The sequence below is a fragment of the Salmo salar genome, chromosome 06 (assembly GCF_965601325.2).
Source record: "Salmo salar chromosome 06, fSalSal1, whole genome shotgun sequence".
Classification (NCBI taxonomy): domain Eukaryota; kingdom Metazoa; phylum Chordata; class Actinopteri; order Salmoniformes; family Salmonidae; genus Salmo; species Salmo salar.
The window spans coordinates 54,909,244-55,053,422 of record NC_138296.1 but is presented as its reverse complement, the minus strand read 5'-3'; the positions used below and the strand labels follow the sequence as shown (position 1 = coordinate 55,053,422).

The following is a 144,179-nucleotide window of genomic DNA, read 5'->3' as shown; positions in this document are numbered from 1 at the left end:
TAGAGCATGGGTGGAGTAGGCATTGTGGTGCTCGAATTTCCTTTATTTTTAGGCTTCAGACCAATGCCTAACAACAGGAGGCTGCTGAGGGAAGCACAGCTCATAATATTGGCTGGAACAGAGCGAATGGAATGGCATCGAACGTATTTGATACCATTCCACTGATTCCGCTCCAGCCATTACTATGAGCCCATCCTCTCCAATTAAGGTGCAACCAGCCTCCTGTGATATACAGTACCAGTGGCTGCATCATCATCTTTCTAATTTATCTAGTTATATTCCATTCTCTTGTTTTTATTATGGACATATTCCCACTAATATTGGAATTAAGCTTTCACTTGTGTTTTACACTTTTTATCAAGCTGTTCTATTTATGCCAAATAATTTGACCGCTGTAGGTTGAGATTCTTGTTTTCTGTATTCCTTTACAATTTTATGTAGCAAAAATAGAAGACCATACAGTATACCCATCACATCTCACATTATGATAATGAAGTCCCCATTTAGGGTCTGAATTGGGAAGGTGTGAAACATATCTGTCACGCGGAGCAGAACAGGTGAACCCAAGAGCAGACTCCGATGAGGAGACTGGGATGAGGTAACCAAGGTATTTATTGAAACACTGGGAAGATGAGCGGGTTGCAGGAAGCCCGGAGTGGTGGCTGGAGCGAGGGGAGTTGGGACTGGGTAAGCAGGTTCGGAGAGGACGCAGTGGAGTGGGGGGTCCAGGACAGAGTAGCAGGACTGACGAGACATGATACTGGAGACGGGCCAAAGTCAGAGCGGGCAGAACTGTAACGGAGAAGAAAACAGGCATAATACGAAAACAGGAACAAATGGCTAAAAACTGCAGACTGACTGAGCAGAGGTTACAATCTGACAGCTTGGAAGTGGCAGGGCTGAGTATTTGTAGAGGTCTTGATTATGGAACAGGTTGCAGCTGGTGGGGATCTGCTCTGTCTCCAGCACAGCTGTCTCCGCCCATACAATCACACACACACACACACACACACACACACAGAGAGAGAGGGAGAGAGCACTGGGGGAGTGGTGGCTTGTTTAGGGAGACACAGGATGAGAAGTAGAGGGCGTGGCAGGAGCAGATGTAACAGCATCAATGAGAGAAAGAAGCCAATCAATCTTATCATAGACGTTCTCTCCAGTTTATGAGCTATTTCACTCCTCATGCCATGAAGGAGAAAATAATACCAACATTAAACTTTGATTCCTTCATTGATTGACTAAAACTATACCAATGCATTTGAGTCATGTCCGATTCTGATTCACGCTTGTCTACAAGTGGAAATCTACAAGAACACTTCTCACACATCAGGCTTAAACAAAACATAGCCTATAGAAAACAAAGCAGGAAACAAACAATAGGTACAGTCAGACAAATACCTTTCATACCCGACCATCCCACCCCACCCAACACCTGCCCATATGAGGAGTTGTTCATAATAGTGATAGCCCTTGGGATGAAACTCCTGCCGAAGTGCGTGCCATTTATACTGAACAAACATAAACGTAACATGCAACAATATCAACGATTTTACCGAGTTCCAGTTCATATAAGGAAATCAGTAAATTGAAATAAATTAATTAGGCCCTAATCTATGGATTTGACATGACTGGGCAGGCACAGGCATTGGTGGGCCTGGGAGGGCATAGGCCCACCCACTGGGGAGCCAGGCCCAGGCAATCAGAATGAGTTTTAACACACAAAAGGCTTTATTACAGACAGAAAAACTGTCTGGGTGGCTGTTCTCATGCAATCCTGCATGTGAAGAAGCCGGATGTGGAGGTACTGCCAAATTCTCTAAAACAACGTTGGAGGTGGCTTATGGAAGAGAAATTCATATTAAATTCTCTGGCTACAGCTCTGGTGGACATTCGTGCAGTCAGCATGCTAAATGCATGCTCCCTCAAAAGTTGAGATATCTGTGGCATTGTGTTGTGTGACAAAACAGCACATAGAGTGGCTTTTTATTGTCCTCACACCTGTGTAATTTAAAAAAATGTAACCTTTATTATTTAATGATCATGCTGTTTAATTAGCTTATTGATATGCCGCAGCTGTCAGGTGGATGGATTATCTTGGCAAAGGAGAAATGCTCACTAATAGTGATGTAAACTAATTTGTGCACAAGATTTGAGAGAAATAAGATTTTTGTGCCTATGAAACATTTCTGGGATCTTTTATTTCAGCTCATGAAACATGGGATCAACACTTTACATGTATCGTTTATATTTTTTGTTCAGTATAAATGTCTGATGTCTCCGACCTGATGGGAGATCAAAGTAGTGGTGGAGTGGGTGATCTTGGCTGGAGATCATGTTGCAGGCTTTGAGCTGTAGAACGTTCACTCTGTAGGTAAGGGGGATTCAATCAGTTTAGATTCCATGAAGAAATTGAATGTAGGCCTATAGACTAGCCTATTCCACTGACAGGTAAAAGCCTGTACGCTTTCTTTTTATACAAACCTTCAGAACATACAGTGCAAAACTTGAAAATAATTGTGGTTCTCACGGTCAAGCTAAATTATACAATTTATCACTTGTACACCAGTGTGACCTGAAAAGGAAACAACAATACAATGTAGCCTAACATAGCTCGCAAATGGCACAGATGTAAGATATTTTTCCGCTATATAGCACTGGTACTCTTACATTTTTATTCCAGGGTGCATATCACAATATTTATGCACGTATCTGATGGTCTGCTCTGCATATACAGTACATGAGAAAAGTATTCAGACCCCTTGACTTTTTACACATTTTGTTAAGTTACAGCCTTATTTTAAAATTGTTTTTTTTCCCGTCATCAATCTACACACAATACCCCTTTACTCAGTACTTTGTTGAAGCACCTCTGCAGCGATTATAGCCTCGAGTCTTCTTGGGTATGACACTACAAGCTTGGCACACCTGTATTTGGTGAGTTTCTCCCATTCTTCCCTGCAAATCCTCTCAAGCTCTGTCAGGTTGGATGGGGAGCGTCGCTGCACAACTATTTTCAAGTCTCCAGAGATGTTAGATCGGGTTCAAGTCCGTGCTCTGGCTGGGCCACTCAAGGACATTCAGAGACTTGTCCGGAAGCCACTCCTGCGTTGTCTTGGCTGTGTGCTTAGAGTCGTTGTGCTGTTGGAAGGTGAACCTTCGCCCCCAGTCTGCGGTCCTGAGCGTTCTGGAGCAGGCTTTCATCAAAGATCTCTGTGTACTTTGCTCTGTTTCCGTCGATCCTGACGAGTCTCGCAGTCCCTGCCGCTGAAAAACATCCCACAGCATGATGCTGCCACCACCATGCTTCACCGTAGGGATGGTGCCAGGTTTCCTCCAGACGTGACGCTTGGCATTCAGGCCAGAGTTCAATCTTGGTTTCATCAGATCAGATAATCTTATTTCTAATGGTCTGAGAGTCTTTTAGGTGCCTTTTGGCTAACTCCAAGTGGGCTGTCTGGCCACTCTACCATAAAGGCATGATTGGTGGAGTGCTGCAGAGATGGTTGTCCTTCTGGAACGTTATCCCATCTCCACAGAGGAACTCTTGAGCTCTGTCAGAGTGACCGTCAGGTTCTTGGTCACCTCCCTGACCAAGGCCCTTCTCCCCCAATTGTTTTGCCGGGAGGCCAGCTCTAGGAAGAGTCTTGGTGGTTCCAAACTTCTTCCATTCAAGAATGATGTAGGCCACTGTGTTCTTGGGGAGCTTCAATGCTGCAGACATTTTTGGTACCCTTCCCCAGATCTGTGCCTCACAATAATCCTGTCTCGGAGCTCTACGGACAATTTCTTAAACCTCATGGCTTGGTTTTTGCTCTGACATGCACTGTCAACTGTGGGCCCTTATATAGACAGGTGTGTGCTTTTCCAAATCATGTCCAATCAATTGAATTTACCACAGGTGGACTCCAATCAAGTTGTAGAAACATCTCAAGGATGATCAATGGAAACGGGGTACACCTGAGCTCAATTACCAGTCTCATAGCAAAGGTTCTGAATACTTATGTATAAAAGGTATCTGTTTTTGTATTAATTTTTACATTTGCTAACATTTCTTAAAACCTGTTTTATGTTTGTCATTATGGGGTATTGTGTGTAGATTGATGAGGAAAACATTTTATTTAATGTATTTTAGAATAAGTTTGTAACAAAATGGGGGAAAAGTCAAAGGGTCTAAATACTTTCCTAATGCACTGTAATAAGTCATACCAAAAAAATATGAAATATCTCCCCAATACCATCTGATGTACAGTATATATTTAATGTACATGAATGGTGACCATTCTGAAAAAAACATTTAAATCAAGTTTTAATTAGATTTTTTCCACCCTGCTCCATGTGTTCATTGTATTCCACTTCAAATTTGGCTCCCAGTGCGCCATTACTTCCAGGCTTTTATGACATATCTGACAGTTCCTTCTCTGTATGTTCCTAAACCAATGCCTACTTCTCACTTAAAACATACTTTTATGTTTTTAATTTCCATGTTTTTTACACCGGAAGGTAATTATACAAAATTATACAACATTTCACATGCAAAAGGTGTCTTACAAAAAACGTTATTTGCAATTCAAATGATGTAAAATAAATATGTGTTTTGTCTGACATTTGTTGTCCAGGGCCCAGTTTCCCAAAAGCATCTGAAGGCTAAGTTAGAACCTTCGTAGGCGCATCAATAAATCTCAGATTTGATTTCCAAAACCATTGTTCGTAAAATTGCACTTGAAAACGCTCCTTATTTACGAGTAGAACCACTAACTGGGTCGTTAGATGCCCACATGCAGGAACGTCCTGAATTTCAGGCTGCAGTTGCACAGTATTGGTCATGGGTGAGGTTCTACGTGGTCTAAATAACACAACTGGCTAGTTTGCCTGTCTGTAAAGAGAAGGGTGGGCTGTACGTTGATCCTGCTCCTCTGATTGGATAGAGTGAAGCTGTATTTCTCCCGCCACTTGCTTCATAATTTCACCGATCACTTTTCCTCACATTTTTCGGTCTGATCATTTAGATTGCTGCTGACTGCTACTACGATAAATCACATGGCAAGGACATTTGCTATAAGGTGCATAATATACTGCTCAAAAAAATAAAGGGAACACTTAAACAACACATCCTAGATCTGAATGAAAGAAATAATCTTATTAACTACTTTTTTCTTTACATAGTTGAATGTGCTGACAACAAAATCACACAAAAATAATCAATGGAAATCCAATTTATCAACCCATGGAGGTCTGGATTTGGAGTCACACTCAAAATTAAAGTGGAAAACCACACTACAGGCTGATCCAACTTTGATGTAATGTCCTTAAAACAAGTCAAAATGAGGCTCAGTAGTGTGTGTGGCCTCCACGTGCCTGTATGACCTCCCTACAACGCCAGGGCATGCTCCTGATGAGGTGGCGGATGGTCTCCTGAGGGATCTCCTCCCAGACCTGGACTAAAGCATCCGCCAACTCCTGGACAGTCTGTGGTGCAACGTGGCGTTGGTGGATGGAGCGAGACATGATGTCCCCGATGTGCTCAATTGGATTCAGGTCTGGGGAACGGGCGGGCCAGTCCATAGCATCAATGCCTTCCTCTTGCAGGAACTGCTGACACACTCCAGCCACATGAGGTCTAGCATTGTCTTGCATTAGGAGGAACCCAGGGCCAACCGCACCAGCATATGGTCTCACAAGGGGTCTGAGGATCTCATCTCGGTACCTAATGGCAATCAGGCTACCTCTGGTGAGCACATGGAGGGCTGTGCGGCCCCCCAAAGAAATGCCACCCCACACCATGACTGACCCACCGCCAAACAGGTCATGCTGGAGGATGTTGCAGACAGCAGAACGTTCTCCACGGCGTCTCCAGACTCTGTCACGTCTGTCACGTGCTCAGTGTGAACCTGCTTTCATCTGTGAAGAGCACAGGGCGCCAATGGCGAATTTGCCAATCTTGGTGTTCTCTGGCAAATGCCAAACGTCCTGCACGGTGTTGGGCTGTAAGCACAACCCCCACCTGTGGACGTCGGGCCCTCATACCACCCTCATGGAGTCTGTTTCTGACCGTTTGAGCAGACACATGCACATTTGTGGCCTGCTGGAGGTCATTTTGCAGGGCTCTGGCAGTGCTTCTCCTGCTCCTGCGGGTCCTGCTGCTGGGTTGTTGCCCTCCTACGGCCTCCTCCACGTCTCCTGATGTACTGGCCTGTCTCCTGGTAGCACCTCCATGCTCTGGACACTACGCTGACAGACACAGCAAACCTTCTTGCCACAGCTCGCATTGATGTGCCATCCTGGATGAGCTGCACTACCTGAGCCACTTGTGTGGGTTGTAGACTCCGTCTCATGCTACCACTAGAGTGAAAGCACCGCCAGCATTCAAAAGTGACCAAAACATCAGCCAGGAAGCATAGGACCTGAGAAGTGGTCTGTGGTCCCCACCTGCAGAACCACTCCTTTATTGGGGGTGTCTTGCTAATTGCCTATAATTTCCACCTGTTGTCTATTCCATTTGCACAACAGCATGTGAAACTTATTGTCAATCAGTGTTGCTTCCTAAGTGGACAGTTTGATTTCACAGAAGTGTGATTGACTTGGATTTACATTGTGTTGTTTAAGTGTTCCCTTTATTTTTTTGCGCAGTCTATATAAAAAGCGGGGCAAGGGTAGGGTAAAAAGATGATATGCCAATGCACATTCTGACTGAGTGACAACAAACTTAGCTACCTGCTGCAAGTTGAGGACACACAGACACACACACACCCACCCCTCTGCTCTCTGCTCCTAATCTGCAGCTTTTTTGCAGTGATAATGTGTAGGGAGGTATTTTGCCAACATGTATTTAAGCATATTAAGGCACTTCTGTTTTTTACGATCACGAGTATCATCTTTTTAAGTCCTCTTGTTCTGGTCCAGAATGTTTTGTATATTTCTGACCACCATTTGACCAGTCATAATTCTGACCACTATATTATGTGATGTATTATGTAGCCTACTGGTCATAGTTAAGACTTCATCATAACCTGGTAATGACCAACTAACTACAATGTATTACCTACACTCTTAGAAAAAGGGTTCCAACAGTGTTCTTCGTCTGTCCCCATAGGTGAACCCTTTTTGGTTCTAGGGAGAAGCCTTTTTGGTTTCACGTAGAACCCTTTTTGATTCCATGTAGAACCCTCTGTGGAAAGTGTCCTACATACTGTAGAACCTAAATATGTAGGTTCTACCTGGAACCAAAAAGGGTTCTTCAAATGGTTCTCCTATGGGGAAACCGAATAAATGTTTTAGGTTTTTTTTCTTCTAAGAGTGTACTGTAAAAAGTATTTCAGAGGATGAAGTTGGAGGGCCAGAGGGCCCACAACACATCAACCTCTTGAGTTTATGACAGTTACTGTAAGCAAAAATGTACGATTGGCAAACGTTAGTTACCACAGCCACAAATTCATGACTTGTCTCTGTGCTGCTGTGCTGTTCGTTGCGACTTGCCAAACATTTCGGTTTTTACTTTTAATAACATTTTAATCAAAATCTGAATTTTCGGCAGATTTTCAAAATCTGCACAACTTTTTCACCCCAGACACTTTATCTGGACATGGTTTTACAGGACCTCCACCAGCCAAAATAATCTAAGTAGTAACATTAACACTATGCCATCTAATTGCATCGCTGTACTCATAATATACGGGAGAACTATCACCTTATGGTGAGGATAACCGTGTTGCAAGCCCAGCTTCAGATGCAATCGTTAGGCAAGGGTAATTTAAGTGTCGGAAAGGATAAAATAGCGTCTGTGCCACCGGTAAGTACAAATAGTAGTATAAATCCCCTCGCACAGTCCCCGCACCGGACAATTTTCTCAAGGCTTCTGGAACAAATGCTGTCGGCATGCTCAACCGGTGTCGCTCATTCAGCAGACAGAAACTTTCAACCGGTTCTCCCCATTAAGCAACGAGTCGGAATCAGAGGCCAAGCCTTCTCAGGTCTCTCCTCCACCCGTTACAGGGTATGAGCCGACAAAGCCTCCCACCATTAGCTCTGACAAATCATCACTGTTTACCAGGGGGCAGGGCTACCGACGTAAAGGCTAATCTGAAGAGAGTGCTGGCTAAGGCTAACACTGGCGAGCGTAGAGAGTAGGGATATTGATATTCATGTCGGCACCAACTTGTTTGGATGAAAAAGTCAGAGGTCACCAAGAGCAACATAGCTTCAGCGTGTAAATCAGCTAGAAAGATGTGTCGACATCGAGCAATTGTCTATGGGCCCCTCCCAGTTAGGGGGAGTAATGAGCTCTACAACAGAGTCTCACAACTCAATTGCTGGTTGAAAACTGTTTTCTACCCCTCCCAAAATATAGAATTTATAGATAATTGGCCCTCTTTCTGGTACTCACCCACAAACAGGACCAAACCTGGCCTGCTGAGGAGTGACAGGCTCCATCCTATCTGGAGGGGTGCTCACATCTTATCTATCAATACAAACGGGGCTTTAACTCCTCTAGCTCCACAATGAGATAGGGTGCAGGCCAGGCAGCAGGCTGTTAGCCAGCCTGCCAGCTTAGTGGAGTCTGCCACTAGCACAGTCAGTGTAGTCAGTTCAGCTATCTGTGTCTGTGTCTGTTCCTTGATCTAGGTTGGGAAAACTAAACATGGCAGTGTTCGCCTTAGCAATCTCTCTGTCATTATTAAAGACCTCCTCCATTCCTGTCATTATTGAAAGAGATTGTGATATCTCACATCTCATAATAGGGCTACTTAATGTTAGATCCCTCACTTCCAAGACAGCCATATTCAGTTAACTAATCACTGATCATAATCTTGATGTGATTGGCCTGACTGAAACATGGCTCAAGCCTGTTGAATTTACTGTGTTAAATGAGGCCTCTCCTCCTGGTTACACTAGTGACCATATCCCGCAAAGGCGGAGGTGTTGCTAACAATTACGAAAGCAACTAAAAAAATTCTAAAAATACTTTTCGTCTTTTGAGCTTCTAGTCATGAAATCTGTGCAGCCTACTCAATACATTTTTATAGCTACTGTTACAGGCCTCCTGGGCCATAACAGCATTCCTAACTGAGTTCGCTGAATTCCTATCGGACCTTGTAGTCATGGTAGATCAAATTCAAATTTTTGGTGACTTCAATATTCACATGGAAAAGTCCACAGACCCAATCCAAAAAGCTTTTGGAGCCATCAGACTCAGTGGGTTTTGTCCGAAATGTCTCCGGACCTACTCATTGCCACAGTCATACCCTGGATCTAGTTTTGTCCCATGGAATAAATATTGTGGATCTAAATGTTTATCCTGAACTATCGGACCGCCATCTTATTACGTTTGCAATCGCAACAAATAATTTGCTCAAACCCCATCCAAAGATCATCAAAAGCCGTGCAGATTCCTAGATGTCCTTCCAGACTCCCCCCACCTACCCAAAAATTGGTTAACCACCTGAGGATCTAAATTTAACCTTGCATAATACCCTAGATGCAGTCGCACCCCTAAAAACAAAAACATTTGTTACAAGAAATTAGCTCCCTGGTATACAGAAAGTAACCGAGCCCTGAAGCAAGCTTCCAGAAAATTGGAACAGAAATGGCGCTCCACCAAACTGGAAGTCTTCCAACTAGCTTGGAAAGGGAGTACCGTGCGGTATTGAAGAGCCCACACTGCTGCTCAATCATCCTATTTTTCAACCTAATTGAGGAGAATAAGAACAATCCCCCCCGCAAAAAAATGTATACTGTCACAAAGCTAATTAAAAAGCAGCATTCCCCAAGAGAGGGTGGCTTTCACTTCAGCAGTGATGAATTCATGACCTTCTTCTTCGACAAAAAGATAATGATCATAAGTAAATTACGCACTCCTCTTTGTATCTGCTTATTTTTCCAAAGCTCAGTTGTCCTGAGTCTGCACAGAACTGCCAGGACCTAGGATCAATGGAGACACATTCATGAAAATAGTCATGGTCTCTAAAACTTCAAGCTGCATACTGGACCCTATTCCAACTAAACTACTGAAATAGCTCATTCCTGTGCTTGGCCCTCCTATGTTCAACATATTAAGTATCTTCCTATCCTCAGGATGTGTACCAAACTCACTAAAAGTGCCAGTAATAAAGCCTCTCTTGAAAAAGGTCAAACCTTGACCCGGAAAAAAAATAAAATAATAATATTGGCCTTTATCGCATCTCCCATTCCTCTCAAACATTTTAGAAAAAGCTGTTGCACAGCAACTCACTGCCTTCCTGAAGACAAATAATGTAAACAAAACACTATGGCACATCATAGCACTGAGACTGCACTCGTGAAGGTGGTAAGTTACCTTTTAATAGCGTCAGACCAAGGTCTGCATCTGTCCTCGTGCTCCAAGACCTTAGCACTGCTTTTGACACCATCAATCCCCATATTCTTTTGGAGAGATTCGAAACCCTAATTGGTCTACACGTACAAGTTCTTGCTTGGTTTAGATCTTATCTGTCTGAAATATATCAGTTTGTCTCTGTGGATAGTTTGTCCTCTGACAAATCAATTGTAAGTTTTGGTGTCCCTCAAGGTTCTGTTTTAGAACCACTATTGTTTTCACTATATATTCTACCTCTTGGTGATGTCTTTCGGAAACATAATGTCAACTTTCACTGCTATACAACACACAGCTGTACATTTCGATAAAACATGGTGAAGCCCCAAAATTGCCTACTCTGGAAGCCTGTGTTTCAGACATAAGGAGATGGATGGTGGCAAACGTTTTACATTTAAACTTGGACAAAACAGAGAAGCTAGTTCTAGGTCCCAAGAAACAAAGAGATCTGCTGTTGGATCTGACAATTTATCTTGATGGTTGAACAATCGTCTAAAACTGTGAAGTACCTTGGCATTACTCTGGCCCCTGATCTCTCTTTTGACGAACATATCAAGAATATTTCAAGGAGAGTTTTTTTCTGTCCCTAGGAGGGGTCCGTCACTTGAGTGGGTTGAGTCACTGACGTGATCTTCCTGTCCAGTTTTGCGCCCCCTCTGACTGGTGTGGTGGAGGAGATCTTCGTGGGCTATACTCAGCCTTCTCTCAGAGTAGTAAGTTGATGGTCTGTTGATACCCCTATAGTTGTGTGTGGGGCTGTGCTTTGGCAAAGTGGGTGGGGTTAACACAAACACAGTTCACTTTCATAGCAGCAACATACAAACAGCATGATCAATTGCTTGTTATGTAATTCCTTCTCATGTCAATGTACTCTCTCACCTTTTTCCTTCGCTTGTGTACTTCAATGCACAATACAACAGCTGTCTGTGCCCAGGCAAAAGAATTATAATCCTAGCCAAACCTTCATGCCATAACCGCTAACTGCTACACACAGCCTACATTATTGTCACCATTATTAGCTAATGTCATGGTCAACATACACTACATGACCAAAAGTATGTGGACACCTGCTTGTCAAACACCTCATTCCAAAATCATGGGCATTAATATGGAGTTGGTCCCCCCTTTGCTGCTATAACAGCCTCCACTCTTCTGGGTAGGCTTTCCACTAGATGTTGGAACATTACTGCGGGGACTTGCTTCTATTCAGCCACAAGAGCATTAGTGAGGTTGGGCAATTAGGCCTGGCTCAAAGACGCCGTTCCAATTCATCCCAAAGGTGTTCGATGGGGTTGAGGTCAGGGCTCTGTGCATGTCAGTCAAGTTCTTCCACACCGATCTAAAAAAAAATATGTTTCTGTATGGACCTCGCCTTGTGCACCGGGGGGCATTGTCATGCTGAAACATGAAAGGGCCTTCCCCAAACTGTTGCCACAAAGTTGGAAGCACAGAATCATCTACAATGTCATTGTATGCTGTAGTGTTAAGATTTTCCTTCATTGGAACTGAGGGGCCTACCCCGAACCATGAAAAACAGCCCCAGACAATGATTTCTCCTCCATCAAACCTTACAGTTGGCACTATGCATTGGGGCAGTTAGCGTTCTCCTGGCATCCGCCATACCCAGATTCATCCGTTGGACTGCCAGATAGTGAAGCATGATTCATCACTCCAGAGAACGTGTTTCCACTGCTCCAGAGTCCAATGTTGGCAAGCTTTATACCACTCCAGCCAACATTTGGCATTGCGCATGGTGATCTTAGGCTTGTGTGCAGCTGCTCGGCCATGGAAACCCATTTAATGAAGCTCCCGACGAACAGTTCTTGTGCTGACGTTGCTTCCAGAGGAAGTTTGGAACTCGGTAGTGAGTGTTGCAACTGAGGACAGGTAAGGGCTGGAATTTATTCTGGATGCTCTAACAGCGACTTGTCTGTCTTGTTTGTTGATCTAGCTAATTAGCTAGCCAGCATGTGTACACTCACTGTAATGCACAGCCGATGCGCTACTTGCATGTGCATTGGCGGGGTTTAGATTCACCACAGCTAACTGTTTTCTTAGCAAGACAATTTTTTTATCAACTAGTTTGTGTTGTGAGAGACTGGTCTTGATTGAGGAAATGTAAGCTAGCTAGCAGTGTTTGTGCTGAAACTGACATCTGGCTGCACACGTAGCTATCTAGTCAGATTGAGAGTATCATGCCGGAGCAGCTAGATGAGCAATGCCCATTTAATTTGTATTTATTAGGGAACCCCATTAGCTGCTGCCTTCCTGGGGTCCAAACACATTAAGGCACTTACATCACAAATAAAACAGTACATCATATAACATTATTACACCGCTCCATATCTACAATACAAAATGTATAATACTGTACCACCTTTCAACATTATTACAACGTGCGTGTGCTAGCGTGTGTGTGTGTGTATCACTTCACAGTCCTCACTGTTCCATAAGGTTTATTTTTACCAGTTTTTTTTATCTGATTCTACTGCTTGCATCAGTTACCTGATGTAGAATAGAGTTCCACGTAGTCATGGCTTTATGTAGCACTGTGCGCCTCCCATAGTCTGTACTTGACTTGGGGATTGTGAAGAGGCCTCTAGTGGCATGTCTTGTGGGGTATGCATGGGTGTCCAAGCTATATGCTAGTAGTTTAAACAGACACCTTGGTTCATTCAGCATGTCAACACCTCTTCCAAAAACAAGTAGTGATAAAGTCAATCTCTCTTCCACTTTGAGCCATGAGAGACTTACATGCATATTATTCATGTTAGCTCTCCTTGTACATTTAAGGGCCAGACATGCTGCCCTGTTCTGAGCCAGTTGTAATTTTCCACGGTCCCTCTTTGTGGCACCTGACCACACGACTGAACAGTAGTCCAGGTGCAACAAAACTAGGGCCTGCAGGACCTGCGCTGTTGATAGTGTTGTTAACCTCTTTTAAGAAGGCACAGCAGAGCTTTATTATGGACAGACTTCTACCCATCTTAGCTACTGTGGTATCAACATGTTTAGACCATGACAGTTACTCCAAGCAGTTTAGTCACCTCAACTTGCTCAATTTGGACATTATTCATTACAAAATTTAGTTGAGGTTTAGGGTTTAGTGAATGATTTGTCTGAAATACAATGCTTTTAGTTTAGGAAATATTTTGGACTAACTTATTCCTTGCCACCCATGCTGAAACGAACTGCAGCTCTTTGTTAAGTGTTTCAGTGATTTCCCTTGCTGTAGTAGCTGACGTGTATAGTGTTGAGTCATACGGACACAGACACACTGGCTTTACTCAAAGCCAGTGGCATGTCTTTAGTAAAAAATGCCCTGGGGAATTCCTGATTCTACCTGGATTATGTTGGAGATGCTTCCATTAAAGAACACCCTCTGTGTTCTGTTAGACAACTCTTTATCCACAATATAGCAGGGGGTATAGAGCCATAATACATATTTTGTCCAGCAGCAGACTATGATTGGTAATGTCAAAAGCCACACTGAAGTATAACAAAACAGCTCCCACAATCTATCAGCAATTTCTCTCAGCCAATCATCAGTAATTTGTGTAAGTGCCATGTTTGTTGAATATCCATCCTGTAAGAGTGCTGAAAGTCTGTTGTCAATTTGTTTACAATAAAATAGTATTGTGTCTGGTATAACACCATTTTTTCCAAAAGTTTACTAAGGGTTGGTAAAAGGCTGATTGGTCAACTATTTGAGCCAGTTATAAGGTTTTTACTATTCTTGGGTAGTGGAAAAACTTTTGCTTCCCTCCAGGCCTGGGGGTACACACGTACTAGTAGGCTTAGATTGCAGATATAGCAAATAGGAGTGGCAATATCGTCCTCTATTATCCTCAGTAATTTTCCATCCAAGTTGTCAGAACCTGTGTAGTGTCAGCGTTTGTTGCTGACATGTCATGCGTAAATTTGCTAATCTTGCCAAAGAAAAAGGAATTGGCAATATCGGCAAAGAGGACTTGGTCTCAAATATCGGAAGCACCCGGATGCCAGCCCTCCTAAATCCAGGGATCCGTCCTGGAAGCGGCATCGCGTGGACATCGGTGAAGTTATTGACATAGTGGACGATTCGCTATAAGTCCTCAGAGTTTGCTGGCAAAACAACCACCACACCTCTTCCTTGGAGCCACACCATGTTCCTTTTATAACTGCAGTCAACTTACAGTATCTGTAAAAATTCTGAAACAAGAACATTTATTTAAAACAAGCCTTTAATATGTGCTGAAAGGCACAATTTATCCTCAGTTTTATTGCAGCTTGATTCAAAATATATAGCTAGCTAGTTTGTAATTAATTCATGATTTCGGAATAGGGGAGGGTTTTGATAGCACAGATAAGATAGTGCCGCAAAAGTGATGTGTTACAAGCATCTTTTATTTTTTTCATCTATACCAAACCGATGTGAAAGTGCTCTATTGCTATGTTTCATCGTACGTTTAAGATTGCTAGCCAGCTGAGAATCAATTTAACAAATATAGACAATTTATACACATTCATCATTGCTACCAAATCACAGAGAATGAGTTAGCTATATTATATTGACAATTCTATTTTTAGTGTTTTCTAGTCAAAGTTTGAGTAGTTGGCTACCAGATTGAGTTACTCCTATTTGCTAACGTTAGCTAGCGTTAGTCACAGAAACTGTAGCACGAACAAACATGTTCACTCTGCTGAAGGTAGCTACCAGTCTTGCAGTGACTGCCATGGCATAGGTGAAATTGATTGTCAGTTTGTAGCCAAAAGATAGCTAGCTAGCTGTATGATTTAGCTGATGTATTTTAGAGTTCAATACAGGACTGTAACGTTAGTTAGCTAGCTTGCTAGCCTAGGTAAGTTAGCTAATGTTACGTTACTTCTAATCGAGAATCTTCCGTTTTGTTGTGAAGAAAAAAAAGATGGTATAAGATAACTTCTCAGCTGTCGTCGAAATGGATTCCCCATCCATTCAGCCTGAAAATCCCTCTGATCTTTGGTCACAGTAAGCATCATTCTTAATAGCCGCAAGTCACTAGCAGCTTTGGGGCAAATCTCTGGTTGGTAGAACGGTGAAAGAGAACACGTTTTTACGATTGGTTGTAATCAGCACAGCCAGACACAGAACATCACACATGCATGATGACAAACGTTAGTGAAAAATATGTTTCAAAAATATGTGTGACTAGAGAAGTTCTAAGATTACTGTGTTGATTGTTCGAAGTAAACAACGCCATCAACCAATTCTTCTTCTGTGGATTTTATATGGCAGTTGGCAAGCAACTTTAAGGTGCCGCCACCAACTGTACCAGAGACAGAGAAGGTCTCAGAATTTAAGGTGGGGGTGACGAAAAGAGCAACGGATCATTTATCTGTTTACACAATGAAGTTGTTGGCCATACTATTGGCTGCAGAGTGGGTGGTAGTCATCTGCTCTGACTCCTGTGAAGCACTGATGAGCTTAAATTCACGTGTGTCTAAGAGCAGACAGGATGTATTGTATGAGGTTTTGCAGTGCTTGTATAGGGTGAAACTGATGCGGTATTTGTTATGTTCCTCTGGGTAGCAGCTCATGTGGGAGTAGAGGAGAATGAGGAAGTGGATATTATCGCCAAGCAGGCTCTTGAATATCCTAATGTTGAGATGGAATTGTCAATCAGTAAAGCAGAAGCCAAGGGGTTAATAAGAACAGTGGTTATTAATAAGTTGCAATAGTTGTGGAACAGGGAGAGAAAGGAAAGAAAATGTAGTCACAAGGCTGAGACTGGGACACACAAGGCGAAATAGTACATTGAAATTGATGGGGAAACATCCGACTGGGAGGTGTGATCATTGTCAGGAGGAGATGGAGACAGTGGATGTTCTATTTCAGTGCCAGAAATATGTGAGAGAAAGGGAGTGATTGTTATTAGATTTGAGGAGTAATGAGGGTTGAAGAGCCAGGATTAAGTGAACTGCTGGGGAAATCTTCAGGGAATGTAGAATTTAATTATATATTTTGTTTCCTTAGGGAAACAAGATTATTGGGTAGGACTTAGACCTTAAAAGCTGCTCCTGTCCTCTCTGTTTTAGGGTCCTTAGATCCATCTGTGAATATTTTCAAGAAATTGTATTGTGTTCTTAAATGTTCACTTACAACTGAATCTACTACTTCCACAACATATCTTACCCTCTTAAGCAACCTTAGATCTATCACTGGCTGAGGGAGAAACCAAGGTGGGATAGCAGGAAAACCACAGAGGGGCTAAACTCCCTCCCAAACAACCCCATCTCTCTCGCCAGGCAATTGCCTATCCACCCAAAGCTTGTATTATATGGAACGCCGTTTGGGTCTTTGAGTGTTAAAAATATACGCGTCAAATAACACTATTTGACGCATCAAATAACAATATGTTGGCCAATCACTATATGAAAAACTTCTCATTCATCATCACCAACAAACGACTAAGTCATGTCGAACCTTGAAAACATGAGAGACCGCTTTTTCAGTTTTGCCAGCCAAGTGCAACCACCTTTGAACCACCTCCTGGGGTGGTTGTAAAGGTAGGATTAATTCTGGTAGGTTAGGAGTACCTTTTTTGTAGGATGTGTAACCTTATGTCCTTGTAGATTTACCCAATATGTCATGTCTAGCTGTTGTCTTCTTAACTTTAACGGCATCTCTCCAAACTCTACCTGCATCGCTGCCACCGGGGAGGTCCCGATTGCTCCACAACAAATTCTTAGGGCTGAGGCCTGGATTACATCTAGTTATTTAAAAAATGTCTGAGCTGCTGATCCATATGCTATACTTCCATAATCCATTGATTACCTTAACAGTGCTATATATATCCTTTTCAACACCATTCTATCTGCCCCCCCCCCCACTCCATTCCAGACAAGCAAAGCATCACATTCAATATTTTCTTTCCTTTCACAACTACTCTGTTAATATACCCCGCACATGTCATTCGAGTGTCAAACCCTCCCACCTTCTCCAGATTCCTTCCATACAACTTCAAGTATAATTCCTCCCCAACCTTCCTTCTAGAAAAAAACCGAAGGGACCACTGCTCTACTTCACTAATCGCTTCTTGAACTCTTCTGGATGTATGGGTAATATTTCTCCCTCTCTTCCACATCGGTCCATCATCCGCAAACAATGACCTCCCAGTATCAGGTCTAACCTGAGAGAATACATTGTCAATCATAATGGAGAACAACAAAGGACTAATGACCCTTCCCTGGGGGGGTACAATTATATACCTCAATGCTTTCTGACATAGAGCTCCCCACCCTCACTTGTATTGATCACCCAAAAAGAAAATCCTTTATCCAGTTAAAAACCCTTCCTCCAACCCCCATGTTATCCAGCTTGATAAGTAGGCCTTCCTTCCGCATCATAAGCCATCTCTACATCAAAGAAAACGGCTACCACCACCTCCTTATTTGCCTGTTCCTTCCGTATGACTGACTCAAGGCACAGTACAGGATCCATCATTCCCCTGACTTTCCTGAACCCACTTTGATCTGGTGACGTTAGTCCTCCACTCTCCAGGATGTACGTCAGTCTTTCCGCTATCATCCTTTCTATAAGTTTACATACGTGAGATGTCAACGCTATTGGCTTATAGCTTGAAGGACTAGTAGGGTCTTTCCCAGCTTTCCGTACTGGCACCACTACCGCCTGCTTCCAACTTCCAGGCAGTTTCCCTTCCTGCCACACCTTATTCTAAAGGCCCAATACTTTCCCCATTGCAGTGTCACTGAGATGAGCCATCGTGATGTAACACATCTCATCCTTCCCTGGAGATGTTACCCCAGCTATAGCTAAAGCTCTCTTCACCTCAGCCAACATAAAAGGGCATATTCAATGTATCCCCCACCATCTCTCTCTGATCCAGGACCCCCGGATGTTCTCATCTGACCCTCTCTTTCCCACGATGCCCCTCTTCTGTCAGATTATTTGAGCTGTGCACCTTCACAAATGCATGGGCTAACATCTCTGCCTTCTCCATATCTCTCACCGCAACGATCTCCCCACTTTTCAGCACAGGGAGATCCCAATCTCTTCTGTCCCCACTCATGCTCTTAATCATCCCCCATACCTCTCCCACAGGAGTGGTCCTGCATATGTTTCCATAGAACCGGCGCCAATACTTCCTCTTAGCTGTCCTAATGACTAAATCAGGTGTTGGTATTTATGGGACCTTTTCAACATTCTGAAAGCCCTGTTGCTACTCTTCACTGCTTCTCTACACTATTCACTCCACCAGGGGACTGCGTTACTCTTTCTCCCCCCTATACCCATAGGAATCACCTGCCTTGTGCTCCTCTTATTCCATCCTTGACTTTCTATATCTGAATTAAGATCTACCTGAGACAGCTCCTGTTCACTCAACTCCTGAAACTGACCCCACTCCGCTTTCCCAAATATAACATCTCAATCCATTTCCTTCTGATTCTTCCTCCCTCATTCCTACAGTACACATGATAGAATAGTGATCACTAGCCACTGTAGATTCCTCCAAAACCTCCCAACTACATCTGCTTGCCATTGAACTTGAGATCAAAAGTAAGATCCAGAGCAGATTCATTTCCAGTTACTGGGTCAATCCTGGTTCCCTGGGCCATCATTAAGACTCACAAGCCCTTTCTCATTCAATAGCTCCTCCAACACTCCGTAACCCTCCCCAGAGCGTACTATGTGCATTAAAATCCCCACACCACATAACCCGTCTCCTAGCTTGACCTTCTACATTCCCAAGGGCCAGCAACTCCAGTCTCTTACACAGGTTGTAAAAGTTAACTATTACCATATTCCCCCTCCCAACCACACCTCTACCAGTACATACTCCTGTTCCACTCCCTCTCCCATACACCTATATGGGATCCCCCACTTTAAAAAGGTAGCACACCCTCCTCCTCCTCTCCCTGCCACCCTACATCTACGGAATGCAACATAACCTTGTAATACAACATCTAGAGTAGGTTTTACCATGTCTCCTGGAGACATATCACATCAGGTTTGGCTGGTAACTCCTCAAGAAACTGTTAACTCTTTCTCACGGACACGGAGCTACAGCAGGACGCGGTAATTAACCTCTCCAAAAAAGACCTTTCTGATGCTCAAGTCTCAGTCTTATCTAAGGGCCTCTCTTTTGTACCTACATGTACAGATGAACCATTTGATACGAAAGTAGATCGGTTTAAATTCTTTCGCAAGATTAAACTTAAGCATGTGTTTTCACAAAACACTCTTTCGGGCCTAGAAACACATCAACGAACCGGTACCCATTTTAAGCCCAAAAGCAAATTCTGTCCCATGGTTAACAACTCCTCGATTAATACCTATTGTAGGTTAGTCGAACAAGAAGCCATGTCAGTGTATACGAGACAAACAAACCACATTCAGAAAAATCTCACTAGAACAGAAGAATAGGCACTTAATGAATTAATGAAAGATTCATCTTTGGTTATTAAACCTGCAGACAAGGGGGTGCTGTGGTTGTTTTAGACTATGAAAAATATAAAGAAGAAATTCAGAGACAACTCAGTAATGAACGTTTCTATAGAAAACTGAGTGTTGATCCCACACAGGTGTTCCAAAGGGATATATGCTCTAATCTGGAGCAAGCCCTATTAAACCACTTATCTCAAAACCTGAATATGAAAATCTTTGCTGTAAATGTGCCATACGTCCATGCCTGTACATTTTACCGAAATTACACAAACCTAAAACACAAGGCAATTATCCAGGCAGACCAGTGGTTGCAGGAATAGGCTCAATGCTAGAGCCATTGTCGAACTTTGTACACGCTTTTATTAAAACTCATGTGCAAGCATTGCCATCATATGTAAAAGACTCTATAGACTTCATAAACAAGATCTCACCAATAACGGGTTTAAAATAAGACTGTATTCTGGTCACATTAGATGTCGAGAGTCTAAAAACCAGCATTCCCCATGTGGGGGGGCTGGCAGCACTAGCACACTATTTGGGAGACAGAGCTACTAATGAATATCCACCAACAAACTTTATTCTAGAGCTGGCAGAATATGTTTTGAAGTATAACTATGTTAGGTTTGATGATGAATACTACCTCCAAACGAATGGAACATCGATGGGCTCCACATTCGCTCCGAGCTATGCTAACCTTTATGTGGGTCTATTTGAAGAACATTTTGTCAATAATGAAAACGAAAACCCATTTTTGAATAAAATCCTGAAGTGGTATCGATATATTGACGCCATTTTTTGCATATGGGAAGGAACTGAACAAGAACTGTCAGATTGTATGGCACTACTCAATGACATTGACCCCAATCTCAAATTCACTATTGAAAGTGACACTCAACGCGTTCATTACCTCAATGTGGATTGAGACATCAAATGGAACCCTGTTTACAATTCTGTATAGAAAAGAAACGGACAGAAATACTCTATTACAGGGGGACAGCTTCCATCCTGAGCCATTAAAAAGAGGACTTCCAAGAAGCCAATTTTTCAGACTGCGCCGTATATGCCACTCCACAGAGGATTATCTAGAAAAAGCAGCGGAGATGCGCATTAGGTTTCTAAGAAGAGGCTATTCGCCACAATGTGTGGATGAAGCTCTTAATTTGGCATTGGGAAAAACACGAGATGAATTGTTACAAAAAAGACCCGCTAAAGCAAAACACTCCGTAATGTTCACAACCACATATACTTTGAATTCGCGAAAAGTGGGAGGTGTGGTCAAGAAACACTGGCATATTTTATCATCGGACCCAGTTTTGCCTGCTGAATTTAAAAATTCACCACTTATTGTGAATAGGAGAGGTCGTAATTTTCGCGATAAATTGGTTCCTGCCAGCAACAAAACAAAATCAGCCAGGCTCTTTTACGCCCTCTACCAAATGGTAGCTATAAATGCAGAGGATGTGCACAGTGCAACAATATGATGAAGTGTGAATATTTCTGCCACCCCCACACAGGAAAACGGTTTCAAATAAATGATATCATTACGTGTACCACCACCCATGTTATTTACATTATTAAATGTCCATGTGGGCTGTGCTATGTCAGTAAAACCTCTCGTCCTCTCAAACAGAGAATTAGTGAACATAAAAGTTAAATCAGGAGAAACGACAGGGATTATCCAGTCGCAGTACATTGTAATGACCTAAAACATGACTATTCTACCTTTTACATTTTGTGGCATAGAGAAAGTCAAGATATCAGACAGGGGAGGTGATATTAATAATACTCTGAGCAAAAGAGAATGTTTTTGGATTTTCACCCTCCAGACATTATTTCCTAAAGGACTTAATGATGAAATGTATGTTATGTTGTGAATTTGAACATGAATTATGTGCCTATTTAAGATCACTCTGATGTTTTTCATATGATGTACCCAATGATTCATGAAAACTTGCTATGTCCTCATTGTGGTTTTATGGACGTGTTCAATGCGTCTTATTTGTACACTTTTGTAGTGTTTGTGAAATGCATATTATGTTTGGTAGCACTTATTTATTATTCCTTTGCCTCCAACCCCTTTCCATGCGTGGAATGGATGTGGGTGGGGCTAGGTCTACATAGAGGTGCTGTTTTCAGAAAATTCACAAAAACTCTGACGAAGGCCGTGAGGCCGATACGTAAGATTATTAAATATCAGTGATACTATCAAGAGCAGTGTGCGGTTTCCTTTTTCCTTCATCCTGTTTCAACTGTTGCCATGCACCTACAATAAGATTGCTCAGATGTGCGAGTGCCTTTTGAATTTTGTAACTCTTTCTCATTAGCCATCAAACTTCTGGCAATCCATTGAAGGATTAACACCATAATGCAAATTAACCAATACATGATTCCTGGCTGGACTGATTTATTATACTTTTGTAAAAAAAATGTTTACCTTTATTTAGCTAGGCAAGTCAGTTAATTAAGAACAAATTCTTATTTACAATGACGGTCTACCAAAAGGTCAGCTGAGGGGACGGGGGCTGGGATTAAAAATATAGGGCAAAACACACATCACGACAAGAGACACCACAACATGACATAAAGAGAGACCTAAGACAACAGCATAGCATGGCAGCCACACATGACAACACAGCATGGTAGCAACACAACATGACAACAACATGGTAGCAACACAATATGGCAGCAGCACATGATAGCAGCACAAAACATGGTACAAACATTATTTGGCAAGATTAACAGCATGAAGGGCAAGAAGGTAGACACAACAATACATCACACGAAGCAGCCACAACTGTCAGTAAGAGTGTCCATGATTGAGTCTTTGAATGAAGAGATGGAGATACAACTGTCCAGTTTGAGTTTTTGTTGCAGCTCGTTCCAGTCCATAGCTGCAGCGAACTGAAAAGGGGACTGATCCAGGGATGTGTGTGCTTTGGGGACCTTTAACAGAATGACTGGCAGAACGGTGTTGTATGTGGAGGATGAGGGCTGCAGTATGTATCTCAGATAGGGGGGAGTGAGGCCTAAGATGGCTTTATAAATAAGCATTAACCAGTGGGTCTTGTGACAGGTATACAGAGATGACCAGTTTACAGAGGAGTATAGAGTGCAGTGATGTGTCCTATAAGGAGCATTGGTGGCAAATCTGATGGCCAAATGGTAAAGAACATCTAGCCGCTCGAGAGCACCCTTACCTGCCGATCTATTGCTCTAAATCGAAATGTTCTTTTGCCTATTTCTCTTTTCTGTCTGGATAACGCATAGATGGTGGACAATCTATTCCTAGTATTTACGGAATGTCTGTCTCTTACCAAATGAATACCGTTGTGAATAGAACTTGGCCGTTTTAAATGATGTATATTATGAAATAAAAATAAGCATGTTTTTTCAATATTTTGTAACCAACCAAGAACATTGCGCATGACTGCAACAGAAGAACCATATCTCCACCTTAAAACAAGCCTTCCTCCTTTGTTCTGTGCATTCTGCAGCCTCCAGAAAAGAGAAATAGGCAAAAGAACATTTCGATTTAGAGCAATAAAGAAATTGAATAAATTAACTGAGCAAACCAGAAACCTTTCAATATATAAATAATTTAAATAATTTAAACATGATTTTAAAACGATTTAAATATAATACATAGAAAAGTTGTGGGACTATCGCAGATGAAGAATCAATATTTTTTAGATTGAGTATTTATTGGGTCATTATGTTAGTATATTATGTATGTTTGTAATTGTGTGTTATATGTGAAAATGTGTTCGTATTATAAATTGATGATGCATTTCCCCAGACCATAGAACAGTAGTTCACCTGACTCAAATAATGCTTGTGTTATTTGCTTAAGAATTTTTCCTGGTAAATATTTAGCTATCCTTCTGATTATGCATGCTGTTTTAATATATATATTTTTTTACATAGATTAGTTATTTGAGACGACCATGATAAGCAGTTGTCTAATAGTTTGGTTTCTGCCACTTCTTCAATTTGTACTCCTCCCATACTGAATTGTATCCCATGCTGTTTTGGCCTTTTCCTAGTGGAACAGACCAACATAACTTTGGTTTTCTTGGTGTTTAAAACAAGTTTGTTCTGGCAAACCCACTCCCTGATATTCTCCAAATCTCCTTGTAAAGCTTGCTGTACCTGTTGAAACGATTGTCTTGCTGCATACATTGTAGTATCATCTGCAAATATAGTAGCTTGAGTTTCAGCTAAGGCATAGGGAAGGTCGTTGGTATATATTAAATAAAGAAGTGGCCCAAGGCAGCTGCCCTGCAGTATTCCACAGTTTAACACGAGGGGAAGAAAATGAACCATTGATATAGATGGACTGTTTCCTGTCAGTTAGATATGACTGTACCCAATTCAATGCTACCTCCTTAAAACCATAATGCATTCATTTTGTCAAAATTATTTCATGATCCACTAAATCAAATGCTGCACTGAAATCTAAAAATAGTACACCCACAAACTTGCCATTATCCATAGCATTGAGCCACTGGTCAGTGGAATGCAGTGGAATGGTTTTTGCGATAAGCATGCTGATTGGCTGTAATCAGATCATTCTTTTCCATGTACTCCCATATTTGTCTACTCACAATACCCTCCAATATCTTACTGAGTGTAGGGAGTAGACTAATTGGTCGACTATTGGCAGGAGTAATGGGTTCTTTGCAGTCTTTCGGAAAGGACAGTTTCGCATGCTTCCATACATTTGCAAACATCCCCTTTTCCAGTGACCAATTAAATATGTATCTCAGTGGAACAGCACAGCAAAGCAAAAAAATTGTCCATAAGACCATAACCTGTAGATTTACCATCAGGTAATGACTTCAAAAGGTTTAACACCTCCTCCACTGACACTGTTTGCAGACCTTGTTGTTCTTAACATGATCATAAATACATTGGACAATAGCTTGTTTGGAAGAAAGTATGTTTACATTGTTGCTCAGTAAATACATTTTCTTTGTAAAAAATCTGCAAAATGATTGGCAATATCAACTGGTTTTGTTATTATTCTCCCATCAACCTCCACACTAGATGGGCATGATGAGATAGATGTACCAAGTAAGCCCTTAACTGTGTTCCATACCTTTTTAGAATCATTTTTACAATCAATAAAAGCATTGTTCTAAAATACCTTTTTTCTTTCGATTCAATTTAACGGCATAATTACGTAATGTTCTATAATTCTGTTAATCAATTTCTAATTTTGACTTGGCTGCTAAGACTGTTGCCATATTTCTTTGAGAAAAAGCCTCACCCAGTTCATCATAAATCCATGGAGATGGACGAGCACCAACTGTACTCTTTCTTATAGGGGCATGATGGTCCATTACCTCAGTGAGCGGTTCACACCAGACATCCCAAGAACTGAACTGAAACAGTTTTATAAAGAGGAATGGTCCAAAATTCCTCTTGGCCGTTGTGCAGGTCTGATCCGCAACTACAGAAAACATTTGGTTGAGGTTATTGCTGTGTAACAGTTGTCGTGAACACAGGACCAAAACGCAGCGGGAATATGAATGCTCATCTTGTTTAAGAAAAGTGAACACTTTTACAAAATAAACAAAACAATGACTACACAGTTCCATAAGGCAAAGTAGCTATACAGAAAACATCTACCCACAAAACCCAAAGGAAAAACAGGCTGCCTAAGTATGACTCCCAATCAGCAACAACGATATACAGCTGTTCCTGAATGAGAGCCATACCCGGCCGAAACAAAGAAATCCCAAACATAGAAACACGGACATAGAATTCCCACCCAAATCACACCCTGACCAAACCTAAATAGAGACTCAGGTCTCTCAGGTCTATGCACTGTATTGTGACGTTTTATTGATAAAGGCCTATGCAACAAACTAAGAAAAATATTTGTAATAAATCACTTGCACTGGTAGCATCTTGGCTCTGCAAGCATCTTCCTTCCTTTAAAAAAAAAAAATCTTCCTTCCTTTTTCCCCCCTGTTGGTAAAAACTACACGGCGAGCTCTGATTGGACGTGGAGCGGCACAGCCTGCAGAGAACCAATCAGCGTGGGCCACGGTAAGATTTTGTCGCCCTCTCGTCTAGCGCTGCGCGTGACAAGAAATTGGAGAGGTGCACAGAGAAGCATGACACTTTTACTTGGTAAGAAAGTCTAAACAGCTTGTGTTCAGATGTTTTTGTATTATAACTAGGTTAATATCATGGTGGCCATAATACGATGTGTGCAATATTGCTAACGTTAGCTAGCTATTGAATCAGGTTACATTTTGCTTCACTGTAGCTAACCATATGAATGTTCGTGGCCTTGTAAACTAACTAACAATGACAGCTACAGGATGGCTTAAAAGACGACCAGCAAAATGAATACCTGATGACGGCTCAAACAGCTCCTGTATTGTAAGCTAACTAGTTAAATAGGTATTTGCAGTTTGGCTTGATGTGCCAACTTTTGTAGCGCTAGCTACCTATGCTAACAAGCTAGCTAGATAGATACTTATTTTTTCTGCTGAACTGTAGACAATGGAATTGTTCTGTTGTGTTAATTTGCTTACGTATGCAACATGACATTGTGAACAGACGCATCTCACATTCAGCTCCTTTCCTATTTCCCACCAGCTCTGTTGGGGTGTTCCCTGGTCTTTATGGTCCAAGGCTTCTACTCTGCTAGCGATGATGTGGTTGAACTCAACCCCTCCAACTTCAACCAGGAGGTTCTTCAGAGCGACAGCCTATGGCTCATCGAATTTTACGCACCTTGGTGAGTGGTCGAATCTTCTCTAGGCCCAATGAGATACTGACAACTTGCTCGAGAGTGAAATTGCCACCAAGCAGTAGTTAGTGTTGTATGAAATCTCCTTATCCCAATAACCTGTCAAGGAGGGACACCCAACACTGTTTGTAGACCTGGGGCGCATTCAGGAGGGTGTAACATTACAAAATGTTTAGATAGAAATGTCTGGTGTAGAATGGATTACGTTGTCTGTCAGGCAGAATAGGGAGTTGTCAATTACATTTCTGCAGCTTTCTGATCACTTCACCTCACTGAATTACCCCCCAGTTTATAGGGGTCAATTATGACAATGATAAAGAAGTTGATATATTAGTAAACCCATATTCCCTTTGACATGATCTTGAAGCCACTGCATGCATCCTGTCTCAAAAAACATCTGTTGCAGGTCTTTGCAAAACCAGAATTACTCACTATCCTTCAGATTGTTATGAAAGTCTTTGATAGGATTTGTGTAGACCTCACTTTGCCGATTTGCGGCTGTGTGTAGTCTGGTGCCTCAGACTTAACTGTTTCTCTCCACAGGTGTGGCCACTGCCAGAGTCTGACTGCTGATTGGAAGAAAACAGCTACAGCCTTGAAGGTAAACTGCACATTTGTTATTGCAGTGTTATGACACTGTCTTTTGGTTTAATATCACCAAAATTAGTTAAACTTAAGATGTTTTATTACAGTGCTATGTCACTAGCGACATAGACTGCACATTACTACAGTGCATTCCACATACAGCGATCACAGCTGTGCAGGACAATTTGATCACTAACTGAATTCACAATAAGCGGAGTATACCTTTTCATGACAACTGACAACTTTGTGAGATTGCTATGGTGTGGGTTTATATCTTTCTAGTTTTGAGTACAAAACAAATAGAACTCACTAGCACTCTATGAGCTATACCAATGACAATAGCCTCTCACTGTTTTCTCTTCCCTCAGGGGATCGTTAAGGTCGGTGCGGTGGACGCCGACCAGCACAAATCGCTGGGTGGTCAGTACAGTGTCAGAGGCTTCCCCACCATCAAGATCTTCGGTGCCAATAAGAACAAGCCCGACGATTACCAAGGTACGTCTAGTAGCTTTTCAATTAATAAAAAATCTGCGTTTCTTATTGGTTCAGGTAGTCCCTCCCTGTTTCAGTCCCATTTTCTTCCGTTTCGTGCCTAATGAACACAACCCTGGGTTTGTATTCATTAGTGCACACCCATAGCAAAACATTTTGCAACGGAAAACAAAAACAAGCTCAGTTTATCCATCCCTATTTTGGTTCGTTTTATTTATTTTGGTGTCTAGTGCAGTGGTTTCCAAACTGTGGGGCGTTTAGGAAACAGTGGTGTTAATAATCTTTCTCCCTCCCTCAGGTGGGCGCAGTAGCCAGGCCATTGTGGACGGGGCCCTGAATGCTCTTCAAACTCTGGTGAAGGACAGGATGAGTGGCAGGTCGGGTGGCTCTGACTACAGTAGACAGGTAACTACTACTTACACCTAGGCTGGGTCATGTTCAGTAGGAAGAAAATGTTTAGAAATGGGGAGGTACTATCTGATCTCGTCCAATAATTACAGATTGTTGTTTTCCGTTACAAAACGTTTTGCTACGTTGTACCCTATTGCACATGACTCCAGTGTCCTACAACATGCATTTAGCCACCTGTTGAAAGAATTGTAAAATGACAGTGTGTGTTTTAAGAATCATGTCAAGTCTCTTTTTGTTGAAACATACAGTGCCCTATGTAATTATTTGGACAGTGACACATTTGTTGTTTTGGCTCTGCACTTCAGATTTTAAAAGATACAATGACTATGAGGGTAAAGTGCAGAATGTCAGCTTTAATTTGAGGGTATTTTCATCCGTATCGGATGAACCGTATAGAAATTACAGCACTGTTTCCCCCCCCCCCCATTTTTTTAGGGGACCAAAAGTATTGAGACAAATTCACTTATCTGTATTGTAGTAGTCCAATTTTGGTATTTGGTCCCATATTCCTAGCACGCAATGATTACAGCAAGCTTGTGACTCTACACACTTTTTTGTGCCCAATAGAAATTAATAGTAAATAATGTGTCCTTTTGGAGTCACTATTATTGTAAATAAGAATAGAAGATGTTTCTAAACACAACCAAAACAAACAGCAAATGCATTTAACAGGATTGTAGAGTCAGTCACAAGCTTGATGTAATTGTTGCGTGCTTGGAATATGGGACCAAATACTACACTTTTGATTACTTTACTTTAATACACATGTGAATTTGTCCCAGTTCTTTTGGTCCCCTAAAATTGGGGGATTATGTACAAAAAGTGCTGTAATTTCTAAATGGCTCACCTGTATATGGATGAAAATACCCTCACATTAAAGCTGACAGTCTGCACTTTAACCTCAGTCATTGTGTCAGTTGAAATCCAAAGTGCTGGAGTACAGAGCCAAAACAAGAACGTGTCCCTGTCCCAATAATTACAGAAGGCACTGTATATTTTGAGCAGAGTGTAAGCGGTACGTCTAAGTTAACGTATCTTCGTGGTTGTCTTTCTCTAGAGTGGAGGCGGTGGTGGTGGCGGCGGTAGTAAGAAAGATGTTGTGGAGCTGACCGACGACAACTTTGACCGGCTGGTTCTGAACAGTGATGAAGTGTGGCTAGTGGAGTTCTTTGCCCCCTGGTGTGGCCACTGCAAGAGCCTGGAGCCTGAGTGGGCGGCTGCAGCCTCGGCCGTCAAGGAGCAGACCAAGGACAAGGTCCACCTTGGAGCAGTGGATGCCACCGTGCACCAAGGTCTGGCCAGCCGCTACGGGGTGAGCAGGAAACACCCACCAAAACACCACACCAGTCAGATACTATCAGTGTAGCTTCACCACTGATGTCTGTCTGTTCATCTGTACACAACAGAAGAAAGTTTAGATGGAACGAAAGATCTAGAAATTAAGGAATCACGTCCGCCTATTCATGACATCTCTATCGGCAATGTTCCACCAAGTTTGCCAACTGAACGTGGCCATGGACTGAGGTTTGTCCTGTTTCTCTCTCTGTATCTGCAGATCCGTGGATTTCCCACCATTAAGATCTTCAAGAAGGGGGAGGAGCCTGAGGACTACCAGGGGGGGAGGACCCGAGGTGACATCATTGCCGGGGCTCTGGACCTGTTCTCCGACAATGCAGCTCCTCCGGAGTTGCTCGAGGTCCGTGTCTGCGAGTCCGTGTCTGCATGTACAATAAGATTATTTACTTTGATGGAGAGCATAAAAACAAATGTATATATATTTTTTTCTTTCCTCCACAATTTCGTGATTATGATCTTGTCTCATCGCTGCAACTCTCCAATGGGCTCAGGAGAGGCGAAGGTCGAGTCATGCGTCCTCCAAAAAAACATGACCCGCCAAACTGCTCTTTTTAATAACACCCGCTCGCTTAAAACCTCTCTGGGACATGTGGGACGCTGGCGTCCCGCGGTACAGCCAGTGAAATAGCAGGGCGGAAAATTCAAAACAACAAAAATCTCATAATTCAAATTTCTCAAACACACAAGTATTATACACCATTTTAAAGATAAGATGCTCCTTAATCCAACCACAGTGTCCGATTTCAAAAAGGCTTTATGGCGAAAGCATAACATTAGATTATGTTAGGACAGCGCCTAAACATGAAAAACCACACAGCCATTTTCCAAGCAAAGAGAGGCGTCACAAAAACCAGAAATACAGCTAAAATGAATCACTAACCTTTGATCTTCATCAGATGACACTCCCAGGACTCAATGTTACAAAATACATGTATGTTTTGTTCGATAAAGTTCATATTTATATCCATAAACCCCATTTTACATTGGCCCGTGATGTTCAGAAAATGTATTCCCACCAAAACTACCGGTGAATGAGCACATCAATTTACCAAAATACTCATCATAAACGTTGATAAAATTTACAACGGTTATTGAAAGAATTATAGATACACTTCTCCTTAATGCAACCGCTGTGTCAGATTTTAAAATCGCTTTACGGCGAAAGCACACTTTTCAATATTCTGAGTACAGAGCTCAGCCATCAAAGCAAGCTATACAGTTACCGGCCAAGTTCTGGAGTCAACTAAACTCAGAATTAATATTATGAATCTTCCCTTTGCTGATCTTTGTCGGAATGCACTCCCAGGACTCCCACTTCCACAAGAAATGTTATTTTTGTTCGAAATACTCCATATTTATGTCCAAATACCTCCTTTTGTTCGCACGTTCAGATCACTATCCAAAGGCATAACGCGCGAGCGTAAAACCAGAGACAAAAAGTCAAAATGTTCCATTACCGTTCGTAGAAACATGTCAAACGATGTTTACAATCAATCCTTAGGGTCTTTTTAACATAACTTCGATAATATTCCAACCGGACAATTGCGTATTTATTACAGAGGATAAAGAAGGAGCGGTGCGCCAACGTGCCGTGCAGTAAACAACTCACTGGTCCCAGGCAGTCCACTGATTGACTGAGCTCCTATTCTCTGCCCAGTAACAGTAGAAGGATGAAACAAGTTTCTAAAGGCTGTTGACAGCCAATGGAAGACTTAGGAAGTGCAAAATGACCCCACAGACACTGTAGTTTGAATAGGGATTAGATAGAAAAACTACAAGTCACTTCCTGGTTGGATTTTTTTTCTCTGTTTTTTTTCCTGCCATATGAGTTCTGTTATACTCACAAACATCATTCAAACAGTGTGTTTTCAATCCAAATCTGCTAATAATATGCATATCCTACCTTCTTGGCCCGAGAAGCAGGCAGTTTAATTTGGGCACGTATTCATCTGAATTTCTGAATACTGCCCCTATCCCAAAAAAGTTAACCCGGAAGCCAGCCACACCAATGTATCGGAGGAAACAACTGACAACTGAAGTCAACCTGCAGGCGCACTGCCCGCCACAAGGAGTCGCTAGAGTGCGATGAGCCAAGTAAAGCGCCTCCCCCCCAACTCGGACGACGCTGGGCCAATTGTGGGGCGCCCTATAAGAATTCCGGTGACGGCCGGTAATGACACAGCCTGGGATCGAACCCCAGGCTGTTGTGATGCCGCAACACTGCGATGCAGTGCCACTCGGGAGGCCCTAAGATATTGTTTTATTGGGCTCTAACGGTACACATTCATACCAAACCACGGTGCACACTGTGAATTCGAATGAATGCATATATACTGAACAAAAATATAAACACAACATACAATTTCAGCCATTTTACTGAATTACAGTTCATATAAGGAAATCAGTCAATTGAAATTAATAAATTAGGTCCTAATCTACGGATTTCACATGACTGGGCAGGGGCGCAGCCATGTGGGGCCCACCCACTGGAATTCGTTTTCCCCCACAAAGGGGCTTTATTACAGCCCAAAATACTGTTTCATCAGCTGTCTGGGTGGTTTATCTCAGACGATCCCGCAGGTGAAGAAGCTGGATATGGAGGGCCTGGGCTGGCGTGGTTACACGTGGTCTGCGGTTGAGAACCTGGTTGGACGTACTGGCAAATTCTCTAAAACGACATTGGAGGTGGCTTATGGTAAAGAAATGAACGTTCAGTTCTCAGGAACAACTCTTGTGGACATTCCTGCATTCAGCATACCAATTGCACGCTCCCTCAAACCTTGAGATATCTGTGGCATTGTGTTGTGTAACAAAACTGCACATTTAGTGGCCTTTTATTGTCCCCAGCACCTGTCTAAGGATCATGCTTTTTAATCAGTTTCTTGATATACCACACCTGTCAGGTGGATGGATTATCTTGGCAAAGGAGAAATTCTCACTATGCTTTTTGTGCGTTCAGAACATTTCTGGGATCTTTAATTTCAGCTCATGAAACATGGGACCAACACTTTACATGTTGCATTGATATTATTGTTCAGTATATAAATCTAAACACCAGGCCTATAGCCTATGCCTACGCTGCGTTGTATGCCATTGCCTCATGAGTAAATTCTGCGCTGAAAACATTGTAGGGTGTTCTTTTAAAACAACTACAGCCTATGCGCACGTAATCAAAATTATAATCTTAATTGGTGATTTCAAACTATTCTTTTGTGAGGTGCAACCGAGACCAGTAGATGGTGGGATTGATAAACCAGAATTGGAGAGGATCCTACATCATTGTTTAAATCTCCATATTTGGGAACATATTTTTTTTTAGGGGGTAGATCAGCTTTAATATTGCAGATTGTGCCTTCCATTAATGTCATTGTCTGCATCGTTCCCAATCCCCCATATTTTTTCAAATAGATTGTCCTTTATTATTTTCCCCTAACCCTACCACCCGTTCGGGAACATTTTGGCTGCACAGTCGATTACAATGGCGATGGACAGAGTTCTAGATAAGTTAATAGTATGTTCTCCACTGCTCAACGAGAATAGCCTATGCAGCTTGTTGTTGTCGCCAATCACAAGTCATCAAAGTGCCATTACAGTCATTTTTGTATTTTATTTAACCATTTATTTAACCAGGTAGGTCAGTTGAGAATAAGTTCTCATTTACAACTGCGACCTGGCCAAGATAAAGCAAAGCAGTTCGACACATACAACAACAGAGTTACACATGGAATAAGCAAACATACAGTCAATAATACAGTAGAAAAAGTCTATATGCCGTGTGTGCAAATGATGTAGGATAAGGGAGGTAAGGAAATAAATAGGCCATGGTGGCGAAGTAATTACAATATAGCAATTAAACACTGGAATGGTAGATGTGCAGAAGATGAATGTGCAAGTAGAGATACTGGGGTGCAAAGGAGCAAGATAAATAAATACAGTATGGGGATGAGGTAGTTGGATGGGCTATTTACAGATGGGCTATGTACAGGTGCAGTGATCTGTGAGCTGCTCTGACAGCTGGTGCTTAAAGCTAGTGCGGGAGATACGAGTCTCCAGCTTCAGTGATTTTTGCAGTTTGTTCCAGTCATTGGCAGCAGAGAACTGGAAGGAAAGGCGGCCAAAGGATGAATTGGCTTTGGGGGTGACCAGTGAGATACACCTGCTGGAGCGCGTGCTACGGGTGGGTGCTGCTATGGTGACCAGTGAGCTGAGATAAGGTGGGGCTTTACCTAGCATAGACTTGTAGATGACCTGGAGCCAGTGGGTTTGGCGACGAGTATGAAGCGAGGGCCAGCCAACAAGAGCGTACAGGTCGCAGTGGTGGGTAGTATATGGGGCTTTGGTGACAAAACGGATGGCACTGTGATAGACTGCATCCAATTTGTTGAGTAGAGTGTTGGAGGCTATTTTGTAAATGACATCACCGAAGTCAAGGATCGGTAGGATGGTCAGTTTTACAAGGGTATGTTTGGCAGCGTGAGTGAAGGATGCGTTGTTGTGAAATAGGAAGCCGATTCTAGATTTAATTTTGGATTGGAGATGTTTAATGTGAGTCTGGAAGGAGAGTTTACGGTTTAACCAGACACCTAGGTATTTGAAGTTGTCCACATATTCTAAGTCAGAACCTTCCAGAGTGGTGATGCGGGCTGGTGCGGGCAGCGATCGGTTGAAGAGCATGCATTTAGTTTTACTTGCATTTAAGAGCAGTTGGAGGCCACGAAAAAGAGTTGTATGGCATTGAAGCTCGTCTGGAGGTTAGTTAAGTGTCAAAAGAAGGGCCAGAGGTATACAGAATGGTGTCGTCTGCGTAGAGGTGGATCAGAGAATCACCAGCAGCAAGAGCGACATCATTGATGTGTAAAGAGAAGAGAGTCGGCCCAAGAATTGAACTTTGTGGCACCCCCATAGAGACTGCCAGAGGTGCGGACAACAGGCCCTCCGATTTTACACACTGATCTCTATCAGAGAAGTACTTGGTGAACCAGGCGAGGTAATCATTTGAGAAACCAAGGCTGTTGAGTCTGCCAATAAGAATGTGATGATTGACAGAGTCGACAGCTTTGGCCAGGTCGATGAATACGGCTGCACAGTAATGTCTCTTATCGGTGGCGGTTATGGCATCGTTTAGGACCTTGAGCGTGGCTGAGGTGTACCCATGACCAGCTTGGAAACCAGATTGCATAGCGGAGAAGGTACGGTGGGATTCAAAATGGTCGGTGATCTGTTTGTTAACTTGGCTTTCGAAGACCTTAAAAACGCAGGGTAGGATAGATATAGGTCTGTAGCAGTTTGGGTCTAGAGTTTCTCCCCCTTTGAAGAGGGGGATGACCGCGGCAGCTTTCCAATCTTTGGGAATCTCAGACGATACGAAAGAGAGGTTGAACAGGCTAGTATTAGGGGTTGCAACAATTTCGGCAGATAATTTTAGAGAGGGTCCAGATTGTGTAGCCCAGCTGATTTGTAAGGGCCCAGATTTTGCAGCTCTTTCAGAACATCGGCTATCTGGATTTGGGTGAAGGAGAAATGGGGGAGGCTTGGGCGAGTTGCTGTGGGGGGTGCAGGGCTGTTGACCGGGTTGGGGGTAGCCAGGTGGAACGCATGGCCAGCCGTAGAAAAATGCTTATTGAAATTCTCAATTTCAATCATAGAGCCTCCGTGTTTAGCAAAGCAAGTTAGGAGATGGAATTAAAAGTAAAATGAGAAGTATACGCTACAACAAACAATAGCCTACAGATAGGCTGCTATTTAGTAATTTGAATGTAGGTGTTATTTAACTGTAGGACAGGAAGAAAGTGCTTGAATATTAAATTAGCCCGGCTAGCTAACTTAACTAGCTGTTTTAGCCAACTAGCTTCTCTCGGTTTGTTGGAGTCAACCGGTACTACGTAAGCATATTGGATGATAGATAACCTAACTATGACAAGCTAGAAGTTAGTCTACTAGCGCAAGTCGGATCAGTTGGTTGCTGCCTCTACCTCCATCCTTGCTCTTGTTTCACTCGCTCACAGTACACACACACACACCGCAAGGCCCCACTTCCGCCTGCTCTCCCTCGCGCTGTATCAGCTCTGGTTAATAAAGTAGCTCACAAATGGACTCTTCTGCTGCTTCCCTTACTCTGATCCAACCACGTTTATACGGAACTGGTCGTCCTCGGGCCTGTTCGGAACGTGTCTCTATATTGAAAAATGTATTAATGCATATTTGTTCTGGTGGGAAAGCCCGCCGTCCATTTCGGAAAGGGTCCAACTTTATAAACTTCAACAGAGACCCAATTTAACGACCCCTGTTACAACAGACCATGCCGGTGACTTCGTGAATGATGTCACAGAAACTGTACTTGGGCCACAAATAGGGTGCTTTTTTAATTTTGCCAAATAAACAACAATTAACTACAGTAACTGTTGGAATTTCATTTTTCCGCTGTACCACACCCGAACCGTGACCCCCAAAACATCAAAGTACTGAATCGTGGGTTTGGTGAACCGTTACACCCCTATTGTTTTATGCTCTGCAGCTGAAAGTTAATTAGAACAAAAACATATATTTTAAATAGAAGACATCTAACTTTGACGTTTAGTGTGTTTTTCAGATTCTGAATGTGTGTGTGTGTGTGACTCTCTCAGATCCTTAATGCAGATGTCCTGAAGAAGACCTGTGATGATTACCAGCTCTGTGTCATTGCTGTGCTTCCCCACATCCTGGACACAGGTTAGCTGGAACTACTCTCTTCAGTTAGTCCCCTGATCAAGTTCATGCTTATATTCTCAGGCTGTTTAATATGGCACGTGGAGTTGTACCTCATGATGCATTGATTTTGCCGTTTTGGATCTGTACAAGACTGACCTGTCCCTTTCTTGCCTCGTTGCAGGTGCAGCAGGCAGGAATGGCTACCTGGAGGTGATGATGAAGATGGCAGAGAAGTACAAGAAGAAGATGTGGGGGTCAGTATATAGAGGCCGCATTTGAACACATCACCGACTGAGCAGACAGACTGATATACAAGTTATTTTATCCTATATTACTACTCAATAGGATTTGTGGATTAGCCAATGCAATTGATCTCAAACGCACACAACTGTCTGTGTGAATGATTTTGATCTCTGACTGTGGATGAATTAATTTATCCAATATAACTTTGTTTGATTAGCAATGCAAGTCTTCTCTCTCTCTAGCTGGCTGTGGACTGAGGCTGGTGCTCAGATGGAGCTAGAGGCGTCGCTGGGCATCGGAGGGTTTGGCTACCCCGCCATGGCGGCCATCAACGCCCGCAAGATGAAGTTCGCCCTGCTCAAGGGCTCGTTCAGCGAGACTGGCATTCACGAGTTCCTCAGGTAGGGGCGCCCTCTCATTTAGTGTTTTACACAGTATAGTGGATGCGTCCTAAATGGCACCCTATTCCCTATATAATGCACTACTTTAATAGTGCCTATAAAGGGAATAGGGTGCCATTTGGGACGCTACCCTTACCCAACCCTCTTCCTGGAGAGCTACTGGGTCTAAAGGCTTTTGCTCCAACTTGATTTAGCTAATTACGGTCCTGGTGAGCAGCTAATCAGGTGTGGTACAGTATCATTCTAAGGAATCTTTTCTCTCTTATTTTTAGGGATCTGTCTGTAGGCCGCGGCTCCACTGCTACCGTTGGGGGTGGGGCTTTGCCTATTATCAACTCTGTCGAGGCCTGGGACGGCAAAGACGGAGAGGTGAGTGGGAGTGGTCATAGGGTGGATGAGATGCGGCGCTCCTCATACCATAATACAGTTTTGGCTGAACGAGGTAATTTGAGCTTTTCTTTTTAAATAGTGAAGAAGGGCTTTACCCAAGTCTTGCCTCGGGCCAGTTCATGATGATGTAACGTTACAGAACATCTAGATAGAAATAGTGTAGAACCGATATGATGGTATGTCCAACAGAATAGTTTCACCCCACTGAATACACCACAGGGTCGTATTCATTTGTGCACATCATTGGGAACATTTTTGCAACAGAATAAGTTGTGCGAAAAAGTTAACCCCTCCCCGTTTTGGTTCGCTTTCTTACGTTTTGTTTCTAATGAATATGTTATATTGTTTGTCTGCCCAGTCCTCAATCCTCTCTCTCTCCTCTTTTATCCCCAGCTTCCCGTGGAGGATGACTACGACCTGAGTGACGTGGACCTAGACGACAACTTTGGCAAGGACGAGTTGTAGGCCCAGCGTTCCGGTTTGACGACATCTTGTCTGTCTGGTCTACCTCGGCGTGGCCAGTCTCTCCTCTCCCGTGGAGCAAGTTGGAGACTGGGTCGCCCTGTTACTGAAATCCCCCAGGAGATGAAATAAATTTAAGAGAGCGTGTCCCTGTTGAGAAATGCATTCTTCCCTCTGTTTCCTTCAGGTTAACACAGATCTATAAGCGATTAGAGAGGTGTTAGGAAGCTTACCACCCATTTACTTCCATCAGTCCAACAAATTCAGATCTGTGAGACCTTCAAAGAAGGTTGGAAAGACGCAAGGATGCATTGCTGAAGTAATTGAACCACAGGAGGCTGCTGAGGGGTGGTTGGCTCATAATAATAGCTGTAACGTTACAACCATGTGTTTGAGTTCGATACCATTCGAATTATAACGTTCCAACCATTACTATGAACCCGTCCTTCCCAATTTAGATGCCACCAACCTCCTGTGAATTGAACAGGGTCAGAAAGACACCTGCAGCTTCTCGCATCGGTCGAGTTCTACTGCTTAGATATTGCCAGATCTTACAACGCCTGGATAGGTAAAATACCTATGAGCTATCGATGTCTGTAAGATTCCGCCTTTGTGGATTAGCCAATGAAGGGGTTTCTGAATATGGCTGTCCAGTTGGAACATTATTTTCTGCAACCGTCCCCTCTTCCTTGTTTCATCACTCTGACGTCAAGCTAATCAGACATGGTTGTATCCGATTTCACTTTCATGCCCGGCCAGATGTGACTATATATATTTTGGGGATTTAGTTGTATTTTTATTTTATTCTGTCGGTAAGAACGTCAGTGTCTGTGCAGGACAAAGGACAATACCGTGGGACTTCTTGTTTTTCTTACACAACTTTATTTAGATTGTGTGAAAACAAAATGACATTTTTGTTACAAAATAAAAAGAGAATACTGTTTCATCATTGTTCATGTATGTGTATTCTGTGTTGGGAAACGACAAGCTTTACTGTAAATGTAATTTTAGCTAGGAACACAAAATAAATCTTGAGTTTTTCACTTTAACAATGTACCATTGCTGTAGCACAGGTATTTTGAAAAATACATTTTTATTGCCCCCAACTGTACTGGCAGTTCCAGTGTATTAAAACCAGTATCTTGTAATCTTTTGCAGTTACTGGTTTGTTTAACTCCCACAGGGATAGAGGTCATTCACAGCCATGACCGTAGTGAATCTCTAACCCTGAAACTAGACTGCAAACGTTGCATATCCGTTTTTCCATCTTTAGTCGCCCGTAATGGACACGCTATCTACACAAACCATAGAAGCAGCATTTCACCGAGGCTTGTGTTGCATAATCTCTTTACATTACAAGTCTACTTCTAGCACAAAGACGTGTGTCTGAGAAGTGAACACAACTCAGTCGCTTATGTTCTTTTTTTCTCTTCTGATGCTTCTGGTGGAGCAAGCTAAAAACAACGCACACATTTGCAGTGTAGTCTTCGGGGTGCGTATCCCCAGTGTTTCCTTATTGAAAATGAGTTTATCCCCTGTAGAGTTAAACAAACCAGTGACTGCAAAAGATGACAATATACTGTTTTTAATACACTGGAACTGCCTGTACAGTTGGGGGCAATAAAAAGTGAATTTTCTAAATACCTGTACATTGAGAAACTCTTGTGTTCATAGCTAATATTACATTTACAGTAAAGGTTGCAATAATACTCGGGATGGTTAATATACAAAATATTAATTTTGGTTGATTTCTCCTTACCATAATACGTACAAGTGTAATACATTCATTACAAATATTAAGATATGGCACTTCACTTTGACTGAAGTAAGGCAAGTAAAAATAAAACCTTAAGCATTTAAACATTTGTACGAAAATGTAAGAGTATCAGTGGTACTGTGGATGTAGAATGGGATGTTTCATAACGGAAAACATTATTCGCTGTAGGAAGCATTTTTCAGACCGCTGCCTTGGGATATGGGAAACTGCTAGTCTGGTCCCAGATCTGTTTGTGCTGTCTTGTCAACTCCATGCAAACAGATCTGGGATCAGGCTAGGGAACTACTGCTAATGTAAACAATAATACATGGAATAAGGTATGGGTGTTGTAACGACAACTGAACCTCTTCCACCTCTTTCTCGTGTGAACTATGTGGTTGGATATGGGATGATACAGGGTCCATCTGTCTGCTTTCCTGTGTTCAGGACTGTGTGCGGTTGTCCATTTGTCTTAAGAACTAGCGAGAGGTTCCCTGGTCAGATTGCAGGAGCCGGACGATGGAAGGGTCATTCTTGGCACCTTTGATGAACTCCTCCAGAGAGAGTTTGCCTGCAGTCCAGAAGAGACCCCAAGTTAGCAACACACAATAGACTATGAACATCAATCTCATTTGGCATAGCAGCAGGCAAAAACTTTTGAACGAGGACACCAGAAATCCATACTGTTTCAAAACAGAAATGTCATATAAGAGCCCAAGTGAAATACCCATTCAAGACAATATAGGCTTGGGGTTATGACAGTGGACTCAAGTTTACACTGTAAATTCGGTGCCACTTTACGTTCCAGCTCGGGAATAATGGGTAATAACTATGTATTTACTAGGTAATTAATGTTCTTAAGTGGCTTAGTTACAGGATGCACCTGAGCTCCATTTCGAGTCTCATAGCTAAGGGTCTGAATACTTATGTAAATAAGCTATTTCTGTTTTTTATTTTTAATACATTTCCAAACATTTCTAAAAACCTGTTTTCGCTTTGTCATTATGGGGTGTTGTGTGTAGATTTATGAGGAAATACATTTTAGAATAAGGCTGTAACGTAACAAAAACTGGAAAAAGTGAAGGCGTCTGAATACTTTCCAAATGCACTGAATGTCTTTGTAAAATGACACAAAATTGCTATGGTGTGACAGTTGATAATATGGTTCTTTATTGACACAAAATACACTCCGTATACCAAACTTTAGGAACATCTTCCTAATATTAAGTTGCACCCACCCCTTTTGCCCTAAGAACAGCATCAATTGGTCAGGGCATGAACTCTACAAGATGTCAAAAGTGTTCCACAGGGTTGCTGGCCCATGTTGACTCCAATGTTTCTCACAGTTGGGTCAAGTTGGCTGGATGTCCTTTGGATGGTGGAACATTCTTGATATACACTGGAAACTGTTGAGTGTGAAAAACCCACCAATGTCAAACCGGTGCGCCTGGCACACTACCATACCCCATTCAAAGGCACTTAAATCTTTTGTCTTGAATGGCATAAATACACAGTCCATGTCTCAATTGTCTAAATTGTTCTTGAACCTGTCTGCTCCCCTTCATCTACACTGATTGAAGTGGATTTAACAAGTAACAATAAGGAATCATAACTTTCACCTGGTCAGTCTGTCATGGAAAGATAATGTGTTTACTGTATACTCAGTGTACACTACCGGTCAAAAGTAGTTCAAGGGTTTTTCTTTATTTTTACTATTTTCTACATTGTAAAATAATAGTGAAGACATCAAGACTATGAAATAACACATGTAGTAAGCAAAAAAGTGTTAAACAAATCAAAATATATTTTATATTTGAGATTCTTCAAATAGCAACCCTTTGCCTTGATGACAGCTTTGCACACTCTTGGCATTCTCTCAACCAGCTTCACCTGGAATTATTTTCCAACAGTCTTGAAGGAGTTCCCACATATGCTGAGCACTTGTTGGCTGCTTGTCCTTCACTCTGCGGTCTGACTCATCCAAACCATCTCAAATGAGTTGAGGTCGGGGATTGTGGAGAACAGGTAATCTGATCCAGCGCTCCATCACTCTCCTTCTTTGTAAAATAGCCCTTACACCGCCTGGAGGGGTGTTGGGTCATTGTCCTGTTGAAAAACAAATGATAGTCCCACTAAGCCCAAACCAGTTGGGATGGCGTTTCACTGCAGAATGCTGTGGTAGCCATGCTGGTTAAGTGTGCCTTGAATTATAAATAAATTACAGACAGTGTCACCAGCAAAGCATGCCCATACCATAACACCTCCTCATCCTCCATGCTTTACGGTGGGAAATACACATGCAGAGATCATCCGTTCATCCACACCGCGTCTCACAAAGACACGGCAGTTGGAACCAAAAATCTCTAATTTGGACTCCAGACCAAAGGACAAATTTCCAGTAGTGTATCTGCACAAGATATGACTAATGATGGATATGACAAGTCACATGATGTATTCCCCCCCCCCCCCCCCCCCCGTGATATCAATGTTATAGTTAGAAAAAATTTGAGGCTATAAAGTATTTGTTTACATTTATTTTGTTTACAAACATTGGAGTAAAACAAGCTTATTTTGGTTTCTGATGGGATATGACACACTTGAACTAGGCTCATGAGGCATTTATAAGTTATATTCTTCAGGAATCAATTGGTACATATTAATTTATAAGCCAAAACATGACTGTAGCAACTGGATATTTCTCCTTTAAAAAATAAATAATGATAATTGGTACAAAACCTTCACCACAGTGTTCTCCACTCAATATAATATATGTTTATAGATGTGTTGTTGTTTATTTGATGTATTGCTAAAATAAAGGTTCAATATAGTAAGTAATAAACTTGAGTTTTTACTGATTTCTTTAGTGGTAAAGACTGACTTCAAAGAGGGCATGTTGTAAGTACAGTCATTGTAAATATGTGTACATTTTATTCTTTTTTTTTTTTTTTACTTTGTGTTTGTGGTGTGTTCACTTATGACATTAGATCAGTGTTGGCTGCTAACTTGGCCCTTATCTTAAATATTTCACTGTGTATGAAAACATTGGATTAGCATTATTGTCGGGTCTCCTGTTAGTACATTTTATGTAGGGAAGCTAATGACCCATAATGTTTGACATTCCTGGGAGTGTGTAAACTTGTATTTTTTATTAGCATAGTATTTTTGTATGTTTTCTATAGTTATGTTCTTGAAAATGTATCAATTTACCAATTCGGCCACTTAGGTACATTTGGGCAAATCGTGAAGGACACCTGGGTGATTTCATACTAAATTTAATGTAGCTTGCACATTCTTCAAGTTATCAGTCTGAAACTTTGCACATACACTGCTGCCCTCTTGTGGACACCATCCCAGACACACAGAGTCATTTCTAGACTTGTGACCTTTCACTTGAATTTTAGAGATGATGGTTCTACAAAAATACAAAAAAAAAGTTTTTTTTCTTTGTATTTTCTTCTACCAGATCTATTGTGTTATATTCTCCTACATTAAATTCTCATTTCCACAAACTTCAAAGTGTTTCTTTTCAAATGGTACCAAGAATATGCATATCCTTGTTTCAGGGCCTGAGCTACAGGCAGTTAGATTTGGGTATGTCATTTTAGGCAAAATTTGAAAAAACACGGCGCTATCCCTAAACATCTGTAACTTTCATTTCCTGAAACCAACAGACCCAAATTAAATAAGAAAGTTAGCTAACATGGCTAGTAACCTAATTGACAGTGTTTGATCCTCAAACTATTTGAGGTGGTCCCAATGACATCATCAAATTGTTCTAGGTTATGAGGTTAATGTTAATATCCTACAAATAGAAATTAAAAAGTCAGCAGTTTGGACACCTACTCATTCCAGGGTTTTTCTTTATTTTACTATTTTCTACATTGTAGAATAATAGTGAAGACATCAAAACTATGAAATAACACACATGGAATCGTGTAGTAACCAAAAAAGTGTAGTCCATGAGTTTGGTGACATTTGAAGGCAATTGGAGGGAGTTTTAATTGAGTGAAAAACTGGTTGGTATTTTCCCCATCGTAAGTAATGGAGGTTGGCTAGGTTGCTAATGGTTTACATGTAAAATAAGGGATTAAGATGGCCCCCAAACTTTTTTTCAACAACGTTTTAGCTCCTATTCATTTTATTTTCAATGAATGAAGGTTCAGTTTAGTTCAGGGAATATATGTAAATATGTGATGTGACGAGAAGATGTGTTAAATGTTGATATTTGTAAAAAAAATATATATATATATATATATATGTATTTAACAGTTTGTTAGCTTTATGCTAACCAAATGTAGCTTTCCTAAGCATTAGCTAGCTCTAGGCTAGTGGGTTTCAGCTACTGTTAGCTTAGAAGGTTTAGAAGGTAATGGTTGTAGCATTGTTTAGCAAAGGCCTTCAGTCATTTGTAGCTTTTGAAAATTGACACTGCTAGTATAGTAAGTTATATATATAATTTAATGTAACCTCTTTTGATGGTTTTTACAATGCAAATATATTTTGTTGCTAGATGCGAAATACTACTGATTGAATAGCCTCAGATTATATGGAATATTGATTTGAACATTAGTTGGATCATGTTGTCAGGCATGGTTTGTCTGATAGAAATAACATCTATCTAAAATATTCTGTAACAAGTGTTGTTTTTGTGCTCAACGTTGTCTAGTGTTTCTGGGGTAGACTCTTCCAGGTAGCTGAGGAGAGCAGATGTATGGCGATAGTTTTTTGAACTTGTGACCTTTATTTTTCATACTGAAATGTGGAATGTAATGACATAATACTACATTGGAATTGTAATGTGTAATTGATTTTGACAACAAAAACACTTACAAAAGAGAACAATATTTTAATAAATCTTGGAGAAGGCCTACTATTGAACACCACTACCGTTTCTCCGTCTCGTAATTTTATCCTGTAATTCATGTTTATTATTTGCTGACCATGTCCGAGGAGTGTAACACTTGCTGACTGTACACTTTACAGCATGATTATAGCGGGTTTACTAATGTGTTAGCTCTAGTAGCTATGTTGACGATGACGTTAGCTAAATATGGCTGTGTGAAGTGTTCAGCGGTTATGATATGAAGGTTTTGCTTGGAATATTTTTTTTGCCTGGTCACAGACAACTGATGTGTAGTGCACTGAAGTCCACAAGCAAAGAGAAAAGGTGAGAGGAGCAGACCGCGTAGATGCGAGAAGGAATTATAGAACAAGAAAAGTGATCATGCTGTTTGTATGTGGCTGCCATGAAAGTGTGTTTGCGTATGATCACGGGTGTATTCATTCCACCAATTCTGTTAAAATGTTTATTAAATGGAAGCAAACAGAATGAAATGAGGATAAACATTAATTTGTCCAATAGAAACTCTCGTTTGCAACGTTTGTAATGATTACACCCTAGATGCAGGCAAGAGTGTGCAAGGTGGTATTGAATGGTGGTATTGAATGTGGCCCTACTCCAATTTTTCAATGGCTATAGTTATAACATGTTTTACGTTTAAGCTGCTTTTGAAAGCAAAAGTCGAATTGAAAACATTATTGGCATAGCTGAATTAAATGTTCATATTAGCAAGCTACGACTGAGGGTTTAATTAGCTAAACTAGCAAGTCGGTTTGTTTGGTTAACAAGGCAACTAGCTACTTGTCACGTCCTGGCCAGTATAAGGATTAATTGTTATTGTAGTTTGGTCAGGACGTGGCAGAGGGTGTTTGTTTTATGTGGCTCGGGGTGGTGTTTTTTCTAAAAGGGCATTTGATTTAGTATTCCAGGGTTTTTGGGCACTGTTCCTTGTCTACGTATTTCTATGTTGATCTAGTTGGTTGTCTGTCTATGTTTGGTTAATTGGGGTGGACTTCCAATTGAAGGCAGCTGTGTGGTGTTGCCTTTGATTGGAAGTCCTATATTAGTTGGGTGTGTTTGTCTGTGTATTTGTGGGAGATTGTTTCTTGTCTAGCATGTATGAGCCTGAGAAGACTGTCGGTATATCTTGAGTTCGTTTTGTTGCTTTTGTGTTCATTTTAATGTAATAAATGTTCAAAATGAACAAACACAGTCCTGCTGCATTTTGGTCCTCCTTCACCGACGACAACCGTGACACTACTGTTGCAATCAAGTAAACTTGCTAGCTACTTCAGTGGATGTTGAACACATTTCTAATGGAAAATGTGTTAAATTTTAGTCTGATATGAAAGAGAAACAACTCGGGCCTCTTGATGTTCTCTGGAAAATAATGCAGCTCTGTGGAAGGTAAGTTCCATGACGCGCTACACCCTTCCACGTTGTTCATTATTTTCCAGAGAACGCATAGCCCCTTGTTGATTATCCCTTACATAACCTCTAATTCGCTAAAATCACAACATTAGGAAAGGATTCATGAAATTTACATAAACGTGTTCTAGCGACACTGTTTAAAAAAAAATAAAACGAGCTCAAACTGGGAAACATCGTTTTGAACGGTCATCCAACTCGGAATTCCAAGGGCCCGGTTTCCCAAAAGCATCTTAAGGCAATGTTCATTGTTAACTATAAGATTATTTTGGGAAACCAGGCCATGGTTGTAAACTGTGCTTTGTTTATCATGTCATAGCAATTTTGTGTCACTTTACAAGGACATATATCACTGCTAAGTTATGTTTGTTATGGGGAAGGGATATAATGGTTTAACTATTTCCAGGTAACAACCATGGGCTGGTTGGGATATTTAAAGGGATATAACGGTAGAACTAAAGAGAAACAGGTAAAGTTGCATTTTCCAGCACTGTTCAGCGTTATTACATAGAACTACCATCTCTGTTTCCAGGTAACAACCATGGGCTGGTTGGGATGTCAGGAAAGAGGATTGGTTGAAACAACATGGTAACTACTAATGGTAATTACATAGTTCTTACCTGGTTATTACCGAGCTGGAATGTAAACTGGTACCGTAAATTCTTATGTCACTATGAAAAGTCGAATTAGAGGTTTAAAAACAAACAAGACTCACCATCATTGTCTACATCCATCTGTCTGAAGATCTTATCTGTCCGTTTCTCCGGTGTCGACTCATCTTCTGGCATCTTCATCACTGAGGACACCATCTTGTAAATCGCCTGCAGAAGGAAGAACAATATTGACCTTGGGTAAGAGAGTTGCACTAAGCTCATAAGGCATTTAGAAAAAACATTCTTCAATGTGTATACAATCTACCATTAATGACCATTAAACAACAAAGTAACTTCCAAATAGTGCCTTTAACAAATAATACAATATTCTCTGTCAGAATGGAACTATTCTCCTAGTTACCTATGCAGTCAGGTTACCACCTGGAAAATTCATCACGATTCTCTGGCTTTATAAAAAAACAAGGCATTTGAGCCTAACACCAATGAGACGGGAACTGAAATTTCCATCCCTAACTATAACATTTTCCGACAAGATAGAACTGCCAAAGGGGGCGGAGTTGCAATCTACTGCAGAAATAGCCTGCAGAGTTCTGTCATACTATCCAGGTCTGTGCCCAAACAATTCGAGCTTCTACTTATAAAAATCCACCTTTCCAGAAACCAGAAAGTCTCTCACCGTTGCCGCTTGTTATAGACCACCTTCTGCCCTCAGCTGTGCCCTGGACACCATATGTGAATTGATTTTCCCCCCCCATATATCTTCAGAGCTCGTACTGTTAGGTGACCTAAACTGGGACATGCTTAACACCCCGGCCGCCCTACAATCTAAGCTAGATGCCCTCAATCTTACACAAATGATCAATGAACCTACCAGATACAACCCCAAATACGTAAACACGGGCACCCTCATAGATATCATCCTGACCAAATTGCCCTCTAAATATACCTCTGCTGTCTTCAACCAGGATCTCAGCGATCACTGCCTCATTGCGTGAATCTGTAATGGGTCTGCGGTCCAACGACCACCCCTCATCACTGTCAAATGCTCCCTAAAACACTTCAGCGAGCAGGCCTTTCTAATCGACCTGGCCCAGGTATCCTGGAAGGATATTAACCTCATTCTGTCAGTAGAGGATGCCTGGTTATTCTTTAAAAGTGCTTTCCTCACCATCTTAAATAAGCATGCCCGATTCAAAAAATGTAGAACCAGGAACAGATGTAGCCCTTGGTTCACTCCAGACCTAACTGCCCTTGACCAGCACAAAAACATCCTGTGGCATACTGCATTAGCATTGAATAGCCACCGCGATATGCAACTTTTCAGGGAAGTTAGAAACCAATATACACAGGCAGTTAGAAAAGCAAAGGCTAGCTTTTTCAAACAGAAATTTGCATCCTGTAGCACAAACTCCAAAAAGTTCTGGGACACTGTAAAGTCCATGGAGAATAAGAGAACCTCCTCCCAGCTGCCCACTGCACTGAGGCTAGGAAACACTGTCACCACCGATAAATCCACAATAATTGAGAATTTCAATAAGAATTCTTCTACGGCTGGCCATGCTTTCCACCTGGCTACCCCTACCCCTACCCCGGTCAACAGCCCTGCACCCCCCACAGCAACTTGCCCAAGCCTCCCCCATTTCTCCTACACCCAAATCCAGATAGCTGATGTTCTGAAAGAGCTACAAAATCTGGACCCCTACAAATCAGCTGGGCTAAACAATCTGGACCCTGTCTTTCTAAAATTATCCGCCGCAATTGTTACAACCCCTATTATTAGCCTGTTCAACCTCTCTTTCGTATCGTCGCCTTTCTAAGGTCTTCGAATGCCAAGTTAACAAACAGATCACCGACCATTTCGAATCCCACTGTACCTTCTCCGCTATGCAATCTGGTTTCAGAGCTGGTCATGGGTGCACCTCAGCCACACTCAAGGTCCTAAACAATATCATAACCGCCATCGATAAAAGACAATACTGTGCAGCCATATTCATCGACCTGGCCAAGGCTGTTGACTCTGTCAATCACCACATTTATTGGCAGACTCAACAGCCTTGGTTTCTCAAATGACTGCCTCGCCTGGTTCACCAACTACTTCTCAGACAGAGTTCAGTGTGTCAAATCGGAGGGCTTGTTGTCCGCACCTCTGGCAGTCTCTATGGGGGTGCCACAGGGTTCAATTCTCAGGCCGACTCTTTTCTTTGTATACATCAAGGATGTCGCTCTTGCTGCTGGTGATTCTCTGATCCACCTCTATGCAGACCACACCATTCTGCATACTTCTGGCCCTTCTTTGGACACTGTGTTAATTAACCTCAAGATGAGCTTCAATGCCATACAACTCTCCTTCTGTGGCCTCCAACTGCTCTTAAATGCAAGTAAAACTAAATGCATGCTGTTCAACCAATCGCTGCCCACACCTGCCCGCCCGTCCAGCATCACTACTCTGGAAGGTTCTGACTTAGAATATGTGGACAATTACAAATACCTAGGTGTCTGGTTAGACTGTAAACTCTCCTTACAGACTCACATTAAGCATCTCCAATCCAAAATTAAATCTAGAATCGGCTTCCTATTTTGCAACATTGCATCCTTCACTCATGCTGCCAAACATACCCTCGTAAAACTGACTATCCTACCGATCCTTGACTTCGGCGATGTCATTTACAAAATAGCCTCCAACACTCTACTCAGCAAATTGGAAGCAGTCTATCACAGTGCCATCCGTTTTGTCACCAAGCCCCATATACTACCCACCACTGCGACCTGTATGCTCACGTTGGCTGGCCCTCGCTTCATATTCGTCGCCGAACCCACTGGCTCCAGGTCATCCAGGTCATCCAAGTCTTTGCTCGGTAAAGCCCCGCCGTATCTCAGTTCACTGGTCACCATAGCAGCACCCACCCATAGCACGTGCTCCAGCAAGTATATTTCACTGGTCACCCCCAAAGCCAATTCCTCCTTTCCTTCCAGTTCTCTGCTGCCAATGACTGGAACGAATTGCAAAAATCACTAAATCTGGAGACTCATATCTCCCTCAGTAACTTTAAGCATCAGCTGTCAGAGCAGCTCACAGATCATTGCACCTGTACATAGCTCATCTGTAAATAGCCCATCAAACTACCTCATCCCCATATTGTTATTTCTTTTTTTTGCTCCTTTGCACCCAGTATCTCTAATTGCACATGAATCTTCTGCATATCTATCACTCCAGTGTTTAATTGCTATATTGTAATTATTTCACCACTATGGCCTATTTATTGCTTTACCTCCCTAATCTTACCTCATTTGCACACACTGTATATAGAATTTTCTATTGTGTTATAGACTTTACGTTTGTTTATTCCATGTGTAACTCTGTGTTGTTGTTTGTGTCGCACTGCTTTGCTTTATCTTGGCCAGGTCACAGTTGTAAATGAGAACTTGTTCTCAACTGGCCTACCTGGTTAAATTAAGGTGAAATAAAAATAAATATAAAATGGTCTGAGGACTTTAACAAGAGAATGTGTTCACTTCTATCACCACCACACACAATCGCCTGAGTCAACACTGATACGGGACATGCTGCTCTGGCCACGGTGGTGGGGAGAGCAAATATGACCATGTTGATTAAGGGAAACAAAAATAGAATGAGCTGCAGCCAATGTCCATGCTGAAAATATGTTTACGATATCATGGACGTGAGTAATAAAGAACGTATCATTCATTAGATAAATCACAAAGACAAGTAAAAAATAGGACGCTGAAGTGAGCAGAGAACATATTGGAGGGTGTTCTGACTAAATCCACCAGTAAAATCCACCACAGGAAGTTAGCAAACACTTTTATCCAAAGCAACTGATACAATTGTAAACTATCCACAGTCAACATATTCATAGTATGTGGTCCATGCAGGAATCGAACCCCTGATGATACCTGCACCATGCTCAGTTTCTAATCCATTGAACCAACTCATTCTCATCTCAACTCACCTGTACGATCTCCAGCATCTCAGCCCGGCTGATGTAGCCATTCCCATCCAGGTCATACATGCTGAAGGCCCAGCGCAGCTTCTGCTCCAGGCCGCCGCGCGATGTGACACTCAGCGCGATGATGAATTCCCGGAAGTCGATGGTGGCATCGCCGTTGGTGTCGAACGTCCGGAAGACGTGCTCAGCAAACTTGGAAGCGTCGCCATACGGGAAGAAGTTGGCGTAGATCTTCTTGAACTCTTCGACTGTCAGGTGGCCCGTTGGGCAGTCTTTGAGGAAGCCTCGGTACCACTCCTGGAGCTCATGGTCGGAAAACTCTGTGTTTTCGCGCAGGTCGTTCAGCACTTCAGGCCGCAGTTTGCTGTTCTGTTTCCCCATGATGGCCCTCTGGAATGGGGTTTCAAACCTCAAAGGCCTTTTCTGGTTAAATGAAGGTGAAATGAAATGTGGAGCCTCTCCCACAGTCAGCTCTGCTATTAGTCTTGGAACCTTATCTCCACCACGCAGGACTGTAGGTCCCCTTCTGCTCTCCTTGCGATGTCTGTCTGCTGGCTGGCTTGCTGGCTGCTCAATCTGCGTCCTCTTCCTCTGTTCCTACGGGAGATTGAACACTCTTATTATGAACATCAAGTGAAACACTCAAGTGATAAATTGGTTTAATCCAAACCGCATCTGGATGTTGCGTTATACTGTAACTCAAGAGGTAGAAGAACCACCTCAAATAGCCCAATGTTGTTTCATACTGAATTATGGTTATTATAACGTTTGACTGTAGAGGCTTTAAACAGCCAATGAGCAGCGGCAGAGTGAAACTGATAAGATGACAACTGAGATGTTCTGAGTGCCACATGGGATGGTGAGGCCTGGTCTCCGTGGACACCATTTACATCCCCTCGCAGTGTGAGGATTTATTTATTGACCGTTCGCCAAGTGGTGGAGGGAGAGTGTCCGGGACCATTCTAGACTTCAATAAGTCAGTCTCTTGTCTCCAAAGGTCAGCATGGCACAAGAAGCTAAGGTTGTTACCTCAGAACTCAGATAACCATTAGAAAATCCAGGCAACTAGGTTAGGATGACACATGGGAGACAGTCACACACACAGGCATGGGTTTTCAGCTGTATGTGTATTAAATGTTACTGGAAAAGTAACACATAGGTGAGAAAACCATCATGCATGCACATGGCACACATTTAATGACACGATATACACTGCTCAAAAAAATAAAGGGAACACTAAAATAACACATCCTAGATCTGAATGAAATAATCTTATTAAATACTTTTTTATTTACATAGTTGAATGTGCTGACAACAAAATCACACAAAAATAATCAATGGAAATCCAATTTATCAACCCATGGAGGTCTGGATATGGAGTCACACTCAAAATTAAATTGGAAAACCACACTACAGGCTGATCCAACTTTGATGTAATGTCCTTAAAACAAGTCAAAATGAGGCTCAGTAGTGTGTGTGGCCTCCACGTGCCTGTATGAACGCCTGGGCATGCTCCTGATGAGGAGGCGGATGGTCTCCTGAGGGATCTCCTCCCAGACCTGGACTAAAGCATCCGCCAACTCCTGGACAGTCTGTGGTGCAACGTGGCGTTGGTGGATGGAGCGAGACATGATGTCCCAGATGTGCTCAATTGGATTCAGGTCTGGGGAACGGGCGGGCCAGTCCATAGCATCAATGCCTTCCTCTTGCAGGAACTGCTGACACACCCCAGCCACATGAGGTCTAGCATTGTCTTGCATTAGGAGGAACCCAGGGCCAACCACACCAGCATATGGTCTCACAAGGGGTCTGAGGATCTCATCTCGGTACCTAATGGCAGTCAGGCTACCTTTGGGGAGCACGTGGCCCCCCAAAGAAATGCCACCCCACACCATGACTGACCCACCGCCAAACCGGTCATGCTGGAGGATGTTGCAGGCAGCAGAACGTTCTCCACGGCGTCTCCAGACTCTGTCACGTCTGTCACATGTGCTCAGTGTGAACCTGCTTTCATCTGTGAAGAGCACAGGGCGCCAGTGGCAAATTTGCCAATCTTGGTGTTCTCTGGCAAATGCCAAACGTCCTGCACGGTGTTGGGCTGTAAGCACAACCCCCACCTGTGGACGTCGGGCCCTCATACCACCCTCATGGAGTCTGTTTCTGACCATTTGAGCAGACACATGCACATTTGTGGCCTGCTGGAGGTCATTTTGCAGGGCTCTGGCAGTGCTCCTCCTGCTCCTCCTTGCACAAAGGCGGAGGTAGCGGTCCTGCTGCTGGGTTGTTGCCCTCCTACGGCCTCCTCCACATCTCCTGATGTACTGGCCTGTCTCCTGGTAGCGCCTCCATGCTCTGGACACTACGCTGACAGACACAGCAAACCTTCTTGCCACAGCTCACATTGATGTGCCATCCTGGATGAGCTGCATTACCTGAGCCACTTGTGTGGGTTGTAGACTCCGTCTCATGCTACCACTAGAGTGAAAGCACCGCCAGCATTCAAAAGTGACCAAAACATCAGCCAGGAAGCATAGGAACTGAGAAGTGGTCTGTGGTCCCCACCTGCAGAACCACTCCTTTATTTGGGGTGTCTTGCTAATTGCCTATAAATTTCCACCTGTTGTCTATTCCATTTGCATAACAGCATGTGAAATGTATTGTCAATCAGTGTTGCTTCCTAAGTGGACAGTTTGATTTCACAGAAGTGTGATTGACTTGGAGTTACATTGTGTTGTTTAAGTGTTCCCTTTATTTTTTTGAGCAGTGTATAACACTTCCAGAGAGAGATAAAGTGAGAGAGAAAGAGGTAACGTGACCGTTTCTCTCTCTGGTCAATAAAAGCTTCTGTTTGCCTCTCTTTCTCTCTCGCTGAGATTATTGGCCCAGGACAGATTATATCAGAGACCGGAGCGGAGGACAAAGGAGAACAGCAACTAATTGTTGGTTTGTGTCTGTGCTCTAAGAGGTTTCTAGAAAGTTCTCATCTTGGAAAGAGTCATGTCCACACTCCAAAATCTTTAATGTCATTTCCTGCAGTTTCCTCGATCTGAGTTGCAATACAATGCAAGATGAGAGCTCTAAGGGGGAAAGTGGACTGGGAGTAGCCTGCACTCCCTCTGACACACCACCACCCCCCTTAGCTTGGTTTGCCAGACTTACAGGAGTGCACAGCTGGGAATGAGACAAAACACACACACATACACACACACATCCAGAACCTGACCGCACCCCCTAGGGTTTTTTACTGTACCCAACTTACGGCGTGCCATGTAAAGGCACGGGGACGAAGACCAAACAAACACTATACAAAACACAGGGTAGTAACCCAAAACAAAAGAGCGAGGAGTACCTTGAATAAATAACAAACTCGCACGATGATTAACACACGGGACGAGACCCGTAATCATCTGCGCAATCCACAAGGGCACGAAAGCCCAAAACACACAGAACAGGTACTCACACGTCCCAACGGACATTGTAACAATAATCGACCCCCAATGGAAACCAAAGGGCACATATATACTAATCAGTGGGAATAGGGGACAGGTGTGCGTGATGAAAGTTCCGGAGGGATCCGTGACATGTTTTTATAGCTGGAGCCTTAGCCTAATATTGGCAATTCCAATGAAGTATTCAGTGCAGTGAACAGCAGTTGACAGCAATCTAGCCCAGTTTTCTTGTGTATAGAAAGTATTTGGTCAGAATTCAAACAAACCATAATGTGCAAAAAATGGCACTGCACGTAACAAATAATTCAAGCTTGAGCAGACATCAACAGCTTTTACCACGAGAAATTGCCTTAAGTCAAGTTTAGTGCGACATCAGTCCAATGCGGTTTATTTGCATCCCAGTCTTTGTTAGAGAACGTGGGACTATAAGGTTCTATCTGTATTTTTGTTCTGTTAGACATAGCCTTGTTCTTTTCAATGTAGGACTCTATTTCGTGCAGACGTTTTTTTGCACTATCTGACGTAAGATTATGCTTTTCCCCTCAATTCAATGTTTTGTTTGGTTAGTGTGTGTTTTCATTTGTGGATAGAACCACACTTTGTATATGTTAGGAGGAAAAGAACAGGCCTTACTAAATTCACATATGACCTCCACTGAAATCCATTAGGCCTTTGTTTTGAGATTGTGAAACAGGTTATCCCTAATGAGCCTAGATTCCTTCCTCAGCCCTATGGGCCATGGTCAAAAGGAGTGCACTACATAGAGAATAGGATGCCATTTGGGACACAGGCAACATCTGCTTATCCCCTCAGTTACACTGCAACAGTCTTTCCCTTGTCGGTCTGACTCTGCCACTTACTGTAGTCTGTAGAAGCCGCCCTGCCCCCATCCCTCTCAACCCTTCCCCAATAACTATGGCTGTTATGGTTCCACTTTTTCCACTAGCTAATGAGAATGTTTCACACAGCTTCCAGATTCCACACACTCACACGACATGTGTTTCCCCTAAGGCCAATTGGGAGTCCTTGCCCTGTCCCACCTCTGACTCCCCGAAAGTTCCACTCTCAGGCATACAAACATAGTTTTTCCCTTGGATGCCACCAACAATAGGATCACACCAGGCAATCATTAGCCTTAATGTGTCCAAGCAGCCAGAGCTAATTTATCCATGCATCCAGGAAAACCCCATAAACCTAATTTTAGTTAAAAAGTGTGCATGTGTGCGTGCTTGTGTCCGCATCCTCCCACACTGACAGGTATATGACAAATCATCATGTCCAGTAAATGATACATAAAACATGACTCTAGTAACCCCTAACCTCAGTATCGGCGACCGTTGCCTTAGAGCTTGCTATGCTACACATATCCCCAGGCTACAGGTAGGCTTAGTGACATCATGACATGACAGGGGAGACCCTGACTAGTGTCAAATTATTCCCCCCCAACGTAAAGCACCATATTTCTCTAGCTCCATTCAACCAGTTAAAACAAACAGCAGGCTGCATACCCCCGGAATAGCATTGTTGGTAATGGCGCTCCATTTAATGATGTCTGTCAAGGGGGTCAACATGTACATTTCCCATCGCTGAATACTGCTGCCGAGATGGATTGAACTGAGAAAATATTTGGGCCGTCTGTATTTATGGTAGCATCTTGATAGGAACGCAAATGACGTAGTTTCATGTGATGTGCTTTGGGCAGAGAACCCAGCTTGACATAGCTAGAGACTGTTACTCAGACTAACATTCCAAAGAGACTGGCCTTTCAGCAATCTCAACGTTCAATATGCGCTGGATTTACAGTGGAGTTGCTCATTGGTTGTTGGAAATAACATTCATATTTTCCATGAAAACATGTGGAGCCTCAAAAAAAGGTTGGAATTGCAGTATGTATTTACTTTGAGAATTTAGACATGAGTTATCAACTTTTGACAGATTGGTTTCATCTAAACAAACAAAAAATGGTTGCTTAGCATACAGAGTTCAAATATTTGCATAATCGTTGTGATTGGAGAATAGCTGTAAAGGTGATCGAATCAGGATCAAATCCTCGATTCTGCTCGAGCTCATTAATTATATAATGTTCATACTTGAAGATGGCAGATAGGCCAGTCTTTTTGGCACATGACATGAAGTACAGGGAGTGGATTAGCTAAAGAGACTAGTACACAGGCTAAACTTGACAGCCTTCTGGCATTGAAAAGCTCATTACCATAGCGTGCTGTGAAGCTGACTGTGATTCAATGATGTAGGACTAGGATTTTATTGGTAATGTGTCGGCCTCTAGGGCCCGATTCCGACATAGGAAATTACGGCTTTCTTACACAAGCCTTTCCTACGCATTTCTCAGTAGTTGTATTCAGACTTACCTCATTAACATGTGTAATGGGCATTGCAGGCGTGGTTACCTTGCATGCACTGAATAAATGTAATTAAATCGCTTAAAACCCTCCCACTTGCTGACCAACAGATTTTCTCGTGGCGTTTTCATTCAATAGGGTTTTCAGTATATTTATCGACATCCCTTTAAATACAGTGTACATTTAATTGCAATTTTGTTGACAGATTAGAATACATTGAGAGAACAGGTTCAGAAAATAGGGATCAATGAAAGAATGCCATCTATGCATCTTCGTCTCCGTTTCAGCACCAACTGGTAGATTTAAAAAATACTCTGATCTTGTAGATTATTTAGGCAAGTTTTAGGGTTAGGAAAGTATATACTGTATGAATCATTAAAGATGCAGAAATTGCTCCCGCCATTTCCTGGTTGCTAAAATTCTAATAGTTTGCCTAATTTCAGTTTGTGACAAAACAAGCAAGTATAGTGTAGACAATCGTTGTACCATCTAAACCACTGAAATACATTTTCCATAACCAAAAATATTGTATTTTTTAGCTGTTTGAAGCTGGTGTACAAACCTGAAAGTAAAAGACACAAAAAGAACGGGAAGCATATAAATAGTGCACATATAACAAATCTACTGCTTCTTAGACTTGCTTTCGATGAGAATGACAGATCTATAACTCACATTTCTATGGCAATTTGGTCAGGTCGCCAAAAAAATTACACATTGCAGATAATAAAAAAACACGTTTGGAGAGCCTTTACATACAAAATATATGAATGAATAAATAAATAGTGCTTTGATTCATCCTGAAATTTGTCATATTCAATTTCAAGCCATGAAATATTGGAAGGTGGAAAAAAGTGTACAATAGGGGTTGAACAATAGTCCTATAAATCTACCCTAATTCTCACGAATCATGGAACTGTATGACAACGGTCCAGTCATCGTGAACCGTGCACCAGGCTCCAGGTTTAACCTGCCACGTGTGGTCTGAGATCCATAATGATTCAAATAGGCTACTTATCCCAAATTATTGCACAATGTTAGCCTAAAATGATCCACTAATTCTAGCGACCCTGAGGAACAACTTGCATGGACGTGACAGAAGAAAGAAAGATGAACGGAACGTAATGGAAGGATGCAAATTGAAGAAAAGTAATACTAAAGTGACAGTTCTAAATGTATGGGGGTATTACAGGCAGTAGCTCCCGATAGTGGCTAATAATTAACATGATTGTTTTACAAATTGTAAAAGAAAACGGAGAAAAGCCCGGGCATAGGCTATAAACATTCTAAAGCGCATACATCAACTCAGCAGGTTCAGCCATACATAAACCTAGAGCTTGGGTGTTCAAATTTCATCCATGCAAATTATGAAGGCACACAATTAAAATTCGGAAATAATGGCACAGCTATTTAGAGCCTATTTCACTGTGGAGAAGGGGCCGCAATACATGTCCTGTTGATATGATTTTCAGTTTGCTTCCATATGGCTGGTTTCACATTCGTCTCCAGTGATCATAAGGAAAAATAATCTAAAACATTGCTATGTTTTTACAATCCCCTTCTCAAATGGATTACTTATTTTCCTAGCTCTTTGAAATAGCTCTTATCCATTTATAAATTACACTGCATGGAGTATGCTGTTATTTCTATCAGAAAAAAATTTAGTAGAGTCTTTTTCCACTTGGAACCGGCAGGTTCGCTCGACCTTATTCATGGTTTGCTCACACATAAAGGTGGTGGAGTTATCAGGGAATTAAGTCAAGGTCAGAATAGACACACCTCCACCAAACCTTCATTTCTTCGATCTCCATCCTGAATGAATAGCGGGGTGAATAGCATGACGTTCCGCTAGCGGAACACCTGCTCCAATATCCAATGATAGGCGTGGCGCGAATTACAAATTCCTCAAAAAACCCAAAACTTCCATTTTTCAAACATATGACTATTTTACACCATTTTAAAGACAAGACTCTCGTTAATCTAACCACATTGTCCGATTTCAAAAAGGCTTTACAGCGAAAGCAAAACATTAGATTATGTCAGCAGAGTACCCAGCCAGAAATAATCAGACACCCATTTTTCAAGCTAGCATATAATGTCACAAAAAACAAAACCACAGCTAAATGCAGCACTAACCTTTGATGATCTTCATCAGATGACACGCCTAGGACATTATGTTATACAATACATGCATGTTTTGTTCAATCAAGTTCATATTTATATCAAAAACCAGCTTTTTACATTAGCATGTGACGTTCAGAACTAGCATTCCCACCGAACACTTCCGGTGAATTTACTAAATTACTCACGATAAACGTTCACAAAAAACATAACAATTATTTTAAGAATTATAGATACAGAACTCCTTTGTGCAATCGAGGTGTCCAATTTTAAAATAGCTTTTCGGTGAAAGCACATTTTGCAATATTCTGAGTAGATAGCCCAGCCATCACGGCTAGCTATTTTGACACCCACCAAGTTTGACCCTCACCAAACTCCGATTTACTATTAGAAAAGTTTGATTACCTTTGGTGTTCTTCGTCAGATTGCACTCCCAGGACTGCTACTTCAATAACAAATGTTGGTTTGGTTCAAAATAATCCATAGTTATATCCAAATAGCGGCGTTTTGTTCGTGCGTTCAAGACACTATCCGAGGGTGACGAAGGGTTACGCGCCCGATGCGTTTCGTGACAAAAAAATTCTAAATATTCCATTACCGTACTTCGAAGCATGTCAACCGCTGTTTAAAATACATTTTTATGCCATTTTTCTCGTAAAAAAGCGATAATATTCCGACCGGGAGTGGTGGTTTTTGTTCAAAGAGAGAGAAAGTAAACATGGAGTCTACTCGTGCACGAGCCTCAGTCTCATAGTACTCTGACCGGCCACTATCCAAACGCGCTAATGTTTTTCAGCCAGGGCCTGCAAAGCCACGATTCAGCTTTTTGCCGCCTTCTGAGAGCCCATGGGAGCCGTAGGAAGTGTCACGTAACAGCAGAGATCCCCTGTTTTGGATAGAGATAATCAAGAAGGCCAAGAAATGTTCAGACAGGGTACTTCCTGTACAGAATCTTCTCAGGTTTTGGCCTGCCAAAGGAGTTCTGTTATACTCACAGACGCCATTCAAACAGTTTTAGAAACTTTGGAGTGTTTTCTATCCAAAGCTAATAATTATATGCATATTCTAGTTTCTGGGCAGGAGTAATAATCAGATTAAATCGGGTACTTTTTTTATCCGGCCGTGAAAATACTGCCCCCTATCCATAACAGGTTAAGTTGTAGGTAAGAATATGCCTTGAGAGAAAAGTGCATAAAAATTTAATAATGTTCAATTTACATGCGCTTAACCAGGTCGGGATCGGGGCCTAATGAACTGTTTGTTATATGGAGCAAAGGAGGATGGTGGCACCTTAATTGGGGAGAACGGGCTCGTGGTAATGGCTGGAGTGGAATTTGTGGAATGGTATGAAATACATTAAACAAACTGTTTCCATGTGTTTAATGCTATTCCATTCCATTAGCGCCATTCTAGGCGTTATTATGAGCCGTTCTCCCCATGGCAGCCTCCACTGATATGTAGGACTAACTTCAAAGTGACTTGGTCACACCTCTCCATCAACGTTGACTGTGAGGCGACTTTTGAGAAAAACTAGGGAAGGAGGTGACCTAGTATTTGATTGAGAAGGAGAAAAGGCATTTCCAAATCGTTCTCACTTCCATCCGTGAGTGTGAGGTTTACTGAGGCAGTGTCAGAGAAAACCATAAACTGTATCGGTAGTAGCCTATAGTCCCTTGACACACCCGTCTCCACGGCAACACCAGCAGTGCTAAGGCTGGTTTATGCAAGGGTAAGTGGCAGTAACTACCCCACTGGGGCACATCTTCAACAGGGCACAGCGTTCAAATCATTGCAGACAGAAATGGAGCGTATAGAACCGCATACACACTTCCATATTCCACTTGTTAGATGTGTTATTTCTATAAGTTCTACCTGTTCTGTCTCCAAATGAATTATTGTGACTTGAAAAAAAACACTGTCGGATATGACACAATGTGACAATATCTGCTGGAATACGACACAAATCTTCATCAGTGAAGTGGTCAAAAAAATAGGTGGTTAAACTGATCACCGGTCGCGGATAAAAAAAAGTTACGCTCCCTATAGGCCTACTTTCAAAGCATTTTTCCCCAAAATGTGGATAAGCGGTAGGTCAAAAAAGTGTGTAAACTGCATTTACCCTCCACTACACCACTGACTTCATCCATAATCTTCCCACATTTTGGGATTATAAATCAGTTAAAAATTCTGTCACGTCCTGACCATAGTAAGATGTTATTTTCTATGGTAGAGTAGGTCAGGGTGTGACAGGGGGTGTTTTTCTATGGTTTGTATTTCTATGTTCATGTTCTAGTTTTGTATTTCTATGTTGGTTTTGTTTGGGATGATCGCCAATTAGAGGCAGCTGGTCCTCGTTGTCTCTAATTGGAGATCATACTTAAGTAGGGTTTTTTTTTCCACCTGGGTTTGTGGGAGATTAGTTTTGAGTAGTGTCTGTTTCACCTCTGCGTCACGGTTTGTTGTTTTTTTGTCATTCAAGTTTATTTATGTATTGCATAGTTTCACAGTATAAATAAAATGTGGAACGACACACACGCTGCACTTTGGTCGCTCATTCCTACGACAACCGTGACAAATTCCTGAAAAAACTATAACATAAATGTTGACCATTGCCACAACAGATAATATGCCATTCTATTTTCCTGGTCCATAACCCCATATGAGATTCTCTCTGCTCCAGGCAAAAACACCACTCTGCCAAGATAAGCTACATACGCATATCAGATACTGTTTCTAACCATGGCAAGAAAGTTTACATTTTAAACTAGTCTGAAGGACGCGTAATTACGCACGTAAATGCATCGCCAAATTAGTCATCTGATTGAACCAACATCGAGTACATAAACCGACAAAAATAGATATCGAACTGTCAACAAATTCAAAGTTTTATACTTAGTCCTGGCTTACGATGTTGTATTATCCTTTGAAGACGGTTAGGGCTATCCAGTCCTGTCGTTGTCATGATGCTGCTCAATAACGTTAACGTTTATTTCTAATGCTTCAATAGAAAACTCAACTTAAGCTATTGGCAAAAGTAAAGTAAGGTTACCCAATTACCTTGAGATGGTATAAGCAACCTTATACAACTATCTTTGAAGGAAGTTTTCAAATATATTCAGAGATCGGCATAAAATTCATTGTTCTTCATGCAGCGCAGTTTCATCATTTTAGAGATTCGACTACACGGCTGTTCGACTTTCACTGGACTCGCCCAGTTCTCTGGTGGGGGATGGCCGTTCCAACGAATTGCAGTCGTTTTTAGTTTAGCTGCCTTCGAGTGTCATTTGCTAGACTATAATAAACGAGCATTTTCCGTCAATGGAATCTGTGTATTTATGTACGGGCGTACAATAATAAATACTCGAATATGTATGTCCAATAGGCCACTCATGCTTGGATATAGAACAATCCACACTCATATACAGATACAGTAGTGGGAACGTAATTGTAACTGCTGGGTCAAATATGTGGTCAAATGGCAGGTTAGCTGATAGGTGTGGGTATTTAATTGCACATTCTGGATTTGTTTAAACTTCAGGTTTAGTCCTGCAACCGTAGCCAATTACACTCACTATTAATGTTATAAGAAGTTCGGAATACTTTACTATACTAAATAATTAAAGACATGCTCTGGGACTTTGGAAAATTGTGCTAAACTATGTCAGTGTTTTTTTAAACCTCCCGTTTTGGGCTGGGTGATTGTGTCAATGTGTATTTCATGCATGAGCAGATCTAAGAGCATAATTACTGGGGTGTTCTGCTGCCCAGGCCCTGAAACTTGCCAGATCTTACAATGCCTGGATAGGTACAGTGCATTCGGGAGAAAGTATTCAGACCCCTTGACTTTTTCCACATTTTGTTATGTTACAGCCTTATTCTAAAATGGATTAAATTGTCCCCGTACTTTGCTCCGTTCATATTGCCTCGATCCTGACTTGTCTCCCAGTCCCTGCTGCTGAAAAACATCCCCACAGCATGTTGCTGCCACCTCCATGCTTCACCTTAGGGATGGTGCCAGGTTTCCTCCATATGTAATGCTTGGCATTCAGGCCAAAGAGTTCAATCTTGGTTTTGTCAGACCAGGGAATCCTGTTTCTCATGGTCTGAGAGTCTTTAGATGCCTTTTGGCAAACTCCAACATAAAGGCCTGATTGGTGGAGTGGTGCAGTGATGGTTGTCCTTCTGGAAGGTTCTCCCATCTCAACAGAGAAACTTTAGAGCTCCATCAGAGTGACCATCGTGTTCTTCCTCTCCAAATGTCTGTCTCATCCTTTGCAAGAACTCTCGACCGTGCATCTCGGCCTAATAGAACACAGTAAATAAATGCATCAGTCTCAAGTCATGCATATTCATATAATTCATATAAAATCTGAACTGTACCCCTTCAAACCAGGGGCGAAAATCTGATATCAACTTTGGAGGGGACAATTACATTAAATTTTCTCGAGCAATTCCTGAGGGGGACACCAAAAGTAGTGCTGTAACACAAAGCCTACGTTTAATATGGTAAATGTATATTGAGGAACCAAAGAAATAAGGTGTTTGCCGTACTCCTAACTACCGGTACCCAAAACTACACAACTAATCACAACAGCAATACCATTGCCTTTAACAAATCTTAGTTCAGTCACCAGTTTAAGTTGAGAGTGGGTGTATCCATGGCATTTTCCAATTATGTTCCTATTTTACAAGTAAAAAAAATTGAGAACCTTTCATAATGTTGCCAAACAAAGACTCAACAAACTTACCTGAGACTCCCTGTCTCTGCCAGTCTGTCCCTGCATATCTGTCCCCAACTCTGCTGTCTGTGTGCCATCTGTTGCCTGCTCTGCCTAATGACATCATTGTGAAACATTCCATTAGCATTTCACTTCTTTATTATGAACATTTTATCAACTAGTCTGAGATATTAGGCTACTCGGGTTCTTACTTTGCGTTTTGGTGTACTGAAAAATACTCTGATGTCCGTCTTTTTTCTGCCATTTTTCTGCAATTTTTCTACCTGGTTGGCTACACACACACAGTATGTAGGTTATTTACAGTAGGAGATGGGCTTCTATCATCTTATCTTCTATCATTCTATATGGGCTTCGATCTAAAAGGTAGCTAGCAAATGTGAAACGGATTGCAGTGACAAGAGTTGACAGCTGTATGAGTTCACCATTTACACAACATACGCTGCAACCTTGTCACGTCCTGACCAGCAGATGGAGCTATTGTATTCGTTTTGGGGTCAGGACGTGGCAGTTTTTGTATGTGAATGATTGTGTTCTTGATTGGGACTTCCAATTGAAGGCAGGTGTGTTGAGTTGCCTTTGATTGGAAGTCCTATATAGGTATGTGTGTTTTTCTTTGGGGTTGTGGGTGGTTGTTTTTGCACTGCGTTTATAGCCTACAGAACTGTTGCTGTTGTCACCTTTATTGTTTTGTTAAGTGGATGCTTTACTCCTTATTTGAAATTAAATATGAGTATTCACATACCTGCTGCGCCTTGGTCTTCTCTCCATGACAACTTCTGTTACAAACCTTTTGTAATTTTAATCGTTTGTTTCATATTGGCTGGCTTCTAACAATAGCTGAATTTGCAAAGCTAGTGAGCACCAATTCAGTGGTGTTTGCTATAATCTTTGCTACCCGGGTTAAATAAAGGTGAAATAAAATATATAAATAAAAGTTCCCTTGCGACAATTTAGCTTTTGCAACGAGACCATTAAATATATTTAAAACAATGGTAGAAGAGAGTGTAGTTCTGTTCAGTTTATTGCTAACCTTATCACAGGGACTTTGAAGCACTAACTTACATGCATGCTGATCTTGGAATAAATTGACGATAGCAAAGATTCCATCTTTGACGATGCCACATAAATGGAATAGGTACTAGCTAGCTTAATAGTTAATATTTGCGCGCTAGCTCTGCATATTCAGCTAGTGTGTGTGCGCGATTGACTGGATTAACCTCACGTCAGTTACGTGCATTGAGTGCCTTTCAGACAGTAGATACGACCTCTACGTTACCTAGCAAGCTAAGGAACTGGCAGTGGATCAAACCATTGTGAGGCAAAGGGTGGGGGGGTCGCAATCTTTTGAAACTTAAAAACGCTCTATTAAGTGTCTATAATCAGCACAATTGCTTTCATTGTGTATTATTAATATTATTTAAATTTCATAGTTTTCCCAGGATGGGGGGGTCGTGTCCCCCCCGTCCCCCCTGGGATTTCCGCCCCTGCTTCAAACACGTAATAAGGCCATGTATGCACCAGGAGTAATACAGGAGTAATAAACCTAGTGTTACACAGAAACTACTTTTATAAAAAGGCTTACCCGCGTTCTTATTTGGCAACCCTTCTTTGCATTGTTTCCCAAAATAGTGTCTGTAAAAAGAGCATTAAGCCTTTGAGAGTATTACTCTTTTTCCATGTTTGAATGAACAGAGAAAATTAAGTAAAACATTAACATCTGGGGACGTGTTCGTTCACAAAGACACATTGTGTCGCTGTAGCACCTTCCACCTCAGATGCGGAAGGCCAACATAGGCAGATGTGGTGGATTGTGACACAGGCCATGCAAAAAACACATCTCCAGCTTAAATTGAATGATTTTGATGCAGATTTGTAACTTACGTTGATGCTTGGGTGCGTCAATAGACTATTTTTAACTGCTAATTGACTGACATGGTGGTATAGCAGGAAGATCTGAATGTCATGAACCAAGAGGTTGTGAGTTCAAATCCCAGGTGAAGACATGTTGAATCATAATTATTGTATAAATGAAAATGCACAATGTAATCATGTATGTCAAAGTGTGTAAAATATGTATGATGAAAGCACTGTGTGTAGGTATCCCTTACCTTGCCAATAGACAGGTTCACCAATCAGGTCCATGATGGGCTTGGCAACAGAAACGAGGCGTAATGTGAATTAGATTTTTTTGGTAGAATGTTTCTTTGGGACCATCAAGTGACGTCCTGACAACTGATACACAGAAGTGGTCGAGCAACGTTCCCATGAAACGTGTCTAGAACATTAATATCTTACATTCTGAGAGCATGGCAACCATGTTCTGTGTATGTTTGGTGGGATGTTGATGGAATATTCTCCTAACCCTTAGAAAACTGGACACATAAATGTTCTCACCACGTCCCATAAAATGCGTCCAGAACATTAATGTTGTATGTTGTAACCATGTTCTAGACAAGTTCTTCTTGACATTAATGAAATGTTCTCCTAATTTTAACACCAAAACATGCAAAACAGTTTCTCAGAATGTTTTTGCTAACATAGAATGTTCCCCCAACTAAAAGCACTATGGGTACATTACAGGTAACATTACAAAACGTTCTCTCTCCCTATAATTGTTAGCTGGGAGGTTCCAACTCATTTCCAATTAATCCAAAACCTCCAATAAAACAAATTGAGAGTTCTTGATTGCAGTTATTCACACATTTATTACTCACAAGGTCTAGTTTGTCACTCAGTTCTAAGGTTTGGGTAATGAAGACATTGATCGTAAGCAGGTTATTTGAAAAGATTCGAACGATAAATGATAAGAAAAAGCAAACTAAAAAACAGCACAAAATGACTCAACAAAAACGCTAAATGAAAACAAAACGTAAGATATGAAATAAAAAGGACACGGTTGAAAACGCGACCTCTGCTTGGCGTCTATGAAAGTCAGTTCCACCGGTTGCATTTACATGACTGCAGCCCTCTTCCCAGTTATCCCATTAAATGAGGTTCTAAGTTGTGGTAACATAAATGGCCAGCAGGTGGAACCATAACAAGGTTTCTATGAACAAACATATTTACTTTTAGCAAATAATAGTCTAAATACATTTCATTAAGAATTGTTAGACCTTTTATATAAAAAATGCTATTTACGGATCCATTCACAGCTCTTTGTCTGTTGGCAATGTTAGAGACACCCACACAAACAGTGCTTTTAACAACTTACATACTTTACACACTTTGACATACAGTTGAAGTCAGAAGTTTACGTACACTTAGGTTGGAGTCATTAAAACTCGTTTTTCAACCACTCCACAAATTTCTTGTTAACAAACTATAGTTTTGGCAAGTTGGTTAGGACATCTACTTTGTGCATGACACAAGTCATTTTCCAACAATTGTTTACAGACAGATTATTTCACTTATAATTCACTGTATCACAATTCCAGTGGATCAGAAGTTTACATGCACTAAGTTGACTGTGCCTTTAAACAGCTAGAAAAATTCCCGAAAATGATGTCATGGCTTTACAAGTTTGATAGGCTAATTGACATAATTTGAGTCAATTGAAGGTGTGCCTGTGGATGTATTTCAACGCCTACCTTCAAACTCAGTGCCTCTTTGCTTGACATAATGGGAAAATCAAAAGAAATCAGCCAAGACCTCAGAAAAAATTGTACACCTCAACAAGTCTAGTTCATCCTTGGGAGCAATTTCCAATCTCCTGAAGGTACCACGTTCATCTGTACAAACAATAGTACGCAAGTATGAACACCATGGAACCATGCAGCCATCATACCGCTCAGGAAGGAGACGCGTTCTGTCTCCTAGAGAGGAACGTACTCTGGTGCGAAAAGTTCAAATCAATCCCAGAACAACAGCAAAGGACCTTGTGAAGATGCTGGAGGAAACAGGTACAAAAGTATCTATATCCGTAGTAAAACGAGTCCTATATCGACATAACCTGAAAGGCTGCTCAGCAAGGAAGAAGCCACTGGTCCAAAACCGGCATAAAAAGCCAGACTACGGTTTGCAACTGCACATGGGGACAAAGATCGTACTATTTGGAGAAATGTCCTCTGGTCTGATGAAACAAAAATAGAACTGTTTGGTCATAATGACCATCGTTATGTTTGGAGGAAAAAGGGGGAGGCTTGAAAGCCGAAGTACACCATCCCAACTGTGAAGCACAGGGGTGGCAGCATCATGTTCTGGGGGTGCTTTGCAGCAGGAGGGACTGGTGAACTTCACAAAATAGATGGCAACATGAGGAAGGAAAATGATGTGGCTATATTGAAGCAACATCTCAAGACATCAGTCAGGAAGTTAAAGCTTGGTCGCAAATGGGTCTTCCGAATGGACAATGACCCCAAGCACACTTCCAAAGTTGTGGCAAAATGGCTTAAGAACAACAAAGTCAAGGTATTGGAGTGACCTCAAATACTAATTAAATTTTGTATTTAGTTTTCAGTAACAGTAGTTTTTTATACTATTTATACATTTGTATCACATAGTTTGTAAACATTTATAAACATTTTCAAGCATTTATAACATAGGTAATAATAATAATATATGAAATATTTATAAGCATTTATACATATAACCAAGTTTTCTAATGTACCTCTCACTGCTATGTTTTAACAGCAGGAAGTGTCCTTCATGCCCTCTGTGGGAGTGGAGTTCGTCACCCAGATGGGAGTCCACATCCCAGAGTTCGTCATCTCCGCTGTGGAGATTCACACTAACATGTACCACAAGAGCGCCGCCAATGCCAAGATCACCATGGAGCAGAACCAGATCAAGCTGAGAATTCCCGCTCCTCGGGGCTCCACCCAGCTCACCAGAGTCAGGCAAAAGAAAATGTAACTCAAAAAGTAAAACAAAAATTGCTTGTTTTCTATTGAGTAAATGTATCAAAAGTCATATGATTTGTCAGTGATTTTGTTCATCTGCACTTCTTCAACAACAGTAACAGAATGCTGACAGTGACCTCTGGTCAGGCTACTCTGATCCCCCCCCATGGATGAGGGCAGGACCAATGTCATGAATTGCAGCCCTCTCTTCTCTGGAGTGAAGTACTGCACCACCGTCCGTTACAACATCGCTGGTGACAACGCTGCCGCTCTCTATTTCCCTCTCAATGGAGAGACGAAGTAAGTACAACATTTGAGGGAGTTTGAATGTGTTTATCGAAGGTTATTGCTAATCTTCCATATTTGAAGGTCACACTAGCATCATACTAAACAACAGTCTCTCTCTTAGGTTTGCTGTTGACATCCAGCGCACTGGCAAGGTCTCGGAGTACACTGCCACCTTCGCCTATGAGCTCCTCAGCGAGGGCAAGGAGGGACGTCAAAAGGTTGACACTGTGATGATGATCCTGAGAAAAGAGGTTAGGAACATATCTGTCTAAGCACTACATTGTCCCTGGTTCATGCTTTGGTATTTATCAGCAATATATAGCAGTGGTATGAATCAGCTCACTTTGTGTGGTTAACACCTTTAGACGGAGCAAACCTAGAAAGAGCCTCGGCCCTTAAAACATAGCTAGCCGCCTGCTCACCTGAGCAGAGCAACTAGACCCTATCTTTAATTATGTCTTTAAGTTGTCACTCAGCCAGCAGAGGGTACCAAATCTATGGAAACAGTCTACTGTGATCGCAGTCGCCAAAAACAACCACCTAAAGGTTTTTAATGACTACAGACCAGTCACCTTGCCCTCCTCGGTCATGTCCTTTGAGAAACTGATTAAGAAGGAGATTTTGGATAAGGTGTTGTACCTTCTTAATCCGTTTCAGTTTGCATATAGGGCTAAACGGTGTGTACAGGATGCTACTGCCACACTACTTGACCTTCTATGCAAACATCTAGAGTTCTGCTTTTAACACCATTCAACACCACCTGTTAGTGAACCAACTCACTAATCATTTTGGTGTAGGCTCTCATGTAGTGGGCTGGATTCTTGACTTTCTAACCAACAGAATCCAGAGGGTAAGTGTGAATGGGTACTTGTCAGGGGAGCTGTCATGAACAGGCTCACCCCAGGGGTGTGTCCTCTCAGCATTCCTCTATATCTTATACACTGATGATTGTCCTAGCCAGTACGAGAACCGACACATACTGAAGTTGGATGACTAAAATGGACGACTGTAATAGTCAGTCTCCTTCATGCCGATGAAACTGCCCACGGACCTGTTGTTGATGATTTTGTACATTGTTGCATTCTTGCAGCTGTATTGATTTGAGGCATCAACCCCCTACCCCTCAGAACCCTATCATCAAGGGCCAGGTGGTAGACACTGTAGACAAATACAAGTATCTTGGCACAATGATTGATAATACATTGAACTTTGAGTGTAACACTGACATGTTGTGTAAGAGGGGCAATCAATGCCTTTTTTTGTCACAGGAAACTGGCAAAGTTCCAGGTAGACAGGACCTTGACGAATCTCTTTTATAAGTCATACATTAAGTCTGCCTTAACATTTTCTTTGATTTGCTGGTACGGCAACCTAGGTGTCAAAGAAAAAATGCACTAGCTAGAGGTGAAAGGAGTCCAGCAGAGTAGTCAGTCTGATCCGTACAACAGATAAGTGGTGAGGAAGGAAGAATCCATCCTGTTTGACTGTGCCCACCCCCTACACTATGACTTCCAGGACCTACACTCTGGCTTCCTGTTTAGATGACCCACTATTAAGACTAACAGATACAATAACTCCTTTAACCCCATGACCATTGCCATTTTGAATACAGGGAAGAGAAGAAGATAGGCTAGGGATTAGGATGATGTTGAGGATGACAATGGTAATATGTTGTTGTTGTTGATATTGATGATGATGATTTTTGTTTTAGTCAGCACATTGTTCATATGTTGTTGATGAGATTATCTAAGAATCAGTGGTGGAAAAAGTACCCAATCGTCGTACTTGAGTAAAAGTGAAGATACCTTAATAGAAAATGACTCAAGTAATTGTGAAAGTCACCAAGTAAAATCCTATTTGAGTAAAAGTCTAAAAGTATTTAGTTTTAAATTTACTTAAGGATCAAAAGTAAAAGTATAAATAATTTCAAATTTCTTATATTAAGCAAACCTGAAGGCACCATTTTCTTGTTTTATTAATTTATAGATAGCCAGGGGCAGGCTCCAACACTCACACTGTTTAGTGAGTCTGCCAGTTCAGAGGCAGTAGCGATGACCAGGGATGTTATCTTGATAAGTGTGTGAATTAGACAATTTTCCTGTCCTGCTAAAATTTCAAAAGGTAATGAGTACTTTTGCATGTCAGGGAAAATGCATGGAGTGTTACAGGCATCATATAGAGGAGACCAAGGCGCAGCATGTAGAGTGCTCATCGTTATATATTTGAATGGAAACGAACACTAGACAAAATAACAAAATGACAGCCAACAGTTCCATCAGGTTTACAAACTAAAGAGAAAGCAACTACCCACACAAACCAAGGGAAAAAGGCTGCCTAAGTATGGCTTCCAATCAGAGACAACGATAGACAGCTGCCTCTGATTGGAAACCATACCCGGCCAAAACATAGAAAACAAAAACCTAGAATGCCCACCCCCTATCACACCCTGACCTAACTAAACAGAGACTAAACAGCTCTCCTAGGTCAGAGCGTGACATGGAGTAAAAAGTACAAAATTGTCTTTAGGAATGTAGTGAAGTAAAAGTTGTCAAAAATATAAATAGTAAAGTACAGATACCGTGAAAAACTACTTAAGTAGTAATTTCAAGTATTTTTACTTAAGTACTTTACACCACTGCTAAGAATGCACAGAACACTTTAATTATTACGCAACTTTGGCTTGCTCTGCTTTTTTGCTGCTGCTAATGTCGATCACTAGTAGGCCTACTGTATATACATACACTATATATACAAAATTATGTGGACACCGCTAATTAGTGAATTTGGCAATTTCAGTCACACCCATTGCTGACATGTGTATGCAATCGAGCGCACAGCCATGCAATCTCCATAGACAAACATTGGCAGTAGAATGACCTTCTTGAAGACCTCAATGACTTTCAACATGGCACCGTCATAGGATGCCACCTTTCAAAAAAGTCAGTTAGGCAAATTTCTGCCCTGCTGTAGCTGCCTCGGTCAACTGTAAGTGCTGTTATTGTGAAGTGAAAACATCTAGGAGCAACAACGGCTCAGCCGCGAAGTGGTAGTCCACACAAGTTCCAAACTGCCTCTGGAAGCAACGTCACCACAAGAACTGTTCGTCGGGAGCTTCATGAAATGGGTTTCCATGACCAAGCAGCCGCACACAAGCCTAAGATCACCATGCACAATGGCAAGCGTCAGCTGTAGGGGTGTAAAGCTCGCCGCCATTGGACTCTGGAGCAGTGGAAATGTGTTCTCTTGAGTGATGAATCCCGCTTTCACCATCTGTCAGTCCGACGGACAAATCTGGATTTGGCAAATGTCAGGTGAACGCTACCTGCCCCCAATGCATAGTGCCAACTGTAAAGTTTGGTGGATGCGGTATAATGGTCTGGGGCTGTTTTTCATGGTTCGGGCTAGGCCCCTTAGTTCCAGAGAAGGGAAATCTTAACCCTACAGCATGAATTACATTCTATACGATTCTGTGCGATTCTGTGGGGAAGGCCCTTTCCTGTTTCAGCATGATAATGCCCCTGTTCACAAAGCGAGGTCCATACAGAAACGGTTTGTCGGGATTGGTGTGGAAGAACTTGACTGACTTGAACTTGTGTTTGCGTGGGTTGAACAGCTCTCCTCTATATCAATGTATTATTAATGTGTTACTCATTGCATTGTTTGGGTGATTTGTTACGGTTTCCTATTACGGTAAGATTTATTTTTGTTACGGTTTCCTATTACGGTAAGATTACGGTAAGATTTATTTTTGTTACGGTTTCCTATTACGGTAAGATTTATTTTTGTTACGGTTTCCTATTACGGTAAGATTTATTTCGTTTCGACAGCTCCAACGAGCTGTCAACGCTAAAGAATGGCGAAATCGCAGGACCGAAGCGAACGAGATATGAACACGCGAGCAAGAGTAGAAGGGGTGCAGGCTGAGCATTTCATCTGACCTCAACGCCATCGAAAACCTTCTGGGTTAATTAGAATGCCGACTGCGAGCCAAGCCTAATCGCCCAACATCAGTGCCTGACCTCACTAATGCTCTTGTGGCTGAATGGAAGCAAGTCCCTGCAGCAATGTTCCAACATCTAGTGGAATGCCTTCCCAGAAGACTGGAGGCTGTTATAGCAGCAAAGGGGGACCAACTCCGTATTAATGCCCATGATTTTGGAATGAGATGTTTGATGAGCAGGTCTCCACATACTTTTGGTCATGGTGTGTATTTGTATTGATGGCTGTCAGCCCTATGACTTGATATACTAGCTCATTGTATTCAGTATAACTGTGTGGCATTGTGATCCTCATGGATTTTTTATGTTCAATGTTGTTTTTTATGCTCCTTTGCGGCAAAACCAATTGCCCTCTGGGCTAAACACTCTCCTCCTCCTTGTTTCTTTAGGTGCTGATCCCACTGAGGCCACCACCACCATGAAGTACAACAGGAACAGGAACGTCCTGACCACAAACATCCAGATCCCCAACTACGATGTGGAGGCAGGAATCAGGGTTGATCTCACCGACAGCACAGCCAATGGAAAGTCCATCACCATTGACATCACCAACAAGAACATCCCTCAGCTGTCTCTGATTGGCCGCGCCAAGTAAGTAATCACAAAATCCCTCTCCATTAGCCACATTCATTGGTCCTTGTCTTCATAGATCAGCACACGTTGGAAATGAATTGAATCACTAAGAGATTCTGATGGTTTTCTTTCCTCCAGGCTTGAGACCATGACCGACAGTATGGTGCACATCCAGCTGGTTGTTCCTGCACCCAAGACTGACGCAGCTATAATTGCCACCATGAAGAGTGCAGAGGAACTCACCCTGGAGCTCAGGAGCGATGTCAAGCTCCCCGAGACCACCTGCATTCAGGGAGTCATTTTAAAATATGGTACGCTAATTCTACAAATTAGTAACACACCACTGTGTGGGGTGGAGGGCTGATCTTTATGTGATATGTTTATTTCACTTGTATGAATTCAACCAAGACAAAAGAAGCAAGACAACAAAATGGCTTCAAAGTTGAATGCACTAATAATACAGCATGTGTTCCTTTTAGATGAGAACAAGGTTCAGGTTCAGCTGGTGTCCAACATGGGCTCCGAGATCCAGAATCTCATCCCTTACACCGAAGCCCTTCAGGCTTGGCTGAAGCAGCTCTCTGAGGACATTCTGGACCAGCAGGTGGTCAGGACAGACATGAAACTGCGTCACATCTTCATCAAGTCTCTTGAGGTAAGACATAACACCTAAATCCTTTTCACACAGTCACCTCAATTCTTTTCATTTTTTATTCTTTCATAGAAGTTAAACCAATGGTGGCGGAGAAACACATAACAAAATGCAGAACATTTTTTAACAGGCCGGCAACAATTGGATGGACAAGATCACCATTGATGTTCCCATGGTTATGACACTGAAGGACAACATGCCAGAGCTGGCAATGCCCGCTATGCCCGAGAGACTGTACCTGAAATCGTAAGTACATCTGAAAGAAGTTAACTATTCTTTTGTCCAATTTCTTTTGCCTGGTAATCTATGTGATGTCATTGTCCAAAGAGTCCATCCATAGTAGACATCTCATTAATAGTAATAAACTATTTGCATTCTTTCAACAGTGAGAGCACATTCAAATACCAGTTCAACAAGGACCGTGTCATCATCACCATCCCCATGCCACTCGAATGTCATCTGAGGAGTTAAGGATCCCTGCCATGCTGATCACCCAAGTCTGTCTGTGCCCCAGGTCGGTCATGAGCTTGCCCCCAAGGATGTCCAGGTCCCCACCTTCTCCATCCCCTCCAACTATGACCTTTCTGTGCCACTCTTCGGAATGTTCGAAGTGTCTACTAAGGAAAAGAGCAACTACTACAACTGGGAGGGCATGGTCTCTGGTGGCAACAACTCTGGAGTACCCCAGCTACATTGCTCAGTTTAAGGTGGTCGCTGACAGTCCAATTGAACTCCTTGCTTTCACATCTGAAGGTAAACGTTTTCTCCTAACTTTTTTTAACCTTTTATATTTTTTTATAACCTTATCAAAAGCATATACAGTGGGGGACAAAAGTATTTGATCCCCTGCTGATTTTGTACGTTTGCCCACTGACAAAGAAAGAATCAGTCTATAATTTTAATGGTAGGTTTATTTGAACAGTGAGAGACAGAATAACAACAAAAATATCCAGAAAAACGCATGTCAAAAATGTTATAAATTGATTTGCATTTTAATGAGGGAAATAAGTATTTGACCCCCTCTCAATCAGAAAGATTTCTGGCTCCCAGGTGTCTTTTATACAGATAACGAGCTGAGATTAGGAGCAGACTCTTAAAGGGAGTGCTCCTAACCGCAGCTTGTTACCTGTAAAAAAGACACCTGTCCACAGAAGCAATCAATCAATCAGATTCCAAACTCTCCACCATGGCCAAGACCAAAGAGCTCTCCAAGGATGTCAGGGACAAGATTGTAGACCTACACAAGGCTGGAATGGGCTACAAGACCATCGCCAAGCAGCTTGGTGAGAAGGTGACAACAGTTGGTGTGATTATTCGCAAATGGAAGAAACACAAAAAAACTGTCAATATCCCTCGGTCTGGGGCTCCATGCAAGAGCTCACCTCGTGGAGTTGGAATGATCATGAGAATGGTGAGGAATCAGCCCAGAACTACACGGGAGGATCTTGTCAATGATCTCAAGGCAGCTGGGACCATAGTCACCAAGAAAACAATTAGTAACACACTACGCCGTGAAGGACTGAAATCCTGCAGCGCCTCTACCACCCTCCTGCTGGAAAATGGAGACTCCGTCGAGACCAACCTGGACAACAAGATCACCAGTAGTCAGACTCCTCAGGAGCAGTATGCCTCAATAAAGATGACATCCAAACTGAAAAACCATGAATTCAACCAGGAACTTAGCGCCATGAACAATGCTGAAATTATGGGAATGGATATGACAGGAGCTGTCTTCACCACCATCTTGAACAAGGCCAGTGAAAACCAGGAATATGCCATCTCTGGCTCCCTGAAGTACAAGAAGAATAGTGACAGCCATTTCATTCAGCTGCCTTTTGTTGAGCATATGCCTGCAGTCATTTAACAAGTCAAAATTGCAATGATGATGATGACGATGGAGAAGAGCAAAGGCCTGCTGCTGGATATTGACACCAAGTATGAAATCAGAGCCAAGATCCAGGGAAAAGTGAGTGAACTGAAACAAGTTGTTGAGAGCTTCGACATCAACCTATTCATTCAGGACCTGAAGAACTTCATCAACTCCCTTGAAAGCCACATTCCTACACTGATGGCCAAAATTCCCACTGAATAAATCATGAGCGTCCTGAAGTTAATCAGGGACACCGTTGTGAGTTGGATCAAGAAAAATGACATCACTGGCAAGATGAATGCTATTTACACCAAAAATTGATGAGATCCTGTCCAATTATGAGGTTGAAAAGATGGTTTAGAACATCATGGATGAGGATGTGGAAATCATGAAGTCCCACCAGCTATGAGAACACATTCAGTCAGCAATCAATGATCTTAAGTCTATTGATATCCAAGCCCCGCTGAAGAAAATCATGGCACACGTGAACAAATTTGTAAATGAACTGAATGCCTTTTACTTCAAGCAAATGGTAAACGACATGAGTGTATATTTTGAGAAGATCACGTCTTTCAATTATAACACATTCGCAGAAGAGCTGAAACAGAAACTCATCGAACTGAGCAGGGTCCCCTGTTTCGGAAAACTCAACGGAGGGTTCAGTCACCTCACCTGACTACAGCATGAGCACCACTGTAGAGTTCCGAAACGGCACAACTGCCAAATGACGCCAGAGTTCTAATTTATCTTCAACTCTCAGGCCAATTCTAACTCTGATCTGCTTGACTACACCCTGGATGCCAAAGCTGACATTGCTCTGCCCAAAATGAGCCGCATGTCTCTCTCTGAGAACATCAAGTTTGTGCACACCGCTTTCTCCTTGGACCATCAGGGAACAGTTGCTTTCTACAGTGCACCAGCCCAGGCTTCATTCAAGACCAATGCCAAGGCCATCACTGAGCCCTACACTGCTGAGCTGGTTAATAGAGAATGGAGTCTCTACCACACTGGAGACTACCTACAACCACAAACCTGCCACTTCTCACCATCTTCAATGAGGCTGCCATGACTCAGAAGGCTGTTGCTCTCCTGGAAGCTGGCATTGTCACTCTGACACTCACCAATGAGGGCAACGGGAAATCTGTCATCCAGGATTACTCTGATGAAGGAACCCACAAGTACGTTATGCAGATTGTCATGAACCTCAACACTGTCAAACTTGACTTCACTGGGGCATCTGACACCAACAAGCTGAAACTGAAGCATAAAGTGAATGTTGAAACTGGCATTTTCAGTCACATCATCACTGAAGCCAACACTGAGACTGAAACTCCCTTCATCAAGAGCAGTGTTGCTGAGCTGAATGCAGAGGCTAATGTGCAGGATCTGCACATTAGAGCTTGTAGGTGAAGTTGAGGGAATTATTTCCAACTCAATCAACTTCGTCGCTACACCCTATGAGTTTGTGCTTGACACCAAGAACAAGGAAAACACCTAGGTTGCACTCCCCTCCAAACTGACTGGAAAGATTGATCTTCAGAATGACTTTGCCATTACTCTCAACTCTGGAGTGCAGCAGGCTAGCTGGACTGGACTGGCATGATTCAACCAATACAAATACTCCCATTACTTCACAATGGACAACGGTGAGCAGGAAATCCAAGTCTTCACCCAGATTAATGGAGAAGCAAATCTTGATGCATTGAGGGAGCCCATCACCATTCCTAGAAGGTCTGATAAATTCATCAGTAGGACTGAGTTCTCTCTGTGGGAGGACACTAGTCTGAGTGCGCTCTTGACCACACCACAGCAGACCTTTGACATGGATGCCAAGCTCACATATAAGAAGAACCCTGAGATTATCACCATTGACATGGAGCCAATTCTCAAAGCCATCAACAAGCACACCAAGAGTCTGAACAAGAACATGATCGTTGGAAGGGACAAGGCTGTTGCCCTCCTCTTTACCTCATTTGACCAGGCAAAGGCAGAGTACGAAAAATACAACATTGAGCTGCCCAAAACCCTCAATGTTCCGGCATACACAGTTCCAGTGCTAAATATTGAGGTGTCTGGATTCAACATTCCAGTGCCGGACTTCAGTCTCATCTCAATGCCTAATATGCACGTTTCATCTGCTCTGAGCAAGCTGACCCTGCCAAAAATCACTCTGCCCAAAATGCAGAGCAATATCATGATCCCTGTCTTCGGCGACCTGACCTACGAGTTCTCAATGAAGACAGCTGTGCTGACAGTGAAGGCAAATGCTGGCTTCCTCAATCAGGATGATATCATTGTCTGATTTGACGCTCCCTCGAGTTTGATGTTCTGAAGGCCAAGATTGATGGCATCAGCACCTTCAACAGGAGCAATGGAGTGAAACTGGCCTCTATCCTGAATTTGGAAGCCATGTGTGTTGAGGGCAGCCATGACAGCACCATCAGCCACAATGGGGAAGGTATGGATGCTTCCATCACAAATACAGCTAAGGTCAATGTCCCTACCCTCTGGACTCTGGAAGTCAACCAGGAGGTCTTTGGAGATGGCCAGGAGGGCCTCATCATCCTCTCTGTGTCCTCTCCAAATGCCGGAATCCTCGGAGTCCAGCTGCAGGCCAAAAAAACAGCCCAAGTGAGAGGAAGACTATACGGCAGATACCCGGTAAAACTCATGTATATTTCAAGGACTTGATAAGTACTATTGCAATGCGTTTATGACAACCATGTAGAGCATGTTACAGTCCTGTTTCAATCTCCTATTTCTGTTTCTGTTCGGTTTTCATTGTCTCATGCAGTCTGAACCCACCACTGATGTGGATATCTTGGCCCTGAAAATGTCTGTGATCAACTCTGAGAAGCGAAACCTTCAGACCACCTGGAATATGGAGGTTCCCACTGAGATGCTCCTGGTAGTGAAGGAGAATGTGCCTGAGATCATTTCAGCAGTTCCTATTCAAGGATATCCTGTCTGCTCCCCAGAAGATGGCCAACAAACTTGAGAGTAGCATGGATCAGGGCAAGGTCATGTACAAGAGGGCTGTGGAAAACATTGCAGTTATGGATGTTACCATGGTCACTGAAAAGCTCTCAGTCAGCGTGATGTTCATCCTCAGGCAGTACCAGAAGAACATTCAGGTTTGGCTCGATGCTGCCATCAAGTTCCTGAGAGAGACCCAGTTCCAGATACCTGGACTTGAGGGGAAAATGTCCGATCTTGAGGCCTACCAGAAACTGAGTGGATGCTTCACTGAATTGGTTGAGGAAGCTATCAGGAAGGTTCCAGAATTCTTCACCTCCTACGGTGCAGCTATCCTTGAACAGATCAGAAACATTGAATTCACTCTCCCCGGCTCCAGCAATCTTGTCAGCGGGAGAAAAATCTTGGATGACTTGATGGCCATCATGGAGATGATACAGGAGCAGTTGATCGTCATTGTGAAGAAAGTTTGAGATATCACTCTGGAAGATATCATATGCAGGCTGTCTGTATTCCTGCGCTTAACTGTGGAGAAAACCAAAGAGCTCATTGTCTCCCTGAAATCCCAGGATGTGGAGAAACTCACCATGTGGATGAGGGTCTACAGCGGCACCATCAACTCCTGTGCCATGTCTGATATCACACAGCAAATCAAGGAAGCCAAGAGAATCATCAGAGAATACTTCCACCCTGTCAAACTCAAGCTCGAAGACCTCTTTGCTGAAATGTCCATTGAGCAGCACAACGCTGATATCCAGTCCTGGATTGACTCCATAATTCACCTCATTAATGCCATCCACACCAAGGTCATTTCGGTTCCTTCAGCACATTACCATAAATGCTGAGTCTTTTGTCACAGTGAGTGACAAACACATGGAAATTGAAATTTGTATTCCATTCATTGCACAGCTTGACATGTAAAACATATATGCTCAGCATACAAACATAACTGTTATTCTCACATAGTGTAGCCTATTCATATTGTAATGCATTTCAATTTATTTTTTGTAAATTACTAATTTAGTTTATTATTCACAAGGAAAGACAGCCACCTTGACTGGTCTTACTTTGCTGCATTTGTATCTTATTCTATTTAAAAACGTAAAAGAAAAACATGAATAAAGACCTTTTGTACTGCAAATGACAAAATAAATGTTCTATATCACTCCCACGCCCATTCATATCCTTTCATCCATCTTCTTTGACCACTATCAATAACAGCAACCGCGTAAGCCTATGTCATCTTATCCTACACAGTAAATGGGACTGATGGGACTCTGATTTAGGTCAAATACCCTATGAAACAATGCTTTTAAATTAAATCAGGCGAAGTGGGGGGTGACATAACTTTGGGGGGTCTGGGGGTCCTCCATTTTTGGGGGCATCTAAAGCTAATTTGCTGCATTTCTACACAATCTAATATGACCCATGGCCCTTCTAGCCATCTCTAATTAGAACAACAAAGTAAGCAAAAATGCCGAGTCATCAAGCTAGATAAGAGATCATTCTTAAATTTAAGTGATTGTTAAGACTGAACTAGATCAATGATAATTCAATAATCAATATTGTGTTGCAACTTGCACCTTTAACCAATAGCCAAACAAATGAACAACTTACACATGAAGTACAAATACTTTTGATTGTCTTTATTAAGACACCCTCCATATCAAATTCGTGGGCCATGAGTCTAGCCAATAACTCAACTCTCTCCCTTTCAAACTTTTTTTTCTTTATGTCTCAAGGAAAGGTCTGGAAAACAAAACTTTTACAAAAACACAAACACCTACACATTAACACACAGAAAAAGTAACCCTCCATATAATTCATATAAAATCAAAGCAAAGTTTATTTGTCACATGTGCCGAATACAACCGGTGTAGACCTTACAGGGAAATGCTAACTTACAAGCCCTTAACCAACAATGCAGTTTAAAGAAAAAAAAAAGAAGTAAGAATAACAAATAATTAAAGAGCTGCAGTAAATAACAATAGCGAGTCTATATACAGGGGGTACCAGTACAGAGTCAATGTGCGGGGTCACCAGTTAGTCGAGGTAATTGATGTAATATGTATATGTAGAAAAGTGACTATGCATAGATAATAACAGAGAGTAGCAGCAGGGTGGGGGGGGGGGGAAATGCAAATAGTCTGGGTAGCCATTTGATTACCTGTTCAGGAATCTTATGGCTTGGGGTTGGAAGCTGTTTAGAAGCCTCTTGGACCTAGACTTGGAGCTCCGGTACTGCTTGCCGTGCGGTAGCAGAGAGAACAGTCTAATACTAGGGTGGCTGGAGTCTTTGACAATTTTTAGGGCCTTCCTCTGACACTGCCTGGTATAGAGGTCCTTGATTGCAGGAAGCTTGGCCCCAGTGATGTACTGGGCCGTACGCACTACCCTCTGTAGTGCCTTGCAGTCAGAGGCAGAGAAGTTGCCATACCAGGCAATGATGCAACCCGTCAGGATGCTCTCGATGGTGCAGCTGTAAAACCTTTTGAGGAGCTGAGGACCCATGCCAAATCTTTTCAGTCTCCTGAGGGGGAATAGATTTTGTCGTGCCCTCTTCACGACTGTCTTGGTGTGCTTGGACCATGTTAGTTTGTTGGTGATGTGGACACCAAGGAACTTGAAGCTCTCAACCTGCTCCATTATAGCCACGTCGATGAGAATGGGGGCGTGCTCGGTCCTCCTTTTCCTGTAGTCCACAATCATCTCCTTTGTCTTGAACACATTAGGAGAGAGAGGTTGTTGTCCTTGCACCACACGGTCAGGTCTCTGACCTCCCTATAGGCTGTCTCATCGTTGTCGGTGATCAGGCCTACCACTGTTGCGTCATCAGCAAACTTAATGATGGTGTTGGAGTCATGCCTAGCCGTGCAGTCATGAGCGAACAGGGAGTACAGGAGGGAACTGAGCACGCACCCCTGACGGGCCCCCATGTTGAGGATCAGCGTGGCGAATGTGTTGTTACCTACCCTTTCCACCTAAGGGTGGCCCGTCAGGAAGTCCAGGATCCAGTTGCAGAGGGAGGTGTTTAGTCCCAGGATCTTTAGCTTAGTGATGACATTTGAGGGCACTATGGTGTTGAATGCTGAGCTGTAGTCAATGAATAGCATTCTCACATAAGTGTTCCTTTTGTCCAGGTGGGAAAGGGCAGTGTGGAGTGCATCATCTGTGGATCTGTTTAGGCGGTATGCAAATTGGAGTGGGTCTAGGGTTTCTGCGATAATTGTGTTGTGAGCCATTACCAACCTTTCAAAGCACTTCATGGCTATGGACGTGAGTGCTACGGGTCTGTAGTCATTTAGCAAGGTTGCCTTTGTGTTCTTGGGCACAGGGACTATGGTGGTCTGCTTGAAACATGTTGGTATTACAGACTCAATCAGGGACATGTTGAAAATGTCAGTGAAGACACCTGCCAGTTGGTCAGCACATGCCCGGAGCACATGTCCTGGTAATCCGTCACTGGGCAGCTCGCGGCTGTGCTTTCCTTTGTAGTCTGTAATAGTTTGCAAGCCCTGCCACATAAGACAAGCATCTGAGCCGGTGTAGTATTATTCAATCTTAGCCCTGTATTGACGCTTTACCTGTTTGATGGTTCGTCACAGGGCATAGCAGGATTTCTTGTAAGCTTCTGGGTTAGAGTCCCGCACCTTGAAAGCGGCAGCTCTACCCTTTCGCTCAGTGCGAATGTTGCCTGTAATCCATGGCTTCTGGTTGGGGTATGAACATACAGTCACTGTGGGGACGATGTCCTCGATGCACTTATTGATAAAGCCAGTGACTGATGTGGTGTACTCCTCAATGCCATCGGAAGAATCCCAGAACATGTTCCAGTCTGTGATAGCAAAACAGTCCTGTAGTTTAGCATCTGCTTCATCTGACCACTTTTTTATAGACCGAGTCACTGGTGCTTCCCGCTTTCATTTTTGCTTGTAAGCAGGAATCAGGAGGATAGAGTTGTGGTCGGATTTACCAAATGGAAGGCGAGGGAGAGCTTTGTACGCGTCTCTGTGTGTGGAGTACAGGTGATCTAGAATTGTTTCCCCTCTGGTTGCACATTTAACATGTTGATAGAAATTTGGTAGAACTGATTTAAGTTTCCCTGCATTAAAGTCTCCGGCCACAAGGAGCGCCGCCTCTGGGTGAGTGGTTTCCTGTTTGCTTATTTCCTTATACAGCTGACTGAGTACGGTCTTAGTGCCAGCATCTGTCTGTGGTGGTAAATAAACAGCCACTAAAAGTATAGCTGAAAACTCTCTAGGCAAGTAGTGTGGCCTGCAATTTATCACAATATACTCTACTTCAGGCGAGCAAAATCTAGAGTTCCTTAGATTTCGTGCACCAGCTGTTTACAAATATGCACAGACCGCCCCCCCTCGTCTTACCATAGTGTGCTATTCTATCTTGCCGGTGCAGCGTATATCCCGCTAGCTGAATATCAATGTCGTCATTCAGCCACGATTCCGTGAAACATAGGATATTACAGTTTTTGATGTCCTGTTGGTAGGATATTCGTGATCGTACCTCATCTAATTTATTGTCCAATGATTGCACGTTGGCGAGTAGTATTGACGGTAACGGCAGCTTTCCCAGTCGCCTTCTCCGGGTCCTGACCAGGCACCCGGCTCTTTGTCCTCTGTACCTGTGTTGCTTCCTCTTGCAAATAACGGGGATGTCGGCCCTGTGGGGTGTTTGGAGAATGTCTTGTGCATTGTCCTTGTTGTAGAAAAAATCTTTGCCTAATCCGAGGTGAGTGATTGCTGTCCTGATATCCAGAAGCTCTTTTTTGCTGTAAGCTACGGTTGCAGAAACATTATGTACAAAATAAGTAACAAATAACGCGAAAAAACCCCCCCACATTTTAACACAATTGGTTGGGCGCCCGTAAAACTGCTGCCATTTCTAGGTTTGTAGGCCTCCTTGCTCGTACATGCTTTTTCAGTTCTACCCACACATTTTCTATAGGATTTAGGTCAGGGCTTTGTGATGGCCACTGCAATACCTTGACTTTGTTGTCCTTAAGGCATTTTGCCATATCTTTGGAAATATTCTTGGGGTCATTGTCCATTTGGAAGACCCATTTGCGACCAAACTTTAACTTCCTGACTGATGTCTTGAGATGTTGCTTCAATATATTGTGGCGTACAGCAGGTCAGCCACCAGGGGGAGACTCTTCGAGGCCTGGTAACAGATAGAGCCATCGCCTCGTGATGTATACTCCATCTGCTGGACGTGCTAGGTCTCGATGGGCTCCCCAGCCAGGACTAATTGGGGCTGATTGGGAGCTGGTGAGTAATCAAGGGCAGATTGCTCACCAGCTGTGCAAGGCCCATAAAGCTGCCATAAGGGCAGCACACAGGGAGATTGGGGGAAGAAAGGACTCCTGTGTTATTGTTGACGGTTGCAGAGGTAAGAAGAGGGAGTTCAGTTTTGTGCCCGACAGGATACAGCCAGACCCAGAAGACGGTGTCCCAGAGAGGGTCTCATGGAGGAGACCTATCCTTTTCTTTTTGATCTATTATTTAAATAAACACCCTTGAAACTGAGCTAATCCTTCTCTGTCCGTGTCTGATACGGGTAAACGTCTTGACCAAACCCCCTGGTCTGCCACAATATCCACATAATTTCCCTTCCTCATGATGCCATCTATTTTGTAAACGTCTTGACCAAACCCCCTGGACTGCCACAATATCCACATAATTTCCCTCCCTCATGATGCCATCTATTTTGTGAAGTGCACCTTTCCCTCCTGCAGCAAAGCACCCCCACAACATGATGATGCCACCCCCGTGCTTCACGGTTGGGATGGTGTTCTTCGGCTTACAAGCATCCCCCTTTTTCCTCCAAACATAACGATGGTCATTATGGCCAAACAGTTCTATTTTTGTTTCATCAGACCAGAGGACATTTCTCCAAAAATTATGATCTTTGTCCCCATGTGCAGTTGCAAACCATAGTCAGGCTTTTTTTATGGCGGTTTTGGAGCAGTGGCTTCTTCCTTACTGAGCGGCCTTTCAGGTTATGTCGATACAGGACTCGTTTTACTGTGGATATGGATACTTTTGTACCTTTTTCCTCCAGCATCTTCACAAGGTCCTTTGCTGTTGTTCTGGGATTGATTTGCACTTTTCGCACCAAAGTACGTTCATCTCTAAGAGACAGAATGCGTCTTCTTCCTGAGTGGTATGATGGCTACGTGGTCCCATGGTATTTATACTTGAGTACTATTGTTTGTACAGATGAATGTGGTACCTTCAGGCGTTTGTAAATTGCTCCCAAGGATGAATCAGACTTGTGGAGGTCTACAATTTCTTTTCTGAGGTCTTGGCTGATTTCTTTTGATTTTCCAATGATGTCAAGCGAAGAGGCACTGAGTTTGAAGGGAGGCCTTGAAATAGATCCACAGGTACACCTCCAATTGACTCAAATTATGTCAAATAGCCTATCAGAAGCTTCTAAAGCCATGACATCATTTTCTGGAATTTTCCAAGCTGTTTAAAGGCACAGTCAACTTAGTGTATGTAAACTTCTGACCCACTGGAATTGTGATACAGTGAATTATAAGTGAAATAATCTGTCTGTACACAATTTTTTGAAAAATTACTTGTGTCATGCACAAAGTAGATCTCCTAACCGACTTGCCAAAACTATAGTTTGTTAACAAGAAATTTGTGGAGTGGTTGAAAAACGAGTTTTAATGACTCCAACCTAAGTGTATGTAAACTTCCGACTTCAACTGTATGTAACCTGATTGGGCATCCAAGAACTTCTGTGTCCTACAAAAAAAGTCCCCCCTCTATGTTGTTCCTGCATTATGTTTTTCATGTCTCTTTCTCCACTGCACCTGTTTCTAGACAATGTATTGTAGTTTTACAATTATTGTGTAATATCCTGACAGTTCTCTTGATAGAACCATCCCAAAACATCCCCATTTTAGAAACAGAAACTGTCTATCTTATCTCCCCAGTTTAAACCAATAACGTAGACAATACAGTAGAAGGGGAAAGAATTGTGTCATTGTCACTAAGCTGACCACCGCAGACCACCTTCACATTTAGTAGGCCTACCAGTGCTTCCAGTCGTTTCTATGTAGTTGGGGTGTAATGGAAAGCAGTCCTCTGAGCTCATTTCCTCTTATTGTGCTGTAATACTATTTCCAGTATTGTTTTTTTCTGTTTTATTTCTCCTCTTGCTTTTGATAGCTTTCCACACCACCCAACCCCTTCCTGCATCAGGGGTAATTGGTGTTGTCCTGAATTGTGTTGCCATTTATCCTAAACAAGGCTGGAGTGAAAACATGCATGATGTGGGTGAGCTGCCGCTAGCAGTAAGCTATAGTTGCATTACATAAGTTGATTGCTTTGTGACCCTGAGGAACACGAGACACATAGGTCAGCGTTGAAAGATTATTTTTTTTAAATCTCTATATTGACGGTGACCTTAAATTCCTGACTATGAAACTGTCCCTATCAATTATGGGACAGATAGTTATACACAAAAGTAAAATAATTAGGTTTTACCATGTGCATTTACATCACCAGCAGAGGCCAAACAAATGGAATTCAACTGGCAGTAGGCTATACATTATGATCATATCTTTATTTAAAAACAATTGAAATAACTGGGACACAAACTTGAAAACATAAAAATATATTGCACTATTGGGGTCTTTTTGAAACTCCATATACAATATGTGAAATAAATGCATTCATTCTTTACAGTGCTGCAGACCCTGTCATCTTAATGCAATGTCAACAATTTACACACAAAAAAACCCACTGGAGGCAGGATGGACAGCCTTTTTGATCAGTATGAGAGCAACTTGGCCAAAAAAAATGTAGTCTAAGGCTTACTCTTCAAAACAGTCAAGTAGGCTCCAACACTTTGAGCAAGTAGAATCTTGGCTTGAAAGTTGGGCAATAACCTCTTTCACATTAATAATGCAATGTGACCATATAAGGGGATAAAGCTTCACTAAAACTCGAGGTTGTACGTTGCTTTTCCCTTTTGAGCACTGCTTTCTGCTATAGGGCTACATTTCCCTCCACAGATTCCATAAATTGCCAAACACACTGGTTGCTTATCAACAAGCCTTGGCCCCCGACACTCAAGTAGGCTACTTGGAACAAGATCCTCAAAGACTACAGCATCATTTCTGGCAGAAACTTGAATATTTGACAAACGTATTTCTTCAGTAAATTATAAATCACAGGGAGTGTCCGTTGTACTTGATTGTATATTCGAGTCAAATAAGGTACATTGGTCAGAATAGATCCAGATGATGATCCATAATCAGATTATCATTTATTTTGAACATTATGCTACTGGCTCGCAAGAAAGTCTTTGATGGGAGACACGCACAGTTGTTTTTTGTTTCAAGCACAACAGGTCTTGATGGTGTTGGCAGCCGTGGGGCTACATTATCGCTTACGTCAGCTGTTCATTCAATCACAACAACGAACAGCAGTTTACACAACCGCTGGAGGGTTTTGATCTCTTCTGTAAAGCTGCACGTGTCGCAGTGTCGAACACCTCCCGAATACCATCCTTTGTTTTAGCAGAACACTCCAAATAGTCATATGCACTAATTCGCGCGGCCATGGCGCGCCCGTCCTCTGTTTTCACGGGTTCCTGTTTCATTCTGGACAGCTCGGTCCTAACATTGTCGTCGTTGCGCAAGTCTCTCTTGTTGGCAACTAAAATAATTGGCACGTTGGGACAAAAGTGCTTAACCTCTGGCACCCATTTCTCGGGGATGTTTTCGAGGGAGTCCGGGCTGTCCACGGAAAAGCACATCAGGATGACATCAGTGTCCGGATAGGACAGCGGGCGAAGGCGGTCGTAGTCCTCCTGTCCAGCCGTGTCCCATAGTGCTAGTTGGACTTGCTTGGTGTCCACTTCAATGTCCGCCACATAGTTGTCAAATACAGTTGGCACATAGACCTCAGGAAACTCGTCTTTGCTGAATACAATCAGCAAGCAGGTTTTCCCACACGCGCCGTCACCGACGACGACCAGCTTTTTCCGTATCTCTGCCATTTGTTGCTTTCGACACAGACCACTTTCCCTTGATTCTAGCTTTTAAACAAATATGACATTCGAAAACAATTATGTATCAGCTGTCTTTGTGTTAGCTAGCTACGAATTCTGGCTAGAATGTATGCAAGCGCGTTTAGCCGCTCGACTCGATAATTCCCAAATATTTTCCCCTGTCCGACCGCTGTTGCGCTTGCTTTATAAAGAGCACGGCGCTTTCCTAATATAGCAATCCAATCGTAACTACCGAAGTGATATCATCATTTCGAAAAAAGGAGGTGATTGGATCCCAGTCCTGCTTTGTCGGTAGGGGAGGGTAGTGTACCACGAGGATCATGTCTCGCCCAGATACCGACATGGGATCAACTAATTTGGCAATGTCTTTGGCATATTTCCTACATTTTTTTTTTCAATAAATGTTTCCTAATTCACATTCACATAACTTAATGTATGAATAGTCATTTGACATAGGCCTATATGCCACTATCCATCTGACAAACACAGAAGGCCTATACTAAAGTAGAGCCAGCTCTAGGCCTACAAAAAAAAAAGATGTTTATATTTCAATAAATTGTGGCTCGCAGCTGGCCATCAAATAACACGATAACAATTCCCAACGCGACGTTTTTTTCCCAGGGCCTAAGTACGGGCAGGCCTATGTCCCCCATGAAACAACTTGCTTTCTTTCCCCATGAAACAAAGGTGATAAAATATTGCAAAATTGCTCAAACCAATAGGACTATTTGAAATTAGCTCATGTAGAGTATGTTTCCTACTGCGTCTGCCATGATGTGTTCCCATTCACAATAATCATGTTGGCGTTCCAAAATGCCTAGCTATTCATATACATCATATTGTTGCGATTTAAGTACAATTGATTGAGATAGGAGCATATGAAGTTGAGTATTAATTGGTTTTTGTTACAACTATGGAATTAGTCATATTGATTAAACATCATGAAAAATATTGATCAGCATTACTGAAATTTTACACTGGACTGACTCCCTAGTGGACTTTCATTGATACAGAGAAATCATGCATACTACATGGGAATAATTGAGAAATTATGAGTTGGTCATTTTTCATAGTCTATTTTATTATAATCGCAAACATTGGCTTGTTTGACATGTTAGTGCGCAGGTCTAACGTACAACATGCATATAGACTGCAGGGAGGGCACTAGCGTGATAGTCAAACTCCTTCATTGCACGTTCAATCGTAGCTAATCATTAAAACACCGATCTCCACGGAAACAAAACAATATACATTTCAACCACTGACATTTTGTACAAACATCGCTCTTCACTCTAAAAAACAGCGCGTGAGTATCTAAGTTTATATAATGCGATGTATTACGCATTCTCACTATTTTAAGTGTGGATTATTGCCTTGGTCGTTGAGTATTTCCCCTTTTGTTTAGCGGGTAAGGCCCCTCTGGAACTTGGAGGGGGGCCATGTTGTTAGTGTAGCTAGTTACCCAGCAATGGTGTTTTGTTAATACAGCTCACCAGACGGCATTTGTATGTTTCACTCGGTTAACAAGGTTTGCTTACTGTTCAACGGCGTGTGCACAACGGAGAGTTATGCCTTCAATGTATGCATTTATTAAACTACACTAGTGATTTTTACAGCGCTGATTTGATCAAACTGAAAAGGTAAGGGGCCTCCCTTACTCTGCCTAGCTAGCTAGGCTAGTAACTAACGAACAAATTAAACGTTGACGCTAGATTTGCAAGTGAATTGGTAACGTTAGCTAGTTATCTTGGCATCTGTCTACTGTTAGTTTAACGAACAAATGTGATAGCCAGGTAGCTAGCCATTATAGCTAATTAATATAGCTAATTATCTAGTTATCTAACTAGTTCACGAACGGTTGTTTTGCCAGTCAATGACTGTTGTTATGAGCAGGGAAGTCGTGGACGTAGCTAGCTACTGTAGTTAACTGTTCTGACGTCAGTTTCATGCTAAACTAACCGAGTCTGCAAGCTATACAGTAGACATCGTTTGTAGAGTTGGTTTTGCTAGCTAGTTAAAGTAGCCAGCTAGGTACCTAACTACTCGTGGTATTCAACATTTTCGTGAAAGCAATAACCACACAACCAACATTAACGTTCGCTAACTAGTAATCTAGAGACTCTTATGCGCCGAAATTGCCAGCTAACGTTAGCTAGCTAGCGAATGTTATCAATTTCGCGTAAAACGTGTTTGAATGACGTTACTAGCTAACGGTAGGTAGTTAAACTAACGTTAACGAACTAGATACAATATGTGGTTAACGTTAGCTAGCTACTAACTAGGTACACCGGCATTCTACACTACTACCGTGTGTAATATTTATTTAGCTAGCAAAACACACACATCCGACAACGGCGACTTCAACACTCCAGCCAGACATTCATTGTTCGATTGGCTACGCTAACAAGTTAGCTAGCTAAGTAAGCTAGCAACGGTAGGCAAGCTAGCTATCCATCTAACTTAACATTGTTTTGCTAGCTATATCAATACCGTTACATTGGTTTCCTGCTGTCTGTGATGTAGGTAGCGTATGTTCACGATTGATGTTAACCGTTAGTTAGTTAACTTTAGCTGTTTGGCTAAGAAGGCCAAAGCGCATGTTACACGGACTTTCGGGACACTTCTACAACGTAATGGAGTTAGCTAGTTAACGTTGTATAGTTAATTTAGCTTAAAATACGTTAATGTTAGCAATGTATAACAATGTAATAAATACGTTGTCTAGATAGCCAGGGAGCTAAGTCAAAGAAAGGGCAAGTAACGTCCCCAGAGAACATTGTTGCTGTTGCTAGTTAGACGATGCTTATTTATCACGCTGACAGTGCTTCCGCTGCAGTCCTGCAGACATTTCAGCTAACTTATTAAACAAATAAAATAACGGAAACTGTCGTAACGTTAGGGACCGGAAAAGTATATCGTTATTTATTTTACTAGCTACAGTTAATACACGTGTATGTTTGGTTGATTCAATATCAGAAACCTCAGCCTAATGTTTGACAAGTGCTATCCATAACCAATGTAAACCAACCCTCCTCTGACATGTACTATTTCCCCCTTCCTTAGGCTTCCCCGTGGAATGAGCATTCCATGCAGCATCCTAGGTATGAATGACGTGGCCTGGCAGGAGACACGAGGTGGGATGCTGCACACAAACGGTGCCCCTGAAGCTGGGGGCGTCAGAGTTCATGGAGGGGGTTCCCTGGCAGCCGTAGGGGGAGCAGGGCAGGGTCCCGGAGGGCCACACCCTCTGCAGGGCATGGATAGGGGCCCCAACCCCACCCCAGGCACCCCACAGCCTCCACTGAGTGGGCGCTCTCAGGACGATGCCACAGTTGGCTACTTCTTCCAGAGGCAACCTGGTGAGCAGTTGGGAGGTTGCACCCCTAGCAAGCACCGTTGGCCTACAGGAGATGGCAACCACATTGACCAGGTATGATGATTTTGTCAGGGCCAAACTGCTTTCTGTTTGGTAAAGGTACAATATTTGAATGAAGCAACTCTTAGACCTTATGCTGTTTCAGCCCCGAGCATGACTGAAATTTTACAGGTCATGCTTATGTCTACAGGTTAATTTGCATAATTTAGCGCAATTAAGTTGGCACATGTGCATTTTCGTTACTTTATCCTGTGTCTTATTTATCACACATGCACAGCGTATAGAGCCTAGTTTGAGCAGAATAATACCACCCGTCAGACAGCGAGAGCTGCTGCTTGAGTGGAACGTGTTCTTAGAAACCCAGTCATTGCACTGCAAATTGTAAATGCAATCGTGTGTTAACACTCTTGATGGCCACGGCTAAAAAGGGGATCTCAGCTTTCTAATGCTACTATTTTTATTTCTCAACTCCTAATTGAAGCCCGTGCTCCATTCGAGTGCCTAGGCAATGAATACGGTAGGTAGGCTACCAGCGCGTCACCAACCACCTTGCAATTGGAGTATGCATTGTTTGAAACCTGGATGTTTTTTACTTCATATTATGAGGCATGTCTTACCTTGCTCCAAAGTAGACAAGCCAAAATCCCATGACAGAAACATGGAGTTAATTATTTTATGAAGACTTCCTCATTTGCCATTGAAACCAGCATTTATCTCCTGTTCTATTGGTTTTCGTATCAACTTTCTTTCGTTGTCCAGAAGCCAAAGGCACAATTCTAGTTATTCTTTTTGTTGCATCTTTAGATTCCCCCTCTAATTTTAATCTCGCATATGGAACTGTTTGCATCAGGTGCGCTATTTACAGTGCCTTCAAAGTATTCACACTCTTGACTTTTTCCACATTTTGTTAAAGCCTGAACTTACATTTGTTTCAATTGTCAAATTAGAAATATGTATTAAGACCTCCCCAAAAAATGAAAAGCTTAAATGTTTTGTCAATAAGTATTCAACCCTTTTGTTATGGCAAGCCTAAATAAGTTCAGGAGAGTTAACCTCTATGGGCTAGGTGGGACGCTTGCGTCCCACCTACGTAACAGCCACTGGCAGCCTGTGGCGCGATTTTCAAAACCTTAAAAATCCTATTACTTCAATTTCTCAAACATATGACTATTTTACAGCTATTTAAAGACAAGACTCTCGTTAATCTAACCACACTGTCCGATTTCAAAAAGGCTTTACAACGAAAGCAAAACATTAGATTATGTCAGCAGAGTACCAAGCCAGAAATAATCAGACACCCATTTTTCAAGCCAGCATATAATGTCACCAAAACCCAGAAGACAGCTAAATGCAGCACTCACCTTTGATGATCTTCATCAGATGACAACCCTAGGACATTATGTTATACAATACATGCATGTTTTGTTCAATCAAGTTCATATTTATATCAAAACCAGCTTTTTACATTAGCATGTGACGTTCAGAACTAGCATACTAGCAAACTTCCGGGGAATTCGCTAACATTTTACTAAATTACTCACGATAAACGTTCACAAAAAGCATAACAATTATTTTAAGAATTATAGATACAGACCTCCTCTATGCACTCGATATGTCCGATTTTAAAATAGCTTTTTGGTGAAAGCACATTTTGCAATATTCTAAGTACATAGCCCAGGCATCACGGGCTCGCTATTTAGACACCCGGCAAGTTTAGCACTCACCATAATCATATTTACTATTATAAAAGTTTGATTACCTTTTGTTGTCTTCGTCAGAATGCACACCCAGGACTGCTACTTCAATAACAAATGTTGGTTTGGTCCAAAATAATCCATCGTTATATCCGAATAGCGGCGTTTTGTTCGTGCGTTCCAGACACTATCCGAAATAGTAAAGAAGTGTCGCGCGCATGGCGCAATTCGTGACAATAAAATTCTAAATATTCCATTACCGTACTTCGAAGCATGTCAACCGCTGTTTAAAATCAATTTTTACGCCATTTTTCTCGTAGAAAAGCGATAATATTCCGACAGGAAAGCTCCTATTCGGCAAACAGAGGAAAAAATCCCAAAGGCGGGGGCGGTCGGGTCATGCGCATAAGCCCAGTGTCCCTTGATCGGCCACTTGAGAAAGGCGATAATGTGTTTCAGCCTGGGGCTGGAATGACGACATTCTGTTTTTTCCCGGGCTCTGAGCGCCTATGGATGACGTGGGAAGTGTCACGTTAGAGCAGAGATCCTTAGTAAATGATAGAGATGGAAAAGAAGTTCAAGAAATGGTCAGACAGGCCACTTCCTGTAAAGGAATCTCTCAGGTTTTGACCTGCCATTTGAGTTCTGTTATACTCACAGACACCATTCAAACAGTTTTAGAAAATTTAGGGTGTTTTCTATCCATATGTAATAAGTATATGCATATTCTAGTTACTGGGTAGGAGTGGTAACCAGATTAAATCGGGTATGCTTTTTATCCAGCCGTGTCAATACTGCCCCCTAGCCCTAACAGGTTAATTTGCTTCACAAGTTGCATGGACTCAATCTGTGTAATAATGGTGTTTAACATCACTTTTTTTTATGGCTACCTCGTCTCTGTACCCCTCACCTACAACAATCTGTAAGGTCCCTCAGTCGAGCAGTGCATTTCAAATACAGATTCAACCACAAAGACCAGGGAGGTTTTCCAATGCCGTGCAAAGAATGGCATCTGTTGGTTGGTTGATAAACAAATAAAAAATACTTTGAATATCCCTTTGAGCATGGTGAAGTTAATAATGACAATTTGGATGGTGTATCAATACACCTAGTCACTACAAAGATACAGGCGTCCTGCCTAACTCAGTTGCCGGAGAGGAAGGAAACCGCTCAGGGATTTCACTGAGGCCCATGGTGACTTTAAAACAGTATAATGGCTATGGTAGGAGAAAACTGAGGATGGGTCAACAACATTGAAGTTACTCCACAATACTAACCTAATTGACAGAGTGAAAAGAAGGAAGCCTGTCTAAAATACAAATATTCCAAAAGATGCATCCTGTTTGCAACAAGGCACTAAAGTAATAATGCTAAAAAAAAAGTGGCAAAGCAATTAACCTTTTTTGTCCTGAATACAAAGTATTTTTGAGACAAATCCAATACAACAGAGTACCACGCTCTATATTTCCAAGCATAGTGGTGGATGCATCATGTTATGGGTATGCTTGTTAAGGACTGGAGAGTTTTTCAGGAACAAAAAAAACTGAATGGAGTTAAGCACAGGCAAAATCCTAGCGAAAAACCTGCTTCAGTCTGCTTTCCACCAGGCACTGGGAAATTAATTCACCTTTCAGCGGAACAATAACCTAAAACACAAGGCAACATCTACACTGGAGTTGCTTACCGAGAAGAAAGGAAATGTTCCTAGTTACAGTTTTGACTTAAGTCTGCTTGGAAATCTATGGAAAGACTTAAATAGTTGTCTAGCAATGATCAACAACCAATTTGACAGAGCTTGAAGAATTTTGAAAAGAATAATGTGCAAATATTGTACAATCAGGTGGGCAAAGCATTTAGACTTAACCAGAAAGACTCACAGCTGTAATCACTGCCAAAGGTGATTCTAACATACACTACATGTCAAAAGTTTGGACACCTACTCATTCAAGGGGTTTTCTTTATTTTTACTATTTTCTATATTGTCAAATAATAGTGACGACATCAAAAACTATGAAATAACACATGGAATCATGCAGTGACCCAAAAAGTGTTAAACAAATCCAAATATATTTGAGATTCTTCAAAGTAGCCACCCTTTGCCTTGATGTTTCTTTGCACACTCTTGGCATTCTCTCAACCAGCTTCATGAGGTCACCTGGAATGCATTTCAATTAACAGGTGTGCCTTGTTAGTTTGGATTTTTTTTCTCAATGTGTTTGAACCAATCAGTTGTTGTGACAAGGTAGGGGTGGTATACAAAATATAGCCCTATTTGGTAAAAGACCAAGACCATATTATGGCAAGAACAGCTCAAATAAGCAAAGGGAAACGACAGTCCATTACTTTCATACATGGTCAGTCAATCTGGAAAATGTCAAGAACTTTCAAAGTTTCTTCAAGTGCAGTCACAAAAACCATCAAGCGCTATGATGACACTGGCTCTCATGAGGACCGCCACAGGAAAGGAAGACCCAGAGTTACCTCTGCTGCAGAGGATAAGTTCATTAGTTACCAGCCTTAGAAATTGCAGGCCAAATAAATGCTTCACAGAGTTCAAGTAACACACATCTCGACATCAACTGGTCAGAGGAGACTGCGTGAATCTGGCCTCCATGGTCGAATTGCGGCAAAGAAACCACTAAAGGACACAAATGATAAGAAACTTGCTTGGGCCAAGAAACGCAAGCAATGGGCATTAAACCGGTGGAAACCTGTCCTTTGGTTTGAGTCCAAATTTTCTCTTTTTGGTTTCAACCACCCTGTCTTTGACACAGAGTAGGTGAATGGATGATCTCTGCATATGTGGTTCTCACCGTGAAGCATGGAGGTGTGGGGGTGCTTTGCTGGTGACACAGTCTGTGATTTATTTAGAATTCAAGGCACACTTAACCAGCATGGCTAACACAACATTCTGCAGCGACACGCCATCCCACCTGGTTTATGCTTAGTAGGACTTTCATTTGTTTTTCAACAGGACAATGACCCAACACACCTCCAGGCTGTGTAAGGGCGATTTGACCAAGAAGGAGAGTAACGGTGTGCTGCATCATATGACCTGACTTTCACTTTTTTTGGGATGAGTTAGACCGCAGAGTGAAGGAAAAGCAGCGAACCGGTGCTCAGCATATGTGGGAACTCCTTCAAGACTGTTGGAAATGTATTCCAGGTGAAGCTGGTTGAGACAATGTGTGCAATGCTGTCATCAAGGCAAAGGGTGTCTACTTTGAAGAATCTCAATTACAAAATATATTTTCATTTTAACACTTTTTGGGTTACTACATTATTCCATATGTTTCATACTGTTGATGTCTAAATTATTATTCTACAATGTAGAAAATAGTAAAAATTCAGACAGACCTACTCATTCAAGGGTGTCTGAATTTTTGACTGGTGCTGCTGTATATAAACTCAGGGGTGTGAATACTTATGTAAATGAGATTTGTTTAATTTTTAATACAGTTGCAAACATTTCTAAACAGATTTTCACTTTGTCATTATGGGTTATTGTGTGAGTGTGTAGAGGGGAGATCGACTTGGATCAATTTTGAATTCAGTCTGGAACACGTGGAATAAGTCAAGGGGTATGATTACCTTCTGAAGGCACTGTATAGAAAGGTATTCTCCTGCGAATTGCATTTTGGCAAATGTTTGAAATTCTTTTACATTTGCTGCGTCATTACAGTAGTTCTATGTTCCATAATAAATCCTTTTGGCTGTGAGACAATTGGCTTGCCACTGCATGTTTCAATTAACCTCTGAAAATGTTAAATTCCTTGTATGTATGTATGTATGTATGCATAGTGTTTTCAATTGGTCACATTATTTTACTATTTGCTAAAAAATGACCTGTTAACAAGGTTAGGTTAGTCGGCAGCAAAATTGACTGAAATTTGTATCCCTAGTTAAAAATATTTTTCAAAGTTGAGTGCAAGTTTTTAAAGTTTAGGTTCCATTCCCAGGAAACACCCAGCTTGTAGACAACTGACTTTGGTTGTGTGTAAAGGGGGAGGGGGGTCTCAGTCAGTGATCTCTCGCACAAGGGTATAGGCTTCTCTTATATCTAACACGGAACCCAAACCGGCTGCGCCATCATGCGCAAATTTATTTTGTCCCCCTACACCAAACGCGATCACGACACGCAGGTTAAAATATCAAAACAAACTCTGAACCAATTACATTAATTTGGGGACAGGTCGAAAAGCATTAAACATGTATGGCAATTTAGCTAGTCAGCTTGCACTTCCTAGCTAATTTGTCCTATTTAGCTAGCTTGCTGTTGCTAGCTAATTTGTTCTGGGACATAAACATTGAGTTATTTTACCTGAAATGCACAAGGTCCTCTACTCTGACAATTAATCCACACATAAAACTGCCAACTGAATCGTTTCGTTTCTAGTCATCTCTCCTCCTTCCAGGCTTTTTCATCTTTGAACTTATATGGTGATTGGCATCTACACTTTCATAGTATTACCACGACAACTGGCAAAACAGTTCGTCTTTCAATCACCCATGTGGGTATAACCAATGAGGAGATGGCACGTGGGTACCTGCTTCTATAAACCAATGAGGAGATGGGAAAGGCAGGACTTGCAGCGCGATCTGCGTCAGAAATAGTAATGACTTCTATTTTAGCCCTTGGCAACGCAGATGCTCGTTGGTGTAGGTGCAATTTTTTTATATATATATATATTCCAAAATTTATTTTGCAACGTTCGGGCGACGCGAGCGGTTTAGTCAGGGTATAATGTCAATGACTTACAAAGGGGAAAATAACATCTATTTTGTCTAGGGATGTTAGCTGCTTATCGGTCTATAGTTTAATTTGCACAATTTAGTGGAATTAATTTGCCTCGTGTGTTTTTCATTAGTAGTCATGTATCTTATCACTCGCACAGCATAGAGGCCATTCCCCTCCTCAAACTAGGCTGTCACTTGTTTTGACAGTACGAGAGCATCCTCAAAGCTTGTACTGGAGTGAAATGTGCTTCTATAAGCCCAGTCATTGCACAACAAATAACATCCGAGAGCCCTGCTTGAATAATGCAACGCGGCATGTAAAAATGTTGCAACTGTTAATTACTGTCTGCAAAACTAGATTCATTACAGGCTTGAACACTTTACAATGCAAGAAGATACCAGTAGCTTCCAGTTTTGTAGACTTACCTACCTTAGTAGGTTTCAGCTGAAGCCATCATCAATTCACTACCCTAGTACTTTGATAATAGACCATTCAAAATATGGTGATTTCAAAGCTGATTGTCATTGCCACTAACTTTATTCATTCACTTCTTCTCTCACACTGAAGGACATCATTAGGTCTTAGAGACAAACACATTATTTTAGATTTTTTTATAAAACATGCGGTTGTTTCATATGAAGAAATGTTGATCAGTACAATAAGTCCCATATGGAAGGGTAACATCTGTAGCCCCATGAAATCAGCCAAAACAAGCAAAATAACTTAATGCATGCACACTCGTATTGAATATGCATTCAACGGTATTGTGGATTGGCTAAGCTTCATCTTGATTTACCCAGTTTATCAATACAGATTTACCATTAAATATGAATGTACTTTGTTTATACAATCAATTTGACTTTGGTATAAAAAAAAATGCCACGGGTCATGTCCTTGTTGGTGCGACCAAATCATGTGCTGGTGCCATCAACTGAAAGTTGGTAGCACCAGTGGCAAAGGTTTGCCTCGAACCCTGGTAAGTGATTTCTATATTACTTTTCAATGAACAGGTTAATTTATTTAGACTCTTAATGTTGACCAATAAAATGTCAATGTGTGACGTTTTATAGGAACCTTGCAAGTCTACAGGAGTTGGCATTCATTTGCTTTCTTCCAATTTTGTTATGGTGTCCTACATAAGGGACGTGAGTCATTTCCCGTATGATTGATTGAGGATCTCCATATTGCAAATGTACGGTCCCTTAATAGACGTCCGCGGCTGTTATTAAAATAGGCCGACGACCGCAGGTTGTCCCCCAGGGCCCGGTCTTCTTCTGGGAAGTCATCAAATAAAGTCTAGGACATTTAGTTTCCGCATTACACATTTTTTGTATTTTGACATTCTTCTGCTGTACTGGAAAAGGCTGTATATTGCAAATGGACATGGCTGTTTTCTCAAACGGAAAAGACTTCGAAGACAACTTGGTGAGCACAGGTTTGGCCAAATGTACTTTCAGCCCAGAACCAAGATGGAGTTGGTCTCAACGCTCTGAGTTAATCACATTTTCTGGGATTAAAGGTAGAAATCGGTAATACAGCACTAATTTGACCGCTTCATGTCAAAGTACATAAACCTGCGGTGTAAGGAAAGATAAATGGCTGGTTCTCTTTATCGTAATTTAAGCGAAATCGTTAAACAAGTGTTTATTTTGTTTGTTGTTTTCCCCCCCCAAAAAAGATATAGATCCAGTTGCGGCGCGTTAAGGTGGGTTTCGTAGCTCGACGTGATTTTCTGTACACACACACACTCAATGTGGAGTGACACAGTGTGGGTCTTAGACACACAGAGCCTGCAATAGTTACCTGTGTTCGAACCATCAGACCTAGAGCTCTGAAACTTTATGAACCTGTTCTAGAGCTTAAGTCAGTTGTGCACGGTGAGTTATGTGGCTCTAGAAGGTTCTCAGACCGAGAAACAGCCTAGTCCATTTGCAATAACTTCAAATCATTTTTAATGTCGCGAAAATGACATTAGAAAAGTCCCAGAATCACAAGACTAGGTGCATTGAAACCGCCTCAGCCCATAGACGACCCTAAAGTTTCTGTCCGATAGCTCTTTCTGGGACCCCGAAGCAACGCCCGGGAAAAAGGGAATTTTCAGCACTAATTAAGGTCGCTGCTCGGGCCTATTGACCTATTGACCCGACACTCCGGATTCGGGGTCGCCTCAGCTAGGCCTACACACAATGTCAGAACTGGACCCACAGCTCGAAAATAAATAACTTTTTGAAATATATATATATATATATATTTCTTAATGGTTTTAACAGAAGGTGCTATGATTTGTGGGCCGGCTCTGAAATATGTGAGTTGGCTTCTAAAAGAGTTGGACAAAGTGAGTTTGGTGTCAGTATGTCTTATTGACTGACTGAATGGCTGACTTGATGGCAGTATAATATGTTGGCATTGTACATTTTTATAATCCAATTGGACAGTGTCCATTACACACATGCTATATTGTCAGTGTGAACATGCTCTTCTGCAAGTTGACCGTGTCCATTGCCAATATATATCCATAAGGACTTCCCATTACCAAATGGACATGCTGAATCAACGAGAAATTCTTACTTCCTAAGATCAAACATGACAAGTAGACTTTCTAGGTTGGTTCAGGGCTTAATGTATATGCCATTTGGACATGGTTCGTTGACTTTTGGGTTCGGAAGCTGACTTCCTATGATAATATACAGTGAGGGGGAAAAGTATTTGATTCCCCTGCTGATTTTGTACGTTTGCCCACTGACAAAGAAATGATCAGTCTATAATTTTTATGGTAGGTTTATTTGAACAGTGAAAGACAACATAACAAAATCCAGAAAAACGCATGTTAAAAATGTTATAAATTGATTTGCATTTTAATGAGGGAAATAAGTATTTGACCCCCTCTCAATCAGAAAGATTTCTGGCTCCCAGGTGTCTTTTGTACAGGTAACGAGCTGAGATTAGGAGCACACTCTTAAAGGGAGTGCTCCTAATCTCAACTTGTTACCTGTATAAAAGACACCTGTCCACAGAAGCAATCAATCAATCAGATTCCAAACTCTCCACCATGGCCAAGACCAAAGAGCTCTCCAAGGATGTCAGGGACAAGATTGTAGACCTACACAAGGCTGGAATGGGCTACAAGACCATCGTCAAGCAGCTTGGTGAGAAGGTGACAGCAGTTGGTGCGATCATTCGCAAATGGAAGAAGCACAAAAGAACTGTCAATCTCCCTCAGCCTGGGGCTCCATGCAAGATCTCACCTTGTGGAGTTGTAATGATCATGAGAACGGTGAGGAATCGGCCCAGAACTACACGGGAGGATCTTGTCAATGATCTCAAGGCAGCTGGGACCATAGTCACTAAGAAAACAATTGATAACACACTATGCCGTTAAGGACTGAAATCCTGCAGCGCCCGCAAGGTCCCCCTGCTCAAGAAAGCACATATACATGCCCGTCTGAAGCTTGCCAATGAACATCTGAATGATTCAGAGGACAACTGGGTGAAAGTGTTGTGGTCAGATGAGACAAATGGAGCTCTTTGGCATCAACTCAACTCGCCGTGTTTGGAGGAGGAATGCTGCCTATGACCTCAAGAATACCATCCCCACCGTCAAACATGGAGATGGAAACATTATGCTTTGGGGGTGTTTTTCTGCTAAGGGGACAGGACAACTTCACTGCATCAAAGGGACGATGGACGGGGCCATGTACCGTCGAATCTTGAGTGAGAAGCGCCTTCCCTCAGCCAGGGCATTGAAAAATGGGTCAGCATGACAATGACCCAAAACACACGACCAAGGCAACAAAGGAGTGGCTCAAGAAGAAGCACATTAAGGTCCTGCAGTGCCCTAGCCAGTCTCCAGACCTTAATCCCATAGAAAATCTGTGGAGGGAGCTGAAGCTTCGAGTTGCCAAACGTCAGCCTCGAAACCTTAATGACTTGGAGAAGATCTGCAAAGAGGAGTGGGACAAAATCCCTCCTGAGATGTGTGCAAACCTGGTGGCCAACTACAAGAAACATCTGACCTCTGATTGCCAACAAGGGTTTTGCCACCAAGTACTAAGTCATGTTTTACAGAGGGGTCAAATACTTATTTCCCTCATTTAAAATGCAAATCATTTTATAAAATTTTGACATGTGTTTTTCTGGATTTTTTTTTTTTTCTGTCTCACTGTTCAAATATACCTACTATTAAAATTATAGACTGATCATTTCTTTGTAAGTGGGAAAATGTACAAAATCAACAGGGGATCAAATACTTTTCCCCCTCACTGTATGGCACATGGACAAACTCAATGAAATAAGAGACCATACTGTCCATACGGTTACTACATATGTGTAATTTTACAAAAAAAATCGGTCCAAAAAGCAGTTTTTATCAGGGTTTAAAATTGTGAAAAGAAATTGAGATTTTGACAATTTTACCCATAGGACTTGACTTTGTGACCATTTCCCATATGAAATCCTATGGTGGAGTGCTCGTCACCTTTGGGATTTTTGGAGTATGGCATTTGCCATGTTGCGCTTGCAATGTGTTTTTGATGAACTGCCGTCCATTTGAGTGGTATTTGCGATTGTGTATATGGTTTGCCCAATGCCAGTAAGATGCCATTCATTTTTGGCCATTTCATGGGGGTCTTACCAAAACTAGCCTATTACGAATAAGGATACCATATTCACTGGGTCGAAGTGTGTGTGTGTGTGTGTGTGTGTGTGTGTGTGTGTGTGTGCTGTAACTGTCTAAAGGATATATATATTTTTTTCCTATTTCAGGTTCGCACTGTGGATGAGATGAACTATGGTTTTCAAGCCCTTGCTTTGGAGTCCAGGGGCATGGGTGAGGTAGGTTGAGATATGCCACATTGCAAGTTTCTTCCCCGTAAACTTAGGTTCTGTGCTACATCTTCCATTGAAGTCTTCCGGAATGTTGAATGTTCAAGTTGCCTTTTTGCCTTCTCTTTACAGATGCTGCCAGCAAAGAAACTGTGGGATTCGGATGAATTGGCCAAGGATGGAAGGAAAGGGATGCTCCTTGGAGAGGAGTGGAGGGTGAATGCCTGGGGATCTTCTCGTGAGTAGTTTTCTGTGCCTCTGCTTGTCTTACTATGCGTTTTACCCTCAGGTTTTTGAGAACCGCAATGACTGGAAGTCTGTCGATCTGCTAGCAGATCGACAATGACTTGAAATCTGTGGTTAACGCTAGTTAGCATTGGCTCGCAAACATGCATAACTTTCTTCATACTGGACACAGAGACATACACATGGTATCTATGAGTTCATCTGACTCGGGGGTAGTACCAAAATTGCCAATTCAACCCAAAATCAAAATATCCTATGCATAAATAGATAGTAGGCTTGGCCCGTATCCAGCTTCATTACCGAACCTTTGCCATCCAGGGATATCCAGAAATACTGGCACTGAACACAACTGCCGCTGTTTACAAACCGCACTGTCTGTAGATTTTCAATACCTTGCTGGCTTGTGTGCTATGCCACTGCTGCTTATAATAATAATAAATAATAATAATAATATGTCAAATCATATCCAGCTCAGGGTTCCAGATATGCATTTGAAGGTCTCTATGCTGACCTTTTTTACAAGGAGCATGCATGCGCCTAAAGTAATAAAAATAAAAGTTTTTATTCCATACTTCTAACTAGATCACCTGGCGCATGCTGCACAACCATGAGTGACTCACAAGGCTCTGGTCTTGCATCGTTGTGTGCTTGTAAACAAAACGTGACTGGGGACCACCGGTTAACTTCAGAATAAAAAATTGTGACCAGTGAAATGAACGCGATCAGTTTTATCTCCTAATGTTTTCAATGAGTTGACTGCAAGTATTTACTTAAAGTAGCAAAAAACTATTCAAGAGAAGAAAAAAAACTTCAAAGAAATAGTTTCAACGGTATTGATGATATGGAAAAACCCTCCCATGTCTATTTCCAAATACCCCGGTACACCGCCCCAGCCTAACAAATAGCCTTAAAGTTTAGTGCGTGAAATTGAAGTACTGCATTTACTACTCAGTTCAACTGGTACCATCAAGACCATGCAGATAGCTTTTTCAAGAAACATGCTGAAACTCTAAATCTCCTTTTGTTGAATGCTTGGTCAACGCTGTCTTCCTATTATGATCATGTGTCAGTCCTTGATGTCTCTATTCTTTGCTCCACCCCCATTCCTCTGATGAGCAGATCACTCAGTGTCCCAGCCTATCATGGTGCAGCGGCGACCCGGACAGGGTTTCCATGGGAACGGAGATGCCAGCTCTGTGCTGTCCCCTCGCTCTGAGGGCGGAGGCCTGGGAGTGAGCATGGTGGAGTACGTCCTGAGCTCCTCCCCCGGCGACAAGATGGATGGCCGCTATAGGAACGGTGGCTATGTAAGTCTTTCTGCCAAGGTCTCTTTTGCTCTTTTCTTTTCGCCGATCCACTCAGAACCCAGAGAATACCTACATCAGGCTCAATAGATGAGTTGGCTGACAATGTCACAAATGATGTACTCGCTTCAATGGGGCAGATGTCTTTGGGTTATGATTATGGATGACCGCATGGCTAGCAACAAGGATAAGCTGCCATGTGGGAAATCGTAGGTAGCTTGTTTCTGCTACTTTTTGATACCATCTTGTTCTTGATACCATGTCTTGTTTTGACTGTCACATCTATGCCAATATGGCCCAAAATTTGCTAGCGAACCAACAGCTAATGATGTATTTGAGACAACGTGTGCATGTTTATTTGTTTTCAATAAACATTGGAATCAAAATATAGTTTAAATGTTGTCAACAATCTAAGCCAACCTCATCTGTGTTTCCCCCATAGTTGTGCACGTGTCGGTTTTGTGCCTAACCAATCAACCAGTCTATAGTGATACAAAAATTGTTTAGAATTATTCCAGAAATGCAACTTCAAATGATCTTATTGCTTAGTGTTTGGCTCTGCTCTCATGTTCTCCAATGGAGTATTGCGTCACTTTGGAGAAACAAGCCTCAAATTTTGGGTGGTTTTGCAGGGCGGAGTGGACGTTGACACGGACAGGAGGGAGAAGGGCGACGCGCAAGACAAGACGTCTCCGTTCGAAGAGGACAAAAGCCCTGAAATGAAAGTGGGGGAGGAGAGTGACGCCAATGGGAGAGGCCTGCTCAACGGCATGGACAGAGACTGCAAAGACTTCAAGTACAGTTCCCTGTTAATGGTTATTTGGGGGTGAATGGGGGTCATGAAATAATCATAAGATGGATTTACCAATCCTTCACTGCACTTGTGGTTTCCTCTGGAAAATGAAATACATATTTTAATTGAATTATGCAGATAAGACATTCAAGTCACTTCCAAGCTGTATTAGATTATTATTTTTTGGGTTCAGGCAGTCAATGTCATTGAGACTTTGCATGGAGACAGTTGTGAACAAAGCCTCAAAGACCATATCGTCACATGTACTTCTCCAGCCCCACCCCAGGAAGTCGCCAGGCCTCCCCGATTGAGGCGGTGGAGAGGATGGGTCCCGGCCAGGCCGGGCTGGAGATAATGACTCAGCACCACGCACAGCACCATGCCCTGCAGCCCCAGAATCCAGCCCAGAACAAGCCCCAGCAGCAGGAGGACTTCCAGAGCCAGGAGACTCAGAACATAGGCAGCATGGAGCAGCAGCAGGGCGTGGAGTCCCTCCAGTTCGACTACGCTGGCAACCAGATCCAGGTGGACTCCTCTGGCACCCCAGTCGGCCTGTTTGACTACAACTCCCAGCAGCAGGTGGGTTGAGCTAGGGACCAGATTTCTATCAATGCATAGATAAACCTGCTTGAGAGGTGTGGAAACTGCCGTAGAACAAGTTACACACTTTAATGTCTGTTTTCCAGTTGTTTCAGCGGTCCAACCATCTGACTGTCCAGCAGCTCACTGCTGCCCAGCAGCAACAGTATGCCCTGGCTGCTGCCCAGCAACAACACCTTGGTAAGTTGTAGCTTTATTACTATAGACAGTGTATGTACTGTGGATTTATTTATACATCTACTTGGCTCCAAATGGTACACATGCAGACAAGGATTAGAGCATGTTTGTGCAAGATTTGGTAGTCATAGTTTTTTGTAAGTGAAAAATGTACAGAATGCCATACTAGTTTGAGTTTGACGGCTGTTTGATGTGTTATTCAATATGCATGCATGGCTTACTGTTTTCTCCAGCCGGCCTTGCTCCCGCGTTCGTGCCTAACCCATACATCATCAATGCTGGACCCCCTGGAGCCGACCCCTACACCGCTGCAGGACTTGCCGCAGCAGCTACACTTGCCGGTTAGCAATCCACACACACATACAGCGGTGGGAAAAGTACCCAATTGTTATACTTGAGTAAAAGTAAAGATACCTTCATACAAAATGACTCAAGTGAAAGTCACCCAGTAAAATCTTACTTGGGTAAAAGTATTTAGTTTTAAATATACTTAAGTATCAAAGTACATGTATAAATAATTTCAAATTCTTTATATTAAGCAAAGCAGACTGCCACATTTTCAATTTTATGTACAGATGGCCAGGGCCAACTCCAAAACTAAGACATCATTTACAAACAAAGCATGTATTTAGTGAGTCCGCCAGATCAGAGGCAGTAGGGATGACCAGGGATGTTATCTTGATAAGTGTGTCAATTAGATAATTTTCCTGTCCTGCTAAGCATTCAAAATCTAATGTACTTTTTGGGTGTCAGGGAAAATGAATGGAGTAAAAAGTACATAATATTGTTTAGGAATGTGGTAAAGTAAAAGTTGTCAAAAATATAAATACTTCCCTTCCCCTCCAAAAAATACTTAAGTAAAAATATTTGAAAGTACTACTTAAGTATTTTACATCACTGCACACATGCACTGTACTCATACATGGCACCCTTTTCACTCAATGTGTACCGTTAATAGCTTCTTGATCCACACTAATGTAACAATCTTCTACTTTAATGAATGCAACAATTGTATCAAATTGTTCATGCCACAGGTTTGGTAGTAGTAACTGAGGACTCCCTTCCCTTAGGGCCTACAGTGGTTCCCCCCCAGTACTATGGTGTTCCTTGGGGCGTGTACCCTGCCAACCTCTTCCAGCAACAGGCGGCGGCTGCGGCTGCCAGTCACAACGCTAACCAGCAGGCATCCAATCAGGGACCAGGGCCGGGACAGCAACAGGTAAATTAATTCTCCAGTTACCTGCTGTTAGTTGGTGAAATGCTTAAGTGTTAATGATGGAGAATTTAAAGTGATAATGATTGTATTTGGCACATGTGACAAATTGTTTGATTTGATCTTATTTGTCATTGCAGTCATTTTTTATTGAGGTTAGGTTGCTCTTCTCTCTCCAGGTGATGCGTGCTGGGAACAACCAGCGCCCCCTCACCCCTGGTCAGGGCCAGCAAAGCCAGCAGGACTCCCTGGCAGCAGCCGCCGCCAACCCGGCCCTCGCTTATGCTGGTATGCCAGGTCGGTGACACTATACACAGAGTAGCGTTAGTTTAGGAGCAGACATAAGGGCTTTTAACACTGCCAAACCAAGCTGTACTGAGCAGGCCTGGTTAAGCATCTACTTAGGCTGTGTCTAGACTTGACAGTTCATGCAGCTTTATTTTTCTGATCATAGAGTTCTGATCATGGAATTCCCAACGCATCATGCATCTACACCTACATTTTAAATGTGTTTACGGTGTGTCCGGATTCCCTTTCCCCACGCTATATTCAAATGCCAGTATGCATTCTACAAAAGGTGCGATAAGGCTAAAAATGATAAAACGACTACTGATGGCAGTAGCGAACTACTGTAGCTTACTAGTCAGCTAACCTCTAAAGCTAGCCAGCAAGTTAGCAAGCAGCAATAAAAGGGATTGCAAATGGGTTAGAATAACTAGCCCAAAACTTTTTTTATTCTCTAAATATTAGCTAGCTGGCTCGCATTTGATGCCAGCAAACGCATTCCTCACATGCTAGGAACGCATTTCTTCCATTATAATGAAAGATGCCTCTCGGTCTCAAAACAGGTTTTCTGGATGAGGTTTTCTGGATGAGTTCTGATGACGTCGCTCACTGTATTCGCTTTCGGTAGCCTGATTGCTTCCAGACTGAGAATATTCATTCATACTGTTGGAATACCTTTTGTGTGCATACTCGTTCAACCTGCCTTTCTCTTGCTAATGATTATGGTGCAATAAGATAGCTCCTCTTCAGTGCCCTCACGCTCCCTCTCATAGATCACACACTCCTGGCTGGTTTTCATAAGTGCGTTTCCCCTCAGTGTGTCTGTCTCCTGCCCACCCAGGTTACCAGATGCTGGCCCCCGCTGCTTACTACGACCAGAATGGAACCCTGGTGATGGCCTCCGGAGCCCGTGGCGGTCTGGGAGGGCCTGTCCGCCTGGTCCAAACCCCGCTTCTCATCAACCCACAGGCCGCAGCGCAGGCTGGTGAGTACCAAGGGTTGTCTGGCCCCATGCTTTCGTAATGTTGCAGTGTGGGAAATTGTGTATTTTAAAGGAGGCTTAGCAGCCAGTGGAATGAGTGCCACATTTAGTGTGAACACACTGTGCTTGTGAAAATTTGTCAGGATTTTATAATCTCCAGACTCACACTTGCAATGACGTGAATTAATTGCTAATGCCGATGGGGCTGTCCCACAGTTTTATGGCACTAACCCACCTCATGTCCTCTCCCAATGGGCACCACACTGAGCCATGTTGACCTAGTTTTGATCTCTTTTCATCCCTCTCCTCTCTCCCTCCATTTAGCCGCTGCGGCGTCAGCGTCAGGCTCGGGCAACAACATGTCGGGCCCTCAGCCCAACGGCCTATACCGCTCCATGCCGCAACAGCAGCCCCAGAACCAGGGCCTGCCCTCCAGCTCCTTCTATGGCTCCGCGTCGGTGCCGGCCAGCTCCCAGAGCAGCTCCCTGTTCTCCCACACATCCCAGGCTCCGCCGCCCACCTCCTCCCTGGGCTTTAGTGGCACCGGCGGCTCCCTGGGCCTGGGCTCGGCGCTCGGAGGCTTCGGATCCTCAGGTTAGTGGAGAAGGAACTTGCAGCTTCAGGTTAATCATTGTACATATGCAAAAAGCATGTATAAAATGTTATGTCATACACCACAAAAAAAGTATACTTTCCTCTTGGCAATTAACTGAGTTTTTCAAGATAATGCATTCGTCACAGTGAGAAATGTAAATATCTGTTCCCCCGCTGTGTTCTTTCTCTCTACTCCCTCTTTTTTTTTTTTTTTTTTTTTTTTTTTTATAAAATAAAAATCCCCCTCCTAATTTCAGTCTTCATCTCTCTCTCTCTCCCTCCCGTAGTGTCAAGCTCTACCAGCAGCAGCGTCTCTCGCCGAGACTCCCTGCTGGCAAGCTCTGACCTGTACAAGCGTGGCGGCAGCAGCCTCACCCCCATTGGCCAGCCCTTCTACAACAGCCTAGGCTACTCCTCCTCGCCCAGTCCCATTGGCCTAACTCCGGGCCACTCCCCCCTCACACCCCCACCTTCTCTGCCATCCTCTCACGGCTCCTCCTCCAGCCTTCACCTGGGTAAGGCCGCAAGTAATTATTATTTTTTCAATCTTTTTTTATTCGAGCATATACAGTTGCGGCCAAATATATTGGCACCCTTGCACTTTCTTTAAATAATTCACTATTTCTTCGCAAATAAGTTGAAATTGGAAGAAACTTTTGGTCTCCTCGCCTTATTGGATTTAATATTGCAGGAACACATTGTATTTGGGGGAACTTGGGTTAACCTTTTTTTGGGGGGGGGGAATAAAGACCCAAGGCCACGATAACATTATTAGCACCCTGGAAGTAGTACACCCCAGAGGGGAGCACAGCCTTGGGCCAAAATAACTGCAAACAAGCACTACTTGTTGCTATCAATGAGCTAGCTACTCCTTTCTACTGGCAATTTGGTATACTCTTTAACAGCAGCAAACAGTGCCTTCAACCAACTGCTGTTTTCAGATTTTGCCATAGGGTTTTGCTGGCCATTTCAAAACAGTCCATTTGTTTCTTGAACCATTCCTGGGTGCTTTTGGATGTGTGTTTGGGGTCCACAGAACATTTTCCCAGGATTTAAGCTTTTGAGAAGTTCTTGTCTCCTTCAGCAGTGGGGTTTACCAAATGAAGCATTCAAAGAAAAGAACACCCAATGCTTTGGAAAATTATTTGACAAATATGGAATTAAGAAAAGTGCAAGGGTACCGATATATATTTTACACTAAACTATACATGAACTTCACTCAACCACTACTCTGTGTGACTGTGCTGCTGTACATGCAACATCTGTAGAAATGGGACTAGAGTGGGTATTCAAGTTAATGTAGTGAGGGTTGAAAAATTATATTTCTATGGCAACACCTATTCATCGTTTTGTTCCGCCCTGGCATCCCCAACCCCCAGGCGGCCTGACGAACGGCAGTGGGCGCTACATCTCAGCGGCGCCGGGTGCGGAGGCAAAGTATCGCAGCGCAGGAGCCACCTCCAGCCTGTTCAGCTCCAGCAGCCAGCTGTTCCCCCCGTCGCGGCCCCGCTACAGCCGCTCGGACGTCATGCCCAGCGGGCGAAGCCGCCTGCTGGAGGACTTCCGCAACAACCGCTTCCCCAACCTGCAGCTGCGTGACCTGCCCGGCCACATGGTGGAGTTCTCCCAGGACCAGCACGGCTCCAGGTGGGTGATAGACGTACGGCTCAACGGGGACACACACACACAAAGTGATACACAAACACATCCTCTGCTGCATATTACGCCCTCCTATCATGCTCTTGAGACACTTCCTTATCACTATATGATGTTTGTGTTACCACTAAAATTCCCTTCCCATGTCCCTCCTTCCTCTTCCCCCCTCTGTCTCCAGGTTCATCCAGCAAAAGCTGGAGAGGGCCACCCCCGCCGAGAGGCAGATGGTGTTTGGGGAGATCCTGCAGGCGGCCTATCAGCTGATGACCGACGTGTTTGGCAACTACGTCATCCAGAAGTTCTTTGAGGTGGGGACCGTTGTCACAGTTGTAAGGTTACATTTGATGGTACTTGGGATACTTGTGTCATCATTGAATCATAACCATGCCAACTTTTGATGTTGCCTTCAACCAGTATGTGTCTGATTTTAGCTTTTTACTAACACCAATTTTGCTGATTTTTATATACGTGTGTGTGTGTGTGTTGTGTGTGGTTAATCATGATGTGGTTGTCTGAATGACTTGGGATGCACCTATTGTAAGTTAATGTGGATAAGAGCATTGCTTTGAAATGCATACGGTACTAGCCAAAAGTTTGGACACTTACTCATTCAAGGGGTTTTCTTTATTTTTACTATTTTCTACATCGTAGAATAATAGTGCAGACATCAAAACTATTAAATAACACATGGAATCATGTAGTAACCAAAAAAGTGTTGAACAAATCAAAATATATTTGAGATTCTTCAAAGTAGCTACCCTTTGCCATGATGAAAGCTTTGCACACTCTTGGCATTCTCTCAACCAGCTTCACCTGGAATGCTTTTCCAACAGTCTTGAAGGAGTTCCCACATGTTTAGCTCTTGTTCGCTGCTTTCCCTTCACTCTGTGGTCCAACTCATCCCAAACCATCTCAATTGAGTTGTGGTCGGGTGATTGTGGAGGCCAGGTCATCTGATGCAGCACTCCATCACTCTCCTTCTTGGTCAGATAGCTCTTACACAGCCTGGAGGTGTGTTTTGTCATATTGTCCTGTTGAAAAATAAATGATAGCCCCACTAAGCGTAAACCAGGTGGGATGGCGTATCGCTGCAGAATGCTGTGGTAGCCATGCTGGTTAAGTGTGTCATGAATTATAAATAAATAACTGACAGTGTCACCAGCGACACACCCTCACACATCACACCTCCTCTGAACCACACATGCTGAGATCATCCGTTTACCTACTCCGCGTCTCACAAAGACACGGCGGTTGGAACCGGTCTAATGTCCATTGCTCGTGTTTCTTGGCCCAAGCAAGTCTCTTCTTATTGGTGTCCTTTAGTAGTGGTTTCTTTGCAGCAATTCGTTCATGAAGGCGTGATTCACACAGTCTCCTCTGATCAGTTGATGTTGAGCTGTGTCTGTTACTTGAACTCTGAAGCATTTATTTGGGCTGTAATTTCTGAGGCTGGTACCTAATAAACTTATCTCCTGCAGCAGAGGTAACTCTGGTTCTTCCTTTCCAGTGGCGGTTCTCATGAGAGCCAGTTTTGTCATAGTGCTTGATGGTTTGTGACTGTACTTGAAGAAACTTTAAAAGTTCTTAATTTTCAGTATTGACTGATCTTCATGTCTTAAAGTAATGATGGACTGTCGTTTGTCTTTGTTTATTTGAGCTGGTCATGCCATAATATGGACTTGGTCTTTTACTAAATAGGGCTAGCTTCTGAATACCACCCTAATGGGTTCTGACTCCTAAACTTTAAATATTGTTAATTATCAGGTCTCCTATGGAAATGAGTGCCATTGTCTGGTTTCTACACCAGAAGTTAATGGTTATCTGTAGGAGGAATGTATATGGTGAGGAATGTATATGGTGGAGACAATTAAGCTTGCAATGTACTGAGTAAAGGAAATCACATGGTTGCAGTCACTGATAAGGGTGGGGAATGGGGGTGCGGTCAGGTCCGGTCACTTTAAGGGAGAAGGAACAGTTTATTGCCCGCATCACTTAACTTCCTGCTTAGCAATAAAGATGTAATGTTTAGAGGGAAGGAGGATACTTCACCCAAATTGGGGTGTGTGTGTATATATATATATATATATATATATATATATACTTGTGCTGGTGGAAGCAAGTCTTTGTCTGTTCAGCTGTCTGACCCTTTGGGTGAATACAACCCTAACCTTGTCACAACTGATTGGCTCAAACGCATTAAGGAAAGACATACCACAAAATAACTTTTAACAAGGCACTCCTGTTAATTGAAATGCGTTCTAGTTGACTACTTCATGAAGCTGGTTGAGAGAATGCCAAGAGTGTGCAAAGCTGTCATCAAGTTAAAGGGTGGATACTTTGAAGAATCTCAAACAAATCAAAATGTATTTGATATTTAACACTTTTGGTTACTACATGGTTCAATGTGTTATTTCATAGTTTTGATGTCTTCACTATTATTCCACAATGTAGAAAATAGTAAAAATAAAGAACCCCTTGAATGAGTAGGTGTCAAATTTTGACATACTGTATATTCAGCAAACACTTACCAATAATATATGCCATTTACCAGACTTTTTTAATGTTTTAATTTTTTTAATCCAAAGCGACTTAATTGTGCTTTCATTCATTTTCGTGAATCGAACACACATTGTAGCGCTGCAAGCACCATGCTCTACCAACTGAGCCAGAGAGGACAGGTCGTCATAATTTTGCATCATTGAAATGTTCTCTGTGCAGTTTGGCAGTGCAGATCAGAAGCTGGCTCTGGCCACCCGAATCCGCGGCCACGTGCTGCCCCTGGCCTTGCAGATGTACGGCTGCCGAGTGATCCAGAAGGCCCTGGAGTCCATATCCTCCGACCAGCAGGTAATTGTAAGTGGATCTTCACTTCTCTTCCGATTTTAGATGTGGTTTTTTTGTGGGGGAGGGGGGCGCTTCTAGGAAGAGTCCCAAAGGACACCCTATTCCCTATATACGATGCACTACTTTTGGCCAGAGCCCCATGGGTCCTGGTCAAAAGTTGTGCACTATAAAGGGAATAGGGTGCTGTTTGAGACATTGCCCTGGTGTTATTGGTAGCTGGTTTTCTGAGAGTGGTGTACTCTCCAGTAAGCATGGGGGATGGATCGATGGATACCTATGTAGTATGGTCCTGTTGTTGTCCTCTTTGAATTGCCCTTTACATTGAGGACTATGGGTGACAATCTATCATCAACGAGCCATTAGAAGGAAAATGGATGTGTACTGTAGAAATGACTTGGTCATTCTATTTCCATGGGATTAACATAGACAGGTTGAAAATGTTCAGAAGATCTATGGAGGGAGAGATGGATGAATTACTCCACTCTCTATCCCCTTCCGCAGAGTGACATAGTGCGGGAGCTAGACGGCCACGTGCTAAAGTGTGTGAAGGATCAGAACGGAAACCATGTGGTACAGAAGTGTATCGAGTGTGTTCAGCCCCAGGCCCTGCAGTTCATCATTGATGCCTTCCAGGGCCAGGTGAGAGCCAAATCATTAGGTCATGCAATGGAAAACTGTTTGCAACAGTAAAGGAAAATGTGTTTCTGATAGGAGAATTTCATGTTGTCCCTTCCTGTTACGTAGTTTTTTTCTATGTTTAGTGCTTAATGTACACGACCCAGAAAACATCAACCCAACCGTCAGTCACATTGTGTTCAGCAGGGCAAACTGCATCAAAGCATTTTACAACAGGGAAACAATAATATATGTTCTCATTGGACTAGTTCCAATAGCTTTACCTGCCCCTTTCTGAATGTTTTTCACCTACTGAAAACGACCCAGACGCACATATTATTCAGTTTCCCCCCAGGATTCAATATATGGACCAGCTGATTTGGGCCCTTTTCAAGTGTTAAAAAATGTACAAACATTTCCTAACATCCACATATTCCTATTATTTAATACATCTTCCTAAATGCTTTACTTTATTTCCCACTTATTTAGGCTCAAGGGGGCCTGTAACACATTTTGTTGACGTTTGTCGTCTCCCCTGCAGGTGTTTGTGCTGTCCACCCACCCTTACGGCTGCAGGGTGATCCAGCGGATCCTGGAGCACTGCACCCAGGAGCAGACCCTGCCCATCCTGGAGGAGCTGCACCAGCACTCTGAGCAGCTTGGCCAGGTAAATGCAGCCAGGCGAGCCCTAGTCTCAACTCCTATCTAGACCCGTCGCTCACACATGGCCAATGTAATGCTTTTCAGGGTTTTTACTGGATCAAAAAGGGGCAGGTGGTGGGTATAGCATGGGCTGTGGCTGTATTTTAGAGGCCTACATCTTGGCTGTGTAGATGTTTTCATATTTAAGCCAATTTCTTGCAATTCTACCTATTTCTCCATGGAGCTGAGAGTTTCAGTTTTAAAGCTAGTTACCTGAAATTCTACAAACTTTGACATCTGGCTGAGAGAGAGAAATCAGGAGAAATCAGCAGTTGCTATGTCCATTTTTGGACGTATAAATTAATGATATGTACCCATTGACTATTAAAGAATGTAACTTATAAATGCCTCGAACTTAGTTCAACTGTCATACCCAATCAGAATCCAAAATATTAACTTGTTTTACACCAATGTTTGTAAACATACACCAGTGGTGGCTGCTGAGGGGAAGACGACTCATAATAATGGCTGGAACAGAGTGAATGGAATGAAATCAAACACATGGAAACCACGTTTGTATTTGATACCATTCCACCTATTCCGCTTCAGCCATTACCACAAACCCGTCCTCCCCAATTAAGGTGCCACCAACCTCCTTGACATACACTATATAGACCCCATACTCAACAGGCGGAACACTGACTGGACCCAGAACAGGGTCAATACGGACTGCAGGTCCCGAGGGGAGGGAATAAAATGTAAAATTATGTACTTATTTTTTATCGGACTTTGACCCCTGGTATCAAATAAACACACAAGACATGGAAGAATACATAGAATTGCAGGAAATTAAAACAGAAAATATGTTTCAATCTGTCAACAAGAGGGGTGTGAACAGTTTGGGGTTGCATGGGTTGTGAGGTGGGGGTTTGTTACTACTCTGATAAATTACATTATCCATCCGGACCTTTGCCACCTAGGAAATTTGTGTGACCGGACTTTCACAAATAGTACTTGAGTACCCCAGCTATATAGCCTCAAAACATAGTTAAAACTATAATAGTGATATCCTGGATGATTAGTCCATGCATCCATAGTGCGGTCTATGAATTTTAGGTTACATTTCTCCAACCCCGTCCCTCCGCTTTTTACCAAAACGGGTGGGAAAATTCTTTGTTTCAACTGCTGAGTGCTGCTTTAATGCAAATTTCCTGCAATTAAATTTTTTTTGCGATGTCTTTTGCTGGGTTCTTATGCTGGGTTCTTATATGCTGGGTTCTTATATTTGAGTTACTCAAATAGCATAACAGAATCAGTCGTGGCCTCATGACATTTTAGATTCTCACTGTCTAGTTTTTATTTTGGTCATTGTTAGTTCTCAAATATTATTGTTATTATAATATACAGTACTAGTCAGGTTTGGACACCTACTCATTCCAGGGTTTTTCTTTAATTTGACTATTTTCTACATTGTAGGATAATAGTAAGACATCAGCTATGAAATAACACATGGAATCATGTGTTAAACAATTCAACATATATTTGAGATTTTTCAAAGTAGCCAACCTTTGCCTTGACAGCTTTGCACACTCTTGGCATTCTCTCAACCAGCTTAATGAGATGGTCACCTGGAATGCATTTCAATTAACAGGTGTGCCTTGTCTGTGGAATTTCTTTCCTCAATGTGTTTGAGCCAATCAGTTGTACCAAGGTAGGGGGGTATACAAAAGATGGCCATATTTGGTAAAAGACCTAGTCCATATTATGGCAAGAACAGCTCAAATAAGCAAAGGGAAATTACAGTCCATCATTACTTTAATACATGAAGGTCAGTCCATGTGGAAAATTGTCAAGAACTTTGAAAGTTTCTTCAAGTGCAGTCACAAAAACCAAGCGCTATGATGACACTGGCTCTCGTGAGGACCGCCACAGGAAAGGAAGACCCAGAGTTACCTCTGCCGCAGAGGATAAGTTCATTAGTTACCAGCCTCAGAAATTGCAGGCCAAATAAATGCTTCAGAGTTCAATTAACAGACACAGCTCAACATCAACTGATCAGAGGAGACTGCGTGAATCAGGCTTTCATGGTCGAATTGCTGCAAAAAAAGCACTACTAAAGGACACCAATAAGAAGTGACTTGCTTGGGCCAAGAAACTCGAGCAATGGACAATAGACCGGTGGAAATCTGTCCTTTGGTCTGAGTCCAACTTTTAGGTTTTTGGTTCCAACTGCCGTTTCCTTGTGAGACGCAGAGTAGGTGAATGGATGATCTCAGCATGTGTGGTTCCCACTGTGAAGCATGGAGGTGTGGGGGTGCTTTGCTGGTGACACTGTCAGTGATTTATTTAGATTAAGGCACACTTAACCAGCATGGCTACCACCGCATTCTGCAGCGATACGCCATCCCATCTGGTTTGCGCTTAGTAGGATAGGGCAATGACCCAACACACATCCAGGCTGTGTAAGGGCTATTTGACCAAGAAGGAGAGTAATGGAGTGCTGCATCAGATGACCTGGCCTCAGTCCAATTGAGATGGTTTGGGATGAGTTGGACCACAGAGTGAAGGAAATGCAGCCAGCAAGTGCTAATGCATTCCAGGTGAAGCTGATTGAGACGATGTTCGTGCAAAGGTGTCTACTTTGAAGAATATAAAATATATTTTGATATGGTAATACTTTTTGGGTTACTACATGATTTCATTGTTTTGATGTCACTATTATTCTACAATGTGGAAAATAGTAAAAAATAAACGCTTGAATGAGTAGGCGTGTCTGAAGTTAGGACTGGTACTGTGGTGTGTACACTACTGTTCAAAAGTTTGAAAAATAGATTGGTGTGTTTCAGAAGACAGTTCTTTTGTTTCTGGACATTTTGAGCCTGTAATCGAACCCACAAATGCTGATGCTCCAGATACTCAACTAGTCTAAAGAAGGCCAGTTGTATTGCTTCTTTAATTAGAACAACAGTTTTCAGCTGTGCTAACATAATTGCAAAAGGGTTTTCTAATGATCAATTAGCCTTTTTAAAATGATAAACTTGGATTAGCTAACACAACGTGCCATTGGAACACAGGAGGGATGGTTGCTGATAATGGGCCTTTGAACGCATATCTAGATATTCCATTTAAAAAATCAGCCGTTTCCAGCTACTATAGTCATTTACAACATTAACAATATCTACACTGTTTCTGATCAATTTGATGTTATTTTTATTGACAAATGTGCTTTTCTTTCAAAAACAAGAATATTTCTAAGTGACACCAAACTTTTGAACGTGTGTGTGCGCATGTTTTGTTCTTGTGATGTTTTGTTTTCATTGTTAATGTGGCTGTGCAGCATGTCGTGTTCATTAGGGCACGAAAGGGTGACTGGAAAAATTGTAATAAAAATGGGCGATTCTCATTGAACAAGTCAGGACAGCCCCTTCCTGTTTCAGTACGATTTCTTTCCTATGGTGCCTAATGAACATGACCATGCGCAATGTCCATTTTTATCCTACGGTTGATGATACATGTATTCATGCTGGAAATGACTTCTACCTATGATGTTAATTTAACCCCCCCACCCCCCACTTATTCCATCTAGAAATATCAAGGCGTTTCATTGGAGATGACACCCAAAACATATTATACAGTGTCCAGCGATGCACTGTTCAAGGTCAGCAATTCGCCTCCTACGCGGACGTCCTCCTCGTGTCGCCTCCCTCACTCCTCCATATTTCTCTTTCTCAATAACCAGTCTGCTTTAACACCATAGAGGCCTTTTACCTTCACCAAACTCTCTATCTCTCTTTTCAGACCGCCTCCCTCCTCCTAAACTCAGAGCACGCCTCTTCCTTCTTCCGCCGCCTCCCTCCCTCCTCCTTTTCTTGTTCCTTTGTTTAGAATAAATATTTCTGTCCTGTCACGTAGAGGATTCGCAGCACCCCGCTTCTCAGGTCTGTTTGGATAATCCCTCTGGTCACAGACCTCCTGATTCTGTCTTTTTTTCCCCCACCTCTCTCCTGCCTGCCTTCTCTGATTTTTAATTGTCAATACTTGCTAGAAAGACTCCCCAAGTCAAGAGTTTTTATAAAAAAAATTTACCACAATTTGGACCCTCAACATTGACATATTGTCCCATATGTTTCGAACTTGACTGTGGTTTCTTGGAATTTAGGGTTAAAGTCCATCAGACCATGTTGAGCAATGAAGCAAAATGGTTGGGCAAAGTTTAAATCAAATCATGTAATTTGCTTCAAATCAAACAAGTGGGATGGAGACAGCTGTAGTATAATAAGGCATGCTACTAATTTCAGGTGGTCAAATGTTGTCGAGTCACTATTGATATCTGGTCAGGTGAGTTTGTTCGTTTTCCTGCACAGCTTTAGGTATATTAAGTTATTTTCCCCTTAAAACCACACCCATAACTGTCTTATCACCTATCCCTGAAGGGGCAAATATGCTGCTGGTTCCACATGGACCTGAATAGGCCTGTGTCTAATGCAAATCAGAAGCGTTTTGTTGTTTGACCTTCAGCAATCTGCGGTGACGGCTGTGGTACTGAATAGTTTGATAACATTTCAATGGTGCTTTTCATAAGATTCTCAAAGCTTGTCAAAAACAAAAAAGCAATACATCATGAGTAGACTAGTTGGATCAACCAATAGAGGCCAAGTCTGAGTGCATCCTCCCAAAGATGGAGGGGGACAGTTCATCTCTTGATCAGAGGAAGATGGTCAGGGAGATGATAGATGAAGAGTCTGGTGACGATCGTGTTGAGGACTACTCAGGGAACCAGCCGGAGTTGTGTAGTTACTGGACTTCTCCTCCTTCACAATGTGTAGCACCCACTTGGGTGATGTCTCAGCAGCTCTGGGCCCCAGAAGCTCACTATACACAGTTTAGAGTAGTAGCCAGTCATCCTCACAATGAGCCCTCTGCCTCCGTACTGCATTCCTTTTACTGTATCTCCCATGCCTCTTAAGCTTCAGGTGACTCTTCAATTGAATTGTTCAAAGGTCAGGAACTAGCAGGCAGGTGAAACAAAGCTTGTACCGTGTCCAGATGCATCAGTCAAACAAAAACAATTAGCTAGCCAAGTCAGAAAGTGTTGACCTGCCAGTCAATCTGCACATTCTGGCAAACAACCACCAGAAATATTATAATAAATAAAATGGCTGATAAACATACAATTTAACACTTACCAGTAATTAAATGTGGACAACTGCTAGTACTAAGTAAAAGGGTCTGAATACTTATGTAAATACATTTTTTATTTCTTTTTTATTAAAAAGAAAATGTAATTTTTATTTTATTTAATCAGGCAAGTCAGTCAAGAACATTCTTATTTACAATGACCGCCTAAAAACAGTGGGTTAATGCATGTTCAGTTGCAGAACATCAGATTTTTACCTTGTCAGCTTGGGATTCGATCTAGCAACCTTTCTGTCACTGGCCCAACACTCTAACCACTAGGCTACCTGCCGCCCCATATAAATGTCCCAAGCATTTCTAAAAACTGTGTTCGCTTTGTCATTATGGGGTATTGTGTTTAGATTGAGTACCTTTTTTTGTATTTAATCAATTTTAGAACAAGGCTTTAATGTAACAATGTGGAAAAAGTCAAAGTCTGAATACTTTCCGCGTGCACTGTATGTGGCCCATCACCTGGATTCGGTCCGATGTAGCAAAATTTGATTGTAAAAAATATATTTTTTATTTTTATTGATAACAGTAGACTTAGTGCTAGAAATGGTATCATACACTACAGTTGAGGAAGAATGGGGAAGTAATTCTGCTTTGAAAGTTGATACATTTGTAACCCCACTTTTGAGAAAAATGGCCCTTGAGTGTTTTGGTACATCTACTGGAGAGCTCTTCGTCTGCACCCATTCAGCCTCCTTCACACCCTCATAAGCTTTAGCCCCAGCCATATCTTTAAGGATTCACATGAGGCCATGTGCTAAACCCGAGTGAGTAGTAGTAAAAACCCAAAGATTTCAAGACTAAAAGTAGTAGCCTACAATAAGGAAACTCCAGATAAAAATACATTCTTGGCCTATATCCTAATCTGACTTTGGTGCAGGTCATGTTCTTCCCATTACCTCATTAGTCTCTGGTAAACACACCCTATATCAAGGTTTATTTGTCACATGCACAGGATACAGAAGGTTACTTGCATAGTAGCAATATAAAAAACAAGGTGTCCAGATGCAAGTATTTTATAATATTAATGTCGCTTACCCGACACGTGTAAATTGTACACGTGTTAATGAAATAAAATAATGGCCATACACACCTGTCTAACTTGATGGGTCATCTGGAATCTAGCTAGCTACAATGAACAGGCATAATCCCAACTCCCTACCAATACAAACACAGCGAACCAACTAAACTAAAAAGTCCCTTTTTCAGGACACTGTCTTTCAAAGATAATTTGTAAATTATCTTTATTGTAAAGGGTTTAAACATTGTTTCCCATGCTTGTTCAATGAACCATAAACAATTAATGAACATGCACCTGTGGAACGGTCGTTAAGACACTAACAGCTTACAGCAGGTAGGCAATTAAGGTGACTGTTGTGAAAATTTAGGACACTAAAGAGGCCTTTCTACTGACTCTGAAAAACACCAAAAGAACGATGCCCAGGGTCCCTGCTCATCTGCATGAACGTGCCTTAGGCATGCTGCAAGGAGGCATGAGGACTGCAGATGTGGCCAGGGCAATAAATTGCCATGTCTGTACTGTGAGATGCCCAAGACAGAGCTACAGGATGGACAGCTGATCATCCTCGCAGTGGCAGAGAACGTGTAACACCTGCACAGGATCTGTAAATCCGAACGTCACACCTGCGGGACAGGTACAGGATGGCCACAAGTGCCCGAGTTACACCAGGAACACACAATCCCTCCATCAGTGCTCAGTGTTCGCAATAGGCTGAGAGAGGCTGGACTGAGGGCTTGTAGGCCTGTTGTAAGGCAGGTTCTCACCAGACATCACCGGCAACAACGTTGCCTATGGGCACAAACCCACCGTCGCTGGACCAGACAGGACTGGCAAAAAGTGCTCTTCACTGACGAGTCGTGGTTTTGTCTCACCAGGGGTGATGGTCGGATTCGCGTTTATTGTCGACGGCATGAGCGTTACACCGAGGCCTGTAGTCTGGAGCGGGATCTATTTTTTTTTTTTTTTTTTTTTTTTTTTGTGAGGTGGAGGGTCTGTCATGGTCTGGGGCGGTGTGTCACAGCATCATCGGACTGAGCTTGTTGTCATTGCAGGCAATCTCAACGTTGGGTATTACAGGGAAGACATCCTCCTCTCTCATGTGGTACCCTTCCTGCAGGCTCATCCTGACATGACCCTCCAGCATGACAATGCCACCAGCCATACTGCTCGTTCTGTGCGTGATTTCCTGCAAGACAGGAATGTCAGTGTTTTGCCAGCGACGGACCCGGATCTCAATCCCATTGAGCACGTCTGGGACCTGTTGGCTCGAAGGGTGAGGGCTATGCAGTTGACAGTGCGAGGACGTTTATTTTTTTTGTTGTTGCTGAGTTTAGGTTCAATGTTAGCTAGCTAACATTAGGCTATAACTAGCAATGCAAATGGTTTTCTGATTCTAATATTATTACTACACAGATAAAACGCTTAACGTTCGCTAGCTAACAGTATGCCTTAACTTGCAATTAATAAAATTGCTGACAAAATTAGAAACGTATAATATCTGAGTGTTGCTAGACTCTTACATGTATACATGGATGAACGCTTCACGGCAGAATGGAACCAATTAACGCTGTTTTGGTTGTAGGTACACCTTATTTGGCCAGCATTGTCAAGTCACTCTGGTTCTCACTGACTGTGTTCTGTTGATAGCGCCTGCTAAATTCAGGCCGTCAATGTTGAGAAAAGTAGCAACATTTTTCAGTTCTCGATGGCTAATGTTATATCTTTCAAAAACTCTGCAGTAGAAAGGACTGTCAACACATACTGAGCAGCTCATGTTATAGACAGAAGCATGCTACATGGCAGACCTATCCAAATTCATCTTCTGGCATGTCCAGCCCATCCATTACTTCAGCCAATCGTAGCTAGTGGGAAGGTTTTGTCTTTTTTCCATGGCTAAACCAACATGGCTTGTAGTTAAAGAAAATATTCGTATTTATGGATGGAATACAAGTTTGTTATTAAGGCACACGAGGGTTCACATGCATTTTGATAAAAAATAAAACATCTAATGCCTATCCTGTGAAGTAATGACGTGCGACATAGGCCCAGCTTCCTGAGACTGGTCACATATTTACAGGAGCTCTCTGCTTAGGTTGCTACTAAGGTGCCTTTGTCACTACATAATTAGGGCTATTGCTACTATGGGGTGTCTTTTATAGATGTCAAAGGAAAATCTCTTGACTATCTGAACGTCATTGAATCCATAGTGTGGGTTATCTAAATGATATTACAAGATGGTGAAATTTACTATTTTCCTTTTGTTGTGAATGGGAAATGTGATCCCACACTGTCTTTTGCTTCCATCGCCCCCTGCAGGATCAGTACGGCAACTACGTCATCCAGCACGTCCTGGAGCACGGCAGACCCGAAGACAAGAGCAAGATCGTGGCAGAGGTCCGCGGGAAGGTGCTCCTCCTGAGCCAGCACAAATTTGCGAGGTAAGGCAACACAAATCGACCCCTTTTTTCTTTTTAAAGCTGGTGAGAGTGAGACTCATGAAGACGTGCTTTCCAGTTATGCCATTCCAATGACGCCCACCTCCAATTTTAAAGTGACCCTTGTCTCCACTGAGTGAGACGAATTACGTTCATGGGCGGTTTTCCAATTAAGGTTTTCGCCCGGACTCTCAATGGAGATGCTCCATTGAGTTAAGACGGGCGTACATGACACGGTTTTTTTAGCCCGATCTGCGGGCTTCCGATCAGCTCCCGACGTATTTTTTTCTAATCAGAGCAAACCCGACGTAAAACTTAATGCCACAACCCATAAAGTGTAAGCACTTACCCGATTTGTGGTTGATGGCTGGATCCGGGCACTTACGGCGTCCTGATGATTTTCAAACATATTGAATATATTTTATCGCCAAGTGTGAGCAGTGCTCAGAGCAGATGCGAGCATGTCCCACCGTCAGCCAATCAGCTACTCAGAACTAATACAAAGATTCTGGCAGATGCTATAAGGTCCCCACATGTAAGCTGAATAGGTATAAGCATTTATTTTATTCCCATGTCCAACAAATACCTAAACAGCAATAAGTAAAGCTGTGCCGTGTTAGTACGCCACTGACAGAATAAGGGAATATGCGAAGTGTTAAGAATGGGGCTGTATGAGAAGTGTATGACAAGGGTAACGTGCAATTTATGGTGATTGTCTTTTGTATACAGCAGTACTGTGTGTCTAAGACAATTTTCCCCATGGAACATTGACGTTCATCCTACCTCAAGTTAATCTCTCTCTCACTCACAAAAAAGAAAGCTGGGCTAGGTTACAAGTCGCATATAAAGCTGTTCTTACCTCAACTCTTTCTGCAAAATCATTAATCCATATTGTCCTCTTTTCCAGTACCAGTCACGTGCCCAAATTTGCTGCTTTCTTGCCTTTGTCTTTAACTTTATCTGAGCATCTCAATCAGTGATCTAGTGCTATATATTTAAGGACAGAATTGCATTTTATTTCATTTGTATTGTCATTTTTCTATTAAAGTTGTTACCGAAATGTAACCTATTGAACTATGCAATTTTAGAATATACATTACCTGCAATGTATCACCCAAATATAACTGCCTATTCCTACACATGGCTCAAATACATTTTTCTGTTTTTAAAATCCTCAAACACAAAATTAGGCCTACCTTATAAAAAATGATATGCTATCATCACTGTCAATCGTGAATGATAATTCTTCACATTTTACTGGTGCAGCGTCCATGCTGCATCTGCATGCTGACTATTTGATCCCAATCAGTTTCATAGAAATGCAAATTCCCATCTTCTTGAATGATGTAAGCCAAAATGTTGCTTAAATCCCCCAAAAGGCTAGGCTGTGACTGCATGTGTCGGTATACACTCATCTCAGCCAATCATGGTTAGCGGAAAGGTTGCTGCCTTTTTTCCGTGGCTAGACCAACTAGGCTCGTATTTGAACAATTTTATTCATATTTACAGATGGCATACACGTTTGTTATCAAGGCACATGAAAGTGCGCATGTTCCAGAAGGCATTTCGGCCAACAAATCAATTTTGATTAAAAAAAAAAGTTCAAATGGCTTTCCTGTAAAGTTGTGATGTGCGACATACACCTAGTTTCCTGAAAGTAGTCACGTTTCAGCCTTTAGCTTTTTAATTAAGGACTAGGCTGACTCTGTGTTCAGGACACCGGCCCGTATAGTTTGTTTTTAACTGAGCCCACGTCTCTCCCTAAGTAACGTGGTGGAGAAGTGTGTGATCCACTCATCCCGTGCCGAGCGGGCCCTACTGATTGACGAGGTGTGCTGCCAGAAGGACGGCCCCCACAGCGCCCTCTACACCATGATGAAGGATCAGTACGCCAACTACGTGGTGCAGAGGATGATCGACATGGCCGAGCCCGCCCAGCGCAAAATCATCATGCACAAGGTGGGTTGACATATACCATCTAGTGAATTCACGGTAATTTTGCTACATAAACAGCTATTTCTCATTGGAGAAGTTCAGGTTAGTCCCTCCCTGTTTCGGCCTGTTTGGTTCCTCGTGAGTACACCCCACGTTTCCCATTGTTTGTTAATTCAGATCAGTTTAATTTAGGCCAGGTTCATGTATTGCCATAAAACCAAAGGTTGGTGGTACTTTTGGTACAGCATTTCTAGTTATTCTAATTGTTACCCATAGCAGTCTCCTTTCCATGTGGTGTGAAAAGTATTTTACACTGAACAAAAATATAAACGCAACATGCAACGATTTTACTGAGTTACAGTTCATATAAGGAAACCAGTCAATTGAAATAAATTCATTAGGGCTTAATCTAATCTATGGATTTCACATGACTGGGAATAGCTGTACAGTTGAAGTCGAAGTTTGCAAACACTCGTTTTTCAACCACTCCACAAATTTCTTGTTAACAAACTATAGTTTTGGCAACTCGATGAGGACATCTACTTTGTGCATGTCACAAATAATTTTTCCAACAATTGTTTACAGATTATTTCACTTATAATTCACAATTCCAGTGGGTCAGAAGTTTACATACACTAAGTTGACTGTGCCTTTAAACAGCTTGGAAAATTCCAGAAAATGTAATAGATTATCAGAAGCTTCTAAAGCCAATTGACGTCAATTGGCGGTGTACCTGTGGATGTATTTCAATGCCTACCTTCAAACTCAGTGCCTCTTTGCCTGACATATTGGGAAAATCAAAAGAAATCAGCCAAGACCTCAGACTTTTTTTTTTTTTTTTTGACCTCCGCAAGTCTGGTTCATTCTTGGGACCAATTTCCAAATGCCTGAAGGTACCACGTTCATCTGTACAAACAATAGTATGTAAGTATAGTGAGGGGGAAAAAAGTATTTGATCCCCTGCTGATTTTGTACGTTTGCCGACTGACAAAGAAATGATCAGTCTATAATTTTAATGGTAGGTTTATTTGAACAGTGAGAGACGGAATAACAACAAAAATATCCAGAAAAATGCATGTCAAAAATGTTCTAAATTGATTTGCATTTTAATGAGGGAAATAAGTATTTGACCCCCTCTCAATTAGAAAGATTTCTGGCTCCCAGGTGTCTTTTTATACAGGTACGAGCTGAGATTAGGAGCACACTCTAATCTCAAAAAGATGACTGCTATGGTGTGTGGTCATCCACACCCCCTCCCAAAATGGCTGCTGTGCCATTTCTTCCACCTGCATTACTTGACATAGATCCAGAAAAAGTCCAGAACTGGCATAGTCCTTTAATGGATCCTTTAAGACAACGGGGCAGATATTGTATAAATATACATTGTATAAGGCAGTGTTCCATGTCACACCGGACAAAAGGATCAGGTGGAAAATCCCTTTAATAAGATGGGGATTGTGAAAAAGGGGGAGAGTGTGAAGAGAAGTATCAGAGAGAAGCACATACAGTATGTTGGGAATCCTAGTGGCAGAAAAGTGGTACTGCAGCTCCTGATCTACTCTACAGTTAGTTAGCACCGTTGTCTCCGTTTGCTCACTTATGGCGCTGCCTACTCCTGATTTAAAAATATATCTATATCTATCTATATCTCTATATCTATATATCTATATATATATCTATATATCTATATATCGTCCCACCTACGTAACAGCCAGTGGAATCCTGTGGCGCGTTATTCAAATACCTTAGAAATACTATTACTTCAATTTTTCAAACATATGACTATTTTACACCATTTTAAAGACAAGACTCTCGTTAATCTAACCACACTGTCCGATTTCAAAAAGGCTTTACAACGAAAGCAAAACATTAGATTATGTCAGCAGAGTACCCAGCCAGAAATAATCAGACACCCATTTTTCAAGCTAGCATATAATGTCACATAAACCCAAACCACAGCTAAATGCAGCACTAACCTTTGATGATCTTCATCAGATGACACACCTAGGACATTATGTTATACAATACATGCATGTTTTGTTCAATCAAGTTCATATTTATATCAAAAACCAGCTTTTTACATTAGCATGTGACGTTCAGAACTAGCATACCCCCCGCAAACTTCCGGGGAATTCGCTAAATTACTCACGATAAACGTTCACAAAAAACATAACAATTATTTTAAGAATTATAGATACCGAACTTCTCTATGCACTCGCTATGTCCGATTTTAAAATAGCTTTTCGGTGAAAGCACATTTTGCAATATTCTGAGTAGATAGCCCGGCATCACAGGGCTAGCTATTTAGACACCCAGCAAGTTTAGCACTCACCAACTCCGATTTACTATAAGAAAAATTGTATTACCTTTGCTGTTCTTCGTCAGAATGCACTCCCAGGACTTCTACTTCAATAACAAATGTTGGTTTGGTTCAAAATAATCCATAGTTATATCCAAATAGCGGCGTTTTGTTCGTGCGTTCAAGACACTATCCGAAGTGTAACGACGCATTTCGTGACAAAAAAATGCTAAATATTCCATTACCGTACTTCGAAGCATGTCAACCGCTCTTTAAAATCAATTTTTATGCAATTTTTCTCGTAAAAAAGCGCTAAAGGGGAAAGCGTGTTTTACGTTCAAAGAGAGAAAATAAAAGCATGTGATCCCCTCGTGCACGAGCCTGAGTCTCATAGTACTCTGACCGGCCACTATCCAAACGCGCTAATGTTTTTCAGCCAGGGGCTGCCTCGATATCATTCAGCTTTTTCCCGGGTTCTGAGAGCCTATGGGAGCCGTAGGAAATGTCACGTTACAGCAAAGATCCTCATTTTTCAATGAACAGAGCCAAGGAGAACAAGAACTTGTCACAGGCCACTTCCTGCATGGAATCTTCTCAGGTTTTTGCCTGCCATATGAGTTCTGTTATACTCACAGACACCATTCAAACAGTTTTAGAAACTTTAGGGTGTTTTCTATCCAAAGCCAATAATTGTATGCATATTCTAGTTACTGGGCAGGAGTGGTAACCAGATTAAATCGGGTACGTTTTTTTTATCCGGCCGTGCAAATACTGCCCCCTATCCCCAACAGGTTAACAGAACTAACATGGCAGGCCCTAGTTTTGTCGCACCTAGACTACTGTTAAGTCGTGTGGTCAGGTGCCACAAAAACGGACTTACAAAATTGCAATTGGCTCAGAACAGGGCAGCACGGCTGGCCCTTTGATGTATACAGAGAGCCAACAGTAATATGCATGTCAATCTCTCCTGGCTCAATTTGGAGGAGAGATTGACTTCATCACTACTTGTATTTGTGAGAGGTATTGACATGTTGTCTGTTTGCACTACTGGCGCACAACTCGAGACACCCATGCATACCCCACAAGACATACTACGAGGTCTCTTCACAGTCCCCAAGTCTAGAACAGGCAATGGCAGGCGCACGGTACTACACAGAGCTATGACTACATGGAACTCTATTCCACATCAAGTAACTGATTCAAGCAGTAACATTTAGATTTAAAAAAATCTGAATGCACCTTATGTAACAGTGGGGACTGAAGCAACACACAACATGCATACACACGATAGCATACACACTACAGACACGTATACATGGATTTTGTATTGTAAATATGTGGTATTGCTGGAGTAGAGGCATGAGGGCACACTGTATTGTAATGCTTTAATTTTGCTGGACCCCAGGAAGAGTAGGCAGCAGCTAATGGCTACGCCCCTGCCCAGTCAGTTGAAATCTGTAGATTACAGCCTAATTTATTTAAATTGACTGAGTTCCTTGTGAACTGTAACTCAAAAAATTGTTGCATGTTGCTTTTATATATTTATGTATATTTTTATGTACCTTTTGTGAAGCACTTGTGAGTCTAATCAATACAAATGTTGACACTGACATCGAGTGGTGACATTACGAACTGCTTTTCACTGCAAAGGTTGAATTTGTGAACTGTGCCATTTCAGATTGAGACAGTTTAATTCCTTCAGCCCGTGTTTATTAGTGTGCTTGTGGTGCTTCAGCACAAACACTTCTGCATTCTTAACCACTGACATAGATAGCCTTCTTAGATTTGTCAAACTGAACAAGTGTTTTGTATTTGTGTTAATTGTGTAAACCGCAAGTTTACTACACATCATTTATAGTGTCTGATTCTTTAAGCACAATAAGTTTGGTTTTTATATTCATTCCACAAAAAAAATATATATTGGTGTGTGTGTGTGTGTGTGTGTGTGTGTAATTGGTGACTTTTCCCTCCCTAAAATCTGTAACAGACCTAAAAGTGCCACATCGGTTGGTTTAGTCCTAACACAAAAAAACATTTGCTCCATTAATACATTACAATTTCACGTACAAATGTACATTTGTAATGAAGGATCAATGTACAATACTCCATTAATAAGAATGTGTGTATCCAGTCTGTGTTGTTATGTGGAATGTTGGCGAGATTGACTTTTGCTGTCCTATCACCTTTTTTTTTTTTTTTTTTTTTTTTTTTTATAAATCTTTTAGAATCTTTCAAGGACAATGTTTAAGTGGGAGGCAGGCGGCTTAGTTCTTTAAAATCAAAACAAGAACTTTTAAACCTGATTTGGCCAGTACCACTATAAATGTTAATGATTTCATCTTTGTTCTCTGCTATCCCAGATCCGGCCCCACATCGCCACCCTGCGCAAATATACCTACGGCAAGCACATCCTGGCCAAGCTGGAGAAGTACTACATGAAGAGTGGCTCTGACCTGGGGCCCATTGGCGGGCCCACCAACGGCCTCATGTAGACCTATCCTCTCGTGTCCCTTGACTAAAGAGCAGAGTAGGAGCCCCCACCCCCTTTTTTCTAGTGTTGTAAAGAGGTGCTCCATCAGGGCTGACCTTTGACACACCCTTTGTGTCCCCCATTTTGGGGGAATTACCCCAAATTATTCAACTTCACCTAAGAAATGCTGTGACCCTGACACTCTAATGCCATCCTCGGAGCTGGTCCCCTACGTGGCCGGTGGGGGGGGTGCAGACTGTCTTGCAGGCAATCTCTTGCGGGTAAAGCACAACCCGCCCCCATTGTTTATGATGTAATAGATATAACTGGCTGGTTTTTGGTATATAATCTTGTACATTTTTGTTTTTTTACTTTGTAAATCCCTCTGTAGGGGAAAAAAAGAAAGGAGAACCGCATTTGCTGAAAATGTACAATTCTTACAATTACACCAGCAAGTGACTTTATAAGGCCAAATTTGAGTGATCCTTTTAAACAATTTTCCATTTGTTTTTGTACCCAAACTTACTATCAGCTGTTCTAATTAAAAGCCAGGTGTTTAAATATAATATACAAAATTATCTTTCTACTACCACACCATGATCCCAGTGCAAAAGCAGCTAATGGATCCATTTCTACTTATAGCATTGCATAGTATGGATAGATTATGAAACCCATCTTTCCCACCGGTTACTATGTCTTTCGTGTCAATGAGTTAGTCACCCATTGGTCTGTATTGGACCAACTAAAGTACTTTGCTTTGGAAAGCTCTGTGCTTACATTTTTGGGATTGTGTCATCCAGTTGGCTGCTCGTGATTGTCTCGATTTTGTTGCCTCTGTTTTTTTCGCAGACCGGGGTGTAAGGCCTACTCTCCGTCTCGCGCTGTTGGTGAACAACTTGCAGTTGGCTTGATTTGATTAGTCGGCTCCAGGTGATGACTGGCATCGTTACTAAACGGTGTACTTTGAGAAATGAAAACATGCGCTGTTGCATCCATAGGCAGTGATTCCACTATACTCCACCTATACCGTCTTATGCAAAAAAAAATGTTTTTGCCGCCCACTCAATGGCTACGCCGGACGTTTATTCTCTTTCAGAAGCAAAGCATGAGGTCGGGTTATATAGTGAAAGTTTAACCTGGTTGTAATATTTACATGAAATGACCGTGGGAGGGATGGATGGGAGCAGGTTAAGCATAGGCATGCTGTGACAGGTTTTTATAACTTGGAATGACTTTTCTTTATCATGTTATGTGGGACATCTTATCGGTCTTGTAGTTTGAGATGAACACTGCCCTAGAAAAGGTATCTTTATGTACTGAATATTCATCTCTTGCATAGAAGTAGCTTAGCAAAAATGTATAGCATCTTTATGTATGAGTAAATATTAAATTGTTGCTTTTTGGGTAGGGGGCTTTGGCCTAATGATGGCACCCTCACCACCTGCAGTTCAGAGCAGTAGGAAGACTTTATTATTTTTAAGTGGCTCATTCCAGGTGTGTAAAGCGGAGAATAGATTTCGGGATGAGCTGAGAAAAGGATCCTTGTTTATAGGCTTGTGAGACCGTCATAGAGGTGGTTTTAATTTCGTTCATCTTTTATTATTTTTGCAGTCTGAATATGCAAGCGATTTGGGTAGTGGGGCTGTCTAAAAAGCTATACAACTCATCTGTAATACTAGTAGTATTGGCTTTTGTTTTTTGCTTCATATGAATAATTGTAGAATACATGTAGTATATGTGCAGTTAATAAGTGTAAGTTTATTAGTTGACAAAAAAAATTATAGTTGTGATGTTTGACAGGCCTTGCTAAATTGGTAGTGATGCTTTTATTTCGTCTGTACAGTTGTACATTTGTAAACGTTGATGCTGTAAATGGGATGTCTTTTACACTTTGGGGGGGGAAAAAATTGCAAAAATGTGCATTTTGATGTGTGTATATTCATCACTCCTTTCCCCTAAAATATAATGTATACAGTTTTATTTGATCAAGCGTTATTTTAAAACTATTTTTATGGCTTCACAATCTGACTTGTTTTTTGTTTTTAATCTGTTATGAAAAAGGTTGGCCTTGTTTTGTATGCGGAGCTGTATAACATCTCCTGTTGATATTGTCTTTCTGACATGTGACAGTTTAAAGGAACACCAATGCTCTGTACTTAAAATGGGGCTGCTTCTGGTCCTCTCTGCTACCATGGAAAACTTCACAGGATATGACAGAATTATTTTTGTACAGAAGAGGGCTGTATTTTGGAACAGCTACTACCTTGTAAGTGAAAGAAATGTAAGATATTGTCAATTATATAAATATGAACATATGAGTTTTGTCACACTGTCAAAGTCATGTACATTTTCAGGTGGCCTTATGTACATTTCCAGATGTTAGATGAAGAAAAAATACTCATTTTTTGGGGGGAAGCAGAATTGTGACTATGTATGATTAAACCGTTCTAACATTTGATAACTTCGTTCTGTGCCTGTCATTTCCATATCTTATTTTTGAAGCTGTGCAAACTGCAGTTCATGAATTGGACTTGAAGTTGTTTTGAAATTAACCTGTTTTGAGCAGCAGATGCTGTTTCTCAGTCACCAGTTAGCCTCCTTCATTATCAATTGTTTTATAAAAGAGTTTCTAACGGGTTGCTGAATGTTCACATTCCCTAGAACAGACCATTTTAATTTGCACGATATAGCCTATATCTACAAGGAAGAATAGTTGTCTGACTCTCACCCTGTGTCTAACGGTGACATGATCACTGTACTACAGTTATTTTTTTATTTAACCTTTAACTAGGCAAGTCAGTGAAGAACAAATTCTTATTTTCAATGACTGCCTAGGAACAGAGGGTTAACTGCCTTGTTCAGGAGCAGAATGACCAATTTTTTTTTTTTACCTTGTCAGCTAGGGGATTCGATTTTGCAACCTTTCGGTTACTAGTCCAACGCTCTAACCACTAGGCTACCTGCCGCCAAAATAAAGGAAACGCCTTAATAGGGTATTGGGCCACCACAGCTTCAATGCACCTTGGCATAGATTCTACAAGTGTCTGGAACTGTTTCGGGGGGGATGCGATACCTTTGTTCCATGATAAATTCCTTAATTTGGTATTTTGTTGATGCGTTCATTTGACTGGTAAGGCAAAAGCAACTGGGGGAGGTGCATCTGTGACAGTCTGACACTGTGGTTTTTCAACAGCAAGGCTCGGTGCCTCCAACCACCCCCCCCCCAACCCCCAGTTGGTGAGAGACTGCCTCAAATCATGTTAATTTGTAAATATTCTCTATACACTAATTGTGACAAAGTTGGTTCCTGTTTCAGTCACATCTTTGGTCACGTTCGTGTGGGTCAAACAACCACTAATGATTGGTTGACAATAGAGCTGCACACAATGCAGGCGATGGCTGCAGGATGAAGTTGAAGAGCTACTGCAGAAACTTGCAGTCAATACTTCATGACCTTTGATCACATGATTTTTGTAAAGTTCATGCAGTTGACATGTAAGGCGAAGGTCAGACAATTTTTATCCTCATAATGCAACACACTTTGAAAGTAGGACTGGAAATAGCCAAGGACCTCACGATAAAATATCACAATACTTGTGCCGTTACGATATGTATTGCGATTCTATATGTATACTGTGATTTTATTGTGATTCAATGTCCCAAACATATTGCTAACCATATGTCTTTTATAAAGGGACAAGAGAGCATGAGGACATTCATTTTGATAAGTCATGGAAATAAAAGTGCTGTAAACAAATTGCCTCCCTATTTTAAAAAGATGGGAAACAAGCTATGAAGGAACAATTCTTGTTTTGGTGCAGCCAACTAATGCAAAAATAATATTGTGGTATTAAAACGATATAGTCAAAAATAATATCCCGATTATATACCGTAAATTCCGGACTATAAGCCGCAACTTTTTTCTCAGGCTTTGAACCTCGTGGCTTAAACAATGACGTGGCTAATATATGGATTTTTAAACACATTCTGTGACGTGCTCAGTTTTCTGGCGGCATGAAGCTTTCATTAGACCAATGAAATTGCCGAACGGGTTAAGGTCAAACAACTTTTTTGTTTACTGTTTAGATAAAATCGCACTCTCAAACTTCCCATCATTCTGATTACGGTAGTCATTTTGTCACCCTCATCATGGCAAAGACACGGAGAAATGCATATGATGCAGCTTTCAAGTTGAAGGCGATTGATCTGGCTGTTGGAAAAGGAAATAGAGCTGCTGCACGGGAGCTTGGTCTTAATGAGTCGATGAAGACGTTGGAAACAGCAGCGTGAAGAATTGACTCAGTGCAAAAAGACAACTAAAGCTTACTGCAAATGTTTTATTTTTTGTTACAAGTCGTGTTTCGTTAAAGCCTATTTATTTTTGTTACAAGCCGTGTTTCGTTAAAGCCTATTTATTTTTGTTACAAGCCTTGTTTCGTTAAAGCCTGTGTAAAGTTCATTTGTTTCAATGTACCGGTAGGCACCTGCGGCTTATAGACATGTGCGGCTTATTTATGTTCAAAATAATATATTTTTTAAATTCAGTGGGTGCGGCTTATATTCAGGTGCGCTTAATAGTCCGGAAATTACGGTAACTATTTATTTTTTCCCCCATCACTATTTGAAAGATGGTGGTCAACGATGGTCACCGACTTCACGAAAGTGTCCGCTCGAACACGGCAACTGTCCAGAATCTATAAGTGTTCAATTGGTTTGAGACGGCCATGGCATATGGTTTACATTGTTTTCATGCTCCTCAAACCATTCAATGACCACTCGTGTTTTGTGGATGTGGGTGTTGTCATCTATCTGTGCATAGCAGGGGGAAGACTGCCCCCTCTAATTGAAGCCACGGAAGTTCAAGGCTGACCGCAGTACTGCAGGTGTTGTTTCCAGAAAACATCCCCCATTATAGTGAATGGAAAAATGTCAATCTCCGTGTAAATAAAACATTTGAAGACCATCATGGTACCAATAATTGCTTCTAATACACCATGTCCTAATACACTATGTCCTTGAACCGCTTATTTTAAAATCACACACGGAAGAAATGATAAGGATAATTTAGTTGCTAATGGCAGCTTGCAGTATCCCGGTCGACCTTCAACTTGAGTTACTCAATGAGGGGGGGCATCACTGAGCTAGCCTGAAACGTCACTTCCTGGAGTAGCTCAAACTGTGCATATTATGTCTGCATGAGATGCAATCTTAACCCACTTCATTTGGCTTTAATGCCCCATAGACCCACAGTGGAGGTGTCATAATACCCATAAAACCTAGTCAAAAACGTAAATGGTTCCAATCGTTTTTCCACTATTCGTTTTTCCCATTGGGGATTTTAGAAGGGGGCTGTGTTTCGTGTAGGCTTACCCTGCTGTGACGTTTTGATAACCATGTAAATCTCTCTTGGACAAGGTGATTTTTGTCAATATATTCGGCTATATTTACTCTCAGCTTCGAAAATGCTAATTAGCATCAAAGTAAACATGCAAAACTACAAATCTCTGCCAGCTCCTGCACGTCATCTCTAGCTAACACCTTTGCTAACAGGTTTTGTGTCAATTAAAAACTTGCACAAGACAGTTCACAGAATTGTCCAGCTAAAGAAATGTAACCAATTTATTAATTACTACATTTAGTTCATATTAGATAGTTCATCCAGAGATTCTTACCTTTGCTTCGATTCGGCAGTTTCGTCCAGATCATGGCATTTTATAGTTTTTTATGATAAACACATTAGCAGTTAATTAGCATTTCCTTTTCGGTGGGTAAATACAGGAAAATATATTGATAAAAGTCACCTTGTCCTAGAGCGATTTACATGGTTATCAAAACGGCACGCCAGCGTAAGCCTACACAAAACCCACCCCTTTAAGTGTTTCAAAAATTCCCTATTGGAAAAACAGATGGTGTAAAAACGATTGGAACCATTTCCCTGTTTGACTGCTAGGTTTTATGGGTATTATGACTCATACTATGGTACTCTATTGAGTGTTCACATATGAATGAATGCTGTCACTTAGTCGATGGCATAGTCCATTCATACAATATATACAGTCATTGGGGCATAGCCACAGTAGCCAAAATAATGGCCTGCCCAGCATTTTTATGCATGAACCTAAGCGTGATTTGATGTTAACTGCCGTAATTAACCACACCACTCCCTCATTTACTCCAAGTGTTTCCATTATTTTGGCAGTTACCTGTATGCCTGTATGCCACAGGTAGGTTTAACTCACACCTGTACTACTATGAGATGGAAAATACGTTTTAAGAGCTACAGTTGTAATAAAACCACTGCAGACGAGATATAATAATGATTTCATTTTTTACCCCACTGTATAACATAGCCGCATGTTTACCTGCAATAACTACGTTGGTGAGTAGCCTGGTATACTTTTCTCATGAATGTCAGTGGTTGCGTTTACACAGGTAGCCCAATTCTGATCTTGTACCCAATTATTGGCAAAAGAGCTGATCTGATTGGTCAAAATAAAAAAATATGAAGTAAAAAACACAGCCAAAGTGATTTGCATGTTATGAATGTAAATTTGAGCAGTGGACATTTCTCTGTCACCTCTGCTATGACGTTGCATTGAATGAACATAGGCTTCAGCATAAATATATGCAGTGTGAAATATGAAATACCTTGTGATCGATTGCTTGTTATTAATCTTTTATAAGTATTCACATTAGGCCATTGAAATTCTATGTATTTTATCATTAGGCCTATGAGATAGTATATGGAGGATCAGCTCTCAGACAGGCTTTCAAGAACATAAAAAAATAAGTTGTTGAAAAAAGCAGCAAGCTATGGTATTGCACAATACAGCTGTCTGGCAGCCCACCTTTTGTGTGTCTGTCTGGGCCCGTATTCATAAAGCATCTCAGAGTAGAAGTGCTGATCTAAAATCAGTTTTGCCTCCTAGGTCAGCACTCCTACTTTGCTTTATACCGACCCTTATTTTCACGTTTAGATCCCACCATCTATGGTTCAGATAATTGTCCAACGTGGTTTCCATATGTTTGATAGCGTTCTATTGATTCCATTCACGCGGAACGAGGGAGAGCTTGGTTTGTTGTTTTGGAAAGTTTGTTGTTTTGAAAGTGTAAGGCCATCAGATTGTTAAACAGCAATCACTAACTCAGAGAGGCTACTGCCTACATTGAGTCCCAATCACTGGCCACTTTAATAAATGGAAGTCCTGCAGGCTCTAGTTTTGTCTGATCTTGATTATTGTCCAGTTGTGTGGTCGAGTGCTGCAAGGAAAGACCTGTTTAAGATGCATTAATTAATATGTTGAAAATCCCAAATTGTTTGCATCGTCAGCTTACACACACACTTACCCCGCCAGCCCTGCCACGAGGGGTCTTTTCACAGTCCCTAACTTCAGAACAAATTCAAGAAAGCGTACATTATTATATAGAGCCATTATTGCACGGAACTCTGTTCCATCTCATATTGCTCAAGTGTCATGGCACAGCGCCGCTCCCCTATTTGACCGATATAGTTTGTCTGTATGTATTAATATGTAGGCTACGTGGGCCTTTTGTAAAAACATATATATATATGTGTGTGTAGTTCTGTCCTTGAGCTGTTCTTGTCTATTAATGTTCTGTATTATGTCATGTCTCATGTTTTGTGTGGACCCAAGGAAGAGTAGCTAGTGCTTTTGTAACCGCCAGTGGGGATCCTAACAAATTCCCAAATACCCAAAAATGGTGTATTCAAAGTAGTCTACCAAGGCCTCAAAGGTAATTAAACACCTAAACACACATCCTAATAACTGCAGGCAGGGCAGAGATAATGTGCACTTAAACACACATCTCACCTTTGTTTGTGTGTGTGTGCGTATGTGTGTATGGATTGGGGGGGTCCAAAATAGAACTGTTTGGCCATAATGACCATCGTTATGTTTGGAGGAAAAAGGGGGAGGCTTGCAAGCCGAAGAACAGTATTCCAACCGTGAACCACAGGGGTGGCAGCATCATGTTGTGGTGGTGCTTTGCAGCAGGAGAGAATGGTGCACTTCACAAAATAGATGGCATCATGAGAAAGGAAAATTATGTGGATATATTGAAGCAACATCTCAAGACTTCAGTCAGGAAGTTAAAGCTTGGTCGCAAATGGGTCTTCCGAATAGACAATGACCCCAAGCATACTTCCAAAGTTGTGGCAAAATGGCTTAAGGACAACAAAGTCAAGGTATTGGAGTGGCCATCACAAAGCCCTGACCTCAATCCCATAGAACATTTGTGGGCAGAACTGAAAAAGCGTGTGCGAGCAAGAAGGCCTACAAACCTGACTCAGTTACACCAGTTCTGTCAGGAGGAATGGACCAAAATTCACCCAACTTATTGTAGGAAGCTTGTGGAAGGCTTCCCGAAACGTTTGACCCAAGTTAAACAATTTAAAGACAATGCTACCAAATACTAATTGAGTGTATGTAAACTTCTGACACACTGGGAATGTGATGAAAGAAATAAACCATTCTCTCTACTAATTATTCTGACATTTCACATTCTTAAAATAAAGTGGTGATCCTAACTGACCTAAGACAGGGAATTTTTACTAGGATTAAATGTCAGGAATTGTGAAAAACTGAGTTTAAATGTATTTGGCTAAGGTGTATGTAAACTTCCGACTTCAACTGTATATCCGTATACCAGATGCAGTAGCCATCTGACATAAAGAAATGCATGTTGGCCACCGGCATATCTCTAAGAATGGCTGGCCCGCTCATTTGGCTGGATTAGGCGGCTGCCTATGGCGGCAGAATGATGAGAGCGGCCTTTTCTGAGCTAAACTGACTAAGACACACAACAATAACACATAAAACCTCACATAATTATGCCCAAAAAACAATGACAATCTCCCTCAACCAGTGGCATATGGGCTTTTTAGGTTAGGTCGGCACTGATAAACAGTGCCCACTTTCTCAAAGTCAGGGGCACAAAATATGTTGCTTGTCCATTCACAGCCCCTCTCTAGACTGCTGTTGGAGAAATTAATTGCTGCAGCGCTCCACCAACTTTCCGTCAAAGAAAAATAATCTAACATAAATCATGTAGCAGATATTGGATATGGTAGAAAGAGTATGTGGCCTTTTCTGTAGTCTACAGGCTGGAGATAAAATAAATGACAATGTAACGAGACTGACACTTTTTACATCATGCAGGTTTCTCCGATCAAATAGCCTAACCTAAATGGCGTCCATCAAATAAAAAATGTGTTGTCTTGTTAACAAACAACATATCCTAAAAACAGGACAGGTCAAAGTAAAATGGACAATATGGAATGGCCAATCACAACTGTTGTCCAGGAGATTCACCCCATTGTCATGATCAGTGGTTTCAAGTTAGTATCTGTCAATTTTTGACAAGCTGATAATAGCTAAAAAATAAATAAATAGGCCTACTTCTGCATTTCCCGCTGTGTAAACACATTTCAAATAGGCTCACGATAACTCCTGATAAAGTTGGGTAGCTGATATTCAAAACTTTAAAAAACAAATTGATTAGTCACAGGAATCAGGACTAATTAAGCCAATGCAGCGGCCTGTTTTACAAATGGTGGGTCTACCACATGGATGGGCATTCATAAAATTCCGTTGCTAGCGACATAATAGGCTATACCCCAGTAAGCAAGATCCGACGTCTTTTGGAGGTCTTTTTTTGGTGTTTTACAAATGGGCATTCATAAAATTCAATTTCAGGCAATACAGTATTAGCAGGGATGTCCCTTATATTGGGCTAAATTGGTTTGTCCCATACGGGACCTCCCTTGTCCCGTATATTCATCCAATCACAGTATAGTGTAAACGCGCCAATTCCTGCAAAGTCTAAATAATCGATAATATTTCAACCGGACTAGAGCGTCGTCAATATAAAAGAAAAACAAGAAAGGCTCGCCCTCGGTCGCACGCAGAAAACAGCTCTGGGGACATCCCGCTATCCACTCACTCAAAGTGGTCATTCTCCCTAATTTTTCAGAATGTAAGCCTGAAACAATGTCTAAAGACTGTTCACAACTAGTGGATGCCACAGGGAACGGAATCTGGGTCCTATCCCTTTAAATGGTGCATAGGCTTTCATTGGAAAAACAGCCATTTCAAAATAATGGCACTTCCTGGATGGATTTTCCTCTGGTTTTTGCCTGCTATATCAGTTATGTTATACTCACAGGCATTATTTTAACCGTTTTGGAAACTTTAGAGTGTTTTCTAAATAAATACAACCACTAGCATCAAAAATAACTTTTTTACGCAATGAGGCTGACTCAACCGTTCAGCACGTTTAGCTTAAAATGTCGATAAACTATTAGGCTATTTCTTCACATTTTAAGTGCAGCAATGCGCACACCACTGTAGGCAATAAGTGCAAATGTTCCATTAGTGGGAAAACACCATTATCAAAAGTGACCACAAATGTGATTATGCATGTAATGCTTTTAGTATAAAGGTGCATTTTTATGTTGAAAATTATCTTCCCCAAACTTGAAACTCATGTGCTGCTTATGTATGCCAGTTAGGCTCTACAACCCTTGTAACGCGGATTAATGTGCTTAATTTTAAGAAGTTATTTGCCCACTTTAGTCGTGATACAAACCTTATCAAAACATATCAGCCTATGGGCTAGGCTACATGAGGTGTGCGACTATGATTAGAAAAGGTCGCCAAAAAAATTGCTTTGTTTCACAAATGATAATATATAATTCAGAAGTGATAGTGTAATATTGTCACCCATATTCTTGATTTAATTTTGTCTTTACATATACTAAGTAATATGTGTGAATTTTTTTGGGAAAATACGTATTTTCAACTTGAATTCAGAACTGAAAACTAATCTGAATTCAATGTACAGAATATACATATTTTTCAACGTCCGGAAAATACTCATTTTACCTTTAATTCAGAACCCCAAATTTAACGTATCTTCAACGTCTGGAAAATATGTACGTTAGATGTCTTTTCAACGTAATTTTGCTTACTGGGACTATTCTAGTTTTGCGGGGGCAGCATTCGTTGGTCCTGTCTAGGGCAGCAGAACAGCAAGGACCGGACCTGGGCCTCTCTTCTTTTATATAGGATATGTTATTATTATTTATTAAAATATGAATATCATACATGCCCTGATACATTTAGTGCTCAAATCTCTGACAGCTGAACCGTGAAGTAGACAATTATTGTTTTAGGAAAGTAGCCCCAAAAAATAAAATAACATATTATAGGCTGTTTTTAAGGACACGTAAACGTGGCTCATTTGGCCAACATCCCTCGTTTATTTATGGCGCTTGCTGCGCCAGGTTGGATCTGAATGTCCGTAACATTTTTCAAATGTCTGGTAAATTAAAATCTTCCCTGTCATATTGTTCTGCGCCATATTTTCCTGAAAGAAACTCTGAAAGGGTATATTGTTTTTATGAACATTTTTGAATATTCACAAAATATCTATTGCTTGGAAACCAACCATCCATGGCTAATTTAGGGCCAATATTATCAAGCTGGCTAGCTAGTCACCAGAGGACAACAACACAACGAGATGCAACAATTTTGTCACGCCTGCTCGCTCTCCCCCTCCCTGGCGCTCGAAGACCCCAGGCTCCCCAGCATTACGCACTCCTGCCACCATCATTACGCACACCTGCCTTCCCCCCGTCACGCGCATCAGCGATTATTGGACTCACCTGGACTCAATCACCTCTGTCATTACCTCCCCTATATCTGTCTGGATCCCCGCTCTGTACCCTGCTTCAGCATTTATTGCTGTTTACCCGTGTGCTGATGCTGTTCCTGTTTTGTTACCTGTCTGTTCCTGAATAAATGTTGACTCCCCGTACTTGATTCTCATCTCCGGCATCGGTCATTACAGAATGCTGAAGCCATCATACGAAGCATCGGGGAGTGCTGGCGTTCTGGTTGGTGGTGACTTCGGGTCCGGGGGCCGCCACCGATGGAATCGGGGGTGCCTAAGCCAGCTCATCGGGCTGTCACGCCCTAGCTGGCTCGAGAGGTTCTTTCCCCAGTTGGCTCAGAAGGTGCCCATCCCACGTCGGGCCTCAGCCGGATCATCAGGTTTTTACGCCCAACCGGCTCGTCAGGCTGCTACGCCTCTGCCGGATCATCGGGCTCCCACGCCTCAGCGGGATCGACAAGCTTTCACGCCTCGGCCGGATCGTCGGGCTCCTATGCCTCAGCCGGTTCGCTAGGCTCCTGTGCCTCTGCCGGTTCGTCGGGAGTTTATACCCAGCCGGCTTGTCCAGCGCCCGTGCCTCGGCCGGCCCGTCAGATTCACCCAGGTGGGATGCCGGGTGGCGCCCCTAGAGGGGGCGTACTGTCATGCCTGCTCCCACTCCCCCTCCCTGCGCCAGGCTCCCCAGCATTGCACACTCCTGCCACCATCAATACGCACACCTGCCTTCCCCCTATCATGTACATCAGCGATTATTGGACTCACCTGGACTCAATCACCTCTGTCATTACCTCCCCTATATCTGTCTGGTTCCCCGCTCTGTTCCCTGCTTCAGCATTAATTGTCGTTTGTCGTTGTTTACCCGTGTGCTGACGCTGTTCCTGTTTTGTTACCTGTCTGTTCCTGAATAAATGTTGACTCCCCGTACCTGCTTCTCATCTCCGGCGTCGGTCGTTACAAATGTACGTTTTTCTGTCAGTGACGTATGCTCTCAATGGGATTTGATAGGAGTGACGCCAAATCTAAGCTAACTTCCCTTGACACTTTGTTTTGAGTAAACATTTGAGTAAATTTCAATCTGTCGTTTGGGGTAAAGGACTAGTATGAGAAATATTTTGCATCTTCAAAGTGGTAGGCATGTTGTGTAAATCAAATGATACAAACCCCCCCCAAAAATCTATTTTAATTCCAGGTTGTAAGACAACAAAATAGGAAAAATGCCAAGGTGGTGAATACTTTTGCAAGCCACTGTAATTTCCTGACTTTATTGTGCAATCCCGGTCACTTGAAAAAATCTTTGTGTGTATATGTATGCACAAAGTCGGTATGCTTTGTTAATTGGTTGTGTGGTGCATTGGCACAGAAACCTGTTGGTGGAACATTTGTTGCATATTTTTTATAGAATTATAAATATGGCATCAAAATGTTGAAAATCTGATTCCTCCTAGCTGATCATTGTCTGCAGCCGGCTCTGATCGAAGTTTAATGAAACAAGCAGGGAGAGTGAGTTCGTCTGTGGTGGTCGGCGGAACCCTCAACCTCCTGGCCGTAGCCCTGCGTGGAAAAGTCAATATCCACGTTTATAAACACAGGGTCCCTACAGTTATTGTTTTTTTGTGGTCATAAACCTTATTTTGAGTTAATTCTAGGAGGGGGGAGGGTGATCAATTTATTGGTGCATTTTTAGTGGTGCATTTTTTTATGACACCTTGAGTTGGACCAGTCCCTCTGCCCCCCAAGTAAATTTCGATCTCTTGTTTGGGGTAAAGGACTAATATGAGAAAGGAAAGGGGCATATCATTGTGGCCCTGGTGGCACAAAATCAAAGGTCTGAGTGCACGGAGATGCTTGGGAATATGGTCACTACGGGGGACCATGTTGTGGGTGTATATCTGACCTCCATCATCTAGGACGTGACAATGCTTAATCAAATCTCCCCGTTTCTGCAATTTTTTTGCGCAGTTTTGCAGGCCTTCTCATACAGCTGCAACTGCATATGCATTCGTAAATCAATACCTTTCTTGAGTTGGGCTCTGGGATGGTGCAGCTGTTGAGAATCTGAGTCTATGGTTGTTGTGGGGGGAAGGGGTTGAGTGTGTGGGTGTGGGTGTGGGTGTATCCCACAACTGTTGCGAGGGAGTAAAATATGTTAGGGACAATATAGGATGATTCACAATAATTGTTTTGTAATATAATAATTGCTTGCCATAATGTAATTTTGGTAATGGCAAGACTGGTGAGAGGTAAAAATCCTTTGCATAAATAGCCTACATACTACAAATATTAATAGCTAATTATATATAATACAAATCGAGGTGAGGGTGATGGAAATGCATTTGGCGGTTGATCTGCTTCTGTTTTGTGGGTGGCACTGTGTGCTCTTTTCGAAGGATGGGTCCCGGTCTCTCCGGGGCTATGGGATCCGGGTGGTTGGGGGTGGTCTGCCGGGCATTGGGGTGACAGCCCAACTTGGGATGAGGAGGGCTTTTAGCGGGTGGAATAGGGGGGACAAATTGGAGGTTTACTTAGTAGCAATGCAAATATCATGGTACAGCTATATAGATACTCAATCATCATGTTACTTTTTAATGGTACGTTTACAAACATATATTTTGATAAATAGAATTGAAACCTGTGTCTCATTATGGTAAGTGGTGAAATAAGTATAGCCAGTTATAATTGTAATGGCTTAGCAGATAATAAGAAAATATCAGTATTTACCTGGCTAAAAGAGAATGAATATAATATCTATTGTCACCCCTTTTGAATTTCTATGCCCATGGGAGAAATAGATTTCGCCCCCTCAGTCCTTTTTCCACAAAACTTAATCTAAAATTGTTAACAGTAATTATGATCCAAATGTGCAAATTGTCCAAACAGAGCACCAAGGTAGATGGATTATTTTAAATATGTTATTGGACAATAAACAGATATGGCTTATTAACCAAATAATGATGATCCAAGCATCTTTGAAAATATATATAAGAATTTATCAACTCTACAAGCAACACTAGACTCTATTATTATGGTGGGAGATTTTAATACGGTCTTAAATACCTCTATGGACCATAAAGGAAATCACACTACAAACTATCACCCTCAGGCACTTAAGGAAATCATGAATGTCATGGATATATTGGAATTAGTGAATATATGGAGTCTTAAATACCCTGACCTAGTGAGATATACATGGCGGATGCTTAATCAAGCTAGTCGCCTTGATTACTTTCTTATGTCATTCTCTCTGGCACCAAAAGTTTAAAAAGTGTTGATAGGGGACAGAATGCGGTCGGATCATCACATAATTTGCATATATACACTGCTCAAAAAAATAAAGGGAACACTAAAATAAAACATCCTAGATCTGAATGAATGAAATAATCTTATTAAATACTTTTTTTCTTTACATAGTTGAATGTGCTGACAACAAAATCACACAAAAAGAATCCATGGAAATCCAATTTATCAACCCATG

The 144,179-nt window shown here is 42.0% G+C and overlaps 4 protein-coding genes and 1 pseudogene across 22 annotated transcripts; 3 read left to right on the top strand and 2 right to left on the bottom strand.

The window, feature by feature from the left end:
* Positions 1-25,775: 25,775 nt before the first annotated feature.
* On the top strand, positions 25,776-38,519 carry LOC106607563 (protein disulfide-isomerase A6). Its single transcript, XM_014204615.3, has 12 exons — positions 25,776-25,913; positions 26,388-26,529; positions 27,085-27,142; positions 27,495-27,621; positions 27,917-28,023; positions 29,087-29,341; positions 29,585-29,725; positions 36,009-36,093; positions 36,254-36,326; positions 36,558-36,716; positions 36,989-37,085; positions 37,500-38,519. The coding sequence occupies exons 1-12, from the start codon at positions 25,898-25,900 to the stop codon at positions 37,569-37,571; spliced, it is 1,332 nt and encodes a 443-aa protein (XP_014060090.1). The 5' UTR covers positions 25,776-25,897; the 3' UTR covers positions 37,572-38,519.
* Positions 38,428-61,343, bottom strand: LOC106607564 (hippocalcin-like protein 1). Of its 3 annotated transcripts, none has more exons than XM_014204618.3 (4): positions 61,159-61,343; positions 50,178-50,765; positions 46,308-46,413; positions 38,428-39,895 (listed from the first exon to the last, which is right to left on the bottom strand). In XM_014204618.3, exons 2-4 carry the CDS (start codon positions 50,553-50,555, stop codon positions 39,804-39,806), a joined length of 576 nt encoding a protein of 191 aa, XP_014060093.1. In that variant the 5' UTR covers positions 50,556-50,765; positions 61,159-61,343; the 3' UTR covers positions 38,428-39,803. The 3 variants fall into 3 exon arrangements, with proteins under 3 accessions (XP_014060093.1, XP_014060091.1, XP_014060092.1); XM_014204616.3 differs by having other exon boundaries at positions 50,178-50,771; positions 61,159-61,342; XM_014204617.3 differs by lacking the exon at positions 61,159-61,343 and adding an exon at positions 61,009-61,148 and having other exon boundaries at positions 50,178-50,771.
* Positions 61,344-67,484: 6,141 nt separating this feature from the next.
* LOC106607548 (uncharacterized) lies at positions 67,485-78,880 on the top strand (annotated as a pseudogene).
* Positions 78,881-85,613: 6,733 nt separating this feature from the next.
* On the bottom strand, positions 85,614-87,270 carry LOC106607565 (rho-related GTP-binding protein RhoB). The gene has a single exon (XM_014204620.3). It carries the CDS (start codon positions 87,072-87,074, stop codon positions 86,484-86,486), a length of 591 nt encoding a protein of 196 aa, XP_014060095.1. The 5' UTR covers positions 87,075-87,270; the 3' UTR covers positions 85,614-86,483.
* A 963-nt stretch (positions 87,271-88,233) lies between these two features.
* On the top strand, positions 88,234-131,474 carry LOC106607566 (pumilio homolog 2). Of its 17 annotated transcripts, none has more exons than XM_014204629.3 (23): positions 88,234-88,392; positions 90,150-90,516; positions 101,656-101,724; positions 101,848-101,953; positions 103,081-103,268; positions 103,898-104,061; positions 104,334-104,637; positions 104,745-104,838; positions 105,069-105,176; positions 105,906-106,054; positions 106,228-106,345; positions 107,151-107,318; positions 107,640-107,909; positions 108,197-108,436; positions 109,289-109,556; positions 109,744-109,873; positions 112,284-112,418; positions 112,911-113,048; positions 113,566-113,691; positions 117,253-117,324; positions 122,191-122,312; positions 124,076-124,268; positions 128,904-131,474. In XM_014204629.3, exons 2-23 carry the CDS (start codon positions 90,163-90,165, stop codon positions 129,033-129,035), a joined length of 3,648 nt encoding a protein of 1,215 aa, XP_014060104.1. In that variant the 5' UTR covers positions 88,234-88,392; positions 90,150-90,162; the 3' UTR covers positions 129,036-131,474. The 17 variants fall into 17 exon arrangements, with proteins under 17 accessions (XP_014060104.1, XP_014060098.1, XP_014060102.1 ...); XM_014204623.3 differs by lacking the exon at positions 88,234-88,392 and adding an exon at positions 88,443-88,726 and having other exon boundaries at positions 105,915-106,054; XM_014204627.3 differs by lacking the exon at positions 88,234-88,392 and adding an exon at positions 88,443-88,726 and having other exon boundaries at positions 106,228-106,336; positions 107,175-107,318.
* The last annotated feature ends 12,705 nt before the right edge of the window (positions 131,475-144,179 follow it).

Bases quoted from the DNA above. Each gene is read 5' to 3' on its own strand.
- LOC106607563 (XM_014204615.3), top strand. The intron at 27,622-27,916 runs GTACGTCTAGTA...TCCCTCCCTCAG, and splicing joins CAAGCCCGACGATTACCAAG to GTGGGCGCAGTAGCCAGGCC. The intron at 28,024-29,086 runs GTAACTACTACT...GTCTTTCTCTAG, and splicing joins GCTCTGACTACAGTAGACAG to AGTGGAGGCGGTGGTGGTGG.
- LOC106607564 (XM_014204618.3), bottom strand. From the start codon at position 50,555: ATGGGGAAACAGAACAGCAAACTGCGGCCTGAAGTGCTGAACGACCTG. The intron at 46,414-50,177 runs GTGAGTTGAGAT...TTCCTTCTGCAG, and splicing joins AGATGCTGGAGATCGTACAG to GCGATTTACAAGATGGTGTC. The intron at 39,896-46,307 runs GTGAGTCTTGTT...TCTGGACTGCAG, and splicing joins GATGGATGTAGACAATGATG to GCAAACTCTCTCTGGAGGAG.
- LOC106607565 (XM_014204620.3), bottom strand. From the start codon at position 87,074: ATGGCAGAGATACGGAAAAAGCTGGTCGTCGTCGGTGACGGCGCGTGT.
- LOC106607566 (XM_014204621.3), top strand. From the start codon at position 88,668: ATGCATTTATTAAACTACACTAGTGATTTTTACAGCGCTGATTTGATC. The intron at 104,839-105,068 runs GTAAGTTGTAGC...TGTTTTCTCCAG, and splicing joins TGCCCAGCAACAACACCTTG to CCGGCCTTGCTCCCGCGTTC. The intron at 113,049-113,565 runs GTGAGAGCCAAA...TCTCCCCTGCAG, and splicing joins TTGATGCCTTCCAGGGCCAG to GTGTTTGTGCTGTCCACCCA.